We start from the raw sequence: 121896 nt of genomic DNA on the forward strand, positions 1-121896 counted from the left end.
CTGGAGCATGAAACTGCTCAGCTGGGTGAATAGGGTAATAAATACCGGGTGAAAAACCTGAACTCCATAACTTTGATGTTTTTGGAGATACATTTCAGGTGGGGACACCTTCCCGAGTAAAAAAGGTCACATCAGACACAATGATTGCGGAATGACATGGAATTTTCTGTGCATGTTTTTTAGTCTAGGAGGTTTTGTTCACTTTAGTCAATAGCCTTTTTTGTGAGAGCTTCCTGTAAAACGAGCATTAGAGCATTTGCAATGTCAGTCTGTCTCGCTTGTATGTAAATGAGTCCCGGATTAAATCCTGTGGAGGCCCCTAGGCAGTCGAAATTTCGGTGCCCACCTCGCAAATTATCTCCTAATACGTTTTTTATTTTGCCAACCAACAATTTTAATAAACCAATTTTATTACACAAAACGAAACAATAACAATCATTATTGTTATTAAACAAAAATTAATTGGAAACAATTTAACCCCTTGTATGCCCATGACGAGCTGGACTCGTCATGGAGCACAGTCGCGCTGTGCCCATGACGAGTCCAGCTCGTCATGAGGCATACCCTAGGGAATCCCTCTGGTGCGGGCACTAGAGGGATTCCCTTTCTGCCAAAATAGCCTCGGGAGCTGGGGAAGAGCTTCCCCAGCTCCCGAGGCCCCTCCCCCCTTTCACTGTAATGACGATCGGTGCGCATGTCGCGCCAACGTCATTACAGTGAAAGTGAAACTGAAATGAGCCAAGAGGCTCATTTCAGTTTCACTTCCTACGTGCTCAGGGGGCCATCTCAGCCCCCTGAGCACGTATAAAGACGGGAGAGGTATCGTTGGAAAGGGGAGAATCTCCCCTTTCCAATGGTACCCCTCCCCAGTGGATCCCTGCTTGGGGATCGCCACAGGAGGGCGATCCCCAAGTAGCGATCCACCCACTAGACACCAGGGAGGGGGGAGCGGCACCGTGGGCAAGGGCCTTTGCTCCCCCCAGTATATTTTGGGCATTATTTAGTCTTTTTGCCCCCCCTGGGGGCATATGGGGGCAGTAGCCCCCAATCTGCCCCCCCGGGCAAGGGCAGATATTGAGTTGTGACCACGTTGCGTTTTGCGCCGTTTCCTGTCGCGGGCACTATGCCTACCCACACAAGTGAGGTACTATTTTTATCGGGAGACTTAGGGTAATTCAGATTTGTAAAGGAACTGTTATTATCTATTGACTTTCGATGCATTTCTGCCTTCCAAATGAAAGATATTGTGTAAAAAAGAAGTCATTCTAAAAAATGACTGATAATTCTCATGCTAGTATGAGTATTCCCAATTTCAGAAATGTGTAAATATCTACTGTTTCTAAACTCTATATTTTGTTCCCATTTCAGAAATACATAGGTGTCTTTCATACCGATTTTTCCATGTACACATTTTTACAGAATAATTACTATATACCCGGTACATAATAAAAAACCATTGCAAGTTGCTGCTCCGTTTTTGGCTCTGGGTTCGTCGGGTTCTTGGTGAACCTACAAGTCCTATATATCCCCACAACCAGTAATGTCCAGCGGATGTAATGGTATATTGCTTTCAAAGAGCTGTCATAATTAGAAGAAGTTACAGGTGAAAACGTTGACACAAAAGGCTGTTTTTTTCAACTAATTTTCAATTTATCCTATATTTAACTGTTAGTTTCTATAACAAAACCTTGATGGATCTACACAAATGACCCCTTGCTAAATTCAGAATTTTGTCTTCTTCACGAAAATGTATAGCTTTCTAGGATCCATTATTGCTTTTGTACCCATTTCTGCCATTAACTGGAAGGAGGTCAAAAGCACAAAAAATAGCAAAAATAGGCTTGGTCCCAAAAAAATGCGAAAACTGTGTAAAAAATGTTGGGTTTCTGACAAAAGTCAGGTATCCCCGAAAAGCTGGGGAAATGGTGATTTCAACCCAACAAACCCTTTTTTGATAACATTTGCAGGGAAAAACCCTGATGCTTTCATTTGCAGCCCGTTTTTCCAATTTTTCCGAAAAAAACCAAAATTTTGCTGTATTTTGGCTCATTTCTGTGACCCCTCTAGGAGAATCCACAAACCCCGAGTACCTTTAGAATCCCCATGATGTTGGAAGAAAAGGACGCAAATTTGGCGTGGATACCTTATGTGGTCAAAAAGTTACAGGGGCCTCAGCGCGCACTACCCCAAATAGCCAAAAAAGGGCGTGGCACAGGAGGGGAAAAGGCCTGGCAGCGAAGGGGTTAAAGAAAGCTTGTTTGTAATTCTCTCAAGATCAAATCAATATTATTTTAATCCGTTATCCTAAAAAGAGTAGGATCCATAGGCCGGTGCCTACTTTGCCTATTTAGTAATCCTAAACTGATGTAAATGTACGCAAGAGCGCTTGGCGTGCACCTCAGTGAAACACTGAGCACTACAGCAAAAAGAAAAAGTTTGATTTATCTTTAATTTTAGGCTGCAGTTTTTCTAGTGGCCCGGAGAATGAACTCTAAGGTGGCAAACTGGTGCTGTGTGGCTCTGTTTACATCTCTGTATTCAGAGCTGGAAGAATAACTAATCTACCAACAAGGAAACCAAAAAGCTCCTGTGGGCGGGGCAAACACAGGAAGGGAGGAAAGCATAAAAAAGAAGTAAGGCAAATAAACCCGATGAAAGCCAGCCCATCTAGAGCAAAGGTGGGATATCTGCGGTATGGTCAGAGCCACTGGAATTATGCGGCAGGAGAGGGCCAAATTATGCAGCAGGGTTAAGTAAATTATGCAGCAAGAAAAGGCAAATTATGCGTCATTTTGTAATAGTATTACTTCATTTATTTGTAATTTTTAGGTCTCGGCTAGCGAAGGCTGCGCTTGCGCAGTCTCGCTGGCGAGATTTTATGTTTTCCAGTAGTGGGGCTCGAACCCGCCCCTCTTCTCCATTGGCTGGCCTCTTAAATGCTGGTCAGCCATTAGAGAAGAGCTTTGCCTGTCAATTCAAGCCCCGTCTTTTTCGGATTCGGGGGTGTGTTTTTTTGCTTCTTTCTCTTCTTTAAGCCCCGTCCCTTTTACACTGGTGGGCGTGTTTTTTTTTTTACCGTGACGTTATCGTGTTTATTCGTGTCTCCCGCTTCAAGCCCTGCGTATACAGTAACAATGAAATCCCATGCCAGATTCGTAAATCAGTGTCATCACCCCTTCGATATCCTCCAGGAGCTCCGTCCCTCACCATCCCGATCGAATATACATACAGGGGCTTATTTACAAGCCCCTTACGCCACCGGTGAGTCACTTTTTCCCCACGATAAAAGTGGTGCACCGGCGGCGCAAGGGGTTGTAAATAAGCCCCGTAGTTTCCAACTTCCAGATACCTACTACTTATTAAAACATTTTTGAAGGGTGGCGGCGCTGCTTACATCAGCATCACAATATCCTTTTTAAACTCGTCCAACAGTACGTTTCCGGCGACGTAGTGCGGTCGACCCGCTGAACTCGAATCATCAACATAAGGCGAGCAAGGGTGAGATTTTACGACAGTCTTTATCTTCCGTTTTTCTGGCAGTGTGGCAGTTTACGACATTCGTCCGACTCTGCCTGTCTTCCGGCAGCGTGACAGTCCTTGGCATGCTCAGCTGATGCACTGTTGGTTTCAGGGTCTCGGTGGCCTTAAACCATACCTTTTTCAGTTCCCGAGGGGCGCTACTTTCACCATGAGTGTCTATGACCTGTTTAGGGGCTTCTTCGGAGTCCCGGGAAGGAGGTAAAAGGCTAAACACCCCCCAGCCCCCCCCATGCAACACTACTAATGGCGAGTGACCCCAACTGGTCCAACGCTCCTGCTTTTAACGTTCACGCCTGACCTTCCCACATACAAAGGGTGTCTGGTTAACTTGTAACCAACTACAGGCTTTGGAAGGAGCACTGCTGGCCACACCAGAGCCACATGAAAGGGGTTGCAGCCCCAAACACACCAATAGAGGCTGTAACAGCTGCCGCAGAGTCTCGCGCACAGACTGCACCGTCTCTAAGGTGTGAACCTGCAAAGGATGACTTTCGAAGTGAGGGGGAAGTGCTCCATCCGAGGGTGGGACAAGACAGTGTTCACCCACCTACAATTGCTGGAACGACCTCCTCTTCTCGCACAGAGGGAGTCAACTGCCAGTAGTTGTGGTGGGGGCGGTGGTAACTGATAAAAGGTCTGACTTCCCTGCACCTCGACTAAAGGTGACTATGATTTCTCTCAAACTACAAACGTATATGTTTTTAGACAACACATACTTTTTCATAATCAAATCACATTTGGTTGTTGGTTTAATTCATACTGTATAAAAAGTAAGCGTATTTATATGGCGCTTACCCTGACGAGGCATTTTAGGTGGGTTGCAGGCTACTCCGGAACCCAAAGTAATAATGGTGGATTAGTATAGGGAAATATAAGATGTTAATTTTAGACGGTGGACATGTGGGTCTGTTAGTTTGAATAAGGTAGAGGAGGGAAGAGTTTAGATCAGAGATATTCAAAGTACGGCCCAGGGAACCACATGTGGCCCTCCTGACCTTTAATTGTGGCCCCCTGGTAAACAGCAGCACTGGGCTGCTGTCCACTTGACAGAGCAGGATCATCCAGAAAGCTGTGCAATGGGCATAAATTATTTACACGTAAAGAAACGGTGAATAAGCAACTAAGGTGTCCTAGGCACCTTATCTTTAGGAATACCTTAAGTTTTAAAGACATCTTGCACTAAACATGTTAAAACATGATAATCTCTTTGCAAACTTCAAAAAAGTGTATTATATTAACCTGCTTGAGCGTTTTACCTTAGTAGATCAGATTAAATCACTGCATTGAGAGACCTTTATTAGCAGTGATAATTTTTAGGTCTCGCCTGAGCCCACGCGCTTTAGCGCTGCTCTGGCGAGAGTTTCAGTATGCGGGTTTTGGAAGTGCTAACTAGTGGCTTTTTTCAGGCCTCCAGCTACAGTGCATGTGCGCCGGGCGCGCGCACCATTTGGCACAGCACCCAGGATAATGTGCTGCATGACTAACCACTTATAAGGTCCCAAAGGCGAGACCTATTGGCTATGCCAATGCTTGTTAAACTTGGTAACACTGTCTAGGCTTTGGTTGCACCCCATTATTATCAATTTAACACCCAAATTTAGCAACAAGCAACAGAAAGTTGACCATTCTAGGTTTGCACCTCGGGGCAAAATGCGTCACTGCATTTTTAGTAACTTCTGAACTGTCTGAGCTAGAAACACATTTTGTTTTTGTTAAAATCTGCAGATTATGCAGCATGAGTTGATGTTTAGTTGCTGAGCACTAATAGGCAGAAAAAAATGTTATGTAAACAAGGAAGCATTTATTTGCAGGTTAAATTAAGTCATGAAGTAACTACGGTGGTGTTCGGCACCACTGATTTTTAGTTAACCTGCAAATAAATGCTTGCCCGTTTATTTAACATTATTTTAGACCTCCTTACACAATCCCTGATCCATCCAGACCTCCAACCGCCGCCCTGCTGGCATCAGGGTGGCCCTTGGTCACACCAAAGATCATACCTCGTTGCCCCAGGGCAAATGTTTGTGAGTACCCATGCTCTAAAGTAACGCAACGGACCACTTAGCTCTATTTTGCGCCAAGAGGGTGTATCAGGGGTGGTATATGGGCTCTTCCTGGTTTTTAATGCATACCTCTAGCTACTAAAAAGGATAGTTGGAATTTTGCAGCACAAATCACACCTCCTCAAGGCAGGGGCAGGTGTACATTTGGAGAAAAGGGTTATTTTCTCCTAATTATTGCAACTTTACATTTGTGCTGTAATGTATTAGCATTTATACAAACTTGAAAAAGTTTTAAATATCTAATCCTAGAATTGTACCCTTCCAGTATGAAACTTATGTCGGACATCACACACAGACACACGCACTTACACTATGATGGCAGCGTGTCTGTGTGGCTTGGCTGCTTAAAATCACATGTGCAGTGGGAGAGAGAAACAGTGCCACATCTTAGTAGGTATAGTGCTTTTGTGGCCTCTACTTTGATGCAACTTAGCGCACCAACTTTGTTATTTGCACTGTGTTGTGTCAAAAGCAAGTAAAACAGGCTCTTTGTGTTCCTGCCATTGTTCCCACTGTCATGCCTGAGACCCAGGATACAACAGCTCAAATAATCTCAGTGTACAGCATGATTTCATGGACAGACCTCTCTCAACATGAAGGTGTGAGACGTGTGAGGCTTTTGGTGGAAGAAGAGCAAAACACAATGGATGGACACTTTACATGAGTGACAGGGCTAGCAGCCAACCAGAGAAGTGGGTCATCAGACAAAGCTTCTAGGCAAGTGGAGCATCCTGGACAATGTGGATATTAGCTTACAAAGTAACTTTGAGATCAGTAGCGGCTCCTCCATTAAGGCGGAAGAGCATCGCCCCACTGCTCTCTCAGCAGTGCAAAGAAGTAAATTAAATTATAATAAAACAATGTTATTATTTTATTTTTCAGCAATGAGGCAGTCTAGCGCAGGGCGGGGCTGGGCAGGGCTAGGCTATCCTGAAGGAGCAGGGAGGAGGAATGCTGGGCACCATAAGTGCGCATGTCAGTTTGGCCGGCCATCTTAGGACAGCCAAACTGACATCCGCACTTAGCATTTCTCTAACCTAGGCTGTGTTGCACAGGCAGGTGGATAACAGACATAGGCTCCCAGGCCCTGTCTGAGCGCCAAACCAGGCCGCTCAGACCAATCCTGGTGCTTCTCCCATGCTGGTAATAGTATTACCAGCATGACCACAGCGTCGTGGTCTGGAAGCCTGTGCACTGCTGGGAGTCTGCAGGAACAGAAGAAGGCCGAGGCAGTGGCCGGCAGGAAGTAACACAGATAACCATACAAAAAAGATCACATGTCTACTTATCATCTGCCGCTCAGCAATAAAACATGCCACTGACATTGCCGACCTAATCCTGAATCAAGACATTGACATATCCATTCTAAAGGAATCGTGGCTATCAGAATCATCCTCCCCATGCTTAGACCTACTTGTTCCACCAAACTACAACATCATAAGACTAGACAGGTTAAACAAAACTGGTGGAGGTGTAGCCTGTATCCACAAATCAGACATCACCATCCCCAAAGTTATCGCAGACCCCATTGAATCATGTGAATAATTGGCGCTCTCTGTACGATTTACAGACAACCAACTTTACAAATTTCACACATTCTACCACCCCCAGGTAACAACTCGATGTTCATAGACCAACTAATGGAAATTATCACAGCAAACTCAGAGCCTCACGCCAATGATATTTACCTACGAGACCTCAACCTTCACTGGAACGACAGTAATGAGACTCAGGTCAATATTCTTAAAGAATTCCTAACCGACCATGCACTAGTGCAAGCCTGTACCCTGCCAACCCACTCCAAAGGGGCTACTTTAGATTGGATCATATCCAAAGAAAACACGATCCACTCTGTCTCAATCGTCCCTTGCGACTGGTCTGATCACCACATCATCACGTTCCAAGTGCCATCCACTAAAAATAAATCAAGCTCACACCCAAGCATTGGGTTCGAGACACTAAAGGTCTGAACCCTGACAGTTTAACTTTACACTGCAAGAATGAACTTCACCCCCTTCTGAACTGACGGATGTCAGCAAGCTGACGAATCATTACAATCACACGATTTCTAAAATATTGGACAATATAGCCCCTCTTAACCTGAAAGGAATTCAGGTCTAGGATAAAAACCCATGGTTCAACAGTTCACTTAATGAAGAAAGACGGAAACTCAGACTTACGGAACGGATTTGGAGACAAAGTCCATCATCCCCCCACCTAAAACAATTAAGAAAGTCCCAAAAACCTACAATAAAGGCGTAATTAAATCTAAAAAAGATTTTTTTCGAAATTAGCTTGATAACGTAAAGAACAGGCCGAGAAAACTCTTCGATCTACTAAAAGATCAATCGAACAAATTAGCCAAATCCTCCCTACTAACTTCTAAATTGAAATTGAACTGTGAAGACTTCTCAACATTCTTTACCAACAAAGCCAGGTCACTGGAGATAGAACTCAAGAATACCGCTGACAAAGCCTTGAATATTAGGAATATTCAATGGGAGACTACAGACACGCCTGCACAAGCAACACCCAAAAACAATGCTCATTGGTCAGACTTCAAACCATATGACCAACATGACATTACCAAAACCTTACTATCCCTGAAATCCAATAACCACTACAATGACCCTCTCCCTGCTAAATGCTGGTCCTCATTCAACCACATGGTCAACCCCTACTGGACCAAGATAATTAATGAATCACTAGCCCAAGGATCTTTCCATGATTGTCTAAAAACAGGACAGGTCATCCCTCTTTTAAAAAAACCCACTGAGAACCCTTCGGATCCAAATAACTTTAGACCAGTAACACCCATCCCCTTACTAGCCAAAGTACTAGAAAAATGAGCTCAACAAGAACTGAATCAACATATTACCGAATTTAAGCTACAAAACGACTACCAATCAGGGTTCAGATCAGACTGCAGTACAGAAACAGCAATCCTACACATAGTAGAATGACGCTCTGCTTGCTCTAGACGGCAATGAAACCTGTCTCTTGGTCCTTCTTGACCTATCATCTGCATTTGACACCGTAAACCATCCCAAACTATTAGACCGTCTCAAAAATAGGATGGGCTTATCAGGAACAGTCTTGAAATAGTTCTACGCGAAACTTTGTTTTCTTCACTCGCCGTGAGGGGAACGGCTGCTTACCTCCCATCATTCGCCTGGGTCCGCTTACTTCCAAGCCGTGAGGGGAACGGCACTAACACTGCGGCCAAATCGGACCACAATTCCCAGAGGCCCTAGCGCTACCAGCGCGCAGCACGTCATCTGAGGGCGTTGGAAGCCCTCATAAGCTGGGTGCGCCTCCCGCAGCGCGGGACGTGAAACTTTGTTTTCTTCACTCACCGTGAGGGGACCGGCTGCTTACCTCCCATCATTCGCCTGGGTCCGCTTACTTCCAAGCCATGAGGGGAACGACACTAACACTGCGGCCAAATCGGACCACAATTCCCAGAGGCCCTAGCGCTACCAGCGCGCAGCACGTCATCTGAGGGCGTTGGAAGCCCTCATAAGCTGGGTGCGCCTCCCGCAGTGTGGGACGCGAAACTTTGTTTTCTTCACTCGCTGTGAGGGGAACGGCTGCTTACCTCCCATCATTCGCCTGGGTCCGCTTACTTCCAAGCCGTGAGGAGAACGGCACTAACACTGCGGCCAAATCGGACCACAATTCCCAGAGGCCCTAGCGCTACCAGCGCGCAGCACGTCATCTGAGGGCGTTGGAAGCCCTCATAAGCTGGGTGCGCCTCCCGCAGCGCGGGACGTGAAACTTTGTTTTCTTCACTCGCCGTGAGTGGAACGGCTGCTTACCTCCCATCATTCGCCTGGGTCCGCTTACTTCCAAGCCATGAGGGGAACGACACTAACACTGCGGCCAAATCGGACCACAATTCCCAGAGGCCCTAGCGCTACCAGCGCGCAGCACGTCATCTGAGGGTGTTGGAAGCCCTCATAAGCTGGGTGCGCCTCCCGCAGTGCGGGACGCAAAACTTTGTTTTCTTCACTCGCTGTGAGGGGAACGGCTGCTTACCTCCCATCATTCGCCTGGGTCCGCTTACTTCCAAGCCGTGAGGGGAACGGCACTAACACTGCGGCCAAATCGGACTACAATTCCCAGAGGCCCTAGCGCTACCAGCGCGCAGCACGTCATCTGAGGGCGTTGGTAGCCCTCATAAGCTGGGTGCGCCTCCCGCAGCGCGGGACGAGCGCGGGCTTGCCCAGGCAAAGCCCGGGCCAAGGGCGTGCCCGTCCCTCGCCCGTCATCGACAGGAATAGGCAGGGCTGGGCTACCCCCCTAACGCCGACTCCTCGCCTGTGCTTATAAGGTACTGTTGTGTTGTTGTTGCTGCTGGGGATAACTTAATTGTGTACTACCTGTGTCGTTTTGCTATCAGGGACCTCCCTCCTGCTGCTATAGTTGGTCATCGTGCAGCTTGCTCTGCTTCCCTGCTTCCCTGTATCGTTGTTATCACGCCCGGAGGCGTTTAAATTCACGACACTGGACCTTGGTGTGTTTTCTATGAAATGACAGGGAAAGGGAAGCGCACAGGGGGGGGTGGGACAGTATCCGGTACCTTGGATCAGTTCATAACTAGGGCCGTTTCGGTCCTAGAACATGAAATTGCTATTACTGAGCGGCGCCTGCTACCGCGCCTATGCACGCAAGACACTCATCTATTGGGCCATTAGCATTAGTAAAATCCCCTTATTAGGTTAGTAGGGCATGGTACCAGCGACTTGGTTAGGCAGGGGGACGTTGTGGGTAGCCCTATTATTTTTCAGGACAGCGAGAAGAACATGGAGGCCTTCGGTGAAGCTGTTTCTATAACTGACGGTTCTTCAAAGTCCGAGGTAGCCTATCCCCAGACAAGGGCCAGTAAAAAAGTAACAAGATCTTCCAACTTGAAGAGGAAAAGAGACGGGGATACTCAAGTGGGGAGGCAGTCGAAAATTCCCAATAATCTGAAAAATGCATCCAGAGTGCCCGGTGCTACACCAGCTGATGATCGTCTGCTTCTGGGCGAGGCAAACAAACGCCTTTCTGACCAGTTTCAAACAGGAGAAATGATCCCCCAGATTGAGCAGGTGGTGCGATCATTAATACTCCCCCTTTTAGAAAGGGTAAAACTGGTTAATGAAAGAGTTGAACGCCTTGAACAAACGATCCTTGATAATTTTTGCTCATTAAAATTTTTTATAAAACTAGCTACTAAAGATAGAGCAAAATCTAACCCCATGCCCTCTGGTGCACCCACGATTCTTATACCTATTCCTACTGTTGATCCTGTTGTGACAACCGAGGTTATTCTAGGAACTGTCCCACACAAGGTTTTAGCCAACGCCAACCATAACAACTGAGGGGTAGGCCAGAAAAGTAACGATTCTGGGGGCAACATTAATATTAACAATGAAAGCAAGGGTGTGAGAGAAGATGTAAACAGAGAGACTCGTGACTAATCTATTAAATCTCCCATGGTTCACATCCATCTTCCACCAGATTCCCTTCCATATGTTGTCGTATTAACTGGTGTCCCCGAACTAAAAGGCGGCAAACCCGAATCTTACCAAGAACTTAAAAATAAAGTAACATTCTGGTTAAATAAGAACAGACCTATCCCCAACTACATGAATGGGAAGATCCTATTTGTTAGAAGGGTCAGCTGGGTGGGACCGAGATCAAAAGACGTCCTGGGTGATTCCATCATTGTTAATTTTAAAGATAGGCGCATAGTGCGCTTTATCTGTGATCATCCATCCTCTGGGGACTGGTCGGGGATTGGGGTGCACGATGTAAGTTACTTCTATAACCCAGCCCCTAACTCAGACGGAAGTACTAGACAGGACTGGGCAAGGAGAGGAACAAAATCTGGGTTCATCATTCCCCCCTTTGATTACTCCAATGGTATGTGTAATCCAGTTGATCTGGCCTGACCGGTGATAGAGGGGCCGATCCTAACAGTGTCTAGTAATGTAAACACCGCTGGAGTTGCGCCCATGGGTGGAGTAGATGTAGCTCATCCTTTACCACCCAGGACGCCTAATTCAAAAGGGGTACAAAATTCAAGTTCGAACAGGGAGAACCTGAGGGAATATGAAGTAAGTTCTAATATTTCCCATCAGGTTAAAAAGTTTGGATTAGGGGCGGGTTCAATGATTTCTTGGAATGTTGCTGGCCTGAAGGCAAAAATGGATTCTCCTGAATGGGTTGAATTCATTGGTAGTTTCGATGTTTGCCTTTTTCAGGAGACTTGGTCCTGTGAGCCCCAGCTTATGCTGGGATATCTGAATCTTTATGTTCCAGCAATTAAGGGACCTAAAGGGCGCCCTATGGGTGGCCTAACCACTTGGGTTCGCCAAGATCTATTTCTGATGGCTATTGAAATACCAACTGGGTCCCCTGATATCCAACTAGTTAGGCTATCACTGGGCCCCCTGGGTGATCTGTATATTTATAACCTGTATCTAAGAGGGACCAAGGGGACTAGATCACGGGTCCTATCTAGTTTGGATTCCCTTATAGACCAGCACTCGAGTGAGAGGGGAGTGCTCGTCGCGGGGGATTTGAATGTAACTTTTGAACCCCTCCTGGATCCAGACTTTGAGTGGGGTCTTGATCCTGAGGAAGATCAGTTTTGGGGTATACCTGGACTTGACCTCGAACCAATTAAAAGGTGGACAGAGGCCGTAGTCCAGGTCAATGCTCTTTGTTATGAGCAAGGACTGAGTGCATTGAATGGTAGGACGTCGGGTGATAAGTCAGGTGCCAATACTTTTGACAATGGTCGCCATACAAGTAGGATTGATTATGTCCTTTGTAGTTTGAAGCTATGGCGATCTATAAAAGACATGGTGGTCGAATTAAGAGTTGAGAGCGACCATTATCCTATATGCGTAACGCATTGGTGGTGGAAGAGTAGCCAAACAGTAGAAGAGGTGATGGAATTTAAGCCACCTGAAGCTGTCCCCTCCAATGACATGCGCAGACTCAAGTGGCGCGAGGTCAAGATTAATGATAAGGTCACTGCTAACATTGACAATAAATTAGCTAAAGCTATATTGGACCTTGAGGGTGCTTTGGCCACTAAGGCAGGTAGTGTTTTAGCTACTGGATTTCATGAAACATTGTTTGAGGGAATGAGTTTGTATTTTATGAAACCAGTAAGAAAACCCAATAAGGCCCCACCCAAGCGGCTACGATGGTATGATGGCGATTGTAGGAGAGCCAGAGCTGATCTGGCTGCAGCCCTTTCTAGTGGACATAATGATTGTGTCCGAAAGGCTAGACAAACATATAAAAAATCCGTAAAACAGGCCAAAAAGAAATGGGATGAGCTTTATTGGCTAGATCTGAAGGGAGCGTGTTATGCTAGGGATTCCAGATTATTCTGGAATATTATTAAGTGGGATAGAGGAGGGCTGCCTGATAGACCCTCAAACTATGTCACTCAAGATGAATGGTTAAAATATTTTAAACCACAATATGCTTGTAATCCCAAATCTAATCCCATTTGGGCTATAACTTATTTTTTTTATTCCCAAGGCCCTTTTAGCAGTAAAGATGCTTTAATGGCCCTGGGATCTGTTGCAAGTGGGCGAGCTCCGGGACCAGATGGGGTCCCACCTGACGTCTTTCTCCACAATAAAGCTTGCTGGAGCAAGTACATTACATTATTGGCAAATGCTGTGGCCGAAGGCGCGCCAGTCCCTAAATCATGGGGGGATGCAGTCATAATCCCCGTGTTTAAGAAGGGAGATAAGGCACTCCCAGGTAACTACAGGCCAATTAGTCTGATAGACTCTATTCAGAAGGTCAGAGGGAGGATGGTTTTGAACCAGATATTAGAGTGGATTGAAGACAATAAGATTCTGTCCCCCTTCCAAGCTGGCTTCCGTAAGCTAACCAGTACTAACCCTGGGCGTAGTTCGCGAAGTAGCACTTCGCGAAGCTACGCGTAGCACTTCGCGAACTGCGTAGTACCTTGTTCGCACTGTGCCAGATGTCGTTTTCAATGATTGCACAGTGCGGACAAGCAACCGCCACTGTGCAATCATTGAAAATGGCATTTTGCACAGTGCGAGCTGTAGTTTTCTGCTGCTCGAGTAGATTTTTACTCGAGCAGCAGCTTTCTCAACGCGAACTGGTAGTTTCTCATCGCGAGCGGTCGCGAGCATACGCGACCACTCGCAATGAGAAACCTGGCCTCCTCGCGTTGGGAATCTCGCCAGGAGGTTTATTTTCCATGCTCGCGATCACCAACTTGATGTTGCTGATCGCGAACAAGGAAAAAGTCTCGCCGGGATGTCATTTTGCTTGCTCGCGGTCGCCAACTTGACGTTGAGGACCGCGAGCAAGCAAAAAATGACCGCAGTACTACGCAACACTACGCTACGCGTGTTCGCACTGTGCTACGTGCAATTCGCGTAGTGCGAAGTAGCGCGAACTTCGCAAACTACGCGAGCGTAGCGTAGTGCTTTGCCCAGGCTTAACCAGTACAGTGGACCAGGTTTTTCGTTTTGTTCAGCTCCACTGGAAGGTAGTTACCCTGGGAAAAGGCAGTCTCTATGCCGCTTTCGTGGATTTGAGAGCTGCCTTTGATCTTGTGCCTCGTCTACGGTTGTGGGCAGTGCTAGAAAAACTAGGTTTTCCCGTAGAAATTTTGACCTTGGTAATGAGGCTACACAAGTCTAATTTCGCCAAAATACAGTGGGGAGGGCCTGGTGATGTTACTCCTGAGTTCCCGGTAGAGCGTGGTGTGCGCCAAGGTTGCACCATGGCCCCCACCCTCTTCTCACTATATATCAACGGGAAAGTCGATTGTATGCTCAGCGTCAACACTGATGCTCCAAAGTTGGCTGGAGTCACTATCCCAATATTGATGTTTGCGGATGATACGCTTATTGTATCAAAAACTCCAAGTGGCTTGCAAAGAGCTTTGCTTGTGTTTGATGATTTTTGTCTTGGTCATGGTCTGGAGGTAAATGTGGCTAAAACGAAATTCATGGTTTTTAATCCACACCCAAGCTACAGAGAGAAAAAGTTATTTATGAACGGGCAACCATTAGAGATGGTTAACAATTTTGTGTACCTAGGCATGCACGTAGCAAATGATAATAAATGGAGTAAGCATATAGAGATGGCCGCCCTGAAATTTAGACAATTATCGGGAGCCCTAATCAGGGAGCACAAAAAATCTTTTACAAAACAAATAAAACCTGTGCTACAAGTTTACGAGGCTAAGGCCCTAAGCTCTGTGCTGTACGGGGCAGAGTTATGGGGGTTTGACCAGATAGCTTCCTTAATTAGAGTTGAAAACACATTTTTTCGAAGCATAACTGGTCTTCCCCAGAGTACCCCTTTGGTACCTTTAAGATATGAACTAGGTAGGAAGGCCATTACGGATATAGCAAAACTTCGGCCGGTTTTATACTGGCGGAGACTCTGGACCACTCCTGAGCTTTCCCATTATGCTAAAGGTCTCATGGACATCATAAAACTAGATGTGTTCCATAAGATCGGATGGTTGAAGAACCTCCATGAGACCTTGATTGATTTGGGTATGGAGGGGCTATGGAGTGACCCGGTGGCTGCTCTGTTCCCCTCAAAGAGATCTCTTAAAATGATATACTGGGAAAGAGTTGAATATCATGTATGGAGTAGAGCAAATTCCTCGGGGATGTCTGGTTGTTATTTGGAGGCAAAAATTACACCTGCTCTAGAACCGTATTGGGACCTGGTTACTAAACTTGGAGATAGGAAACTTTATTTCCTGTTTAGAGCTGGCTCTTTACCACTTAGGTCTCTGACAGGAAGATGGTCTAGTGCACGTGAGGAAATATGTCCCGCTTGTGGGTTACAAGTAGAATCAACCGCCCACTTCCTGTTTGTCTGCCCTGTACTTGCTACTCCATGACGAGTCTGGTTGACTCCAATGTGCAAGACTTTAGGTACTAGGAGTAGTGCTGTTGCACTAAGAATTTTGCGCACAAGCACCTTACCAATCATTTCTATAGCATTAGCCAAATTCTTGGGATGGGCGTGGATTCTAAGGAATAAAGCCATTAAGTAAACCCTTGAAGTCCTCTAATCAAAATACATAAATATTGGGGCTCGGGTTTCTCCTCTTGCATTATGACATGAGTTTTATTAATCGATATACTTATATATTGTAGTAGATTTTGTTGTCTTTTTTAACCATGTAATTGTATTTCTCCAGTCTTTCTGATTTGTTTAATGCTTTTTTAAAACCCTTTTAAGTATTTATTGATGGATTTTTAATAACTTTTCTGGGCACCAGATGTTATGCCTTGTTTTATGCTTGTGTCTTTTATGATCTTTTAAAATCGAATAAAGACTGATGATGATGATGGTTCTATTCCTTCCTAGAGAACAGATCGCAAAGATTCCTAGTGAACAATGAGCTATCCCTTCCATCTTCAATTCAGATTGGGTTTCCACAAGGATCAACTCTATCCCCGTCGCTATTCAACCTGTACATTGAAACATTAAAAGATGTATTACAGCAGGCTAACATCTCCTTCCACATGTATGCAGATGACACCCAACTGTATATGAAGCTTACATCACCAGAAGAGATCGTCATTATGAACCAAGCACTACTGAGAAGCGTTGAATGGCTAGGTGACAATCATCTTACGCTCAATGCAAAAAAAACAGAATTCCTCCTGATCGCCCCTCCTAAAAGCGCAGCCAGGATTAAGGAATGGACCAAGATGATCACTGGGCTAAACGGTTCCCCGATTCTAGTAGACTCAACCAAATCTCTTGGAATCACTCTGGATAAAGAACTAAACATGCAAACCGACATCAACACATTGGCAAAAAGCGCTCGTTTCCACCTGAGTTATCTAAAAAAACTGAAGTCGTTCATCGAATCAGATGATCTCAAAATGGCAGTCCAGGCACTGGTCATATCAAGAATTGAGTACAGATGCGTGACCTTCTCAGGGCTTCCTAAGATCTCTACAGTCCCCCTAAAAGCATGTCTCAATACAGCAGCCAGACTTATAACGGGATCAAAAATATTTGACCACATATCTCCACATCTGAAAACGCTCAATTGGTTACCATACGAAGCAAGAATACAGTTCAAGATTGCATGTATCACACACAAGGCAATACACCACAAAACTCCACGTTACCTGGCCCAGAAAATCACATTATCAGGAGGCTGTAGACCCTCCAGGGGATCTATAGATATTTTGCTAAACTCAGCATTCTTCCTTAAGAAGAGATCATACGACAGAGCATTCATGGGAGCTGCACCAAGGATCTGGAATTCACTCCCACCGAATATTAGGAGAATTACGTATGGTCCACGGTTCAAAAAGGAGACTAAGGCCTTTTTGATGGGTAACTTTCTCGCATAACTAACAACAGTCTACAATAAGACTATTCTGAGTTCGGCAGACAACCCGTCAATAAACTACAGTCTGCTGTTCAAGTAGACCTCTGGAAGGTATAAGACAGTTACTCCCTTGGGTCTATCTAAAGGGATGTTGTCTGCAGTCAAGTAACATGAACAATGTATATTTGTTTTAAAGTAGCAATATTATAACCATTGTATACAGTTAGGATATCAGGAGTGAACCTTTTCTGGTTCAGAAGATTGTTTATGGTATGTTTTACTTTTACCTATTGATTTCCTTATTCTTCAATATGTTGCAGGTTGGACATGGGTTAGCATCTGCCAATATTATTGAACACGCTTTTACGCTTGTGTTTAAAGAAATGAATATCCTCTGACTGTAAAGGGATGATGATGTAAAGAGCTCTGACAACCAATTTCTTGGCACTATAGAAAACACTGAATAAATAAATAAATAATCTTTTCTCTTATTTCCCCCCTGCTGCCCCACCGCTACTGTTCTGCAGGAGCCGCCAATGTTTGAGACAGATGTTGGAAGCTTCACTGCCGGAAAACACTTTTTCAAACTCTGCAGTACAGAATATATGTGTTTGCATTGACCATGGATGTTTCATAAAATATCACACTTTTTCCAAGTCTATCAGGATGAGAGAGGTTCCCTTTCAAGAAAAGCTGCAAATAGGATAATAGAGAATTCCTAAATAGAGACTTTGGCAACCCCAAAATACTGGCAAAAAAAACGGAAGAGGTCATGAATGTTGAGTTGGGGTTTATCATTCATTATTTTCATGAAACGTTGTCTTTGTTGAAAAAAGTCCCAAAATAATTTTTGCTCATAATCTTTAAGCATGCAATTCTGTTCTCTAATTGGACAATGTTGTTCTTCATAAAACAGGATCAGCACGCCAGACTCACGCAAACATGCATTGCCGCATGATGCACAGCAATGGGTTTGCAGAGTCAGAAAAAGTAAAGTGTGATGTGACTCCTTGTGATTCGCTTCAGCCCTACAAATGTAATTCCTTCAACTACTTACACTGAATGGCCACTATGCAAGACCTAATGATGCATTTTTTAGGAGTGATGTAAGAAGTAAGAGCTCCAGGACAGATTCGTCCTTTCCCAGAACATACTTCAAACCTCAATTCAATTCTCACTGTACCCGACACAATTAAACAACATTTCAATTAAAAACATAAAAACCACCCTATATGTTCTGAAATTGCAAACATGGCTCCAATTTTGAATGAAACGGAAACACATTTTCAGAACGACGAAAACAGATTCCGTATATTCAGTCCTAGTTCATCTGTGCCGTGGGGCTCCCAAAAGTACATTTTCAAATATTCATCATCAGAATAAACTTGAAAGATATAAAAAAAAATAAAAGGTGTTTGGTGTCCACTCACCCTTTCATCCTTCTGAGGTCGAATGTAAGGAGTACTATTGAGCTGGGCAACAATAATATTCAGATACCTGTCAACTATACCAAGAAACCTTCTTGAGGTGAAGGCGTGCTGCACAAAAACACTTACATTAAGCTACAGTCTGCAGGTTACTTCTCATAGTAAAGCCACTCTCGGAATGAAAAGAAAAAATCCACACACATAATTTCAGATCACAAACTTATTTTATTCTACAATGTTCCCCTCCATCTAATGTGCAAAACCCCCAAACTAAAGAGAAATTCAGGAAAGACTCAGTGGCAGCAGCAAAAGGGAAATAGGGCACATAGACGTCCTCCTACAAACACAATTTAAATACTTGCATTACATCTCAAAGTGTCACATCTCATAAATTAGTTATATCAGTGCATTATCAGTCTGTAGAAAACAACCTGGAGACATGGGGTGGTGTTAGAGTAAGGGTAGTTATCATATGAGTACAAATATTAAGAAATCTGACATCTTCAAAAAGTCCTTGGAAGCTTCTATTATTCTGATAACAGTCTTCATTAACACATACTCCTTCAGTGGAGGGGGTAGGACATGAAAAAGAAGCTGGAAAGGGAAGCTAAAAAAATGGGAGCGGAATGGGGCTAAAAAATGCCACAGCAAAAGTAAAGGGAGGAAGGAAAGAAGAATGGAGAAGACATTCAAAAAGAGAAAACAAATGGCCAGAGTGAAAGATGACAGACAGGCCTGGAAAATAAAAGCTGAGAGGTTAAGAAAAAGAAAGAGAAAACATAAAATTAAGACGTGCAGTGAAAGGCAAAGGGGACAAAAGCAAGAGAAGTAAGTAAGAGAGGAGACTTAGCCTAGAGAGGCAAGAGAAAAAGAAAAGTGGAAAGCAAAAACAAAAACAATGAAATAGAAAAAGATTTGAAAGAGTAAGAAGGAGCATGGGAAAAGGAAAGAATGAGAGAGAACATGGAATGAGAAAAAGAGCAGAGCGAAATAGAAAGCACAGAGAGAATATGAAGCATAATTTTAAAAAAAAGAGAAAATGAAGGAGAACAGAAAAGGAAAAGGTAATGGAGAAATCAAAAGCATCTACAGTGAGAAATAAAATAAACAGGGTCAAAGAAGAGAAAGTGACAAGGAAGAGAAAAATATCGAAAGTTGACATGCTTAGAGAGAGAAAAAAGTGAGGAAAGAGAGGAAGGAGAAAAAAACAGGAGATAAGACAAAGAAAAATAAAGAGAAGGGCAGAGGATCAGTGCAAGAAAAATGTAAAGGAAATTAAAAGGACATTTTCCAGAGTAACAAAGAGAATACTGATAAGAAAATGGGGACAGAAAGAAAAAGATATATGGTTGAAAAAGAAGTGATAGAAAGGAAAACGTGGGAAGAGGAATAACAGAAGAGCAATAGAAAGAAAAAAACTATACAAAAAGATAGTACAAGAAATGTCAAAGGCAAGGAAACAGAAAAGGATTGGAGGAAGAGGAAATATAAAGAGAAATAAAGAAAATAAGAAAATTAGTGAAAAGGAAAAAGGTAGAACTTGTGAAAAGGAAAGAATTGGGCGAGAAATAGTAACTATGGAAATAAACGAAGAGGATGGTGAAAAAGCTGAAACATGAGAGCTGAACTATTGATGAAAAAACATGAGACAATTAAAAGATTAAACAAGGGATAGAAAATGCAAATGGAAAATAAAAAAGTAGCCAGACAAAGAGGAAATAGAATGATAAGGAAAACAAAGTAAAAGCTGAAAGAAAACAAAGGAGTGAGAGAAAGGGAAACAATAAAAGAAAGAAAACACTGAAATGGTGAGAAGAGATAAATAATAAACATGAGAAAGGGAAGAATTATAAAATTGAGAGAAATAAGTAAAAAACAATGTGATAAGATTCTAAACATGGATAAATCAACTTTGATAGAGGATGGAAAAACGGAAAGACAGATAAATGGGGAAACAGAACACAAAGAACAAAAGAGAAACTTACAAAATGGAAAGAAATGAAAACAAATAATAGGAGACAGAAACGGAGAACATTTTAAAGTGAAAGGTACCAAAGAAAAGAGAGAGACAGCTAGAAAAAGGGACATAAAACGAAAGAAAAAAATGTATAGAGAAAAAAGTAGATTAAAAGGGACAAATATTGCAATCAAATAGAACTAGAGGAATAAAGAATGTGAGAAAGAAAGAAACAAGATCAAAAAGGAGAAAGAAGTAGGAAGAGGAACAACAGAGGAAAAAAAGATTAACAGAATGGAGAAAACGTGGACCAATAACAAAAGGAGTGCATAATTTTAGGATTGGGGAAGAAAGCGCAAGAAACAAAGGAAGAAAAAAATCAAAAAAGAGAGAAACAGTGAAAAGATGTGAGAGAGAAGGGAGAGAAAGGAGATTCTGAAAAGTTAGGAAAAGTAGACTAAGTTTAGGTTAAAGAAAATTATTAACGAGAAAGTTGAGTGTGATAAAGGAAACTGAGGAATGGGATAAAACTCAAGACCATGCTGTAGCTCCTTGGTATCCATCAAAGAGTACCACACAACTACAGCTTTTACTTCACCAACTTAGGAAACAGAGAACGTATCCATTACTTTTTGTAGCCTGTTTCCTGGAATCTTTACACTCTGCAGTTCCTTTTGTTGAGGAGCAATTTTCTGCCCTGTACACAACATTAACACTGCGTTTATCAGCAAATTTGAAACTAGCATTTGTGCGAAAACATTTAGTCATTTGGGTGACCTTTTTTCTTCCTCCCTCTTCCCAGGAACAGAGGACTCTGAATTTTGTAGACATTATGCCTACTCCCTACCTGTAAGTTATGAGTGCCGAGGGCGGTGAAAAGGTGTTTCAGATGCCCAACAGGCATGTATCTTTGAACATTAGTTGCATGTCAGGCAAAAAATTAGAGGTCTCTACACCTCTGGAGTAGTAATTGATATGGAGTGCTGAGGTAAGCTAATGGTCACAAGCACTAAATGCCTACCGACAAAAACAAAATGGTAGCTTCTTTCTCCCAAAAATAAAAAAGAAAGCAAAATCCAAGTGAAGGATTATTTTTTGTTCTAAAGCCTTAAGAGCTGGAGGTTAACATTTTGGGAAGTAGTTTTGATTTTAACAAGTCAAAGTATTAAATAAATTTCAGAGGTTTTAGATATCAGAAGGATTTCAGGAAATGAAAAACACCCATGGATGTATCTATGAAGAACACTTTGTGCACCCCCACCCCCGGAAAGCGTCTCCCGGGGAGCTCATTTGATACATTTTAACCACTGACGACAGCAGGAATAACATCAATAAAGAAACAATAATGAAAATCATGGACCTATAATTTACAGCAATAGCAGAGGCCAGTGATCTGCATTACCCAAGGCACATCGGAGAAAGATGGCAGTACCAAAAGATAAACCTATTAAATGACCACAGCTACTTGTCAGAGCCCTAAACCGGTCCTAAACAAGTAAATTTACCAATTAAAAAATGAAAAAAGACGAGTAATGACGAAGGTGAAGGATACAAAAAATTATAGGGAATTAAAGAGATGACCCAGATGTTGCGTTTACACCAGCGCCAAAGACAATTTATCCAAAGGACGTCCCGGCAAAGGTTTAGGGGAATGTGACTAGGTCCAGTGGGATGTCTGAAGATCGAAATGCCTTAAAGAGAATCTACTACCTCAGCAGTACCTAGAGATCTGGAATTACATCTCTGTAAGGACTCTGCCTCCCATTCCAAATGCAGAGGACATGGAAAATTAGGCTGGGTGCCAAACAGTCCCTGATAGGAGCTTTAACGGAGAAGGCCCAGCTGGGTACAGGAATAAATGTGGCACATGCACTTGTAACCGTCTTGAAAAACCCATTCATCTTAGGAGAGTCGAGTAATTTAGCAGGACAATAGACCGCTAAAACTAGGTATCTAAAGCCAGTTCTGATTAAAGTGCTAACGATCTAGAAATAACAGTGGCACTGCGTTTCAAACAAGAGTAGCCTCCGTGTACAAGGACCCATAAGGTGTACAAAGAAATGACTAGATTATTATAACATTGCAGAAACACATCATGCTCATTTTGCTGAATGGAGCTGGAGGCACCTCTGGTACCAATGGTATCCCATTTGCATGACCACTCCGCACCATAGTCCGAGGGCTTATCCGTGGCGTGATGGACTACGGTCTATAAGGTTACTTGTGGTTGTGTTCCTTGTGTCCTTCAACTTTTGGATGGTCTGATTGTCTGCCCCTATTGTGCCCTTCTTTCCGGTCATGGTTGTACTCTTCACGATTGTGTCCATATGATGGCCGCTCCTCTTTGAAAGCCTTTGATCCACCGCGCTGGTGGTTGTGGTGGGAAGACCTTCCTTCTTTGTGGTGCTTCTTATTATGGAAGTTGTTGGCATCATCATGGTATTGTTGGCTTGATTCATCTTCCCTTTTGTGTTTTCCATGGTTGGAACGGCCATGTTTTCTTTCCTGAGCCTTATATTGTTCCTTATTTAGGTTTTCTTTGTGGATAAATACGTTGTGGTTGTCATCATAAGGTTCATCCTCCTTCGTAGGGTGTCTGTGGTTGAAAGGCTGGGAGTCGTCGTGGTGATGAGGGTGACTTTCCTTTTGATACTTCTCATGTTTGGGTCTATGATGGTGTTGATGGGATTGGCTTTCGCTGAAGTCCTCGTCACGGCTGAAGGTTTGGGCATCATCATGGTGATGAAAAGACTGCTTTTGTTTGAAGTTCTCCTTATGTGTGGACTCATGATGGTGGTAATCAGATGTCCTTTCCTTTTGTTTGAAGTTCTCCTTATGTGTGGAGCCATGATTGTGGTGGTCAGGCGATCTTTCCTTGAATTTGTTTTCAGTTTTGAATGAGTGGGATTCTTCACTTTGGTGGCGTGAAGACCTTTCCTTCTGGTTCTTTTCATTCTTAAATGGCTTTGTGCAATCACCCTGATGGTCTGATTGCTTTAGCTTGTGATTCTTCTCATTTTGTGACAGCTTGGCGTCATCATACTGCTGGTCGTATTGCCTTCGCTTGTTATTCCTCCCATTTTTCACTGATTTGACGTCAGCATGCTGGTGGCCTTGTGGACTATCCTTGGGATATTTCTCATTCTTGAACGGTTTAGTGTCATCATGCTGGTGATTTGATCGCCTTTGCTTGAGATTCTTTCCATTTTTGAATGATTGGGTGTCATCATGTGGGTAAGAAAACATACTTTCTTTGGGAGATGTTTCATGTTTAAAGTTATCATGGTCGTGATAAGACTGACTTTCGCTCGAGTGCTCAATATATTGAGCGTTATTGTTTTTGCGATAAGGCTGCTTTTTTTTAAAGAACTTATCATGTCCTAGGTCATCTTGGTTGTTATAAGATTGCCATTCCTTGGGGTGCTTGAAGGCTTTCGAGTTGTTCAGATAGTAATCGGATTGTGGTTTATTCTCATGGTTTGACCGCCCAGAGTTGTGATGCTGTTCAGAGTTTGGATCCTTCATTTCTTTATCACGATTCAATGGATTGGAGAGCTTGTGGTGGAGACTCGGCCCCTCTTCCTTCATGCGCTGCTCAGACTTCACATTTTTGGGGCGTCCATGTTGGGGCACTGGCCCCATGTCTTCATCGTAGTTCTTATGAATCTTTGTCTTGTGGATGCTTTTCTTCGAGGATCTAAAAAGAAATCATTGAGACCTACAATATGTTATTAGAGGAACCGCCAACAGATAAAGCAGACACACACACTGTACTCTCAAAAGGCGTTCACTCCATTACTATTGTGTATACATAGGGACAGAGAGTAGGGGTGAGCAAGTAAATATGCTATGAAAGTAAACCCAAATGTAACTTTGTAAAGCCTGAGATTAATCCAGTTTACTATGGTGACGAGGAGGACATACACCCACACCTTTTAGTTTGAGGACTCTCCCAGCCTAGTTTTGTTCACACTCCACTGCATATGTGCGTCTTAAGTAAACACACAAAGCCTTCTCACCTTATAACCTTCCAAATGTTGTGCTATGAAGCTGATTTTTCAGCACAAAGGCAGCAAAAACTGAAGGAATGTAAATCGTTAGCGGAGTGTTGCTACTTTTTAGCTTGCAGGCCAAACTGAAAATACCCGGCACGACATTGTTTGTCTCTGCCTTGAGTTTGGTGTGAATAAATTCTATGCAGGTGGTCTGCGGGGTGTTTAGATCATGACAGCGAAATGAAGGTGTTTGCGTTTCACATTGCAGTGAAATGCAAGTGCATGTTCTTTTTCCTCGACACATCCTTGTGATGCACATAGTCTAGAATGCAGGCGGACTATTGGCTGGATATGTTGAATTTAATATGACATGTTGTAAGGTGTCTCTTAGGGAAGGGTAGCGGCAACCACCTCAAGCCGAGCAGAAAGTTGAGTTTTGGTGTATTGTGGAGGAGAGCTTGCCTGATGAAAGCCAGTACACCAAGTGAACCAGCTACGCAGACTGGCAAGATTTTGCTTGTCATCGTCAAAGTAGTTCTAGTGTTAAATCTAACAATAGGTCCCAAACCCAATATAACGTTAAAGAAAGGGACATCCTGGGATCTGTACACCAAGGATGCCTTCTCATCGTCTTACTTTAGCTCCCTTTAAGACATTGTGCATTTCGCTTCTTCATTTCTAGCCATGGGAAATTTGTGAACACCACAACCTGATGCTTATTTTTCAGAAGATGCACACTATTTTAAGATAAATGAGAATATTTTCAGTACAGTACTTAATGCCAATGCTTACACTGTTCTAGGCACCCTCAGCTTCGGTGAATGGGAGACCAAGTCTCAGAGAAGTGCAGGTACATCCCCAGAATTATTAAATGTGTTCAAGTGTGCAAAGTGGAATAAAAACTGTAGTGTTGTCATCCTACAATCTTACTTATAGTGTCATTACCATAATTAATAAAAGGAAATGTCTTTGTTAGAATGCCATCCTCTAATCAGGCACACATGCATGAAGAAACATTTTCATGCAGTAATCTTACTTTACCAGAGCTTATAAACTCACAACATGGAAGGATGAATGGACATTTCTCGATTGGCCTCAATTTAGACAAATTGAATTTGATAACTTATCACCAACCTCGGTGTGTGCTTCATTTTATATTACAGACCACATTTGTCGTAAATTTGCTGCTCTGCTCAGCCATGTTGGTCAGATCATAGAGTATCGATGGGGGAGTCTCTCCGTGTGTGGGTTGTCGTTTACAGAGTGGACTGAGCAGAAGACGCCGCTTCTGGTGGGGAGTTGCACTGAGTAGCTAGTAACAGGTCTTCTACGATAAACCCACAACTTTATTACATGAACTGGTTAACTCACTCCTGTTTACTAAAAGGTATCTTCATTTGTAACATATGGTCGCAGGCAACAATATTACTTTTATAAGCCTTTGTACTAGGGCAATTCATTTTTTTACAGGAGCAAAAATAGTTTTGAGATTTGTTGCATTGGACTGCATAGTTCTCATTTTATTACAATTGGAACCACTATGGAAGAAAATGTGATTCTCAGGTGTGCAACATCAAAACACAAACTATATAAAGTTTCTACCCACCTTTTTTTTATGGCTGCATCACCAAAGTAATGTTTGAAAACATGCTTGTCAAAGTCATCTACAGCATCGTCGTCACCCTTCTCCTTGGTCGCAATATCCTCTAGGTAGTCCTCAACATCGTTGACAAAGTCCCGGAAGCGCATCTTGTCGTGCATAAAGATGTCGCTCTCAAAGAACTTGCTCAAGAACTTGTCGAGCTCTGGCAGGTACTTTGCTAACTCTTGCAGCTCCAGATATTCCCGCAGCAGCTGTGTGAACTCTTGCTTATCCACTGGCGCGAGCTCAACATTAAAGAGGTCCATGCCATCTTTACGAGCGCAGTCAGTCACGCCAGAGCACCCCTCGGGGACTCGATACTGGTGATCTGAGAACTTCTTCCAAAATTTATTGTGATCATGGTGCCTGTGTTCTTTCTTTCCATCCTCTACAGACTTCTGCCACTGGGGCCTGTTCTGCTGGGAGTCCCCTTCATTCTCTTGCATGCCATCATGGGATGTATGGTGTTCCTTATGAGGATGATGACCATTCCCCGACCTCTCTGGATGACGCTTGTCCTCTTGCCTATTTTCCATACCATTGTGATGGTGGTCAGCAGCTCCCTCCCTCCAGGTCCCGACACGGTCTCTCCACTTTCCGTCCTTCACAATGCCCTTCCATTCGTTCTTCCTCCCAACAAACTCAGATGACTTGCGCTCTTGAGGATCGTTATCATCCTGCCGATGATGGTGTCTCTTGTGCATCGACTCATCCTCGGACTCTGAATGGACATGTTTTTTATGCTTGCCTTCCTTCCAGTCCTTTGCTGCCTCCTTCCATTTGTCCTTTCGTTCACCCCGGATGAAGGCCTGCGCCGATTCCTTCAGAGGAGAGGAGGTGGATCCAAAGGACTTTGTGGAGCTTTCTAGTTGTCCCTCGGGTGATGCTGAGGTGTTGGGTAAACCAATGGGCTCGTTTAGTTGGCTTCTACCTTTCTTTCCGAAGCTGGATTTTTCCTGTCGTCGTTCTTGGTCTTTAACATAGTTCTTCTCCCAGGTCTCTGACCTCTGCAGCTCTGACTTCAGCTTGCTTCCTATGCCTACCAAGCTCTCCCGGAGCTGCTGGACCGCAGGATCAAGCTCCAAAGCGGGATCATCGCTGGTCAGGTTCTCCAGATCTTGCCGTATGGAGGCCAGCAGTGTTCGTTGCTTGTCCAGCTCTTGCCGGAGCATTTGAGCCTCGGCCACAAACATCTCCTTCTGTGCCAAGAAGCCCTCAATCTTCAGGCCTTCAGCATCGCGTTCCGCCTTCAGTTTAGCGTTCTCTGCAGCTATGCTTTCCGGGTCAAGGCCTTGCTTTTCCCAGATCTGCAACTTCTCCTTCAAGGCCTCGAGCTCCTCCCGCACTGAGAGGTGAGCCGTCTCTTCTTGCAATAGGGACTCTTTCAGCCTCAAGTTCTCATCCTGAAGGTTCAGCTGTTGGGAACCTACTGACATCTTCTCCCCTTCGCTCTTATTTAGTAGGGCCTGCAACTCTTCTTTTTGAGCCTAAAAAGTACAAGGAACTTTCTTAATATATCATTTATCAATCTGGCATTTGCTTGTAGATACAGAATTCTCAGATTTGATGCTAACTTTTATGTTATATTAATATTTTGTCTGGTTAACACACTATCTGGCTGCCACTCAAGGGCATTTACAACAAGACAAAAAGGTAAACAGCTCTATTTTTAGTTTAATTAATAATATTTGTGATAATATTTTTAATCATGTGAATTCAATTCTGCTCGGAAGGTTCAGACTAGCGGATAGGACAGATGTGAGACTCATTTAGCATCTCTAGGTATGTGACCCTGGGATGAAGGGAAGAGGGGTGTTAAGGGTGTAAGGCCAGCAGATGTCTAAGTGTCTAAAGACACAGAATATGCCAGCTCACTCTTTCCTTCTGCATGCCACTGAACTCTGTATATTCAGAGCAATTAGTTCAACTAAGGTGGGCCAAGGCTGCAGCTCCCAGAATGCATTGTTTTATTAAATGAAAGCACAGGGCTGGAACATTGTTTTCACAATGATATGGAGTCATCTGGTACCTATAAGATGGCATCGTTCTCTGTATTTTCTACAGGGCGGAAAGTTGTTTCTCTAGAAATCAGGATCAACCACTCACATCAGAGGACAAGGTCGAAGGTGAAATGGGGCGGTGACGAGACACAGCTGTTGAATTAGGAGTTACCTACAGATTAATCTATATGCTTTAGTGATGTGGACTGCCCAGACTCGGAGATGGAGGGGAGGACTGGGAATTGAATTTTGTGGGAGTGGGGACCTGCATTCCTTTGGACACATGCACCACAGTCATGGGTGCCCATGTAAAAGGTACCTGCTATAGAGACGAGAGGGGGAATGCCTCACTGCTTGACCAGCATGTACAAGAAAGGTTTTTAAGCCTTGGTGTGCAAGAAGGTACGTGGTGCTCCGTTGGCACTCACTGTGAGGGTCTTTAAGCCTGGAGGGCTGTAGTTCGGCCTGCATACACAACAGAGGTGTTTAAGCCTTGGAGTAAGGGGGGGGGGGAGTATGTGCAACTTGGCCTTCATGCACAGCCAGACTATAATCTCTGGGTAGGGCTACGGGGAGTACCACATGCTTGGCCTGCAAGCATTGTGAGTGTCAGGGATATCAGCCGAGGAAATAGTTCATTTTGGATATACCATAAGAATCCATATTCCTGAGGCTGTTGTAGCGGAGGGCCTACATACCAAGCGCATTTGAGCCTTTATGGGGGTAGGAATCTACCTGCCACATGTCTCCAATTACCAAGAGGGTCTTTAAGAGGAGGTGGCCATAGGTCGATCTGCATACACAATAAAGGTCTTACAACTTGGTAGAAAAGGAGGTGTACGTACTTCTTGGCCTTTATGCACAGCCGGGCTCTATAGGCTCTGGGGTATGGTTGTGGGGGTCCCTGATGCTTGGTTTGCAAACACTATGAGAGTCTGGTATACAAGCTGGGGAGGTGGTTCAGTCTGCAGTCACCATAAGGGTCCTTAACTCTGGGGACGGTGGCGCGGGGTACCTGCTGTTTCGGCCTGTATGCAGAGAGGAAGGTTAAGCCTTACGAGGGAAGGGCCTACCGGCCACTCTGCCTCCAAGCACCACGACAGTCTTTAACCTTGGGGGATGTAACTCGGTCTACATAAACCATGAAGGACTTTAAACATTGTGCATGGAGGGTGGAGCCAGTATTTTGGCCTGCATGCATAATGTGGACTTTAATGCCATGGGTGAGGTGGTACCTGCAGTTCGGCCTGCATCCTTCGGATATCCTGGTTCTCCTTGGCCAATCGATCTAAGACTTCGCTCATCGCCTGCAAAGGTTTAGGGTCCCCTGTCACGCTTTCCATGTGCTCTTTCATCCAGTCCTGTACAAGGCAATAATAAATATAATTCCCTTACTTGAACATTAATATACATAACATCACAAAAAAGCCTGTTGGTGCCTAGGTAAAAAGTTCCATTATTACTTTGCAGAGAAGGTAATAATTTTATTAATTCTATGAGCAAGGAAGTCTGAGCAGGATCCACTTGGATTCAAATCTGTAGCCTATGTCAGTTATAATCAGATTTCTGCTACAGGTAAATATTTAAAAAATGCTCAATGTCATGGTCTCTCAGTCATTTTATAGGTGCGCGCCTACACGATGATCTATTAGTGTGCATGTGTCACCAAGCATGAGCGTGCCTACAAAATGACAGTCACCATTTTTTTTTGTAATTTACCCAATCCAAGATGGCGGACTCTACTTTGATTGGTAAATAAGAACATTTTATTTGACTTGCGCAAAAGTTTATTTTGTATGGGGCAGTGGCCCAGCAGCAAACAGCAGCTGCTGATCCACCAAAAATATTTTCCAAAATGTAAAGCACCTCAAAGGATGGGGCAACCGAGAGAGTGGTTAGGGGAAAGCAACAGGGAGTGGGGGGGGGGGGGAGGGAGCAATAGAGCCACTTAAGGCTGGGTTAGTTGGGGAAGGTCTCAGACAATTCACCTTCAAAGGTTGTCGGGGGCACGTGCTCTCCTTGAGTGATGGACACTTGTTAGGTCTCGCCTGACCAGCGCTTTAGCGCTGGCTCTGGCGAGACTTATAGTAAGCGCGTTTTGGAAGTGCAAGCAGTAGCTTTGCAGGCCTCCAACTACAGTGCATGTGACCCGTCCGGGCGCGCGCACCATTTGGAGTCCTGCAACCACTTGTTTGCTTTCACTATTCATCGCACCATTTGGCAGCCTGCGTGACCGCCCCCACTCCCCCTCCCACTCCGTCAGCTTCGCTTTCACTATTCATCGCACCATTTGGCAGCCTGCGTGCCCGCCCCCACTCCCCCTCCCACTCCGTCAGCTTCAGTGCGCGCTTGTTAGACCACACTATAGAATGACTATAGTTAGACTATAGAATGTCATTGCATTGCCCACCTGACTGGTGTGTATTTGTATAGCGTCGGCTTGACCAAGTAGGTTTTTCCTTATTAATACATTTTAGTTTTATATTTACATGTTCACGAGCAGCGAGATGCAGCGCAATCAGTTTACCCATATTCAGTGCGTGCCTGAACCAATCGTACATATTCACTGTCAGCAGCTTGAAGACACACTAAAATACACAAACGGGGACGCTCAGTTTCTTGACTAAGGTCGTTGGGTGGTGGCCATATTCAGCAAAGCGGGGACTTTTCTTAATTGGCTGCGCGGTGCGCTTCCTATCCCTGCACTTGGCTCTGTGTCCATCCGAGCTCTGCTGCGTTCCTGGGAAGGGCGCTCCGTACAGTGGCTGTTGGTGGGCTTGGAAGCCTTGAGTAGCTGAATCCTCGCGCATTTGGGGGGGGGGGGGTTGTGCGTCCACTTCTGTAACGATACTGCTCCTCTAAAGTAGGTAGTAACATTTACAATTGACGGATTCCCTATTCCCCCCTCATTTTCTCGCCCTCTTACAGTTTATTCTACATCAAGCCCACAAATTGTAATTTAAGAAGTGTACCCTTTCAGGGCCGTGTATTTTGTTATGTGTTTCAGATTTTGTTGTTTGATTTGCTCTTGTGCTGTATGAAAGCACTCTCGTGCAACGGGGATACATGACGAGCGCACGGAACTGGGTGCCCGGCCATGGTTATGTGACCGTAACGAGCCAGGCCGCAGTCATTCATTTTCTGGGCGCATCTTTTTTCATTTCCCTCTCAACACGAATCACCTGCCTGTATTCTGTGGAATTGAAGTCTGCATATGATCTTATATCGAATTTTAAGTATCCCACGTTTTGGGTTTCTGATGTTTCAATGTGACCCTTGCTACGTGCCTCTCTAGCATTGTAACCCTTAGCGCTTAGAGGCGCAGAAGCAGCTGCCTAAACGGGATGAAGCCTGCGCATGTTTCCCTTGTGGGAACGAGCAGGGGCACCATATGTTTGCAAGTTAATTACAAACATATGGTGTCCTTGCTCGCTCCCGCCAGGGGATAGCCACACGTGCACAGATTTCGCGAATCCTATGATGAACAAGCATTTGCAATGCAATAGGTCTCGCAGTTGTTAAGAGTTTGAGCTATTGGCACTGTAAATGGCAATGCCTTTTATTTATGTGTGGGTTTTTAAAACATAAATAAAAGGCATTGTCATTTACAATGCCAATAGCTCAAACTCGTATAAATGCGAGACCTACTGCATTGCAAATGCTTGTTTTTAACACAGCAGCTGCGAGATGGCTGGGCAGGAAGCAGGACAGACGCCTGCTGTCAGATGTCTGTCTGCACCTTCTCCTGTGCCTGTACTCTCCATTTTGCAAGGAGAGCGTCTGGTACTGAGGAGAAGGAAACTGAGAAGCTTCGGTAATGGGAGCCGGCCAGTACCGAACCATTTAAAGCACGGTTATCAGCCAGCCCTAGTGTTTCGCTTACATTCTGGGAATTTTTGGTTTGCGTCACTATTATAAGTAGACGACAACATGACACACAAAAAACAACACCGCTGGGTCGGCAACTCACACCGGACACTAGACAAGTAACATTCTGCTACTCTCTTGTTTTGAGTCTCTCTTTTAAATGGGTCAAGCAGTTAAAAGAAAATATATCCGGTGGTCCCCAGCCCGATCCACCAACCAGGATTTCAGTACGCCCCTTTGGCGATGTCTGATTGGACTATGAGGCCTAAGGCAACACTATTCGCTGGTTGGTCCTTTAAAGGAGCTAAGCCTGTGTTTCTATGCATGGGAATACATGATCTTTAAATTCTGAGGACAACATGGCTTTGGCTGACGTCAGTATTGTGACCACTGCAAACAGGGTTAAGCATTTTTGTATAAAGTTTTTTTTTACAATAAACATTGGTGGGTAACTCCCCTAACTTCAGGACAAGGGTTAACAAGATAGATTGATATTCATACCCCAGAATAAAATCAATAGCTCGCGGGCAGACAGCAAGAATAACTTAATACCTTGCACCCCACATTTTGTCAGCCTATCAGTCACTTTTCAAGCGATCACCCTTTAATTCATCACTGCCCCTCATTTAAAATTTGGATTTATGCAGATAAGGTGTGTACTTTAGTATAGCAGATGGGCCAGAGTGCGTGCAACATCAAATGGAAATCATTTCATTTTAAATTGCGGGACAATCAATATTTATTTAAAGAATAACTCTTGCATGAGTAACCAATATATGTTCTTCATAAAGGCGGGTTTCAAGGTTTTCCTAACAAGCTGTGAATGCAAATGGGGTTAAGTGCAGTGCTTATTTTGTGAAATAATAAATAAGTAAATAAGTGCAGGAGCCCGCCCACCGCACGTGCCAAATACTACAGCTGCCTAGTCTTGATTCATGCCTTCCTTCTCCCACCCTATACTTCTGGTCTCTTTACTCGCCCTTGCAGGTTCTTTTACGTCCTGCTTTTAATCCTTTTCTCTGTTTTTCTATTGTTCTCTTTGTCCTTCCATCACCCCTTTCTGCCCTTCTCTCTCTTGCTCAAAGTTTGACCTTGGAAAATCCAAGACCCCCAAAAGTGAGTAACAGTGCCACCACCTGCAACCACCTGTACAAATTAAGCACCAGATTAAAGTGGTGCTGTCAAGCAACTTGTCAGCAATGCTGTATGGATTTTGATGCAGGTGTTGGTGCGTGGCACGATTGCTATTCTTACATGTTTATTTAGGAAACGCTAGCTGGTAAGGTATGGTAATCTTTATTCGGTATACAATAAACAGTGTAAAAGCATACAATAATATATATATATATATTGCAACAACAGGTACTCGATGATCTTCAATACCGGGTGGAAAGCACACACGGGGACAAGAGATTAAAGTATCAGATACTTTATTAGTGCAGACCCCCACCTCTGATATATAGATATATATATATATATATTCAGTGAAAAAACCATAGGTTTCACACAAGTTATAGTTAGCTGTACATTTCACTCGTAAAAAACCAATGAAATTCCACGTTATAGTTAGTGCAGGCAACTATAACTCACGCGACCGCAATCCTCTGCTGATGCTAATACTGTATTTAGACACTTATTTGCCCATGTCTTCTTCCATTAAATTTTAGCTATACATATATTACAAATATTTTTTTTTCATAAAGACACATATGTCATCAGCAGAGGATTGCGGTCGCGTGAGTTATAGTTGCCTGCACTAACTATAACGTGGAATTTCATTGGTTTTTTACGAGTGAAATGTACAGCTAACTATAACTTGTGTGAAACCTATGGTTTTTTCACTGAATTTGCAAGGTTTTTTAAATGCTAATTCCTAACTATAACGTGTGTGAAACCTATGGTTTTTTCAGTGAATTTGTACGGTTTTTTAAATGCTAAGTTACTTTACGCCATTCGTGGCGTGCGCGCCCACTTAACGCAGTTCGTTCCGTGCGCGCACGGTGCGCGCCCACTTTACGCAGTTAGTGCCGTGGTTGGGCCATGCACGCTCGATGCGCTTCGCGCACCGTGCGCACGTGGAGGGCATATTATGCGCTTTGTTGTGAAAGATAAACATTGATATGTAGTTTATATTTTATATATTATATAAAGTTATTCAAAATAGAATGTTGCGGTTTTCCTATGGTAAGAGGGTCCTAACTATAATATATATGTAATATATATAGGTATATAGGTAATATATATATATATATATATATATATATATATATATATATATATATATTACCTACTGGCGGTCGCCAGTAGGTAGTTATAGTTAGGACCACGTTTCCATAGGAAAACCTCAACATTCTATTTTGAATAACTTTGGCGCCGGTCGACGAATCCTCGCGAATTTCTCAAAATAGGTGGGGCGCTACGCTCCGCTCCTACCCTGAAAGTCTCGGGGGGATCCGTCAAGCGGGGGCTGAGATAAAAGGGGGGTCCCAAAACGCGTTTTTCCCATGCATTTTTCCATAGGACCTTTAGAACGAGCTACAGCCCGAACGGCTGAACAGAATTACTCAAAATTTGGCAGAGAGGTAGTCCCTAGGTCAAGGAAGTGCCTTTTGTAGGTTTGGTGTAAATCTGTTCAGTAGATTCTGAGAAAATAGCCTTTAAATCAATATATATATCTGAGCCCGCTTACGGTACGCTTACCGTACGCTTACGGTAAGCGTACGGTGGCGTGCGCGAGCGCGATTCTGATTGGCTCTTAGATCTTAGTAAACATTCGAATCGGCCGAAACCAGGAAGCGGCGGCCGCCATTTTGTGTATTTCACTCTGAAAAAAAAGAGTGAAAACAAGGAAAGGGGGCAATAAGGAGAGTTACAGACCCCCTTACATTTGTGAGGGGGTCAAAGAAGGACTGTAAAGTACAAAGAAAACATTTATTGATTTTAAAAAAAATCACGGGGTACGCGTACGGTAAGCTTACGGTAAGCGTACGGTAGAAAAAAAAAATTAAAAAAAATGAAAATCAGATTTAAGTGTTTAGATATAGGGGGCTCTAAAAAGAGCCGTTGTGTTTATGAAATGATTTTTTAGTGGTACCTACAAGTAAGTACAGATTTGTTGACGTGCTTTCTTGCTTTGTCATCGCACCTCGTGCCCACCGTGCGTGCACGGCACTAACTGCGTAAAGTGGGCACGCGGTGCGCGAAGCGCACCGTGCGCGCACGGAACGAACTGCGTTAAGTGGGCGCGCACGCCACGAATGGCGTAAAGTAACTTAGCATTTAAAAAACCGTACAAATTCACTGAAAAAACCATAGGTTTCACACACGTTATAGTTAGGAATTAGCATTTAAAAAACCTTGCAAATTCACTGAAAAAACCATAGGTTTCACACATGTTATAGTTAGCGGAAATTTTACTGATAAAAAACCAATGAAATTCCCCCGTTATAGTTAGTGCAGGCAACTATAACTCACGCGACCGCAATCTTCTGCTGATGACATATGTGTCTTTATGAAAAAAAAATATTTGTAATATATGTATAGCTAAAAATGTATGGAAGAAGACATGGGCAAATAAGTGTCTAAATACAGTATTAGCATCAGCAGAGGATTGCGGTCGCGTGAGTTATAGTTGCCTGCACTAACTATAACGGGGGAATTTCATTGGTTTTTTATCAGTAAAATTTCCGCTAACTATAACATGTGTGAAACCTATGGTTTTTTCAGTGAATATATATATATATATATATATATATATATATATATATATATATATATATTTAAATCAATAAAAATCGAAAGGGAATTAAAATAACAGGATAGTTATTTATCACATCCCAAGATTTGCTTAGCATGGTCTAAGACAGATGTTCACAGTCCAAATTAATTTTTTGTAGAAAGACAATTACTATTAAGACCACGCTAGCAGGTGTCATATTTTAGTAAACACAAGGAGATGATGGACGGAGAGCTGAAACTTTTCAGACACTCACCCCCAGTCACAGATCTGGGTTGAATCCATCATCTCCTTGAGTTTGCGTCATATTTGAGTAGGCACCAGCAGCTGCTGGCATGCGCTTTCATCAGCAGAGCGAAATGTCCCTATGCTGGTGAAACAAATCTGGCTGGTTAAAGGACACAATTCCTCAGGACGATGTTGGAGTTTAATCCAGGGAGTCTATTAAACTCTGTGGCCCCGCTTTCTGGTGGCAAGACAATCTCCTCAGACTCTAGAATCAGAAAATTGGTTGCCACTGTATTAGTGGCCCTATGTCACTCAAAAGGTTTGCCAGAATTCTCTTGACCAAGAAATGTACCTCCAACTGACTGACACTCCCAAATGTTCTGTTGCTTTTCAAGCCCCAATCCTTCCAACCAAGTACTGTAAGTTCGGCAACATCCGGTCTGTCTTTTGGACGACAGATCAGCATCGTCATTTCACTTGACGGGTCTCCACCCAGTTAACACTCCTAGGTACAACTGATGAAATCATTCAAAGACACTGGTACCTTTCCTTCAACACCAGCACCCATGGGGAAACACACTCTCATGAAAGGGATTTCATCCTTCTGTATTCAACCAGCAATTCCCTCACACACCTCAAGAAAGGTTTTTATGGTCACTTAGAGGTCACATTTGCAAAGTAAACAGAGCCAGGGCACAAGAGCCTCAACATGCCTTGGATACCACTCTGGAATTACCAAGCACAGACTTGGAGAAACAAATCTGCCCAATGAATACAGTTTGACACTAAGTGAGCGGCCATTTTGGTGCTTCTTCAACGCTAATTCTACAGTCCTCTTTCTACTTCTGTGGCCACAAGATGGCAACATACAAGCGCTTGGACAAGGGTTTGCTGCCCTTCCTCAACAATGTTACCTCTGACCTTAGGGAGGGGAACACAAAGGGCAATAAAAGGAACCCTACCCTATCACTGTTATCTGCGTTAGGAATCCATTATATATATATTCCAGATCTTTTTTTTAATTAGTACAGATTCAGCTTTGTTTGTTGAACAAGGAGTTGTAGGTTTGCAGGCCACAAATACAGAGCGAACATAGGGCAGCATAGACCCCTATCAAGAAGCATAAGGGGGACTACAAGGATACCCGCGTAGGACCCAAGGATTCTCTGTGGCATGGCCCAGGGTTTACTGAATAATGCTCCAATATGCCTACAGACAGCTAAAAATTGCGTTCAACTGAAGAGCTGACCTAGTGATATCTTGTCTAGTGCAGGAGTAAATCAGCTGAGAATATGTGATCTTCTTGCGAGACATAACTCAGTGAAACAGGCACTGGAAGTAGCATTGTACCTGAACGCAAATTAATGGTAGGGTGACCAGGCGTCCCAGATTTGCCCGGACAGTCCCACTTTTTCATGAGCTGTCCCGGGAGATTTCAGGATATTAAGCTCATGTCCCGGTTTTTAGAGGGGGTCGGCTGAAAACGGTGGGAGGTATCTTTTTATGTTTTGCAAAGCAGGGCTAGTTAGCAGCTGTTATAAGAAAACCATTTAATTAACAGGCATGCTACTGGCTTTTAAAAATGGCATTGTATGTATGTTCTCACTGCCTCTTCTGTAATTCTCTGCTGAGGAGCACTGTCATTCTGTGCGCTGGGTTGAAGTAAAATTGTAGTCCTTCTTCTATTTTGGGGAAATGTCCCCGTTTTAAGCTTTAAAATTCTGGTCACACTAATTAAGGGTGGGAGGTTAATGTAGCATAACTCTGTCCGCTTCTGGCTACCTACTGGATGGCTTGTAACTGAAACCAAACTTTCGAGTTCAATATTTATTCTTCAGAAAAATTGTGGGGTTTCCTTTATTGATAACCGTATTATTAACTAACTATAGTTTTTTCTCTCATAGGATAGAAGTAGTTCAGTGTTACCAAATTTTAGCAGGACCAGGTATCCGGATTTACCCGGATAATCCAGATTTTTCACCCACTGTCCCAGCTGATTTAGTTAAATTTGGATCATGTCCTGGTATTCAGAGAGGGTCGACTGAAAACCATGGGAGGCACATTTGTATGCATCTATTATCAGAAAGCAATTTAATTAACAGGTGTGATACTGGGTTAAAAATTACAGTGCATTAATTTCCTTAGTCCCTCGTTTGTGTGTTGACAAACAAGGTCATTCTGTGCCCCTCGGTTGATGTAAAATTGTATTCCTTCTTCTATGTTTGCGAAATGTCCTGTTTTTTGGGTTTCAAAATGGGGCTGCCCTACAAAGTTACCAAGTTTACCTGCCCACTGCTTACTTTGATATCAGCTACACTCTGCGATGGCTGTTGTTCTCCATTGACGTCACGGCGCTCCAGGCCCTCCAGCACACCTGTGGACAAAGAAGCAATTTACTACCCTATGTATCTGAGCACAACTTCCTTCCACGCATCTAGTGGGCCATCAGTTAATGCTGTGCAAAGAGTGACCATCTACCTGGACACTCCTTCATTGTCGCTTCAAGAAACCTGTCTGTCATCTCACATCCTCCAGCTCTGCCAGACCTCTTCCATCGCAAGCACCCTGTACTCCTCAGACCTCCTCCTATCACCAGTGCTTAATTTGAGCCAGAGCTTTCCGGTGCTGAGCACTGGTACTTAATTGGTTTCCGGTGCTCGGCACCAGCACCTAATTGTCAACACCACACTTAGGGCAGTCTGCCACAAGGTGGCGCTGCTCATGTAATTTAGAGAGGAGCAGTATAACAGCTGTTTAGAGAAACAATATACATACAAAAATGACTAATACCTGCCTCCCCCAGCCATTCCTTTACCTTTGGGGACCTGGAATAATCTTTACAGTCGCATTTACATGCGAGAGAGAGGGTTAGTAGTTGTTTCGGCAGCAATGACAAGGGCGATGGGTGGTGCAAGCTACAGTGGCCTCCTGGTCAGAGCCCTGGCACTTAATATTTTACAAATTAAGCACTGCCTATCACACAACCTCCTTCCAGACTGCACACAGTGCTCCAGATGTGGCAGCCAGAACTTGACACAACATTCCAGATGCAGCTTCTAAAACTGGAGACACTGCTCCAGATGTGGTCTTTAGAGCTAGAGACAACAGTACAGGAATGACCACATAATGCACCGGGTGAGCCCTCCGGAGCGTGGCAAAGTACTCCAAAAGCTGCCTCCTGGTCTAGGAAAAAAAGCCAAAATGGCCGCTTCAGTGGTGTGTAACAGCGGTACATAATGATGAGTGAGCGGTACGAGATCTTTCATTACAAGCGCTCTAATGACGAAAGAGTCATTTTCATAAATATGTCATTCATTCAGTGGCCTTTAAATGACAAATTCTGTGGTGAACTGCTGCGTGTAGTTATAGGCCATAAATGTTGCTAAACAGGAAGCGAACGTCCATATGGGAAAATTGCGTCATGTCTAAATAATGTGATAAAATGCTGTCGCGTTTTCTGCTCTGCGCCAGCACAGAAGGTGTCTGGGCGGTAATTTGTGTTGCCTTGAGCGCATGCATTAACTTGAAATATCTCTGAGATAATGCATGTTTGCATACAGCATAGCTGGGGAACAAATGCACTTCTGCACAAAAACAAGTGTGCCCCAAGTGGCCTTCATGCACTTCAATAGTCACAATTGTAAAGAAAGACTCTCCCCAGATGTTAGTGGGACTTGGCATAGATATTTCGTGTCATACCGCTGCACTTGCCAGGCGGTGCTATGAACGGGGCAACTAGAATTACATGATTTTATGACCAGGCATTTTTGGCAAAAATATGCATTTGCACACGTTGCCACATTATCCACCATTTGTAGCATAATTCACATATTTTGCCACAAAAATATTTTCGACTCAAACAGATCAAAAGTTAGTGGAAAAAAAAAATCACCACATATGGAACCGTGCAGCGGCAAAGCATAGGTTAACGGGTCACCTTTTAGAAGCTGGTTGCAGCATTTAAGTGTTAAAATGGTACTAACGATGTGAAGATGTGTAGATCCCTCTGTTTATTGTCGAGAGGAGGGGCATATAGAATCTGCAAAAGTGACACGACCTCGATCGTGGTGGTGGCCGTCTCTAAATTCTTGTATGCAGCTTAGAGAATTAGAAATAAAGTGTTAAAAGCCACACAAAGCCAGGTTGTTAATGCCCCCTTGTGATTTTACAACCCCTTCATTGATTTTATGGATATTTAATGTTATTTATTGTTGTTTGTATGTGTGTTTTATTTTTGTTTTAAGATATTTTTAACTGATGTGTACTATTTTGATTATGAAACAATGTTCCAAAATTTAAATAAACGATACGATACTATGTGAAACATCTGTCCAGGCAGTATTAATGTATGTTAAAATAAAAAAAGTTAAATAATGCTGCAAAAAATATGATGCATAAAAATATGCTGTGTTGCACGTAGTAATTTGCCTTATAGTGGTGCATAATTTAGTCAGCTATGCAGATTAATTTGCTCCTCCTTTGCTGATTAATTCCAGTGACCCTGTCTGCAAGTCAGTGAGCAACACAAGAAATTCAAACAGATAAATTGTCTAATGTACTCACCATCCTCTGCATCAAAGCCAGTGCCTGGAAGGAAGAAAGTCCAGAAATTAATATTCCACCCTTTTGAATTTAAGACAGTAATATCATGGATGTGCCTGTTTGCTTTGTGTAAAATGTTCAAGCTGATTCTGAAGTGTGTCCCCTGGATATCTTTGTAACCTATGGATAGGGTCTCCTTTCTATGGTGCGTGCCAGTAAAGTTTAAATCAATGAACAATAGTTCTGGTTTTTCTTGCCTGAGCCTGTAAGACTTGTGTCATTTTAAGGATAGCTATGCTGCCCGGGCTGGAAAGTGTACGCTCTGTGAAACCTTAGGGACTCCTCTGCTGTACAAAGCCTGTGCCTGTAAAATCGGTGTAACCCCAGGGTACTCAGCTGCCTGAGCCTGTTACACTGGGGTAAATTTAGGATAGCTCTGGTATGTGAGGTCTGAGCCTTTACAATCTGTGTGACCCAATGGGTAGCTCAGCTGACTGAGGCCAGAGAGTGTAAGCCTTGTGGAACCTTAGGGATTGCTCTGCTATACGAGGGCTGAGCCTGTAAGATCGGTGTAACCTTAAGATAGCTCTGCTGTATGAAACCTGAACCTGTAAGATTGGTGTAACCGTATGATAACTCTGCTGTGTGAGGCCTGAGTAACCTTAGGATAGCTCTGCTGTATGAGACCTGAGCCTGTAAGATCGGTGTAACCTTAGGATAGCTCTGTTGTTATGAGACCTGAGCCTGTAAGATTGGTGTAACCTTAAAATAGCTCTGTTGTGTAAGGCCCGAGCCTGTAAGATCGATGTAACCCTAGGATAGCTCTGCCGTGTGAGCCTTGAGCCTGTAAAATCGGTGTAACCTTAGGATAGCTCTGCCATATGAGGCCTGAGCCTGTAAGATAAGTGTAACCCTAGGATAGCTCTGCCGTATGAGGCCTGAGCCTGTAAAATCAATGAAACCTTAGGATAGCTCTGCTGTATGAAGCCTGAGCCTGTAAGATCGGTGTAACCTTAGGATAGCTCTGCTGTGCGAGGCCTGAGCTTGTAAGATCGGTGTAACCATAGGATAGCTCTATTCTATGATGCTTGAGCCTGTAAAACTGGTGTAACCCAAGAGATAGCTCTGCTGCTCACTGCTTGAAGGTGTGGGACCTGTAACCTGGGATAGCTCTATTAGCAGAAGCCGCAGCCAGTAAAATCTGACTAACTTGTGGGACAGTTCTGCTGTCTAAAGGCTATAATCGGAAAACTAGTGCCAACGTCTGGGCCTCTACCAGCTGTATAACCTGAGGGATTGGTCTGCCCCATTATGTGAGACTCTGTTCCTGATCGGAAGGCTTTAATCCTCAGGGTTCCCCAAGTGCTCATTCTATAGGCCAGTAATATTGTATTATGATAATATATATTACTATTATCAGTATGCCTTCATGAGGCAGACCGGTGTAGGCCACTTACCTGAAACCACCAGGAGCCCAAGTCCGACAAGCGCCAAAGCTGCCACTATGCACTTGTTCAGGGTCAGCCAGGAGTCTCCCTCGGCTTGTGCCCCCTCACCAGGGTCCATGATGCTGGCTGCGGGCCCCACCTCTCGCACTTGCCTCTTCCGTAGCCCTTCCACGTCATCCTCGCTGCTCGAACAGCTCACGTCCTCATCTGTAAGAACCGGAAACCAAAAGGAAGCAACGTCAGAAAATAAAGACCTGTCTCAATGGAGGAAGCTATGTGGAGCTGACGTGGAGTACTGTACCAGAGAGAGCCTTCAGGCATGGGGGTGCTACTGATCTAACTATATGCACCCACCTAAAACCACCGGATTTAACACCTAATACAAACCAGAAAAAACTGAAAATCACCGATTCCAAGTTATGTGCCTCCTGACCCTGACAGTTCAGCTACCGCACCATCTACCAAGTGCGGGTAGTTAAGGGGTTTTTTTTGGAGCCCGCTAGTAAATCTGCCGAATACCGGAGTGGCAAAATACCAAAGCTTCCCAATGTTTAATTCTACGTCATGTGAATGAATGAAATTAAAATGATACTTATAAAGCACACTACTACTCCCAAGGGAGCATCTTGGCGCTATGCAGAAAGAAATGACCCAGATAAGTTGAAAGAAGGGACCCACATTGGCCTCTAGCTCAGAGTATTAGAAATGTCTTTGTCACTTCCACCACCCTTCACTTCCCGTCTCTTTACTATTTCTCTTCCTCTTTCTTTCTCTCTTTTTCTTCCTTTCACTCCCTCTCACCTTGGGGCAAAATCTGATGATGAAATATAAATTCTGTTCCACAACAAAAATGACTGCTTGTACCCACCACCTGCACCCCCTGGCACAAATGATGCCTTGTATCTACCATGGGATCAGGAATCAATTGGAGACTTTGCTACCTTCGGGGCAAGATCTGCATGTCCTATCAATACTCCTTATAACTTGATGGCCACACTGCAAAATGTACCCCATGCTTTATCCCATGCAAGGACTCCCAGTTGTAAAGAGGGGGGACTCCTTCCAGGGAATACAGCGAGGCATAGAAACCTAGAGCACAAGCTTTGACTCAAGCAGTTATCGGGTATTCTATTCCTCATTTGATCCTTTGATGTGATCACCACGCAACACAAAATGGCGGAACCATGCAGCGCCCTGATTGGGTCAACACAGACTCCAGGGCCGCTCCTTACCCTGAGTGAATAGTCATTGCTGACAGCATCTTTAAGAGAAGTCTGCTGGCTACGGTCAGGTCTGAGCAGTCTCACACACACAGTCCCACCACAACATTTTGGGAACCCTCCATTTTTTTTGTCTCCGTTCCAATTTCCTGACCATCTCCAAAATTGAGTGGACATCCTCGTCACCTGAGTACTTGTTTTTGCCATCCATCATAACTTTCTATATCCCAAATATCGCTAACACTCAAACACCGCAACCAATCAGAACAGGCCACATGTTAAAAATACCGCCTCTGGTTATCGGATTACCGTCTCCCACCCGGCTAGGCAGACACGTGCCTTTCGGTCAAGGAAATTCCAGTCATTCCCACATGCCCTAAACCTGCTCTACTGTAGCACCAGTGAGTTGTATGTATGCAAGATTATTTTATGCCAGATTTGGCCAGAATTCTAAATAACTTAACTAATGACATTTTAAAAATTATTTATCCATCTTATATTGTTTTGGAAGTCACTGCTAGGCCTTCATGTGATTACTTGCAGGTCCCACACTAATTTCGGGGTGTCTGCTGAGTCATCCTTCTAACTTCTAAAATTCCCCTGTCATCGCTGCCCTCATGTTCTGAAGAACATCCTATTCCCTGTCATAAATGTCTGCCCATGGGATCCACAACCCCTCCCCCACCCCATACTGACACATCACGGTGCAGACAGCAAATGAAAAACAAATGCACACTTAACTTTAAAGATCTTCCATGTGGAGATCTTTAGAAATAACACAAATAGTTGTCCAATAGACCAGGGAACTTGTACATCACTGCAGGCCATGCACCAATGCTTAGCTAAAGGAAGTCAATATCTCATGCTTCGGAAGTTAATCATTGAAGGGGCTGAACTGGAGGGCACATGGGTCCCCTACTGACTTCAGAAGCAGGTTACACCACGCCTAGTCATGGCTACACAGGGAAGTTGGAGAACAGTATGGGGCAATAAAGGCCTCTGGTACAGTTAAGAGAAAGGCGGCTGTTTGAAATGGAGGAAACAATGTATAGCACAGCAGGAAGTGAACCCAAAAGCACAGGAAAGAGAAATGCATGCTGGGAAATAGAGGAGTAAGTGTAGCATGCAGCTCTGAAACCACCGAGGCAAAAAAACGGAGGAGGCTAGTGCGTCAGTAGTTCTATATGAGTATACACAATGAGGCACTACATTGGAGGATGAAATGCGGAGTAGTGGAGAAGTCTCTCATTGACGAACCAGAGAACCAAAATCTTACCCAGCATACCCCACTAGACCAGCCTGCGTGATCCGGGGCAAATCAGTGTACTTTTTCTGTTCTCTGCTCCAGGGCGAAAACTTAGGAGTATATACAAATAGGATACCATCTATGATGGGACAAGCAGTTGCACAGGATGTAGAAGCGGAAGGAAGCGTGGGCTGCAGGCCCGACGTGTGACAGACTCCTCCCCATCCCCACCTGCTGTCGTGAGCCATCAGTCATTTGGAAGATCCCCCAGAACCTGCCTGGATCAGAAATCTCAGATGTCAGATGAACCCTAGCTGATATGAAGGACGCCGAGCATGAACCATGGGCACTGGTGCAGGGCAGGGGAACAATTTGGAGACTGGACCACTGTGAATCCAAATTGCAGGGCATTTTAGCTTTTAGCTTTCTTGCGTCTAAGCTCTGGAACTCTCTTCCGCTGCAGCCGAGGCAATCTCCGTCAGAATCTTTGTTTCGGAAAAGTCTAAGGACTTGGCTTTTCAGATAGGCTATTTCCCTTCGTGTCTGCTATTCCCTTAACTGCTCCTGACCTCTCAGCGCTGGGACACTTCTTTTAGGAGTAGCTATGCGCTTTATAAATCGCATTCATTCATTCATTCATTCGACAGATGCAGTGAATGCGAGCTCAAGGTACAGAATAAATGCACCACATGGTTCTAAAGAAGTTACAGATAGGCACAGCAACAATAAAGATGGTTCCTACTGGCACACACAAGGACGCACAAATATGCATATGCACAAAGCATGAAAAATTATCCCAAAACATGCAGTGCTCTCCGAAGCAAGCACGCACAAGTGTCCGCATGCACAACGAGCATGCAGATATACCCAAGCATATGGTGGCATATGGTGGCTCTCCAAAGCAAGCACGCATGCACAAGTATGCGTGTGCATACCAAGCATGCAAAAATATACCCAAGCATGCAGCGGCTCTCCAAAGCAAGCACGCAAAAGTATGTACATGCACAGCGAGCATACAGGCATATACCTAAGCATGCATTGGCTCTCCGAAGCAAGCACGCATGCACAAGTATGCATGTGCATACCAAACATGCAAAAATATACCCAAGCATGCTGTGGCTCTCAGAAGCAAGCACGCACAAGTATACATGTGCACACTAAGCATGCAGACTTATAACCAAGCATGAAATGGCTCATTGAAGAAAGTACACATGCACAAGTATGCACACCAAGCATGCAAAAGTATACGTAAGCATGCAGTGACACTGCGAAGCAAGCACGCACAAGTATGCGCATGCACACAAGCATGCAGAAATACACCCAAGCATACAGAGGCACTCGAAAGCAGAAATAAACAAGCTTACACAGAAGTCCACGCAAGCACACGAAGAAGTCCTTTCAAGTGCATGCAGGCAGGCGCATAAACATGCACAGACGGACACAAATACGCCACCATACACAATTACAAGTAACACATGCAAGGATACAAGCAGAGACAGAAGACCACAAGTTTAGGTACAAGTATACTTGCAAACCATACACAAGTGGACATCAACACACACAACCACATATGCTAAAGGAGACACCAAGGTATAAGCAAACACAAGTGCACACATACACACAATTACGAACATGCGTGCACAACCACACGCAAAGCCAACAATGTACACAAACAAGCACACATAACTGAAACAAGTGCAGACAAATGACAACAAAGGACACAGGGGTACATGCACTAGGGCGCACAAGTACATACACACAGAAACAAAGGCACAAATACAAACCCAACAGGCCTACTCACGTACACATAAGACAACTCTATCCCTGAACACCTCTCATAAAGCGTTCTCAATATGATCTCAGGAAATCCAATATGATCGATAGAGCGATCAGTGGCTGCAGAGAGATCTTACTAAAGAATAAAGCTGCCTTACCCGGGGCTTTAAGTGGGATGGGGAAAATACTGGGTGGGAGTCTCTCAGAGAGACGAAGTCAATTTAATTAAGGGTGTGGCTTAAACCCATAAGCTTAAAAAAAATCTCTGCTTAGACTAGTATGATGCCCCACTGGTATTTTGCTGCGTCTTTCTGTTATTTCACCCAGATATATAACACAACAATTGACATTACACCTAAAACAAGCCAGGCCTATGGACTTTGTCAATGGTTGTTAGTTGCATAAGATAAATATGTACCAACTATAGCTTTGTGGCATATAATATGGACAATGCTTCAGTTCTGCAATGATGAGACTGTGAAAGAACTATAACGAGTCTCTTTGAAGTTACATCAGACTTAGTGAAGGGTGGCACTGCTGCTGAGTCAAGATTTTGTTCACCCTGAGGGTGAGGGCAAAAATGGAGAGTCCGATAGAGACCCGTCTCAGCACCTGCTTCTTAGAACTGCTGGTGGAGAGCACCGGCAGGACCCGGCCCACACTAAGCCCTGGTCTTACCAACTGAAGAAGCGCGCCTTAAGCTCACCGCGTCTAATCAAACATTCACACTTTCGGTCCCTTATTATGGATGCCCAAGACGATCCACCCTGGGTGCTGGCATCGGGCGCTCTCTCCCGGAAGACATTAGATCTGGCACACATCCCACACCACCCACGAGCTTGTGAAGACCTGTCTGCTGGGCTGGAACTAGCCAGGACGCACAGGAACGGCGTTCCCCCAGCAAGTCTTTGCTGCAATTCGCGTCCCTACTCAAGATTGTGTTTTCCTTTTAGGGTGTGTCCGAGAGGGTCCATCCCAGCTGGTATGAGAGGGGTAGAAAGGAGGACTTTGCAGGTCAAAGTTTGTAGAAATAACTCTTATGTTCAAAGTCATTTGTCTGTTGCCAGACCACGAGCTACCAAGCGCTGACTTGGCACTGGAATTTGCCCCCTCTCCACTGCAAACTGTCTCTCGTCGGTGACTTTCTAGTGAACATTATTTCCCATTCCTGTAGTGCCTAATTCTGTCTGTTTATTTTGCTTATTTTTTTTAAAAAACTAATCTTTGAAGCTACCGTATGTGGGGTCGTGCACAAATCAACCACAGACAAGCACATCCATACACTCATGCAGGCAGGCAGTGAGGAGGGGGCATGCGGGCACCTGATCTGCCAGCCAGAGTCTGTCCCCAGCTCCTCGTGCTGCCCAAGGAGAGCCCCCCTGGCACCCTCTGCGCCAGATGCCGCAAGCACGTCTCTTTAAACAAAAAAAGAAAGCGACAAAAAGAAAGAAACATTTGTAAAAAGGTGCCAACTGGGAAGGCGATGTAGGTGCCCAGGCAGTCGAAGTCTTGTTGCCAGGGTTAACAGAATGCCAGCCGTGGCCTAATGTTCGAGGGTGAAGGGCATGGGGGCGCTGGACATTAAAATCTGGAGCTTGAGTGAGGGGTGGTGGGTGTTGTGACGAGAAAGACTAAAATTGGGAATATTTTGTTCATGCTCGATACTTTTTTTTAATTAATTTCACAAACTGCTAAAGTGGCAACCAGTGCCCGGGCCAGGGAGAGATCGCCATGCCAGGCACGTCGTGGGAAGGATTTTACAGCAACGGAGACAAATCTCTCGCTGAAACAAAGAGGCCCGGTCTCCCGGAAGAGAGAGAAAGAGGGGTCGAGCTAAGAGTCATTTCTGGAACCCCCTGTCCCAGTCCTAACCCACACCCCTCCTGCTCCTCACCCCATCCTTTGCCCCGACACCCCTCGTTTAGCGACTTGGCAGAATAAATGCAGCATTCAGAGTGAAAATCACGTTTCGGCCGCTAGGGGGCAGACATTGATTTAAATTCAGGCTAGATTTCGCTTTAGGGCGCAATTTGTAAAATTCACTTTTTTTCTGGAGAAATTTTAACCACATCCAGGTCCCTCTGGGATAACTGTAGCAATTTCGGGGCAGTGTGCGCTTCAGCGCACGATCTGGACTATATTGCTATCAGAAATCTGCAGCATTGGAAGTTCAAATTAGGTGGCAGGGTTGAATAAATTATGCCGGAAGAAAAGGCAAATTATGTGGCACAACGCTGCACATTCTGTGGCAGTATTATTTCAATATTTTGACATTTTAACTCAAGTTAACACTGAGTGAAGGTTTCTCTTAATTGGCATCGGTGCAATCCCGCAATGCAGCAGCCGGAAACCAAAAACTCACCGGCTATCATTTTCAAAGGGGATTCATTTGAGCTTTAATTTTTTGTTATTGAAACTAACGAATTATGGAGCAGATGGTGGATTATGTGGACAATTAGACAAAACCATAATTATGTGGAAAACGCAGCAGCCGCAGCATCGCAGGGTTGCAGTAGCGGGTAAATCAGAGACAGGGCTTTTAGTTTAGGAAAGTTGAGACTTTCTGGGCTAGGGAAGGGCGATGCGCCATGAGGTCCCCTGGGTTGGTCTCCACCTGGTCCTGGGCTCCGAGTCCTAGTTTATAGCTGAGTTAGAAATCTGGTCCCTGCACGGATGTAAAGGGATGGCAAGTACATGCCCAGTGAATGGTCCAGCCTGCTGAATTACCTGACCAGTATCGTAGCAAGGATGCCATGGGCCCTGTGCAAACAAGGACAATGCCCCCTTTCACTGCTGTTGGGGTAGTAAAATACAGCAATTGTGATAATTCAAAGGGCCACTCAGGGCCCCAGTAACACAGAACCCGTTGCGCAAACGGTAGCCATGCCCTTCTAACTGGCCCTGACTCGGTGCGGTAGAGACTGTTACGCCATTAATTTACGACTGCTGCTTGGTGGTAACTGTTGCAGCGGTTAGAGGCTTCCAGGCCACGAGGATGCGCTATATAGGTCGTGTATATTGTAAAACAGAACATACATTGTCGACCATCACTAAGGAACAGTCAGTCCAGTCGCGGTCAGGGCAGGTAAGCGCGGTAGGATGGGGCAGGGGCGGGGAGGGTGTGACAGACGACGGAATAGGCCAAATAAATAAATAGATAAAACCACTTACCTTGCGCTGCGTCGGCGATGTGGCGAGCGCAAGGTAAGTGGTTTTATTTATTTATTTTATTTTGCCTATTCCGTCGTCTGGCACTCGCCCCCTCAACGCGCCCCCGCCCAACTGCCCCGCCGCGATTACCTGCATCGGCTGCGACTGAGTCAGTCACATGCTAGACAATGTTTGCCTCTGAAAGACTTCTAGGGCTGGGGCAGGGTCAGTCACACGCTAAATGCTGAGATTGTCATCGGTGAGCTGAACGGTAGCAGATCGAAAGACAGCTTTATTCAGTCATTAAAACATAATCACAAAAGCACATACAAGATATTACAAATGCAATAAATACGTGTGTATCTTAAAAAACACAAGATAATCCATAAATACATATAATTCCTGAATTTCATATTTTTAAGTGCAAAATCTATACTTCTACCAGAATTTAAAACATAAGCAGATTCCTGTGCCGCAGAGTTCGTTTCAGAAAGGAGCAAACACTAAAACACACTAGAGGGGATCTGAGGTGTGGCACATATATATAACAAGTAAGGCTTGCACTTAACCTGGCTCCCCTCAAAACAGGAATTAAACATCTTTTGGTATATGTAAGATAACATTTACAAAAAGAGTAACATGCAATGCATTTTGCAAGGAATGCGGATCACAGGGACATATTGTGATGGCCGAAGAATAAAAGTGACCCAGAGGGAAACATAAGTGGCTTCTGAGAGCCCCAAACCTAAATCTAGTCCGTAAGATCTGCTCCCATGTATTAAACACCATATCTAAATGCGGCCGCGGACCCATAGTGGGGCGTATAAGAGAATGGGCCACATTAGTTGGTTTCATTCACTCAGACAACCTTTCTATGTTATACCTAAATCCCAGGGATTTAAAAATATTCAAGGTCTACCTACCCTGGTGCAGACCTATGCAATTTTGGAGAGCCATGGGATCCGAAGGGCCAGGTCGCAAATGAGGGAGTCGTCACTAACCTCCCTGTTGAATGTCGCGTGCGGATTACACCGGATCGAGCACCAGAACAACACAGGGGCCATACTAATATCCTCAACAAAGGCGAGTCCCATCTCCTCGTGTATAGCTTAGGTAGGACAGCTGACGGCGAGGCCTAAAATGCGCCTGCAAACTCTATTTTCCTCAGCCTGTGGAGCCCTCACCTTTTTTTTTATAACCCCAGCTTTCTGACCCACAAGTTAGTACTGGTGAGCACTTTCTCTTGTATACTCCTAGGAGCCGGGCGATAGATTTCCTTCCAATAGAGGATGGCAAATTAAACAAGCACCCAACGGCATTAGGACATTTTTGTATTCTGTTAGCCGAACACGGCGCTCATGAGCCGTGCGAGTCAAAGGTTGCTCCCAAATAAAGAAACTCACGAGTTCTAGAAATCGCTTTGCCCAGGATGGCCAGGCAACAGGACTTACGGTTTCTCGGGCCGCAGGCCAGAACAAAAGTTTTAGTAAGATTGATTTCTAGATTTAGCTGGCCCATGAAATCAACAAAGGCGTCCAGCAAAAGTTGAAGCCCATTCAAGGTTCTTGCTAACTGCACGGCATCACCCGCATACAATGTTACAGGCACAGCCTTGCACTTAACTTAGGCTTATCCCTGCCTTTCTTAATCAAAACTGCTTCTAGTCTGTTGATGTACAATAAAAATAGCACAAGGGCAAGCAGAGCACACTGGGAATGCAAACTGGCCTTGGCAATTAAGTCAGACTGGCCGGGTGGAGTGGGGGGGGGGGGTTGGGGGGTGTCTGTTGAGAAACACTGCTGCTGCTTTTGTTACAAGGGGCCGATATCGCAGCACTGCTGCACAACCGGCCCCCACCGGTCCAAAACTGGCCCCACCGGTCCTAAATTGGCCTCCACCCTTCCGGCCCACTGGGAAAACACCCGGTGCCCGCTATGGACAGTTCGGCCCTGAGGGCACGTACACGAACCTGCTGAACCCCCCAGGACAGTTCAAAAGCATGTACATTCATCACTAGCCCCGTATCTAACTGAGGCTACAAGGTCACAATGCAAGGTACGTAAGAAGGTAACAATACCATTCTCAACCCCCAAAGACTCTACAATTTCCCACAGCTTTGATCTAACACTGTCCAAAGCACAGGAAAGATCCATGAAGGCCGGGCAGATGGAACTGCGTTTGGCGATCATACACTTGCCAATCAGCAGGTGTACATTAAGACACTGTTCCATCGCACCTAAGTCAGCCCTGAAAAAACATTGCACCATTGAAAGGACATGGTTGTTAGTCACCCATGGTGTTAATCAAGAACTATTGGGCCCACAATTTTCACAGCAGAATCGAAAAGGGAAATTGGGCGGTAACAACTGGGGCTTGCACAGTTCCTTTTTTAAATACGGGGATTATAATTGCAGAGTGCCAAGAACGAGGGAAGCCAGATGTACGAGCAATGTTTATATAATTAGTAAATAAAAGTGCCCACAAATCTTGGTTAGCTTTGTGAAGATCCATGGGAACCCAGTCTGGTCTGGTTGCTTTGTTACTGGGGCTATTATTAACAGCCTCTATAACCTCATCCACAGAAAAAAACAACATCATTAGGGAAGTTAGATGGGGAATAGTCAATATCCTCAGTCAAGCAATTTTCCGGGTTATAAATCTTGCAAAAATGCTCCACCCATTGATCTGGACCTATGTTAGCACACACACATTTGTTACGACTAGTAGACCGCTTACTACATACCAAAACAGGCAGGTATTTCTACGTTTACAAGATAAAACCTGATGTTCTAGATGTCAAGTGTCACATCCAATTTTCTATTTCTTGGAACCTGTTTGCACTTCTCTCCTACATCATGCAATTAGCGTCCTATCTTTTGGGCTAATACGTAGGGCTTTACGGAGGCGCTCATTTGCTAGCCTGCAAGTTCTATCAAACCAGGATGGCTGAATATCACCCCTGGGTCTTTGGGCCTTCAAAGGTGCATTCCTGATTATAAGACCCAATTGGATACAGGTTTCTACGCCGTTGGAGGACCCTAGCTCAAGACTAAGACAGCAGTATATCAAAGCCACATGGTTAGAGTCGAGTTTACGTAATAAGTCAGCCATATTTGGCATAGGCCAAACCAATCATTTCCCATTGTGCTTGGTAGAGATATTCCCAACTACCAACCCTAGTTTCTTTTTTATTTCGACAGGCCTCCGTAAGGTGATGGACAGGGGATTATGAACACTAAAGATGTAGGACTGAATAAGTATGTCGATGATCGGTTCAATAACTAATAGTCGTTAATCGTGGCACAACCTCTCGCCCCTGTATAGATGGCAACAGTAGAACATGAGGGTGCGACCATCTCTATGGCGTTGCTGAGATCATATTCCACCAAATGTAAGTGGAGCACACGACCCCTGCGATCCATACCTTGTACCATGCCATCCATACATACATACAACCTTAAACATATTAGCATATAACAGTAGCAATTGCAGCAAAAAGGGGTGAAGAATGAAGGAGAGGTGATTGGGGAGATCTAGGGAGATTCTCACCTGCTTTCCGGGCGAGAGAGGGAGCCTTGATGTCCGTTTCTCTGGAGTCAAGACACTCCTCTGGGGGCATTTCCAGGAGCGCGCTCGTCTGCATGGGGCCTGAGGCCACCTCATCTTCTGGGGACTTGGGAGAGGGAAGTCCAGGGCCTTCTGGCTCCTTGGCATCCTTAGAATGAAACAAAGAGAGAGTGAGTGAGCAAGAGAGAGAGAGAGAGAGAGAGAGAGATAATACATACACTTATTCAAGTCATGGTAGTCCCAGGACCAGGAAGGCGAAAAGAAACCAGTGGCTCCTACATGCAGAGAGAAAACCTTTTGGAGGTCAGTGTCATTTGGTTATCTTTTTCAGAAGCAAACCCCTGAATTTAGGGGTTTTCGTCTGAAAAAGTAAAAGAAATGCAGATTCTTCTGATAATAAACCAAGCTGCAGGCTGAAAATTGGCAGGAACAAAAATTGCTTCTACTATGTCAGCGCAGGGGCGTAGCTTCCACTGGTGCAGCAGATGCAGTAGCACCGGGGTCCACAGGCCTGCAGGACCCACTGAACCCTGATTATTGCTATATTTCACAATTTCAACTGCAGCCAGGGTGGCGGGGGCATGACCGTTCTTGCACTAGGGCCCGTGACACACATTCAGTTTTGTCACAGAGCTCACCGCCAGCAAGGTATGGATCTTAAAATAAGCCAAGGCTTCAGATGACCCTGGCGGGCACCCCGAGGTGACATGAAGCAAGGTGGAACACCTAATGTAAAGTGTTGAAAAAATGCTCTGCGTTCGTGAAATGTTTTATCTGGAAAACAAGAAGAAGCTAAATACATTTTCGTGAGGTTCCAGGAGGGAAGAACAGCAATGGAACAGGTACAAAGGTTGAAAACAGATATTGTGGAGATGCTCTGCAGAGATGATACAAGTGATATTTGTGGATATTGAGAAAGCCGACAACACGAGCTGTGGTCCGTAGACGGGCATTACTTGTAAATGATGCTTTACACGGTCTATCGATATCCCCGAAGAATCTGGAACTCACTGCCGTCTTTCATCAGAAAAATTACCTCTCTGTCAGTATTTAAAAAGGAAGCCAAAACCTTCCAAATGGGCAAGTTTCTCCCATAAATCATGCATTGCACACACCGCTCCATGGATTTGCTTATTTTTGTTGCCGCTAGAGTTTGGATTGACTGGCTGCTATCCATCTTGTACTGACCTTGTACTCTAACAAATGTATTTGCTGCATATCCCTGCATTATGATCTGAACATTGTATACACCCTGTTATTCCCCAAATGTTTCACTTCCTTCTACTCCGACGTAAGTTTTTTTTTTCTTTGACTATTTCATACTTGTATACAACGTGTTATCCCTGTAAAGCGCTATGATATGGTCACGTTTGCGCTCTATAAAACACTAAATAAATAAAATAAAAAATCCCTTCCCATCATTATCATTCTATTAATGTTCTATTACATACAGATTCCCTAACAGGGATTGGACTGTAACATCTCAGACACAATTTATTAAATCTTAAACGGTGGATAACACAGACACATAGAAGATCTCATCGGTTAGGAGAAAATTTGATAGGAAACGGGAACAGTGAAAATCATGGTGAAACATGAAGAGAGAAGGGTGCAGCAGGCTTTTGAGATGTATTGAAAATGCTGATGCATTAGGAATTCAGGATATTTGCAAGAGTTAAAAGTAAAGTCAAGGGCCATTTTTTAGGACAGGTTAATTACGGGACATTTAATATCAGGATGCAGGACTGAGATTCTGACCAAAGTTGATCGGCCAATGTTTTATATCAATTATGCGTGCGACATCTTAAGTAAATACCGAATTTCGTGCGATACGAAATGTGCATGAAACGAAATTTCAAGTATTAAGGGAGACTCATTTCAGCAGAATAATTCTTTCAAGATCACATCACCCAAGTGACGTCATCTCCCCAACTCAGTCTCCTGTTGCTGTCTTGCATGAATATTGTGAGGTTTGTCCCTGCGTGACATTTTCAATACAAGATACTGGCTAAATGCGTTTCATGTAATTTGGTGTAATTTTGAAGTAATTTACATGTATTTCATGATATTAATTGATGTAAATAATTATGATTACCCTGTTGAGTGCTCGAGCATTGGAACATTTTAAAGATGATTTTGAAGATAAGCACTATTTATAGGTTTCCATTTGGATTCAAGTAAGATAAAGGAATCTTCTATGATTGGCTGAAAATCTGCCATGGCTCCAGCCTCCCATGACCAAGGTTTGACATCCATATTCTAGTTTCTGTGCCAGATGTCATCAGTGTTGGGAAGCATGACTTGCTGGTATAGCCAAGAATATGTTCTTTATTAGTAGGGTGTCAGATGACCTAAAATCAGTGGAATTGAATGACCATCTGTCACTTTTTAGCTGTGTCTGCGAGGCACATGCAGCACACAACACGCACAATAGGTTACTACAACTGTTCTACTCTAAATACCATCTACAAATACAATTATGTTTTCATCTTTTTATTGGTTTAAATTCCTGCTTTTTATCCCAAGGTACCATATTTGGGGTTATTTCACTTTTCAAAGTACTGCTTGTGATGCTATTTTGACCAGTGGCTTCCATTGATATTCTGAACCACGAGTAAGTCTCAAAGTCCTCGTTCACTGTCTTAGGGGCATCAAGCACCTTACTTCTCAGGCGCAGAACCTACCTGGAAGCCCATGGTGCTGGAGGAGACACTGCTCTCGGACTCGTCCGCCGCTCCATGAGACTGCACCGGGTCATGAGAGTGCACCGGCTCCGCTGGAAAAAGAAAAATCAATTCATGGTAAAGAGGGGAACAGGTAGAGTAAGACTGTTCGGAGAGAAAAACAGTGCGACCGAGTGAGAACGACCAAGAGACACAAAGAGAAAGAGGAAGACATAATAGCAAAGAGATGGAATGAAGACACAGCTAGAAAGAGAGAGGCAAATCTAGAGAGACAGCTAAACCATGGGCAGCCAGACACAAAGAAGTCGTCTTTTCCAAGATTCAAGCGGTAGGCGTGGAAGCGAATCCCATTGTGAAAAATCTGAATGGATTAAATTTGTGGCGCAATCCAACACACCCAAGCATTTAAATCCTGATTGGACACCCAGCTCCTGATTGCATTAATTAAAATAAATTGATTAAACCTAATAGCATGCATATCCGACTGATCAGCATATTGAAGTCTTCCAACAATGTGAGCCGTCCTTGCGAATACTGACAAAACCGCAGTGAAGGAGGAAGGATTTCATGGATCCATAGCTTCTGCTGGGAGTGGCCGGGAGGATTGGCAATACGGCGCTACGAGGTCAGCAGCACTGCTCTAAGCAACCAAATATCTTAAGTTGGCAGTTATGTGGAACCGAACCAGAATTTAATGTGAGAGACTCACTGCAATGGACCTGCCCAGACTTAGTTTTCAGGCCAATGACATCCTCCCAACAAGCATTTGCAATGCAATAGGTCTCGCATTTGGGAGAGTTTAAGCTACTAGCATTGCAAATGACAATGCCTTTTATTTATGTTTAAAAAACCAAAACCTAAATAAAAGCAGGGCCGGACTGGGAACCACAACCGGCCCTGGCAAAGTGCTCGGCCGGGAGTTGGGAGTACCGCTGAGCTCTTTGCCAGGGCAGGCTATGCTGCAAAAACGGCCCTCAGGGGGCTCAAAACCGGTCCCCACCCGTGTGGCCTACCGGGGGATTGCCTGGTGCCCGCTACGGCAGTCCGGCCCTGAATAAAAGGAATTGTCATGTACAATGCCAATAGCTCAAACTCGCGGAAATGCAAGACGTCTTGCATTGCAAATGCTTTTAATTTTTTTTTACTGTGATGAGCTCATTACCTGCCCAAGGGGTAAACACCAGGCTCCCAGGACAGGTTTCTTTATAGTAGAACAGCTGCACTATATAAATAGCAAAGGGCATGTTTGTAGAGCTCCGCGGATGTTGCTAACCTAACGGTACTCTCCTTATGGAATGCTTTTCCAAACCCAAGCTACTTTCATGAAGTTTTAGTGTTTTTATGCTTTTCTGATTGTTTAGCGTCTCAATAATGCCACTTCCCATTCACCGATGAGAACGTTTGTGTAACTTCATTGCATGTGAGGTCAAAAAACACACCAATGAGCTGGCAATTCTCCAAGTGCGCAAAACTGGAGAGTTCAGAGTGAGTTCGCAATGGTCGCACATGAGGTTATTCTTTGGAGTTTTCCCAAATGACCCTTAACAGAGAGGTATAGGAGGTTAAAGGTCATATGAACCCCTTCCAGCAGCAGGTGTGCACACATCACTTCATATACTGCCTCCTTCCGATTGGATTACATTTAGCATTAACTTTCATAAAACAGCGTAAACGTTTTATAAATGCAATAAGTGAACAGCAGTAGAGCAAGCATTGGCAAAACCAATGGGTCCAACTTTAATGTGTTGCTAATACATGAAAACACAAATGCTGCTCTAATGGCTCTTCTTCTGCAAGAGAAAAATAGGCAAAACGGCTCAAACAAGTAGGTGAGCTAGTAAAATTAATGTGGCAAACTGTGTGTGTGATGTGTAAGTTATTTTTAGAGTTAAAATGCATTCCAGTGGAAGAATTTCCCGGAAGACGAACTGATAAACCAAAAAAACAATATCAAGGGATGAGAAGGCACCACTCCAAGTGGAGCGAACGCCATCTTTTATGTAGATTTAAAAAAAAAAAAGATATGTCTAGCAGATTGTTGCGCCGTTAAGCCAGACCGAATACAAAGGCAATACACAGGGGAAAGTTGAGCTCTAATATGTTTCCCACTTGAGGACAGTGAACTAAGCAACATTCACAAGTGTTGTTCAATGAAGTTTGAATACAACACCAGGCGTTTCCATCAAGGTGCGGACGGTTAGGTCGCGACTGCGGGCACCAGCGGAGGACGCTGAGAAACATCAGAGTCTGACCGGACACGTAGTGCAGGTAAACATGCCAGATGAATACCTGGCAAGCAAGGTAAAGCAATAAATCTTACCTGGAAATCAGAAAGTGAATGACTAAAATAAAATAAATGGATGGTGGTGGAATATATTTTCCCAATTGACTTCTAATTAAATGGGGACCGTTTCTGGCAGGAGTACGCTAAATTAAAAACCGAGTGTGCTGTTTTAGGGAGGAGATATGGCGTAACATGTGAAGCCGACAAATTTGGAACTGAGGAAACAGGTCCCGGTGTCTGCTCACCATTCTGTGATTCTGCACACATCGCTTAATCTCCCAGTGCCAAACACGCACAAGCATTTGCAATGCAATAGGTCTCCATTTATGAAACTCTCGTAAATGCAAGACCTATTGCATTGCAAATGCTTGTTTGTAAAAGCGCCCATGCGGCGCTTTCACTTTAATGTCGGCCATTCCCCTTTTCTTAGACAAGCCGTGTCTAAAGAAAGGGGCCATTAAAGTGAAAGCGCAGTATGGGGCGCTTTTACAAAAAAAAAAAAACATTTGTTAGTCAACTTGACAAACAGATGCTTTTTGGGGCAAAAAGCACCCCATGCCACAGTTTTACTTTAATGGCGGTTGCACCCTTTTCTTTAGACACGGCTTGTCTAAAGAAAGGGGCGCGGTCTCCATTAACCTGAAAGCGCGGCATGGGTCAGTTAAAAAAAAAAGTTAAGATATAGTAAAAAAAAAAAAAAAAAGCCGGCTGCGTTCAACGCCACAGATAAACCAAAGGCACAGCCGCCACTGTATGAGCGTGGCATGCTGTGCTATGAAGAAAAAAGATCCAAGGGATGGGGGAGAGTGAGAGAAAACGATTTAAGCAAATAGTGCTGAGAGGCTGTAATTAAAGCCCACTGAGTAGCAACACTTGTTACAGAGGGTGTCCTCATCGGATGTTACAAAATGAGATAAGGCAGTACTAAGGAGAGACTACTAAGCGTTTTGGCCAATGAACAGCCATAGTTTACAGTGGACAATGACACAAGCCAATGAAAAATAAGGGTGGAGACTGGGCGGAACTTCAAGTCCATACCTGAACAGAGCATGCCTCGCACAGCATCGAATGCACTGCCCAGGCTCGACCTAACAATATCCCCCAAGTACACCCATTTATTCATAGTTCTGAATTGTACCTGTGGGATACGCTAAAGGTATGTGCAGTGAGCAAGTTACTTACATTTATGTAAGACTTGGGAAAATCGACTTAATTGTAATAGTCACCCTCTCGGTATTCTGGATGGACCCCAAGGCAACCTACGCTTTGGAATGTAAATGAACAGAATCATTTATGTTAATAAGCAAACAATGTAATGTAGTTTTGGGCTTGGGATGGACTATTGCATTTGGTATCCTTCAAAACTTAAAAGCACATTCCGGGGAGATTTGTAAACGCTGGACTGGTCCATCTCCTCCATGCACTACGGACTGTCTCAAAGCGATAAATCAGATTTGCCGTCTTGATATAGAGGGTAAGCCTGACGGAGCGAACAAGGTATGGGCTGATTTTACTAGATGGATTGGAATCTTGGGTGTAGAATCGATAGAACAACAGATCCTATGATTACACCGAGGAGCCGTTCTGGGTGACGGGCCTGTTGGCTTGGATGGTGCGGTTGGGCCTAATGCGAATGCAACAGACTGTGAGTCGGACAGCAACTGTAACAAGCATTTGCAATGCAATAGGTCTAGCATTTGCGAGAGTTTGAACTATTGGCGTTGTAAATAACAATGCCTTTTAATGGTGTGTGTTGGAAAGGCGTTCTCCGGGGGGCTTCGGAATACGTTCCTGACCACCCTTTGACCCACCTCTCCCAGAGTTAGGCCGAGCAAGGGCGGGGAGGCCCTTCCTGGAAGGGTCTCGTTCCTAGGATCGCACATGCTGAGCTTGCACTATCTGACAGAGGGACACCACACAGCAGTTCTTCGTAAGACAGTATACTTTATCGATAGTTTCAAGGGATCTTTATGATCCGAAATGCAGGTATTAAATCAATGCCACAAGCGGCGGCGGTCTTGTGATGGGGGTATGGGGGTAGCGAGACAGTCTTTGAATTCAGTGTCTCTGCGGAGTATCCTTCGCACAGCTCTCAATCCTCGAGCTGGGGGATGTTGTTTCTCTTGGCAATCTCTGCCGATTCTCCTGGAGGGGAGTGCCGCGAGTCACTCAGCAGGCACAGGTGGTTTCAGAGTCGGGGAGCCGCGACAGCGTCAGCAGTGCACAGATGGTTCAGAGTTCGGGGAGCCGCGACAGTGTCAGCAGGGCTCAGGTGGTTCAGAGTTCGGGGAGCCGCGACAGCGTCAGCAGGGCTCAGATGCTTCAGAGTTCGGGGAGCCGCGACGGCGTCAGCAGGGCTCAGATGGTTCAGAGTTCGGGTAGCGTTCTTCGGTTCAGGGGTCGATCGAGCCGCGACCAGGTCAGCAGGGCTCTCGTAGGTCCAGGTCTTCTCTGCCTCCCATCCCTTCAGCACCACTTGTTATACTCCCCCTCCTCTTTGAAGTCCGGAGTCCTCGCCGAGAGGGGTCTTGGTGCCTGGGGGCGGTGTGTCGGGATTTCCTGTCGTTTGCCCTTTGATCTGTTCAGGTGGGTCTGGGAGGGACTCCAGACGCCCAGCAGGCGAGGTGCCCGCTCACCGGGGGCCTGGTGGCCGATCGAAACCCTCCCTGGGGGAGGAGATCAGAGGTGTGACTGAGACGGCGTCTCCTGGTCTTGCTTGGGGGTTTCCCGCTCCCTCGGCCGAGCATGCGTGGTAGTGTTGTGGGTTCGGCTGGTGCCCCGGCCGGCCATCGGGTTTGTGGGGTTAGGGTGGCCGGAAGTCTGTGACATCGGGGGTCAGGTGCGGTTGCAGGGTGGCTTGCTGGTCGGGAGGGCCCACGCCACGAGGCCGGTCTCACAGTGTGTTTTGAAACCGTGCAAGCGGTGCGTAAACATGCACTTTGTACTTATAGTCTTAGCTTACGAGAAGCAAAGCTGGCAGTAAAAGAGGCACAGTTATTGCCAGCCTTGCTTTTCATAAGCAACAACTATAAGTACAAAAAGTGCGTGTTTAAGCACTGCTTGCAGGTTTTCAAAACACATAAATAAAAGGCATTGTCCTTTATAATGCCAATAGCTCAAACTCTTGCAAATGCGAGAAGTATTGTATTGCAAATGCATGTTAATCTGATATTAGCGGAAACAAAGCCACATATGCCTGCATAGATTTGTGTCCCACAGAGACGATGTGTACTCATTGCCAGATGCGGGCAGGCTTTGAATGTAAATTGCACAACAAACATGTTTTGATTTGATAACGTTTCTTAATTTTTTTTTTTAAAAGTGTGCTTCCTAAACACGGAGTACCGTTTTACTTTAGGGCATCACATTACGTCACTGTATTGAGAGACGATTATTAAAAGAGCTTTTTTTAAATGGACTGACAAAACATTCTTAACGCGCTATGATGACAATTTTATTAGTGAACCCAAGTCAGTGTACCCTAGGTTTTTGGCCTCAACTATCACACATGGAGCAATATAAGAGGCCATATAAACAAGCATGATTTTTTTTGTGTACAGCGTAGAGTTCAAATTAGCCCATTCCCCTAATTGTGCAGGCCACGTCCCGTAGGAAAGTTTGCCACAGCTCTTTTAGGGACCCCCCCATCCCCAGTTTTTTTCGTTGTACTTAAAGCCCTGCATATGAGAGCAGATGTTAATGTGAACTGGAGAGTCTCTGCTGGTAGAGTATGAAAGCGTGTGATTAATAAAATGTGGTGGTGATGGCTAGAATTTAGGGAGGGGACAATCTTTAATTACACAAAACATGTCAAGTGCCAGAATGCATTGAGCACTGTCTGAGAACGGACAAATCGCGATAACTAAATGGGGGTATTAAAGCAGGGTTGCTGAGCTATTCCCATCTCACCTGAAGGATTAGCAGCCTCTGCGCCGTACTCAGCTCCTACCTCTGTCGATCTGCTTCCAGGTTGTTTTCAAATACAGCGCCCTGTGCTGCTGAACCCCTCCCCCTCGCATGCGCACCCCAGCACTTTGTGAATTTCCTGGTGTGTTGGAAGTATCCGAAAGTGCGCCCGCAGTCTGGGAAGGGCAACACAATTTCTTCCTGGGCAGTGATCGAAGCTACTATTTTGAAACCGGAGTAATCCTCTTTCGCAAGAGCCTAAAATCGCGATATATTTTAGATTAATTCGTTGTTTAAGAGAAAATCTTTGTAATTAAAAGGCTTCCTCCCTATTATTAACACTTCACATGGCCTCTGCTAATTAACCATGTTTCAAGCCCACCAGCCGGGTCTATGAGATCAGACGCAGGCAGGACAACATAAACCAACAAATTATCTAGTTGTAAATAACCCCAGGCCACAGCTGATTTCATGGATTCCTGACGCTTGGTCCTGACGGGGGAGCCTTTCTGTCTTTCGGTGTTTTTACAAAGAAAGCAGGACTGCTTGCAGGTCAGAAGGTCGGGGACATCGGGCATGTTTATGGACTTACTCGGTAAGTGTCATGGCACATCTACAGTCAGCAGAAGACAAGACTGGCACAGTTAATTACCACAGGGCCAGCCAGCGTGAACAGCGTGTTACAGCCATAATGTCTCCCGGCCCAGAAATGGCCAAAAGTACACTTTGTGGGTGAGCAGAGCGCATGCTGGAAGCCATGCATGGGAGAGGGAACAATGGTGGCAAAGGGAGGAAGCGCCCGCAACGGAGCCCGCTTCAGGAACCATGAAGCGCGGCATCTGTGCAACTGGAGGGGAGCATATTTAAAAGTTATAGTGCGACGTCCATAAAGTGGGCGCCGCGCTGAGGCTGGCGGCAAGCAGCACCCCAAGCAGCAACAGGGATGGTGCTGCTCCTCCATTGACAAAGCTGGCGTCCCGCAAATGTGTGTGGCGTCAGTTATTATAACAAGCTGTCGCCATTGCGCGAATGTAAAAAAAAGTGCTCACCGACTAGTTAAAGGAGACAGTGTAACGCCGCAAGTAAACGATCGAGTCCGGATGGGCGGCCCCAAAAGGAGACAGGGTGGTAACAAACAAGCCTCATTTTCAACCACACGCCAAGGTTAAACATAATCGATGACGCCAGCCAATAAGATTGATGGACGGGGCTTCAACTCCACTTCAGAAATGTCCCGATTACAAGAAGCCTCGCAGAGCGAGCAACGCATACGCGCTGCAACGCAGGTCAGCGAGACCTAAAGATGGCCTGAGTCTTGCAGATGCTATGGTGATATGAGGACAGAAAAAAAATCTTAAAGCACATTCCATAGGGAAGATTCAGGTTTCTACAGAGACGGAGTTGGGATAAAGTTTCACACATAGTTAAAAAAGATCTGGATTACTATTGAAGGCAGGAACTTTCTTATAGAGACTTGCGAGACTGGGCTATCCGGTACTATTTCTACTCTTGGATTCAGAACATGATTTAGTCCTGTTATAACACCAAGAGTTAGCCCATGTCTGCAGAGTCAAGGTTTCTTTTCTAATAAGCAAGGAAATTGGTTCCTTGAAGTGTTTTTTCTGTCCTTCCTTTTTTTTTGCATGCACACCCCCTTCGCACCAACCCCCAAGAAGGTGAAGTTTAGGTTTGAGAGATATAGGTCTTTTAGAGTTGAATTGTTCTATGTTCAGTGTTACCACAACTTCGTACAAGCAGCAATAATCCCAAGCTAAGCTTTTTATTTACAAAATAAATGTAAAAGTAGAAAGTAAATATGAACACATATTTACATTTTTTTAAAACTCAAATACAGTAGTAATGGGTGTAAAATGGGATAAGCACAAAAGGGAAGGTTTGTTCTCATCGTTATCCATTGGGCTCCAAAACGTAACTAACCGCTGGGAGATCTTGTCGTACCTGTTGGTTCTCTGCTGGCTGCCGTCCCGGGGTCTTGCTCGGGGCCCACAGTCTCCACAACAAAACCCTGAAAAACAGAGTTGAGTACGGTCATTACCTTTGGCGCATTGGTCAAGATGGCCTCAGCAGGGCCTCAGATTGGAAGGATGGGGCGCGGTGCCTAAACTTCAGGCTTGGTGGGGCTTAGGGTGGATTGGTTAAGGGTAAACCAGAGCTTCTAGTTTACTTAGTGGGACTCATGGAATATGACTGGAGTGAATATAAGGTGCAGTGCGGAGTAATTTTGAGTGGAGTGGTGTTTGGAGAGAAGTACTTAGGTGTGAGATTTGGAATAGAAGGATTGAGACTTAGGGCTTGGAAGAAGTTAGGAAGTTGGAGTGATAGGGGGACAGTATTGTTTCCTGTGTTCTCTACCGTACTCCCAAAGCCCGTGACGAACCTAGAAAGCTGGAAACCCTCCCCCACAGCTGCCGCCATTGCTGCCTAGGGTTAAGCCTAGAGCACCAGCAGCCCAGTCCTTCCGGCCTTGGTATCGTAGAGTGCCAGGTTCAGTCACTAGGGATCCCAAGAAAGGATTTCTCCCTGAGCACTAGGCTTATGCCTTCTGGGAAACCTGAGCTCTGAAGGTAAGGCAATGATGTGTGAATGAAGTGCTTAATTTGTGCTGGTGTTTGCGGTATTCAGTACTGATGTTTAATTTTTAATACCATCACTTGTGACAGTTCACCACATGGTAGCACTGTCTGTCGATTTAGTGGGGAAGTGCATCAGTTTGACAATTAAATACATGCTTAACAATAATTAGAGTGCTCTCAGGCTGTTCTTACTGCTTTGGTTGGCTTCGAATTGAGCAAACGGTCCCATTTGTAGGAGTGTGATGTTTAGTAGGGAGCGTTTATACTGGCTTGAGGCACTAATGGTAAATCCAAAAAGTCGCATCTATGTGAGAGCTACTGGCTTTGCCAATGTCTTTTAGTCATGTTGTACAGAAGTATGGCCGCTGTTCAGAAGTGGCATGGCATAGAGGAGAGTAGCATTGAGGAGAGTGGAGTGCTGTGGTGTAGAGTAGAGTGGAATGGCATGGCATGGAGTGGCTTAGAGTGGAATGGAGTAGAGTGCACTGGCACAGACTGTTGTAGAGTAGAGTGATGCCGAGTAGAGTGGCATGGAGTGGAGGAGCATGGAGGTCTGTAGAATGGCATTGTGTGGAGTGGAGTGGCGCAGGCAGGCATAGACAGCTGCGGAGTGGCATAAATTAGACTGGTGTAAAGAGAAGTGGCATAGAATAGAAGGCATAAAGTGGCACTGAGTAGAATGAAGTAGACTGGAGTAGAGTGGCATGGAGTAGAGTGGCGGAGAGTAGAGTGGCGTGGAGTGGCATTGTGTGGAATGGTGTGGCATGGAGTGGCATAGAGTAAAGTGGTGTGGTGTACAGTAGAGTGACACAGAGTAGAGTAGAGCGCCGTACAGTGGAGTAGCATAGAGTAGAGTGGCACAGAATAGAATGGCATAGAGTGGCATTGAGTAGAATTGCGTAGAGTGGCATGGCATAGAGTGACATAGAGTGGAGTGGTGTAGTGTGGCATAGAGTAGAGTAGTGTAGAGTGGCATAGAGTAATACAGTTGTGAGTGTAAGGAACTAAAGCATCAATAGAGACGATAAATAGGGTGCAAGCATTATTTAAAAAAAGCTGTATGCCTGTGTTGAAAGTAGGAAAGCACAGTGCATGTCCAGAAATAATACTGAAACGCTTCAAAAATAAAAAAAACTAGTGAGTTGCAAAAAGACGAGGAAGAACACATGTACTTGGTCCATGCTCCAGGGAGAAGCTAACACAAGAAAGGAAGAGAAGCCTACGTGAGCTAAGCAATCGAAAGATTGCAAATGAAAATGACAACGAAAACAACCAATGGTATGCTCTGGGTGGGTTTTAACCTCACTGAATTGTAAAAAATACATCTTGCAGCACAGCGCATGCACTGTGTAGGCGAGACCAAACAAAACAGCTTCTTTTTAAAGCAATGGTTCGGAATGTCATACACAAGCATTACATATTTTAAAAAAACATATGCGTATAGGTGCCTCATTAGCAACCTTCAGCATGCTGATCACTTTTACATGTTCTTTGAGAAACAGACAGCTTGGAGATAAAACAATCAAGCTGGAATTAAATAGTTCTATTGAGAGAAAAAATTTTAATGCCCGCATTCTGCTGCAGCCCCAGGCACATGTCTCCCTGTGCCAGGTTACAGTCCCAACCCCAAATCAGGGAGAGGAGCCAAAAAAGGCTGATCCATGTATGGTTCATAGATAGATATTTGGGAACAGATCCAACAGTGGGCCGAGGAACAGACGGACACTGGTGCAGGGAATACACTTATGATGCGATAAGCCGTACACTACCTCCAGGACAGGAATACACTACCACTGGACAAGGAGACAGAAACAATGGCACAGGAGATTCTGAATCTAGCACCACCTGCAAGGTTACTATGCAGAGGAAGAGCACAGTGACAGAGAGACACTGGCACAAGAGAGATCCCTCATCCCCTGGCTATACAAAGAACAGAGAATTTTTGGGATCCAGTGGGCCTTTCAGACCCCAAGGCCTGGGTGCCACTCCACCTTCTGCACTGCTGATAGCTACGCCCTGTATACCCAGGCGCTCAAGAGTGCCAAGAAACCATGGAAAAGGCAACGGTGCAGTGTACAAAAGACCCACAACATACCAGGGTTACTCTTATTCTTCTTGAGGCCCGTTTTGCGCCATGATGCAGCGAGTGGCCCAGATTATGAATTTATGTATACATTTCCTTTGATACCCGATATATATGGGAATAATACATTATGTTTCTACATAGTACACAAATCCAGATATACAATATACGTTTATCTAACTCACTAGTGCTCAATTTATTAAATCGCAGTAAGAATAAATGCTGAACCGGCCATGCTGGAATTCAAACCTGTGATTTGCAAGTTAAAATGCCAACAAGCATTGGCAAAGGCAATAGCTCTAACGTTGGATGCCAGCCTTTTGGCTTTAAGAATATTTGCTTTGCTTTGTAATGTTTTTGCAAAACTTTATTATTGGGACAGCGACAGGATCCTTGCCAATTTTAAAAAAAAGTGGCTAAAACAAAAACATTCCAAAAAGCAAGCATTGCTGCAGTAGTCTTTGGCACTGTGAAGGCGTGCTCCATGTGGAAGAGCAAAATGCTGTCACTCACTGTGAAATTAGCCAGTGGGTAAAGTCAGCCGTCCTACTGCCCCACTTAGTATGCTAAAATAATAGGAAGAAAAATGTGAATGACAACAACAGACCAATCGACAAGGAGGGATTGCTGAACGCCCCTTTATTTAATTATATAGATATACTTTTATTAAAATCAAAAGGTCTTTGTTAACACCCGACCTAGAAATATGTAAGCAGGCGTCTGCACTGATGACATATAAGTGCCGAGAAGAGTAAACAGGCTAGGCCAGGGTTTGAGGTCGCCCTTGACAACAGCTGCTACTGCGAAGGAGAAGCCCTGGTGCCAGGTGCAGTGACTGCCCATGTGCCCAGGAATCTCTTTCCAGGGACGTTTCAACAATAATAGTAACTTGTATCTCACACAGCGTTTGCTTCAGCAGGCATGCATCTCCAGTCCTGTGTAAACAACAGGTGCTGCTGTTCCTAACCATCGCTGTACATGGCTGAAGACTGTGTGCAACACAGTTGGACACAGGGCCTGGCTTCCAGCTGTCTCCCCCAATCTTTGCAGGAAGCCAATCATAGCTGTGCAGGGCATGTGGCCATGTGTGGCAGGATAGGCAGCAGGGCCTGGCCCGCATCCAGCCCGTGCAACAACCGAATTGCATTCTGCCATCACCAGCATCACATGGCGTCTGGTCAAACGCCGTACCCAGACTCCACCCCCAGAAAAATCCTTCTGTGCACTGGATTTGACATTGCACCATTCAGTTGGTCTCAGGCCCTGAGCCCAAGCCTCCTTGTGAAGCTAACCCCACCTCACACCGCCTTCAGCCACGTGCAGCAGAGAGGGGATTGCACTGCCTTGCCTCCGGCCACAACCCGCGCCCAAAACTCCATGGGCTTCCAATCCCACTGCGCATGGCTGTATGCAGCAGGGCTGACCACAGAGCCTGACCCCACGTTTATAGGCCCAACTCTCCGCAGGTGAACAACACCCAGAGCCCATGGCGTTTGCACATCCACAGAGGTAGTTGGAAGGACAGGGCCTGACATCTGGTAAGTCCTCTACCCGAGACTCCATGGGCAGGCAACCCCAACTGCTTACTGCCTTCAACAGTGCACAACAGGCGTTTGCCACAGGTCCTGCCCTACAGCCAGACCCTGAGCCCAACCCACCACAGGCGGGCAAGCCCTGCTGCTCATGGCCTTTCACCATATGCAGCAGAGTTGGCAGCAGTGCCTTCGCCCTGGCCAGCTACTGTGCCCAACCCACCACTGAGCCATGCCTCTGGCCAGCCCCTACACCCTACTTTCCATGAACAACCAACATCCCTGGCCTCTGGACAGTACCTGCAACTAATTCTCAGTGAGAAGGCAACCCCTGGTAAGCTCGCCCATAGGCCATCTGCGGTAGGGGGCTGGATACAGAGCCTGAACGATGGCCACACCCTGCTCCCACCACGCCATATGCCGCTAATCTGTATGGGTGGCTGTTGGCCAATCACAGAAGTGGCGCTCTAAGTATTTTCTTTCTCATTTATTTTTCAGGATTTGTGAACTATGCTGGATTTCCAAATCCTGGAGTCCTAGATGAGTCGCAGGACCTGGGGAGGGTCCAGGATCCATCAAAGGATTCACAAATTCCACTCCAAAAATCTTTTTTTATTTTAATACCATTGTGGGGGGCCTTTTTGGGGCCCCGCGCATGGAATTGGGTGTCATTGTGTACTCATCCTTCCCTCTTATGCCCTTCCCTTTTGATTTTTGCCAAAACAGTGCTAATTGCTCCATGTAGGTAACAGCAGATGAAACGTAATTTTTTTTTGACAGCCTGCCAGCAGGATTTGTGAATCCATGATGGATGATGAAAGAAAACGTTTCCTTATCCAATGGTGTCTTTATATTTTTTCATTGATTCTTAAATCCTAGCGGATTCGCGATACAAGGGGTTAAATTTGTGCAGCTAGTAAAATCACAATTAAGCGACAGAGGGCCATATGTAGGTGAAACGTGTTTTGCGATTCTATAATTGCAATTTTTAGGGAATTGCAATTAGAGAATTGCAAAAAGGAATGTAGGTAGGATTAGCAAAATATTTTGCGATTCCCACCTATTCCTTATTTGCGAATCCCAAATTGAGATTCGCAAATAAGGAATACCTTGCCATTCATTCCTATGGGCTAGAAGGCCCATAGGAATGAATAGGAAGACATTCTCAATTTGCGATTCTCAATTAGAGAATCGCAAATTGAGAATGCAATTTCAAGGTTGCAAGGGTGTCAATAGGACACCCTTTTGCACCCCTGAAATAAACATGTGTGATTCTCTAATTGAGATTCGCAAATAAGGAATACCTTGCCATTCATTCCTATGGGCTAGAAGGCCCATAGGAATGAATAGGAAGACATTCTCAATTTGCGATTCTCAATTAGAGAATCGCAAATTGAGAATGCAATTTCAAGGTTGCAAGGGTGTCAATAGGACACCCTTTTGCACCCCTGAAATAAACATGTGTGCACATGTGGCGCACATACATGTGCTAAGGGCATGTATGTGCGCCACATGGCACTTTGAAAAATGCAAAAAAGTGCATTTTTCAAGGAAATCGCAAATTACCACCAACCTGAGGTTGGTGGTAATATGCGATTCCTTAAGCCAAAATTGCACAACTTGGGTGCTTCCTACATTGCATTTAAGGAATCTCAATTTGGGATTCCTTAAATGCATTAGCAAAATAAGGAATCGCAAAGTTTGCGATTCCTTATTTTGCGTGTGGGTTTTTGTGTGCTACATAGCACACTGCCCAAATTGCGATCGCAAACGCCGAAATTCTGCGAATTTCAGCATTTGCGATCGCAGTTTGGCTTCCTACATATGGCCCAGAGTGACTATTAGGAGAGTTGTTTCCTGTGTAAAGTAGGTGAGGCTGTAAAAAGTACTGTTTGCATGTCAATTTTGCTGTACTGTGGCAATATATTAAAATGTGACCTTTGCACTGTAGCAATGACAAGTTGCTTTACTGGGCCACATATATTTTCACTGACAGAGAGAGAGAGAGAGAGAGAGACAGAGAGAGTGTCTAGATCAATGTTTCAATGTATGAGTGCAAAGACAAAAACAAGTTGTAAAAAACCACATACAAAAAAAAGAAACCACGAGGAGTTAGATAGATGGGAGTCTTAATTCATCTAATCCAAAGGTTCCCAACCACTTTAGTTGCTACACAACCTTTCTTTATGTGAAGGTCATAAAAAAAAGAAAAATCAATGCTTTTAGGAACATTAACACAGGTTCTTGGTAGCGCTTGGATACCTTTTAGGTCAAGGTTAAATATAAATAAAACAATTATCCCAGTATCATTTAACAATCGTGAATGTTTGGCCTGCCCATATTCTAGGAAAGAGGATTCCGGTTACCTCCGTGCTCGCCATGACCCAGTTGTTGTCTGTGGCTCGCGAGTCAGGGTGCTCCGCCATCTTGGGGTGTGCCCCGCGATGTCACTCCTGGAGAGAACCTGCAGTGAAAAAAATAGGATTAGTGGTGTTTAATGTGGGTGGGGCTATTTCAAATCTGACGTGCTGTATTACTACTTGTACAAATTTCAAATAATTGAATGCCTTTATTTTTTAATATTTTGATAAAGGTAAATAAAAAAGGAACTCTCATTCAACTTGAAATATGTGGAATCGGAGTGTTACAAAGATCTGGGCCTGATGGCACAAATCACTGAATAAAGACTGAAAAAAACCAAGAAGCCGCAGCCCTGTATGATCATGCACAAGAAGCTATCTGAGCGCAGACTGCCAGATCTAGTCTACCAAGAGCTTTGCCTAGCTCAAAAGAAGCTTTGGGTCGACCCACGAGGACCCATGTCTCCACGGTGACTAAAGATCTGATTGAAAATAACTAGCATTAATGCAGATATACAATACTATAAGATCTACACACAACATCACAATGCATTAACCATCCTCAACCCAGCTCCATCTTCTCTTACTCGTTGACTTTATGCTTCTCTGACCATGTACAGCGCTCCACTGCCTTCAGCTAGATTCGAGCTATAGAAATACCATATACATACATACATCTCAACGTTAGGCAGTCCTTCTGGTGCCTCACAGGGTACGTGCGGACATTCAGAAAATACCGCCTTATGCAAACATTACCTGTGAGTCGTACTTTGCAAACCACAAGCTCTGACGCGTGACATACCTACCCCGCCCAGCCCAGATGAAAAGGGCTTTGTTGAACGACTGTGCAAGGTGGACCAATTGCCTTGTGGAATTTGACTGGCAAATGAGTGAGAAAAGGAGCAGACAGGTATTCTGGCTTTGTAAAGCTGGGAGTGTTGAAGAAAGTGCTCGAGGGAGGGGTGTAGCAGCACCATTAACCTCCACCTGTCATCAAACCTGACGACAAAACCCTCAAGTCCCAATGAAAAGGTCGATCATTTATAATAATGTAATTTTTATTATTCATAACAATTCAGGAGCTTGGGTCATTTGTGAGTCTATGTCTGCTGAATGATCACTACTTGGGGGGCGATGATGGGAACACCAATGTGTGAAAAACTGGGGTGTCCTAGTACTCCTTCACTACTGACGCAATAGTAAAATGAGTGACTCCGTACCTGCACTTTTAACAAACCACAGTGCTCCACTGTGACCACTGTCCCTACTGAGCTCTTGAATAAGTGATATATAGCACACAATATGAAGGTGTGGAGATCACATGGGCTATCTTAAAAACATTTGTGTTAGCGCAGTTCTACTGTTTCTATGGTCTTGTCTTACTTTCCTAATTGTGTGTCCTTATGTTTCTTGGATTGTTCATCAACAAGAACCATGGTGGTCTGTGTCACTGGGTTTGGTGAGATAGGTGTAAATTGAAATGCTTTGTTTTATAATAATTTCTATTTGTAAAGCGCAAACATATCACCCCTTAAAGGTTTCAAGGTGCTGGGGGGCGTCGGGGAGATTAAGTGAGCTATTGCCTAGAGTCACATGATGCTGAGCTGCTGCCAGCGATCGAACCGCGAGCTCCGCGCTCAGGGCTCAGCCCCTCTGGCGGCTGCGCCACACCTCTCTGTGTACTGCCTCGCTGCCCATGCAGTAGGATGTTGCCTATTAGTTGTGTAAATAGGTTTATCCCCTTCCATGGTCATGACGAGCCCAGCTCGCCATGAGTCACAGTGGAGCTGTGCTCATGACGAGCTGGCTCGTCATAACGGCTGTGGCCCGCCAACGCGCGATTGATTCCCCGCCTATGCAGGAGAATTAATCAGTGGGTGGGGTCGTGACGAGCCCAGCTCGTCATGTGCACAGCTCCACTGTGACTCCTGACGAGTTGGGCTCGTCACGCGCCGTGGGAGACTTACTCCCGCGACGAAGGGGTTAATGGCTGACCTCAAGTGATAATGCTACTAAATAGTATTGTTTGCTAGTTTTATGCTGTTGGAGTGTGTGGCATATGGTTTAGGGATTGTAGTCTACTGGATGTGTGGGGTAAAGTTGTCTGAAGAGCGTGTCGCGGTGTTGAGTAGCAATCGTTACCCAACTATTTGGCTATGGAACTGTGCTGTACGACTGAGGTTGTGAGGTTTTACTAAGAGGTGGTGCTTCAGAGAAAGGAGGTTGCGTGAGCTGGGGATGTGCTGGTAAGGGTGCACCACTCTACCAATTATATGGCGTTGGTGCCATGCGGTGACTATGGCAGAGAAGGTAGATAACCTCAAAAGAACAGATTGGACTTAAGAGATACTTATAAGATGCCAAACCTGCAATATGCTCTGTTTTTGTCAAGAATGAGTGCAGTGGAGAGCCTTGTGACAGCCGACTATGCAACTTTTCGGGCTTGTATTGAATGTGGCGGCATTTGTCTACAGTGCTGTGTTGAACTTGTGTGTGAGGAGCAATTTGATGAATTTTTGCCTTTTTCAGCGTGGCATGAAAACAATCAGCCATGCTTGGATTATAGCTGGAAGCTGTGTAGGATCAAAACGCATTGTGACAAGCTCCTAAAAGAAAAGACTCATTGTATGTTTAGGTTTTCCTACTGGGGTATGTCAGAACCTAGGCATTTAAAGGCCAGGCAGATGCAAGGACGTTTGAAGCTCAGGGCTTTGTCCTTTTTTCTGCCCATTGTTCAAACACTAGGGTCACATTTTCTACTTGGAAGGGGTAATCTAGGCCTTCACACTGGAAGTTGTCTAACTGGTCGCCTAAAATTCTGGTCAGTTCCCAGAAAGCCCAACCTGCTACAGCTCTTTGAGGTATAGCGCCTAGACACCTCTGGGTATTAGCCGTGCTTTATAAATTCTATTTTCATTTCATAAAATGATTTTCCATTCATTAAAATGGGCCTATTTAAAGTTCAGCCAGGTGATTTAGAACATAATCCTATTTGCTACCAGTAGCCAGTGGTGGGTCTTCCTCTCTTTTGAGGTTGTATTTCTTTAGGCCATAGATCTGTCCAATCACAGTATAATGTGGCACATTTAGGCAGAGAATAAGGGCAGGGGGCGGGCAAGGATAAGGTGTGCAAAGAGAGTTAAGTACTAGTTTCCTTTACTACAGGGCCTAGCACAATGGTCCAAGATTTTGTGACGCAAGTGGTAGGAATCTTTTCAACCTAAGAAGCAGTTGTTATCTTCTGTCCTCCCCTGAGGGGATTATGATATATGCACAATCATAAAGCTGAGGTTGTTAAGGTGACTCAACTTAGGTCTCCTCTCTCACGGTAGATAGATTTCTCAAAGGGTTTAAAGGCTAATGGAGAAAACAAGGTGAGTCTATGCGGCTTTTGAAGGAAGACAGAATAACGCCAGCACTGAAACACTTTGCTAAATTTCTAAAAGCATATTTGGCATTGACACAAAGATATGTTTTGGTGGTTTGTGCACAACTGACCATGCTTCGGAGGATCCATTAGCTGGTCAGATATAGCGGCATTTTAAGCAGTAAACAGGACAGGTTAAAGATCCCCGAGGGACGCCATGGGTCCCATATTTTACCTAGAAAAGGTCAGTTTAATTCCTGTTTCCAACTATGTTAGAGAACCAGGGTGGTCATGGACCACCAAAACTAATATTTAGCAAAGGAACAGATCACTTTCCATTTCCAATACTGTGGGTAGGTTAAAGGTACCACAGAAAGTTGTGTCCACTTTCGACCAAGCGTCTCCCCTCCAAAGACTAAAAATGAAATTAGGGTGCATAGGCAACAGACAGTGAAACTGGCTCAGAATCAGGATTCCAGATGCGCTGCTCATTGATGAGTGCCTGGGATTCATCTAAATATGGCTAAAGGGAGACTTCAACATTCTGCTCCATGATGGTTCAAACGAGCGAGACGCTGTTAACACTTCTAAAAGACTAGAAGTATAGTCTCGTCTAAGTTGTGTTTATGTTTTTTAGGTGTGGGATCAGTATGTCCTTTGTTGACCAGCCTGGGACCAGACAATCTTCAAAGCACTTCTTGACAAGATCCTTGATAAATGGAAGCAAAGATTTCCTAATGATCTACAATGGAGCAGGGTCTAGAGGTGTCTTAGAGGCAACAATACTTTGGAGGGTTATTAGGATAAGATACAAATAATCGTTCCAGTGATGAAGAGGAAGGCGACAATGACATACGAAGAAGAAGGGGTAATCCACATCCTCGGGCCACATTTTTGGTAGTCTCTCTCACTTGCCTGTCATGAGCCTCTACATCATTAATTTGAATTTGTTATTACTCATCATTGAAGCTACCTTGCATTTTTCCATATTTAATTTTGGCATTTTACAATACATTCTCATTAGCCCACTTCTAAGAGGCATTCTCTTCATCTCCCTGTGGAATCCATAAAAATAGTATCATCAGCACAAAGTGTACATTTCTGTGAGCATCAGGGGATCATGTGGGAATAAGATGGTCTGAATGACTCAGTGACACTTGTACTTCAGCATCACTAAGGGACCGCTATTTTAATGTGAATCTTGAAGTTGCTTTGCGTCCTGCATATTGTGTTTTGCATTATACTTGGTTTTTGTAATTCCCTCCTCTTTCCTTTCATTCTGATCTTTTATCTTCCTGAGGGAATGAGACAAGCTGTGAGATCAGAGCCAACAAGGCATGGTGTAGGACTCCAAAGACTGTTGGAATGCCAGTGTCAGAAAAACTGGGTAGTTCTGGCAATTTAACAACTTAAGTGATCCTAATGCAAATCACGTGGCTTGACCTGTCTTATTATGAAGAGCATCATTCTTGCTTTACCGCGTGCATTATCTTTTTCACTCTTTATTATTCTGCAGCAAGGAGCAAATGTGTCATCACTGCGATGCATGCATTATGGATAAACTGTCTGAGGGTTTGCAAAGTTGTCAATTTCCAGAGGACAAGGGGGTAAGGTATTAATAGGAAGGAAAGTTACCTGAAAGACATGCTGAATCTCAAACGCGTCCATTGTCTTAGGGTATAGGTGGGATGAGTATTGAGACCTTTGTCTGCTAGTGTCCAGTTGGAGCTTGTGACCCGAGTCTCAGCAGAGATCCATCCTTCTTCTGATGGGGCCTAATCTTGACACTGTACCTAACAATATTTGTATGGTACGTGTGGGCCCCAGTAAAAGTGACCCGTCAACAATGACGTTGTAGAAGCAGCATGGTATTAACATTACTGGAAGGTATAATCACCACATTACAACTTGTGGGACCAGAAAGGGAACTAAAGATGCAGGATCAGGCAATACCGCACATCTGTCCTCATATTTAGCCCAATTACAGACCCTTTTATGGCACATATTCCACAAAAGCGGATGAATTTGTGTCAGAAAATACCAGGCTACTTGTAATCCCATTTTGGCCAGTGTCTGGGGTGTTCGGCTGACACAAGAACAAGGGCCCTCTTGTATTGGGGCCACTTAGTTTAACAAAAAATTGGCAATGCCAATAGGTCTAGCTTTAAAGGAATGTTGCATGGGAATGTAAAGCATTTCAAGTAAATGACATGGGAATGGATATGTAGTTGTGTTGAAGCACAAAACTGCAGAATAATATTTTTCCCATCTCTGCTGCTGCCTCAGAAAGACAAACACCATAAATTCTAGATATCATAAGACACTTTAACAGTATTTCAATACCATGTATGTACCCCTGACAGTTCAACCTCAGCTTGCTGGATAAATAAACAAAATGATCACAGCTACGAGGAGGACAGGTACTTTTTTGTGGAAGCACACAACCTCTACCCAATCAAAGCATGTACTGCTGGCTCCCAATATATGGGTGGAGCCAAAGCCCCTCTATAGTGATGCTCACATAATTGTATGGCAACACTTCCACTGTCACGCCAGACCATAATGAAGGACCAGCTGAGGAGTGCCAAGAACCCAAGACCCATTTTTGGGCAATTTCTTGAACTTAACTTTGAATTTAGTCATTAAAACGTTTAGCATTAAGTAATTTAAAGCATATTAAAATATGAATGTTTTAGGTCAAACAGGGCTATTTAACCTTGCACAAAAATACAGCGTTACATGAGTTGGTCACAGAAAAATAGACATTACACAGAGGAGTTAAATCTCGTTTGTAAGCCAAAACAAACAGGTACCCCCGGTTTACTCGTCCTATCTCTGTATCAATTGAAGTGAGCTCTGTGCCACTTTGAACAATGTTTTAGCTCATGCAGTGGTATTGTTCTGTTGTATGCTGTACAGTATTGATTACATAATTATTTTAGTAGTTATAAAGGACAAATCATTCAAATGGAGGTAATCCAGAAGGCATATATACAAATAACACAACAAAACTCTCAGGCACGTATAGTACAAACTATAGAACCCAAAATCACTAAAGGGTAAATCAAAAAATATTAAATACTAAACTGAAATTGACAATCGTGGGCTGAAATTATGCAACCATAGTAAAATTCTAAGAGGGGACACAAGTAGAGGAACCCTACTGCATATGACCCTGTGCAAAAAATTTCAAGTAAAATCCCTCTCCTGTCACTCTCTCAAAAAATACAATTGGCTGGCGTAAACTTCCTTTCAACCAAATATACGTCTTCAATCTGGTCTTAAAGCTGCATGCACAAAATTAATGACGCATGTTTATTTGATAGAACACATGCTGATTTGAAAATATTGCCTCCCACAGTTTTCAATTGGCATAATGCCATTTTCACTAGAAGGAGAGGGAGGTGGGGTGAGACGCAAGGTAAAAAGAAAAAGGTGAGGTAGCCAGAAAAAAAACCCTTATATTTTATAATAAATGAAATAAACTAAAAGCCAGGAGAGTGACATTTTGGGGCAATTTAATGAGCTTTAGACCGTGGAACTTTAAATGAATGAGTTATTTCGTAATTTATTGCAAACTTCTCATTCTGTCTACCAGTGCCAGCTTCTCACATTGCTCTTCAGCGCCAGCTTCACACTACCCACCATCGAGGTGTTTCACATTACACACTAGTGCCAGGTTCTCACATTGCATACCAATGCCGGTTTCTCTCCAGCAAACAGTGATCGCCTCGGCTCGGGGCCAACATCTCATAATTACAATCAGTGCTAACCATTTACAGGTGTCACCCATGCCAGATCTTCATACCGTCTAAAAATGTTAGCTACTCAAACTGCTCTAGAGCGTATGAGTGATAGTCAGACAGTTCCCATTCAGTCCTTGATTTCTTTCGGGCACTGAAACATTTATGCAAATTGCGCTGGTGGTTTGAGGGAAATTGGCTCTTAACTGGTGGTCTGGTGATCCTGGAAGTCCACGAAGCCATTTCGAGGGGTACGCGACTGCTTAACCAATTAACTAATATTGACAGATTACTAAAGTGCATATACATAAAGAAGCAAAATGTGCAATTGAAAATTCTGAAATGTTCTGTAAATGCTAAGGAATTAGAAATTGGAGGATAACAAATTTAATTAGTATCCTCAGATTAATTTGTGGGAACAACGCAAGTGTATCAAAGAAAACACAGTATAGACGCTGAATTGTCTCGATTAAATTTAGATAAGCTCTAGCTTTCTGATTAAAAATTAAAATTTAGATTTTTTATATTTGTGAATTAAATAAAACATTTCATCATTTGTGTATTTGTTTGAAGACTGCTTCTTTCATTATTTTAGTGGTTTGTTTTTAAAAATATTTTTTTTTATATTTGTGAATTAAATAAAACAATTCATCATTTGTGTATTTGTTTGAAGACTGCTTCTTTCATTATTTTAATGTTTTTTTTGTGGTTTAATTAATCAAAACTGCTAAGACAGGGATTTTGGCTTCCAGTAATGACTCAGTGGGGGTCCCCAAGTTCCAATAATGATTACGTGGGGGTTCACAGGAGTCAAAAGGTTAAGAACCACTGATCTATACAAATAACCAAGCCAGTGCAGTGGAGAAAGAACAGGGCAGGATCTGGTTCCCTGTGGAACTAGGCAGAACTTATTCACAGTATTGTTTCAGGCACCCGGCTCCATCCTGCCAACAGGTTCAGACATCCGCTAGCACGTGGCTGGCCCAAACTGACTGAAAAAAAACAAAAGAAACTGAGAAGAAAGGTATCCCAAAAAGGAAAAGGTGTTTCCAAACAGCAGGTCAATGAAATAACCCAATTGGCTCAATGCCCAGAAACCCATTGTGGTGGTAATCAATCAATCAATCATAGCATTTATAAAGCGCACTAGATACCCGTGAGGGTCTCAAGGTGCTAGGGGAGAGGGGACGCTGCTACTGTTCGAAGAGCCAGGTCTTGAGGAGTCTCCTGAAAGTAATGTGACTGGCTCCGGCCGAGCACTTCTTTTCAGACGAGTTTGACAAGAGACGGTCATCGTGCCCTCGGGTGATCGCCTCCCTCCTGGTCAATATGGACACTGTTTCCAGTCCTGGACATTTGTGCAATAGACTATTCCATTGGTTCTTAACCGTTGTACTTCTATGGACCCCCACTTAACCAATGCTGGAATCCGGGGATCACCTCTGAATCATTATTGGAATCCGGGAAACCCCCACTGAGACAAAACAGGACTCTGGCCTAAGCAATTTCCATGATTTGAAGCTCAAAATACACAAATTATGGATTATTTCATTTGAGTCACAAACAAATACAACATTTTTATTTTTATTTTAATGCAAAGGGTGCAGCTTTTCTAAATTCAATCGATACTACTCATCATCCATGCTATATTCTGTCTGATGCGCTTACTCTGCTCCCCAAAAATAAATCTGCCAACTTAAGTTTTAGGCGTTTAAAAGAAAGGACACCCTCACATGCGACTGGCTCTTCTGAAATCACACTGGCATATCAGAGGCTGGAGAGCCCTGCTGGCTCTCCTGGGTAGTTAGGCAGTGAGTTGAGCGCTGGGGGTACAATCATAAACAGGGACACTGGAATTATGCGGCAAGGAAGGACTAAATTATGCAGCAGGGTTAACTAAATTATACAAGAAAATGCAAACCGTGCAGCGTAATGTGGCATATTTTGACAGTATTACTGCCTTATTTTGTCATTTGTGCACATGTTAAAATTGGGCAAAGGTTTCACCTGATCAGTACCAGTTCAACACTCAAATAAGATGACCAGTCAACCTGGACAAAGGGCTTATCAAAGCGCAGGAACACGTCGCTGCATTTTTAGTAACTTTTGATACGTCTGAGCTAGAAATCAATTTCTTTCTTAAAGTCTGCAGATTATGCAGCAGATTGTGGACTATGTGGCAAATGCAGCAAAACCATATTTATGTGGAAAACACCACAGATATAGAATTGCATAATCCCAGTGGCCCTGACATTGAGTAGTGGCGGGGATGGCCTGGTGTGACTCTTTCTTGTACTAAAGTCATATATCCTGGCCTATGGGATCCGGAAGACGGTTGAAGTCTGAAAAAACACTCCATTCAAACTTCTGTATAAAAAACCTGCAACAAAATTCATATTTGCGACCAAAGGCAAGGAGCGCAATTAATTTCATGCAATCATGTATAGACATGTGGGGTTAAGGTACTTTGTCTTTGACGTTTCTATTAATTAGTGTGATTTCAACCTTTGCAGCCTTTCAACCTTTGATATTTGAAACACGTGATCAGACAATTTAGCATTAGCCAATGGAATTCATCGTATTATACTAATCAGCGAAAACGTCCAGTGTTTGCAGCGGAAATGAGTGGGCTTTGCTTATTGTCTAAAAATTCTTCCACACAATATAAACTTCCGGCAGGCTGGGCTGCAGAGCAAAAGCACAGAGCCCTGGTTTTTCCACTGATAAAAAGGTCAGGCTATTTTTGAAGCTGGCAGGGCCCGAGTGTGACATTCCCGGCTATTTCCATTCACCGGGCACAGTGTCCCTCAGCACATGAACTGCTCACCAACTTCAAAAGACTGGCTTTAGAGAGAAACAAGCCAAGGCCCTCTTCACACACAGCACTCTTCATACCTATGATAGATCTATACGCAGATGTATCTGTCTCCATTCCAGCATCATGGCGGCAGGAAACAGAGGGCATTATCTATTATTTGGCGGATGCTATATTGCGCTACAAGCATGGCAGGTGTCTCCTCCGGCGTATTACAAGTGCATTATAGCCAAGGGCACTGGAATTACGCGATTGTGCGGCCACGGTGATTTTCCTATAAGTGTAGATTTGCCGCATTTGCTACATAATCGGCTATCAATTGTATAATCTGCAGATTTTAACAACAACAATTGTTTCTATCTTAATTGGATCAAAAGTTAGCAAAAACACAGCAATGAGTGTTGCAGCGCAGTGGAAGGCCCTTTGCATAGGTTGACTTGTCAACTTTATGCAGCTTATTGCTATATTTGGGTGTTAAACTGGTACTAATGAGGCACAACCAAAGTCCAGACACTGTTAACAAGGTTAAAAATGTCAAAATAATGAAGTAGTACCATCACAAAAATTGCAGCATTATTTGACTTTTTTTTGCCGCATAATTTACTCAACCCTGCTGCATAATTTGACCCTTCACTGCTGCATAATTACAGTGGCCCGATTATAGCCTATGGCACTTGGACAGAGGGCTATCCGTCACATTTTGACAAATTATCCAGGCCACTAAACTCTAAATAAATCCCAGACTTTCCCTGGTGCTCTAACATTTCACAGTTGGAAGGCATGACATCTGACTGATGGGACTGCTGCCATTTTGGCCTCTCAGTGACATCAGTCTGTCGAGTGATCAGTTCTGAGACAGCCTCTGAGTCATCAGCATCACAGGTGACTCACTGTCCACACCGACCTCTCAGAAGCGAAACAGAGATTTAACTGATTCTAATCCTAAACTGCATGGCTGGCATGTCACAGACTAAAAGGCTGCTCAGTTTATAGTAGCCTCTACCTAAGATCCGCCAGCCTTTTTCGGAGAAGAGCTCGAAAGTGTACTCAGCCAGCTTCTGTTTCCCGCAGTCCCACAGGTATCCATAACGGGGAACAACCTTTACAACGCAACTGTTACAACGCACTACACTTACAACGCATTTTTTACAACGCATAATCCATTACAACGCACTACACTTACAACGCATGACACTACAACGCATTTTTAAAAAATACCTTTACAACGCATACCATTACAACGCCTACCATTACAACGCATAATATTACACTACACTATCCAACACTTACCCTACTGTTGCACCCCCTGGAGTTAGAATAGTAATTTTTACCCCTATACTATCCAACACTTACCCTACTGTTGCACCCCCTGGAGTTAGAATAGTAATTTTTACCCCTATACTATCCAACACTTACCCTACTGTTGCACCCCCTGGAGTTAGAATAGTAATTTTTACCCCTATACTATCCAACACTTACCCTACTGTTGCACCCCCTGGAGTTAGAATAGTAATTTTTACCCCTATACTATCCAACACTTACCCTACTGTTGCACCCCCTGGAGTTAGAATAGTAATTTTTACCCCTATACTACCCAACACTTACCCTACTGTTGCACCCCCTGGAGTTAGAATAGTAATTTTTACCCCTATACTATCCAACACTTACCCTACTGTTACACCCCCTGGAGTTAGAAAAGTAATTTTTACCCCTATACTATCTAATACTTACCTTAAATGCAATTAAATATTATGCGTTGTAATGGTATGCGTTGTAATGGTAGTTTTTTAAAATGCGTTGTAGTGTCATGCGTTGTAAGTGTAGTGCGTTGTAATGGATTATGCGTTGTAAAAAATGCGTTGTAAGTGCATGCGTTGTAAAAGTGTGCGTTGTAACGTCATACATCCATCCATAACTGTCCTATGTAGCGGCATTAGTTGGGTGTCATGGGCTCTAATGCAAGCAAGAAAACTAGGCCTCTGAGATGGTAGCAAAATAATGACATAAGTTAGGGGCAGTGCGCCCATCACCCCCTTGGACCCTAGTGTCACTGCACCTACTGCACTAGAGATAGGTACACCCCTGCTTACGGGTCTCCAAACCCAGTCTTTCCTTCTCGCCTCCCTAACTCCTCGCATCTCTCCCTCCTATATCCCTTTCAAGCTCTGTTCCCCATCCCCTGTCTCTCTCTTCCCTACTTCGGTCTCACTCATCAACTCCTTCCTCCCTTTTCTCCCAACATCCTAATTTCCCACCCCATTTCTCTGACTCATGCCCCGCCATTTTGTGCATCTTCATCTCTTATCTCTAGCGAGCTCATCCCCATTTCGTTCTCCCATTTTGTTACTTTTTCCTCTTCTCTCCGTTCTTTCACACTCTCCATTTTTCTATACCTTTCCTCTCTCTTCTTTACTTCTCCCTCATCCTCGACTCACCCTGTACCCTTCGCCCTTCCACTCTCCCCGAAGACTAAACGGGACCAAGGACTAGACATACTTGTGTTTAAAAAACATCTGAACAGGCAGCCTGTGAAAAAGCTTCTGCAAGTTCAGGACAGACTCGGTCACTTCCTACCTCTAAGCCCTGGTGCCACTGCACGCGCTGCACCATGGGTAGCTATGCCACTGGTTCTACAGAAGAGGGGAAAGTTGGGGGGGGGAGGGGGCTTAGAGACATAAGTGAAAATTCTTACTCCATAGTGTAACACTAAACCAGGTCTTATAAATTAGCCAGACTCAAAAAAACAGAGATACAACTGGATTCAGTATATGATGGACACAATTGTTTTCAAATCTCATTTTCAAACATAGCTGCTGAAGTAGTCTTTAATTACACAGCTTGTAAGTAAATGCCTACGTTAGTTGAAACAAGATATCAATTTTTTGAGAGTGTATGCATAACTCACAAACATTGGCCTCTGCTTATTCACTTCGTTAATGGTAAACAGAGCCTGGACATTCTAACTGCACTCAGGGACAAGTGTTACCTGAACCTTGCAGGAAGAAGCTTCAAAAACCAAATACGAAAACCGAATACAAAACCTAAACATTTCAACTGCAACTGATGACCACTGTTAGCTGCACATTGAAAAAGCATCTTTTCCAAACTGACTATCCCAAAATAAACAGCAAAAAAATAAAAAAATACATAACGGAAAATGTGTAGTATGGCCCTGTATTGCCAACACAGGGTGCTAGCGACATTTAAAATCTCTCTGCATTTGACCTGGTGGTTTATGACATCACCAGTACCCCCTCATGGCATTATCATAACATATTACTGGGATATCCATTATGTATTATATATCAAAACACAAGTTTGCCTGCTAAGGAGAGCCCACACCAGGTAAGTTCATTTGCCACCATTTATTGTTGAAGGGTGCAACGAGGACCGGCCCTCATGTCTCACAGAATCATGTCCAGCCGACGCGTTTCGTATCTTCCATACTTCTTCAAAGGCAACAGACTCTGCGCGGTTAACAACACGGCATTTTCATGGTAGCACCTTTGTACTTATAACTCCGCCTCAGTGGGCGTGGCCACAGCTGTGGCCCGATGGTTATCGTAGTGCCAACATTTTTTCCACAGTGAGCAGCCGTGATTGTTTACCCCATTTAAAAATTGTAATCCCAAGTGGGTGGTGAGACACAGCTTCAGTCCCAGCTGCACAATGTCGTCCTTCAAACGTGTGTGTGTGTGTGTGTGTGTGTGTGTGTGTGTGTGTGTGTGTATCCGCCCCTCCTTTATTCTGCACGGGCTGGACCCAGGGAGGTGGTGGTACACGGGCCATATATGAACTGTGAGGGGGGCCGCACGGCACTCCTCCCTCTTTTAAAAAAAGTAGTTGGCCCCGGGGAAGTGATGGTTTGCATGGACCCCCTCTTTAATGTTTATTTAAGCCCCAGGGAGGTGGTGGTCCCCAAGACGGGGGGCGGGTCCACGTGGTTTCCCTGCTTAATATTGACATAAGCCCTCGGGAGGTAGTGGTCCCCGGGGCATAAATAAGCCCTTGGAAGGGGGTCCTTGCGTTTTTTTGGGACTCGCCAAAGCTGAGTCCCAAGATGGCTGCCAACACTTCCTGGTTCAAGTGTTGAGGGAGGTAGTGGTCTCCGGGGCATAAATAAGCCCTTGGAAGGGGGTCCTTGCGTTTTTTTGGGACTCGCCAAAGCTGAGTCCCAAGATGGCTGCCAACACTTCCTGGTTGAAGTGTTGATAGCCAATCAGAGCTCTGCAGATCTCTGCATGATCTCATAATCTGCGAAGGATCTGCGCCTCTAGATATTCAAATTTGGGTTTCTGTTAATAACTCTAAAACTACTGAGCGGATTTACACCATATAACAAACGCATGTTTTCTGAACCAATAGCCACTTTTCTGCCAAATTTGGCGTAATTCCGTCCAGCAGTTCTAGCTGTAGTTGTGTTCAAAATTAATATGGAAAATGCACTTCTTTCGACCCCCCCCCTCCCTTTTTTCTCAGCCCCCACTTCACGGATCGCCCTGAAACTTTCCATGCACAACTAGAATCACTTTTTTAAAAATTGTTTTTGAAGATTTGTCAAACTCCGCCACAGATGGAGCCAAGTCAAAAAATGCTTTTCCTATGGAAACATGGTCCTACCTAGGACTACTTACTGGCACCCGCCGGGAGTGAGTGAGTGAGTGTGTGTGTGTTCCTGTACATATATTTATCCTGTTGCTTTCTCCCTAGCTGCTCAGCCAGTGTGAATGTGCTGGGTGGAATGTTGGTGTGGTGATGATGAATGGAATGTTTGGGTGCCTGTGAGGTGTGACAGTTGACAGTTGAAGATTGGCTGAGCAGCAGGTAGGCTGATCCTGGTGGGGCTGCTCTACATGATCTTTCCAACCTGCAACTAAGACTAAATAAATTCATCTTAAATTACATCTCGGCTATTACCCTTCATCATTACATTTTGGCGACGATCTGGAGACAAACCTATACCTTACAACTGGTTTTACTGAAGCAGACACTTGAAAGAAGATTGAAAAACTCACAGAAACTGAAAGACATGCCTCGTGAATGAAGCACCACGCCTCAAAGCCCCACCAGTGTCCTGATCACATCGGATAGCCCTGCCAGTGCGTGTTTCATTGTCATTCCGTATTTAAAGTTCCTGCCATGGTGTCAACTGGACATTCCCTATAACGTGATGGACTTTCAGCGTTTTAAATTACAAGCAAGCTTCTTACAGTGTTTGTCCTTTTGTTGGACCATTCAAATGGAAAATGCTGGTAGACTTTTCCAGGAGTGCAACAGCTTTGCAGTTCAAATGACTGATTTCATTACCATAACAGTCTGTACGGTCATCGTCATTGAGTGTACTTTGAACTGGTAGCGGTGCTGGTAAGCGGACGTGGCCGTATGTTTTTAATTGACTTTGGTGAAATAACTGTTTAAGAACTGTTACCTATGTGCGCGCGATGTCTTCATTAGTATTGGATGCGTGAGGCTCCAGCTCTTCTTTTGTGAAAACGGATCCTCTGTTGCATGCGACTCCTTGCTGTTGACATAGTTGCGAGCCATGGCACTGTGTGATGAGCAGTGGTTGCTCCCTGTCGCTATCCATCGGCATGTGCTGCACAGCGACCTTCGGCGCACACACGCGCCTGCAGCCACACGGCAGCCTTCACCACTGCGTACCGCCATCTTCGTTTTAGAGGCAGCACGCAAGCCCTGGGGCTACGCTGTGTCCCGTATTGTCCAGTCCGTTTTGGAACTTGTTCGGCCAGCCACGAGCTGTGTGGTTGGAGTGGTCTTACATCGACTTCATGCTTACAAGCCCGAACTTTAAATGAAAGGAATGCAGAGAAGGTAATTTTCATGTCTGGGTACTGTTTCTGTCCTTCAGGAGTCTTCCGTTTGGCGGGCTGAGCTGGCACGGAGCCCTCAGCAGTCTTGAATATACCTTGGACCCTGATGTGATGTGGGATGTTAACTTTTCTTTCCTGCTGTCTTCAAGCTGCTGCGGGGGTATCTTTCTACATGTGGATGTCGGTTCATACCAATGCGAGTGAGATATCGCTAACTGGTGTTTTTTGTGTGTGTGTCCTATCTGGATATTGTTTTTGGGACATGATTACTGTTACAGTGTTTTTCACGTCATGATGTATTTATTGCCTATGTATGAGTGCATGGCTGCTGCAATATTTTACCACATACTGTGTGAGTGCACAAATTTACATGATGTATAGATCCATTGAAGTTGGCACTTGTCAAGTTTTTTAAAATCTATTTTGCCATGCCTTATGGATGTTATCTGCCTAAGTCATGCATTACTTCTGCGTATTTTACATTCTTGCTGTGCTTATGGTGTGTTTTTTTGTGTTGTTAGGAGTAACGCTGCATGCAGTAGGGGTGAGATGTCTCTCACCAGTGTCTTTTGGGGGCATGTTTGCCCTGTTCAAAAGTTACGCAACGTTTGCATGGGGTTTTGCCACATTTGTTTTGCTGCATTTTGACAGTATACACCAGGTTGGTATGTTGACTCTTTACAATACATCTTACATTTCATTTTTACCCATTTTCTTAGGATCGCCTTGGTACGCCTTACATGGGGGAGTTCCTAGTGTCTTAGTGTGTGTTGTTCACCCATTTCTAGCTTATACATTCTACACCCTTTCATGAGAGAAGAAATGGGCTATAGTCCCATTTCTACCTTGTACCTTGTACATTACAAACCCTTAAACCAGGGATGTCTATATAAGTGATAGTCTAATTTCTACATTTTTTTTAACCCTTACATGAGGGGTGCCTAAATGGTTACTAGTCCCATTTCTACAGATCACATTTCGTAACCTTACATGAAGAATGTCTGGACAATGTGTAAATCACCCTGTGCTACACATTTTGTTTGCTGCCCTTAGGTTAGGACTAGCTGTAAGGGTGGGAGTCACCCATTTTCACAGTTTTCCCTACTTTTCCTTACTCTAAGGATGTTGGTTGGGTGTGAGTGTCACCTGATGCTACAGGTTGCTCCACTCAACCTTGTTTTGGGGACGTTTTGGTCGGGTGTACTACACCCAATACCTTTATGTTATACATGTGTGTCCACTGTGTTGTGCCACCTCTCATAGCTGTCTGGCCAGTGGGTGTGGTTGGTGGTGATCATAAGTGCGATTGTGTTTGTTATATAATATTTTGCTCCTTCTGACATATTTTTTATTAATTTTACAAAGGGGGAGGATGTGTGATATCTTGTATTTTTATCTATGCATCTTCTTCATTTTCTCTGTATCTATGCATATTCTTTATTTTCTCAATGCTATATTGTGGTTCTTCATTGTATAATCATCTTTCTAGCTTCTTTATCTTTCGCAATGTTTTATTATGGTTTCTCAGGTTAATGCTTTGTTCCTTCTTGTAGTTGTGTACTTAAGCTTGATTGCTCTTTTTATAGTTCTTCTTGTTAATACTTTATTCTGTTTTGCAGTTCCATTTTTGTGTTATTTAAAGGGGAGGATATGTAGTATACTGTATATGTATTTATCCTGTTGCTTTCTCCCTAGCTGCTCAGCCAGTGTGAATGTGCTGGGTGGAATGTTGGTGTGGTGATGATGAATGGAATGTTTGGGTGCCTGTGAGGTGTGACAGTTGACAGTTGAAGATCGGCTGAGCAGCAGGCAGGCTGATCCTGGTGGGGCTGCTCTACATGATCTTTCCAACCTGTAACTAAGACTAAATAAACTAATCTTAAACTACATCTCAGCTACTGGATTCCAACATTACAGTATGTTTAGGTTTTGTGTTCATAACGAAGGTGAGTGGATGTATGTGCTTTTGTGGCTGCAGATTTTAACACCTAATTTTGGTTTCATTGCATTTGCGATTTGCGTCATAATTTCCATAATTTGTAGATGATACAAAAAATGTTGTTTCAAGTTTAAAAGGATAAAAATACTACTTTTAGAAAAAGTGCAGCATAAATTGTTTTTTTGCTATAAAATGTCAATAACCTTATTGCATAATTTTGCCCTCTGTGCTCCAGAATGCTAACAGACATGACAGCACAAATGTTCTGCAGAGTAGTTTGGGGGCTATCATTATAATGATGAAACCTATATTTTCAGGGAACCATGCATTTTTTTCCATATTTCAAGTTTCCATTAGAAAAATGGTTCTTCATACAACTGCATCTTGTGCAATGAAAGCACTATAAAAGCCTTCTGGCCAGAACAGCCAAACTTGGAATTGGGGACCCAGCCTTGGGCTTGGGTCAACATCCTGCGATTCTGGGCAAAACGCCTTATCTCCACATGCCAAAAACAGTCCATATAATCTGGTCCTCATGTAAAGAGCTCTAATGTCCCTTGGCTGGTCACAGACGCCAAAATACAAACTTGCAGAAAACAATTCTGGCATCCAAAGTGAATGAGTGGAAGATGGTGCTTGACTTGCAGTGTTTAACCTTTTGACTCCTGGGGACCCCACTTAAGAATTATTGGAACCTGGGGACCCCCACCTAATCATTATTGCAATGCAAAGACAGTGGCGTAGCAAGGGGGGTTGTTTGCCCCTGACGGCATGAGGTTTGGGGGCAGAGGCCCCCCCCACCCCCGCTCTTTCAGGTGGCCGCTGCGGGTGGCAACGCAGAAACCGCCAGCCCCAACAACCCCCACTCTTTCACGTGGCCACCTCGGGCGGCAAAAAAGTGACCGCCTCAAGGGCTAGCTACGCCACTGTGCACAGACCTCCACTGAGTCAATACTGGATGTTGAGGACACTGGCATAAGTACTTTCGATGATTTGAAACCCAAAATAATACACAAAAAATATATCAACAAGCGTTCATCAAACAAATACATAAACAATGGAATATTTTATTTAATTCACAAATATTTGTTTTTAAAGAATGACAATTTTAATGGGAAGGTGAGAGCTTTTCTAAATTTAGTTAAGTCAGTTATAATCCATACTTTATTCTGCTTGAACCACTTGCACTGCTCCCACAAATCAATCTGACAATACTAAAAAAAATGTGCCTCTAATTTCCAAGTCCTTCTCACTTAAAGAACGTTTTGGAAATGTCAACTTTAAATTTTGCTTCTTCAATTATATAGAATGTTTATATTATTACATTTTCTAAGCAGTCATGGCCCCCCTAAGAAGGCTTTGCGCACCCCCAAGGGTCCCAGGACCACAAGTTAAGAACCACCATGCTCGAGGGTTTGTAAAACCATACCCCAGCCATTCATCAAGAACTTCAACCAACCCCTAATATCCGGAATTAAGTATCGGTCTCTGTGGAAGTACTGAGAAGTCAGCATGTCATCAAACCAGCAGCAATGGAGCAAAGGCTGTCTTGCTCGCTCACTGTGACTATTACGGAATTGTTAAAAAACAAGATTTGGGTCAAAGAGAGTGTACGGGTTCTGGTACTCAAAGCTATAATGGTCGAAAAAGTACAACAGCATGATATGTACCAAGCCATAGGGCCTCGGACAGGTCCAACTCATCTTAGCCCATGCCCATATGATGAAGCCATATGAAAAACAAACTGATGGTTTCTTCACCACGCCTGACAGGGTGTGCCCTTTGGTGGTCATGTATGAACACCAAGAGGTCGCAGTAACAACCACTAATGCCATAATGCCCAAATTATAACCCTAAAAAACTGACCACTCACTGGCTCCTCAAAGGATTTAAGACCGACAATGGCCCAGCATTTCATGGGCATGACATTTAGCAAATTCAGTAAAGGGGAAAAACATTGGCTCGTTAACGCATGCAGTCAAGCAAACCAACAAAGAGGACACTCAACACCATGCTTTATATCGCAGCCAAGTAACCCTACAACAGCAATCTGGCAGCATTTCAATTCCTGAGAGAATCTATAAAACAACCCTCACTCTACAACGCAAGTCAGCCAGGCTGCTGTTCTCAAAGGTCACACATTAGAAGGATCCCTCTCTATCTGGACCACCAAAAGATCTGATGCCGAAGAGGTGAAAACCAGCAGACAGAAAGCCAGCGACCGCATGAATCACAAGCAATGACCCTTAGAGCCGACTACCCTGGTAGGACACAAAGTTCATATCAGAGAGAGACCATGAGGAGGACAATTCCAGATGCTCTTCAAATGACGATGGTACTGGCTGTCAGCTGAGGCACCAGATCGATCACCAAATGGTTCCAAGTTCAAGGAGTAGAACTAACCCTGGCAAAGTTGATGAAAACCCTGATCGTAGAATAAGAACAGGATGAGGGCAGTGTATGGCTCGAAAAAGAATCGCTCTGAACACTTCAGAGGATCACTGGATCATGAGACCATTGACTCCAGGACATCGAAGCACCTCTTCACGAGTGAGGCACTAAAGGAGGATACACCATAATAACCGCCAAGTTTAGAGGTGGTCGACAGAATCATGGTGAATGCCTGACATTGAGCAATCCACTTGCCCCAACCGTAATCAATGACCTCGCCACCTGATGCTCACGTTTTCCCCGAATCCCTGTTCTGATCTGCTACGTTACCCCAGCATATTGGACCACCGGGAAATTCTGAAGGCGCTTGGTCACAACCTGTCTAGGTGTGCACGATACTTAGCAACCATCTCGGTGTCGAAAACCCACGAGGGACGCACACCAGAACACACGCATAAGCATGTAGGAGGGCTCCAGGTGTGTTGGCCCACGCAAATAATATGCAACCACATTATCCGTGGTGTGTTCATCCGCTGCCACTGCTCAGCTTATCCACCTGCCTGCATCCAACAAGAAACTAATTGTAGTCAGGGTATTTCAGTTGAGGAAATTCATGAGATTGAACTAAATTATTCTATAGTTGTGCAAGATGCTGACCAAAAACAGAATAAAGGAGTTACCAGTGATCCGTTATGTTCTGCGCTTGCCAGTATTGAAGAATCGTGAATGAAAATGACTTAGTACAAACATGCCAGAATTTTAGACCCTTTTGTTCGAGCTTTGAAGCTTTTTCTCTACAATGGTTGGACCAGCTTTTCACCATTTTTGAATTGTAAGTCAGTTCAGAGGAAGTTCTGCCAAACTTGATGAATTTGTTCTTAAAATGTTTTTTTATGTGCGTTTACAAGCTTTTAAAATGTCTACACATTCAAGTTAATGTTCTGTATCAAGACACCTTTTGGTTTGCGGCAAGAGACCCTTCTGCAGTAAGCATGTTACAAGTGCTTTGAACTATTAAATATTGTAACACAAGCATATTCGAAATTTAATAGAAAAAATATTTTAAAAATGCAATCAATGAGGGAAGATATTTAAATTTTTGCACCAAACTAACGCATGAACTCTTATATTAAAAGAAGACAAAACAGGATTAAATCTTTTTGCGTCACAATGTACTTCTCTGGGTTTATTTTTTCGATATCGCGGATGGCCCATAACGAATTGAAGAGATGGTGATGCATTTGCTGTAACGTTGTAATCCACACAATACAACAGAGTCGAATTTTTGTATTCATATTTTAATATTATATTTAATATTTTAGGGGAGAGGAGTTGGCCTAAGAGCTAGGGCGGTCGACCACGAATCTGGGGAACTGGGTTCGAGTCTCGGCAATGACGCTGAACATTTATCACTTAATCTCCCAGTGCCCAACAAAAACAAAAAAAACAACAACAAAAATGTGTCCTCATGTAACGCAACTGGTGCTATGTAAAGTGCTATGATACTCGATACCTTCGGGTCAAATTCGCGCTATATAAAACATTGTAAAAAAATTAAATAAATATATGTTTTTGCATAAAAGTTTAGCAGTACAACCTACTGTTCTGCAGACGTGAATGGATGATAAGAAGGCATTGCCATACTGGGCTAAAATTCAGATAATCACATATTTCTGAGAGAGATGCAGCCATTAACAGGAATCTTTGTTTTTTGTTCTTGAAGTTTGTGGTCGAACCCTGATAGGAAGGAAGTGTGGGCGGCTGAAGTATGCTGAAGAGACCTCAAAATATTTCTAGTGTTTACAAAAGACTACTGCAGGATGCAACCCTAAAGAGGTGGCAAAGTCTGAATAAATTCTTTTTAGGTAAGAATTTCATAAATCATCCCAAAACTCATCGTCTAAATTGAACCCAATTCTACACACAAGTAATTAATTTCAGAATGCATCCATTTGCAGACACCTTTTTTTTCATCCTCCATTAATAGATATTCCAGAATACATGATTTCAAAGCTTCACAGTTTTCTTCAAATAATGCCTCACTTCAATGGGACCCACCACTCTTTAATTAAGGTACTTCAAAATAATAGCTCTACAACGAACCGGATTTGAACACGTCATTAATTTCAGAATTCATAGTTTCAGGGGCACTCGATTTCATAGAAGCTGTGAGGTATTCATGGGGTAAAGTGCTAGATTATATTCATTAAAATATGAATTTAATGAAATACTGTGCTTTAAATATTATTTACAGAAAACGTTGTCCCAGTGGAATTAATAACCGAAAATCTACATCCAATAAGAATATATTTTTGTAAACAATCTTAGAACAAAATATTCTGCTAACGATGATTTGACATACAATCGTTTAGGGGATCTCAACTTTTCATGATCAGTCAATCCCAGACTTAATCCCTACGGGATTACTTCATGTGGCTCTTTTTCTAAACTCACCCTAAAGTTTTGGTCTCTAAAGACCAAGTCTACTTCTTCAACCCAGCCTTGGAAAATTCAGAGCACTCAAGGTTCGTAATTCTAAGGATGAGCAGTTCCCAGAGTGCAGTCTTTTTCCATCCCTTTAAATATTTGTGACTGCAAGTACCAGAAAGTGGTAAAAAAAAATCTGAACTGAGTGAATGGAAAACTCTGGTTATTCCTCATATAGCTATATGCCAGTGCTGGATTAAACCAGATTAAACTCGGTGGAGTACCCGAGGCAGTCGAAATTTCGGGGATCTCCTCGTAAATTATCTCCTAATACGTTTTTAATTTAACGATTTTAATAAAGCAATTTTATTACACAAAACTTAACTTTAACAATTATTATAGTTATAAAACAAAAATTAACTGAAAACTATTTAAGAAAGCTTGATTGTAATTTTCTTTCAAGATCAAATCAATATTATTTTAATTCGTTGTCGCGGGCCCCTAAAAGGGGTGGGGCTCACAGGCCGGTGCCTACTTTGCCTATTTGGTAATCCGGAACTGCAACACGCCACAGAACCCTGCTGAATTGGCCCCCTGAACGATCAAGGTCGGTGACCGAGGGGCTCTGAGGTTCTGGGGGTGATATTTGAAATTGGATTCTAACCACAGTTTACTAGTTTTGCTCCACAAGGTTACCTGTATTAGCTCTACCTAATTTTTGCCTGAAAATGTACAAACTTTTGCTGGGCTCGTTCGCTGAGATCTTTCATCATGGATGCTTGGAGGTACCAACTGAACTAAGCCTCTGCTCCGAGTAGGCGGTGTGGCCTTCTCTGTGGCACCTTTGAGAAAGGGACTGATTGTCCCATATAATTGTCCTAAGACATCCCTCCCACTTGACCGTGCTGTGTAGGCCCTTTTATTCGAAATATAGGCCTTCGTTACATTGACCATAGCTCTGCCATTTTAGTGTATTACAGGCTGATGGCAGGTCTGACCCAACTCATCAACTCATATTCAGTTCCTCTTTCTGCGAGGCCTCCTGCTCCAAACTAGTAGCCCCCACCCTACCCGAGTGCTCTGTGCTCGGTATCAAAGTTCAGCATCCCCTTGAGACTTCGACATACAGTAAGCTGCATCCTGGCATGGCACTTGTTTCCTGGGCAGGTTTCCCGCTTTCAAGGAAGTGGCAACCGCAGAGCGTCAAGTTAGGAGAACTGAGGATATTTATACATGTATATATTTAATTCGCGTACAATATCTGCTTATATTTTCTGCTTGCTCTGTGAAACTTACGACAAGCGATTGGCCTGAGAAACTGACCTTTTCACCTAGTTCATTGTCAGCATTAAGTGGGTAGATGACGACATGTCTGGTGAAATCTGCAGACGAGGCTTTTTGGGTAGCGTACGTAGGTAGAAGTAGCGTGCGAAGGAGCCCATAAAATAATATAAATGGGGAGCCCCCAGAGACCTCGATGGACTACCTTGCTGTCTGTATGTAGGTAACAGACTGTGTAGGTTTTTCCCTAAGAGCTCAGAAGGTCTTGCGTTTGCTTCTGCGTCTGCTTAGCATTGTGTTGTATTTTACCTATATGAAATGTCCTGTTATGTTTAACCATTGTTCTCTTTATTTCTATTCACACAATGTATTCATTGTAATTGCAGGAATGCTTGCTCTAGAGTAGACGTGAGAGTTCCTAGGTGATAGAGTTCTTATACTCTGAAACATTTCTCCTTGGTATAACTTGTTTCTCATGATGCACTTATAAATGTGTTTTCTTTCTCTCAAACAGTCAGATACGGAGAGAATGGACATGTGATTACCTGAATTCTGTATTTTGTATTTCATGCCTTTGTCTTGCAATTTCTTTGAAGTTGCATCTTCTCATTAAACTGCCATTGTATTCTGCCTCCAATTCCATGTCTCACATGTCTGTTTTCTTCAGTTTTAGAGCAAGCGTTCCCAGGCACCCCGGCTCAAATTAAGGTGCCCCTTTTGTCCCTGACTCACTCTCCTGCTCAGTTCTGTGGTGGCTCCCGGGGCTCTGAGTACCGCCCCTAGCTTCCTTGGCCCGTAATAAATCTTCCCTCCAACACCTGCTAAAAGCTGGAACCTGCAGCCGTCACCTGAGCCTACTTGAAGCCTCTGATGCATTTTCGAAAAAGACTCAAAATATGGGTCGTCAAGTCTAAGGATCCTGGTCCTGCTGTCTTCTAGTGCCAAGAAACTTTGGCGTCAGTGTGCTTCACAGCTTCCTGCAGAGCGTTTTCCTTGAAAATACTGTTGACTCTCCAGCAACACCTTTCTGTACAAACATCAGTTTGGGGAAATCCTTCTGTTCTAACATTCTCCCCTTAAAATCACTTCATGCACTCCAACCAATCAGACTACCAGTCTCTTCAAGCTCACTACTCGCTTGGATATACATGGCCAACAGACCAATCACAGTGAGGCTGCTTTACCAGCTATAGCGGAATGAGGTTCTTAATGGGCCTCTTATCTGCAACTCTACAAGGCAGTAGAGAAAGATGGGCTGATAGAAAAGACAAAGAAGGGTGGACAAGTGGGTGAATTTTATGTGTGGGTGAAAGGATGAATGGGTGAAGGAATGTTTAGATGAAAGTATAGATGGATGAGTGGCTGGATGGAGGAATTAGTTGGTGAAAGTTTGAATTGTTGGTAGGATGGCTGGATGAGGGGTGAAAGGATGGGTGGGCAAAAGGATGTGTGGGTAAAAGGATGGATGTATGGGTGGTTGAAAGGATGAATGAATAGATGGAATGATGGGTGAAAGGATTGATGAATGAATGGGTAAAACGGGTGGGTGAGTAGGTCAGAGGATGAATGGGTGAAAGGATTGATGGATGAATGAATGTGTAAAAGGATGGTTGAATGAGTGAGTCAGAGGATGGGTCGATGAGTTAGTGAAAGGATGGATTGATGAGTGAAAGGATTGATGGTTGAAATGATTGATGAATGAATGGGTAAGAAAATGGGTGCGTGAGTGGGTCAGAGGATGGGTGGATGAGTGGGTGAGATAATGGGTAGATGAGTGAATGAAAGGATGGCAAAGTAAAAGGAAATCTTAAAAAATTATGGATGGGTGGCAAAGTAAATGGAAATCTGAGAGAAATAATGGATGGGTGGGTTGGTGTGTGTGGAAGAATAGCAGAGTAAATGGAAATCTGAAGATGGATGGACAGTGGTTGAAAGCATGGCAGTGCAAATGAAAATCTGAGAGGATGGATGGATCAGTGGGTTAAAGGATAGTAGAGTAAATGGAAATGTGAAAGAATGGATGGATGGACGGATAGATGGGTGGGCGAATGAAAGAATGGCAATGGAAATCTGAGAGGATGGATGGGTTGGTGAAAGAATGGAAGAGTAAATGAAAACCTGAGAGGAAAAGTGTATGACATAAATGGAAATCTGAGAGGATGAGTGGATGATTTGATGGATGGATGGGCAAAAGATCAACTGATGGATGAAAGGATTTATTGCTGGATAAGGTACGTGGATGAAAGGATGGAATGGTGAAAGACTGAATGATGTATGGAAGAATAAACGGATGACACAATGTAAAGGTGAAATGGTGGATATCAGTGCAAGAATAATAGGATTAAAGCATGAATGGGTAGATGTTTAGATGGAAGAGACAAGGGAGATCTTCTAGGGAGGTTTGGGCTTTGCTTGCCTGGTGCCATCAGAGCTTTGGTTCAAGTGGGGGGGTATTTAAATTTTCTGGATACTCCCTTGCTGTACAGTAAAGGGAGTGGATCTTTCCGATTGGTTCAGAGCATTTTTGTCCACTGTTTAATGAGCCTATTCTAGACTCCGACACCAAGGTCCTTTACTTCAGTTCAGTCAGAAATGTATCTGCTTCAGAGCGCTCTACAACCTACAATTAAGATTCGTAAGACACAAATGCAATGGTCTACACAGTCCACGAGGGTGCAGTCTTCTGACACAACAGTGGGGAAGGCCGCACACGACAACAGCCATTTCAAAGTGAAAGTGATAGCGCACGCGGCAGAGACCACGAATATCCAACTGTTTCAGGTTGGTTCGTGGGGGAACAGGGGGACCCTCCGAGCTCTTCTGCCACCCATTCGTCAACATCAGAACCAAAATTGTGACCTACGGCAACTCTTTGGATACCAAACTCGGAACACAAACACGAACCCCGGCCAACCTGCAAACATAAATCATGCCGGCAGAGGGCGGTAGTGATTTACTTTGGGATTTGGAAGGGTGGGTTCCACTAAACAAGGGACCGCTCGATATTGCGCCATTCACAGGCTTATGAACTGAAGAAAAAAATGGTTTGTTCGGATTGTTACGCCATCACTCACAAATAAAAACTTTCACCGAGGCAGGCTAACCAACGGAATAATTGGGGGATTTCGCAACCAACCCAACGCCCCTCAAAGACCAGCAGTGCCACTGCCGGTGTAAACGGAAGAAATATCCCATCTTACAATAAAATAACCCCCAGCCCTTTGGTACATCCACAGAACGTTCTAGAATAGGAACGATGGCGATGCAAATTGCTTGATGATGCTGTAGTTTTGGAATGGACGAAACCTACCTTGAAGCCGGGGGGGGGGTGGGGGGGGGGTGGAATAGTACAGTCCTCGGCATTCTATCCTAAGAACCACAAGCTCAGACCTGGGGAATGGTTCAGTCCACAAGTAGCTCACAGCTAACCATGACCTTCAGGGATGACGTCACAATGGGACCACAATATGGCTGCATGGTCAAGTCATTGTTATGCCCCTTTGTCATCCCCATACTCAAAAGGAAGAGGGGTTTCTAAGTGGCCTGGCCAGAGGCAGAGGGTTTGGAGGTTCTCAGCCAGGAGCTGTAGAGCTTCAGGCTTGAGGGCTACCTGGCGCAACATCATGAAATACCCCTTATCCGGAGGCTCTGGTCATGTCTGTCCACCACCCTGTGACCTCTACAGCCTCACCTGCACAAGCTAGACGCCACCTTGCTCATGGGTGGCAGGATGCAGAAGAACGGAGTTCCCTAAATAGCAAAGGTGCTGTATCCTTGGACTCCGGACTATTAGAAAGTCAAATACTGGAACCCCGTCCGCTCTCAAAAGCAACACCCAAAAACTACCACTCTGAAGGCCAATTGAAGAAGGATTCCCACAGACAGCAAGTGCAAGAATCTTCTGGAAAGAAGGAACGTGAGCACTCGCCAAGATCCAAACACAAACGGAACAGAGCCAAGAGGTCGTTGTCCCGGTCTGGCCATTCAGGTCTATTCAAAACCATCAGTGAGTTTCTGGTTGGAACCATAGAGGTGGGGCCTAAACGTAGTAAATCCAGGACTCAATCCCACCACAGAAACGAGTCTTCTGCCGACAACAAGCATCGGCTCAAGGGTAGGCACAGCACAGACTCCATTGAGGAAGATAACAGGAGTCCACCAAACGGCACTACTGCACAAACATTTAGAAAGAAAGACAAATCTGGATCAGGTGGACCTAAATCTAGCGGCCACCCAGAAGAGGCTGCCGCAATGGCATCGAACAGCGGCATATCCTTCCGCCTCCCCGCCACACCCAGGACTGCTTCCCAGACAAGCGTAGCCTCCCAGACCGTGGAAGGATTTGTTGCCCCGGAAGAGCTCGCTGCAAAAGTGATAGCACCACAGACACCTTCGAGAAACGGCATAGCAGCTCCGAGCCCAGACAACAGGACGATGCCTCCACGTGTAGGGTGGGGTCAGACCTCTACTGCAGCTTCCAGTTCCTATCAGAAGTCTGGCGGTTCGGAAGCGCAGATGGAGCCTCCAACACCACCAACTTCACCGCCACCACCACAACCATCACCAACATCTGCTCCTCAGAAGCACCAAAGCGGCCTTGCTATCAAGAACCTGTGGTCGTCTATTAGTGCAATGTTAAATCCAATTCCTAGAGCCCCCCCAACAGTAGACAAAGGAACACAGACTGACCCACTCCGCCCACAGCAAGGGCCCACGATAATGAACAGTCTCTCTATGTCACCAGAAAGTTTACAGCACATTGTCAGCCCTGGCCACCAGCCACCAAAAGTAGTGGCCGCCAACCGTTCCTATGAACCACATCCAACCGTTTATCAAGAAAATAAGAAACCTCGCCAGGAGACCAAACGCTCGCACACCCCTTCCAGAGGGACACGCCGATGATCTGCCTGGCACGTGATAATGTTTGGTCCATCCAACTGCAAGCGGTCACTAAGAGTGCCACATTGTGGAGGGAAGTAGATGGACCATTGCAAGTATGTACTTATGTATGCAAGCGATTGGTAGCTGGATGGAATGAATAGAGTTTAAAGGCATACTTACTGAGCAAGGAAACATTGGGAGTTTCCGCAAAAGGCCAAATTTTACTCCATTTCAGTTATCAAATGTGGCTTTGCCGGAGTTATTGGGAGTTACTAGCAGCTCAGCACAGATGTTTTCAGCTATGTCGATCTAACTGAATCTGGCAACGACAGACTACGGTTCTGCGCTGGTGGCACGCTAGTTATTGTTCGGCAGCATTGCCATCATCATGCCCATGATTGCGTTTCATTCTATTCCACGGATACTGCAATAAGAGGACACAAAGCAAAAACACAAATAAAAATTAAAATAAACTCAATCTGTCTGCAGCGTTACTTTTCCTCAGCCACGGGGCAAACTGAATGCAAGGAAGGGTTACCACCTTTCTGCAACTTATTATTGCAGAAATCAGGTTTGGTAATTGTATATCACAGAGTCACTTGGGAAGATGGGCTCCTTCCTATTTACAAAAATGTTTTTTGAAATCGAAGAATGCGTCTCTGACTGTTGTCAGAGATGGTGATCAAACTGGAACATTTTGGGTTAATATCGGAGACATGGAGACCTTCTTGAGATCTAGAGATGGGATTTAGAGATAATTTCAGACGTATCTGTGGCCGTCCCGGCAATTTGCAATATGTTCTGGACTAACTGGACCTCTGTCAATGAAATTCAGGATCGGGCTTAGGACCAGGAATTCCTCAGGCCGGTTAGCGAGACGTCCTAATGTTGAGATAGACATATGCTGTCTGAATTTGTTGGACATCTGGAAAGACCTATTATGAAAGGTTTTTTTTCAACAAAATATTTTATTGAAATTTTGCACACCGGACTATTCAAATTGTTGTAAAATACACACAGTTATAGTTAGTGGTGCATATTGTTGTTTCCTGCGCTGGTTTAGGTTCGTTCTGTAATTGGTCCGAAATACAATTTTTAAACGTACCATACAAGTTTGGAAGAAACTGTCAGATTTTTTTTTTTTTAAAGGATTTAGCCCCACCATTATTCTAATACTCACGAAAATCAAGCTATTTGGAAAGTCTGAGGTGCTGAAAAGAACCTTGAATTCTTATGCTTGAGAAAGCTCGCTTGTTCCTAAACTTCTCTGACCATTTATTCTTAAAAAACCTGTCTACGGCGTGAAATGTTAGTGGAAAAAAAAAACTGCACGGGCAGCCGTTTTGGGCTTCCAGCCCACACTGCACAGGTGGAAGTGCAGGTCATGCAAATATGCTGGGTTAGCCATTTTAGGCTCCCAGCCCACAATGCCAAGGTGGAAGTGCAGGCCATGTAAACATGCATGAGCAGTCATTTTTGTCTCCCAGCCCAGATGCAAAGATAGTGCAAACAGCCAGCCATTTTAGTCTCCCAGCCCACAATGCCATGGTGGTGGTGTGGGACACAGCAGTACTTTCCAAGTCCTCTGGAATCCCAGCCAGTGTGAACTTACCTGAAGGAGTGCCTTCCTAATCCGAAGATATCTTGCCAGGGTGAGCTTCCGCCAGCACTGCCCTTATATTCTTAAGCTATCCCATCAGTGTGCCCTTCTTTAAGAAGTGCCTACTGTCTCCTATAGTTTTTCAGCAGTATAGCCTTCCCGTAACAGTGCGTTCGGAGTCCTCTGAGATCCCAGCAGCGTGACCTTCACCCAGCTATGCTTCTGAGTCCTATGGGATTCCCTGTAGTGTAATTATCCCCCTGCAGAGTGCCTTAGGACATTAGCACTCTCAGCTGCTTTTGTCAGCGCCTGCTCAATGTACTAGAGCCGCATTGTGTGACTTTACCCCGGATTGCCTTCTCCGGCATACAGGACTGCGGGATTGCCTACTGAGTCCAATGGAATCCCAGCCGTGGCACCTTCCGCACGCAGTGCCGGCTCAGTGCTACAAGACCACAGCACTGTGGTCTGTGGTCTTCTTGTAGCAACTGTGGGATTATAGGCGGTATCAGCTGCCCCCAGCAGCGCCTTCCTAGTGTGTAAGGACTCTAGCCGTGTAGGCCTTTACACTGGTTTGAGAGCACGTCTTCCTAAGGGGCTTCCTAGTGCTTCAGACCTCACCAGCTTGAGCTTGATTCCGAAGGGTCTTCTCAGCGCTTAGTGTCATCTAAAACTCACTAGCGTCTTCTTGGTGCGACAGAACCCCAGCTGAGTCTTCTTAGCATTAAAGGACCCCATATGTTGGTGCCTTTGCAATTAATTATGGCCACTGCAGAGACCATCTTCCATGACTGCTTCTCCAGCACATTAGGACGCCCAGTGGTGCCAGCTTGCCCCGATCACGGAGTTGTCCTACACAGAGCTTTAGAATTCCAGGTAGTTTCAGCTTCTACCCGCGGCGAGAAAACACCCCCCCAAAGTATCACTTTTCTCTGTTTACTTTTTCCAAATTTCACTTCAACCCCCTATGGTTCTTCTTGGTTTAGGGGAGCCTGCATGCTGCGATGCTAAGACTATTAGCAATTTCTAATGAATCGGTAGTTAAAAGCTGAAGCCGTTCCCGTCACCCCCAGAAGTTACGTTTCTCCTATGCCCCTGTTTCGAAGACCCCTTTGGAACATTAATCTTAAACTTGTGAACTCTAGGCCTGGCAAAATTCGTGAAATTGCCTTTAGGGAAATTATGCAAAATGTTCCCATAATTATGTGTTGTTACACAAAACGCCGGTCTGGCAGGTTGCAGTATTATTTTGTTGAAGCAATTTTGCTTGCTAGGGCACACTTTGCAATAAAAATAATGCAAAATTGGACAAGACCTGAGCAACAGTAGCCCAGTTTCTGTTTATTTATGTTGTTACCATGCTCCATCAATAGAACGTTTCCCTGAACAAAAACTCAATTACGCGGAATGGTGTAATCTAAGAATTTTTGTATTACAGGCGTAAATCAGAATGCTTTAAATGATGAGATTACACTGGTGAAAACTGGGATTGCAAAATAAACTGGAGCAGTTTCTTACCACTGCTTGCCTTACATAGCAGCAATTGAGTATCTGTTGCTTGTTACAGCCTCATGGTTTCCTGGCATCCACCACCCATAATCCTGCTTGGTCGCGTTCTGGCATATATGTGCGTGTAATGAAAACAGAATTGAGGTTGTGAATGACTTTCGCAAATCCATATTCTCACATTATCTGTCTGTAATATTCCCGGGTATGACACACAGTGGGTGAAATGAGTGACATCACAGGTCTAGCTGAGTGACATTGCAGGTCTAGATGAGTGACATCAAGGGCAAAAATGAGTGAAATGGTGTACCAAGACCTACATTTTGCTCCATGCATTGGGTCGTGAAGATTTTCAACAAGGCCTACGCCACTATGTGCTGGGAGCAATACTCCTGTCAATAAATGTGGATTGGTGGGCTCCTTAGCCCTGGTCTAGCCTGGATCGGCTGTCTCAATGCATGCTGGGAATTTTGTTCTGTGAAGATGTCAAGTCTCTGAGCAGTAGCACAACATGTGTTACACATGATGTGTATCTGTGAAGCACACATTAACTCATAGGAGCATCCTGGCACAGAATAAGAGATGCTTATTTTTACCAAATTCAATGGTACTCATTTTATCAGCCTCGGAAGGATGAAAGTCTGCGGGAACCCACTGGGATTCAAACCTCTGACTGTGAGGTCAAACACAGATTCCCAGAGTGGGCGCTTTAGTCTACTGAACCACCAGACCCACTCAGTGATTGCTCATGCCCTGGGAGGCGCTGGCCTCTGCCAGGTTTAGTGAGACAACTAACAGCTCAAGACGCAGCAGGACGCCTCAACTCAGACTAGGGACGTAGGAGTTCATCATCTACCGACTGGCCAGCCTTCACTGGCTTCCCGGGAAGTCTGGGATATCCTCCAAGGGTCTGTGCCGCCCATACAAATGCATGCAAGGAGGCAGTGCTGTAATGGAGATATAGAGGACTCTTTAGAGTACCTGTTTGTCCTGAGAAGTGCTGGCACTCTCCCATTAAATGTATTGCAGCAGCGCTGAGAAGTGAAGGTACTCTCCCATTAAATATATTGCAGCAGTGCTGTGAAGTGCAGGTACTCTCCCATTAAATGTATTGCAGCAGCGCTGAGAAGTGCAGGTACTCTCCCATTAAATGTATTGCAGCAGCGCTGAGAAGTGCGGGTACTCTCCCATTAAATGTATTGCAGCAGCGCTGAGAAGTGCAGGTAACTCTCCCATTAAATATATTGCAGCAGCGCTGAGAAGTGCAGGTACTCTCCCATTAAATATATTGCAGCAGCGCTGAGAAGTGCAGGTACTCTCCCATTAAATGTATTGCAGCAGCGCTGAGAAGTGCAGGTAACTCTCCCATTAAATATATTGCAGCAGCGCTGAGAAGTGCAGGTACTCTCCCATTAAATGTATTGCAGCAACGCTGAGAAGTGCAGGTACTCTCCCATTAAATGTATTGCAGCAGCGCTGAGAAGTGCAGGTACTCTCCAAGCAAATGTATTGCAGCAGCGCTGAGAAGTGCAGGTACTCTCCCATTAAATGTATTGCAGCAGCGCTGAGAAGTGCAGGTACTCCCCCATTAAATATACTGCAGCAGCGCTGAGAAGTGCAGATACACTCCCATTAAATATATTGCAGCAGCGCAGAGAAGTGCAGGTACTCTCCCATTAAATATACTGCAGCAGCGCTGAGAAGTGCAGGTACTCTCCCATTCAAATAAAGAAGTGGGGGTAATTGGTAAGGAATAGTACCTGCACATTTAAAGCACTGGAAGGATCCGTACCCAAATACTTCCAGCAAAAGATGTAATGTTACCTGCACTCCACCCTCGCTGCTCAAAGCAAGTGAACCTCCTAGGGGTTCCCAGAACCAGCTGCAAGAGCAGAGGAGATAGGCGCCTCTCTACCCCCGCTCCCCACCTTCTGAATCAGCCTCCTTTAGGGCTAGTCTAGATTAGAGGCCTGAATGACCCCTTGCCCCACCCTGCAGGGGGTCATTACTAGCATAGGGCCAGGGTCGGGTCATAGCAGCCCATCCTGCTCTGAAGGGAGCCCCCTAGCCCTGTGGCCTACCTGGGAAACGCTAGATGGGCAGAATGGCCAATCCAGCCCTGGTTTTTGGTCACCCAGCACACCCGCAGCTTCATGCTCCTCAGAGCGAAATTTAAAGCCCATTTATACCCTCCCACTCAAGATGGCTCCCCGCTTCCCTCATCCCCTGCTTTTGGATTGCGAGAGGTACCCAACTCAAAGTGTTTTTCCACTGGACGGCATGTCCCAACATGGCCGCCAAAGAACCACATCTTCCGTGTAACCAGGAACCCTAGTCCAGGAAATATCCGTACCCGCAAACGCGAAGACTAGGGCCTGGAGAGCGCATTGAAAGCGTGTCTGCCTCCCTGCACACATGTGATTTTGTTGCTTCTGTGAGCTGTGCCTAGAAGCAATTGAGCAATGCAATGAGCGCTACACCAACAAAAGAAATAGATGCACAACCCATGGCGAGGGTTGGAATTTCCGGCCCTAACTGGCTTTCATTTGCAGTGATGTACATCTGCAGTGCACCTGTCAACACTAAAGACAGACAATAGGGAAAAAAAACATTTAAAAGCCACACATAAAATACTTCATATGCATGTAATATTACCTTCGGTTATATCGCGCTTTCTCCTGCAGCTCTATAACACGCTAGGTAACAATATTATTATTGTTCAGGTCGAAGCAACTTGTTTTATTAACCCAAAGAGAATAAAGGTTTGAGGCAGCCCCGCAAGAATTCAAACTCGCGCTTTCCAAAGAAGCACTTAACTCACTGAGCAGTCCACTAACTCCTCAATATTCTCTATGACCAGAGAAATACCTGTGTTCGAGCAGAGAGAGCACCATATTATGGCAATGCCTAGCTTTTGGGGACAATTAGTATGCATACAATTACACCATATGCATCTGATTGACGCCCAAAAACCCCCGCAAATACGTAGTTGGAAACCCCAAAAGCCGGTCTATAAATTGATTTTTAAATCCTGACGCACTTTGACTATACAAATGTATTTTGCGGCACACCTGTTTATTTGATTCAATACAAAGCTCTCTAGATGCCATGAGTTAAGACCTCGTCCACTTCAGGTGTTTTCTTCTGTGTATTCTGGAATTTGTAGTCATTTTAACCCAAGTACTAAAACTAGGACTACATGGCTATTAATGCAGAGGGAAATAACCTGCAGTCGATGTAGGCCTCACACAGTGAACTGGGAAACTGGAGACCTCTGTGAACATGGTCTTTAAACCCTTTCAAGGTGGGGCCGGCGATGCAGAATCAATTATGTGCTTTAAGATGGGACATTTGTTTTAATTCAAAAGTCACCAACCTTTAACCCATCTCTGCACAAAAATAACTTCCAGTCCTCGGTCCTGTGATCCCACCTGCTTAGGAAACTGGAGAGAACTGCTGCAAAATGCCCCATTTCATGCGGATGACTCATCTAATCCTACCTTTTCAACAAAAAGCATTATGGGTCGTGTAGTCCCACAGGTATAATAAGAAACTCCTAAAACAAGGACCGACCGAAAGTCGCCCTCAGACATGGGGCAAGTTGGCAGGTATGGCTTCTTTTGTACAACAGTATGGCTTGAGAGTTTTGGATGAGAGTTAATAGAGTGAGTCTTGTTGAAAGGGAACGGGCCATTCAGTCGGGTATCAATTTTCCATGTGCTATTATTAGTTCATTCAGTCCAGGACTTTAATGTGCATTATGGGACTTGTAGTCCTGAATTTAAAATGTGATAAACAGGGCTAAAGGTACCACGATAAAAAGAAGACCCCTGGGCTGAGTGAGCTGCATTGACTTTGAGAACTAGAAAGTTTTACGTTCCCTACATTCTAGAGTGGGGCCATACTCCAAGGTGTGAGGGAGGCCTGAATCGTTTGCAGTCCACTTTCAGACCCAAGTGAATAAAACATTAGAGTGGAAATGGACTGTCCACGACACATGGGGGGGAAAACGTCCCGGATCCAACTTCATACCATAACATCCCATGGTTACCAAATGACTTCGTCTCATTGTTTCCAGTCCTGGAATTGCATTCATCAAATCAGGGCATTCTGGGAGTTGTAGTATTCGTTCAGTTGAAGCGAGCCCGCTGTGCTAAAACATGAAAACAAGGGTGTGGGGAAAGAAAGTCCAGCACTGGAAAGGTTTTGCCCCGATGACATGAAGGCGTGGTTAACTAACACAATGTCCAAAAAGACACATCTTATCTCTGTCCTGTTAATCAGCAGGGCTGGAAAAGCATACACATATTCTAAGTTGTCCCACGTCGGGTAACGTTTCAACCTGACCGGTTTTTAAATTTGCATTTTGGGACTTGTAGTTATGCTTTTCCTTAAACCACAAATGCATGGCAGAATATGCTGTTGCGCACAGAAAAAACAGGAACTCACTACCCACGCACGAGACTGCAGCTTAGATCAAACTAATATAATTGATAATAAACCCCTGCCCCTCGTGTAATGTTCACAATTAAAACACATCTGGCTTTAGTAACGTATTTATCAAAAAAGGTGTATGTAACGTCCAAAGTACCCTTCTATTATCACAACATGCAACACTATTTAGGGGTGTCCAGCGTTGATCCAGGGGGACAAGAACGATGGAAAGCTTTCAGGATATCACACAGCATTCAAGTTTCCAGGGTCAACCAGTAAGCAGCTCAGTCAGGGCAAAGTTGTGTGTTTGCACCCCGGTACTTGTAGTTCTCTTAATCTTACTACAATTTTGTACTACAGCTACCAAAAGCAAATAAAATAATCTTAGCTGGATGATGTAAAAAAAAAAGCATAGAGCGGGAAATTTAGGTAATCCAGGCCGAGTTGATTTCTTTATATTCTGGGAGCTGTAGTCCAGAATTCATAATTGAAACAGGCATTGGCAAAGCAATAGGTCTGGCATTGGCTGCGGACCTACTGGCTTTGCCAATGCTTGTTTCCTTTGGAATATGTCATCATTCCAAAATTGTCATACCCATGCAAATGAATGCATGTTGATGCACAATGGCCATCTCTGAATGCTTTTTCTAATAAAGGTGGCCATCTATGCATCTGGAATATGTGTGTTCGGCCATCTTGGAATGGTTTAGAAAGGCCATTTTAAGATGGAGCCGCTAGCAGTGCCAGAACAAAATACTAGGACTGGGAGATGCTAGGACGACGCAAACGAAAATAAGTAATTAATTTTAAGTTTAAAAAAATGACATATTGAGCCACCTGTCCCTGGCACTGATGGGGACTACCTAATGCTAGACCCACAAGCAAAAAAACAAAACTACAATTCCATTAACGCATAGAAATACTTTTTTTTAAACAGGACCAGATAAGCAACCCTCCGAATTATTCTAAAATGGCATCCCATTTCCAGTGCAAATCATAAGATTGCTTTAGAAATGAACCTCAGGCAAAAAAGAAATATCAGATAATTTAGGTTTTGGTAGTTTCTAGGAACCCCCCGAAGATATGGGAACAGAAGCACAAACCAATCATCAACTGATGCACAAACCATCATTATATGCTAGTTAAATATGATTGCGAAATGGAGATGGAGGTTAGGCTGCAAAACGAACATCAGAAAACTACAAAACGGAACATCAAACCTTCCTACAGAAGAAACACATTAACCTAGGTACCAAATTTGTAGTTAGAGAATATTAGCTACTGCATGGCTTGCCTGTTGTGAGGTGTATTCTGTCTTACAAAAAACATCGAGGGGCTTGGAGCCCAGCCGTTGCTTACAATTGGTTGGCTTTCCTTGTCACTCTCATTAGCCTGCTTCTTATTTATGTCCGAGTTTGTCAATCTTGTGTTTGTCACTCCCATGGAGCATTGCCTCTTTACAAGGTCTTTAACTGGCTGGCATCGCTGCTTCCTTTTCAAGCATTACTTTTTTATTTTGTATGAAGCTCTCCATTACAGTGTGTGTGTTTTCGAGCTATCTCGCTCATGTATGCCTCCCCCTGCACTCAGTTGTCCGACTTGTTCTCCCCTCCCTTTCCCTCTTGCCCCCACTTGTGCCGATACCAGTCATGGGGATTCTCAGCATTGACTCCAGCTCCAGGGATTTGCAGCACAGACACCTCTCCCTGGGTTTATCTGTCCTGACAAAAGACCCAGGGATTATCTGCATTGATAACCAGTTCCTGGGATTATCTGCCCCCAAATAAGTAAGTAAATGATTGTATTTGATTAATTAAAACCACACATAAGACCCTCTTTAAAAGCAGCCACTATACCATTGAAACAGTAAGCATAAATATAATAACATCTCTAAAATTATAATAATGTGGCCTTGTTAATCTGCTGCATCACATCTCAAGTGCAAACATGAAAATTGTTTGTGTAGCAGTTTTTCATGAATCCGTAATTTATGGGCTATTCAAACAGTGCTCAATCGCATCCTTACAATGTCCAACTTTGTTTATTAAGAATATTTCTTTCAGTAATAGTTGTATTTTCCTATACAATCCAGAACAACAACAGGTAGCACCAGTACTAACCCCAGGGATTATTTGTCTTGATATCATCCCTGGATTACTGATACCAGCCCCGGGGATATGGCTTGGTGCCAGCTCATGGGGTTATCTACCCTGATACCAGCCCATTGATTTATCTGCATTCATTGCAGGCCCTGGGATAGTGTGACCAGATCATGCGACCCAAAAACTGGGACATCTCACAAAAATAGTGGAAGGACTACAATTAAACATCAACGAAGTGACAAAGAATGACAACCCTCATCAACAAAGAAACACAGAAGAAGCGCTAACAAAATAAATAAAATGTAATTTTCAAAACCAGCATCATACCAGTTATTTAAATTGCTTACTTATAACAGCTGCTAACTAGCCCTGATCTGGAACACCTAAAAAAGTGCCTCTCACTGTTTTGAGTTGACCCTGTCTAAAAACCGGGACATGACCCAAATTTTCTGAAATCTGCCGGGACAGGTATTGAAAATCCGGGACGCCTGGTCACCCTACCCTGGGAGAACCTACATGATGCCTGGTACTGGGACAGTAGGCATTGATAAGAACTCTAGAGATTGGTTGCATTGATTAAATGCCCTGGGATTATCTGCGTCGATACCAGATGCAAGGTTTATCAACATTTGTACCAGGCCCTGAGATAGATTGGGTAAAATGACATCAGCCCCAGGGATTATCAACATTGATACCAACCCCTGGGGTTACCTGCTCTGATACAAACCCCAGGGATTGGCTAAACAGGACACTGTGTCAGTATCTGCTGTGATCATTCATCTCAGGTAACGCTCCATCGCTTTGGAACTCACTTCTTAAAGACCTTCGCTGCACCCCCTCCTATACCTACTTCAATCGGAACCCCAAAACTCTACTACTGAACAAATACCTCAACCGGCCCCCTTGAGTTTGCTACACCAACAGCCATCCAATGCGCTCATCTGGCCCAGTTCAGCGTCCATGCCTCACGCGAACAACGCTGGATTATTTGTGACTCTTGGAGACACGTATATCATGTTGCGCTGTACTTTTTTCCCCCTCTTACGATACTATGTCAATGGCGAATCCTTCTTTTAATGCTAAACTTGTAAAGCGCTCGGATGCAACCGATGTCTAGTCAGCGCTATATAAAACTCCCAGATAAATAAATCACTAGCGTCACCCCGTGTATTAAGGGCACTGCTGAACAACACTAGCGCCACGAGGATTACTTTACTGCACTTGGCACTTTTAACCTGACCTGAGTATATGCATTAAGAGCCATGCCAGGGATTATCAGCGTTATTACACGGCACCGCAGGGAGTGTCAGTCCACAGACACTATCACTAGGGGGTTCAATGCACTATTATTTAAATTACCCCAGGAAGAAAATGCAGTTACACGCGCAAGGGTTTGAGTGATTAAGTCCTCGGCATGCCCTGCACTACATGTACCAGCTCTCTGAGAATATTAGGCGCTGTACATTGTCGCCAAAATTACAATAAAACCACGTGCCCTAAACTCTGTACCCCTGTGCCCTTTCTATACTCGACCCTCTTGCCAATCTATCCTGCCCCCTCCTCGGGACTACTGCTGCGCCTACGGCCGTACTGCCCCCTGCCTGGTACAGACATGCCCGCTCTGTACCCCCGCGCCCTCTGTGCCCACCTCTCCCTCCGGGTCCTCGGCTCCTGGCTCTGCCCCGCGGCTGTCACCGGCTCAGACCTCTGTCTCCGCCGCTCCTTCTTTGGATGCAGAACTTTCCTTAACTCCTCTGACTGAAGGGTGGCAGGAGGCGGGGGGGGGGATGGAAGAGAGGCTGCGTCACTGCCCTTCTGACCAATCACAACGCCGCCGAGAGAAACCACCGTCCAACCAGGGTGGAGTTAGCGTCGGAGGGCGGTGCCGAGAAGTGAAGGGCTGGGACAGGTGCCAGTGATGGGGTCTGGGTGGCAGGGGAGATTTTACAGTTGCTGTCTTGAGGACTTGTGTACCAATAGCACAGCGCAGGGATGTTATTTTACAGCAACATTTATTATAGCAGAGGCGGACGAGCTTACGAATGAACAGGGAGAGCCAGAGCCGAGTCAAGGCCCTGGCTCGGCTCTTAGAGCCCGTTCACGAGCCGAACCCTGAAAACGTTTGCTATACGCTATGTAAACCATAGAACAAATACCACCGAATCTTTGATAACGTCTTTAAACATGAACCATTAGTGAACTAAGAGTCAAAACAGGTGTTGAGTAAACCATGTATATGAACAAGATGATTATACAAAACGACAGTCCACGAAATCAAAAAGAACAATTGATGGACAGAATGCAGAACAATGTCATATATTCACCCCAGTACAGAGATCTGGGCCTAAATCAGGGCCGGACTGGCCGTAGCGGGCACCGGGCAATCCCCTGGTGCACCGCACGGGTGGAGGCCGGTTTTGGTCCCCTGGGGGCCTTTTTTGTTACAGGGCCGTTTTTGCAGCATAGCTGCAAATTCGGCCCAGTAACAAAATCGGCCGAAAACCGGCCCTGGCAAAGAGCTCGGCGAGCGCCCCCAAGCCTTGGGGGGGGGATCGGCCGAGCACTATGCCAGGGCCAGTTTTGGTTCCCAGTCCGGCCATGGCCTAAATCCATCGTTTTTTGCTCACCATGCCATTCCAGTTTGGACCCAGCCATATGCAAATCAGTCTTGACCCTGTACCTCATGGGAACAGTCCAGCCCGAACTGCCAAGCCAGGTCCTCCCTGGACCGGAAACAAGCATCCTAGGACCGGTTTCGGGGTTTCACCCCTCTTCAGCCAGGATAGCTTGATTCCAGTGGCATGGAGAGCACGGGACTCACGTCTGAGCATACCCGTCCCACTCCGGGTGACAAATGCAAAAAGAACTATTGATGGACAGAATGCAGAACTATGTCATACATGCTTGTTTCTGGTCCAGGGAGGACCTGGCTTGGCAGTTCGAGCTGGACTGTTCCCATGAGGCACATGGTCAAGACTGATTTGCATATGGCCAGGTCTAAACTGGGGTGGCATGGTGAGCAAAAGAATGATGGCTTTAACCCAGATCTCTTGACTGGGGGTGAATGTTTCGATTTGTTCTGCATTCCGTCCATCAATTGTATGTCTTTTGCTTTCTCGCCCTAAGTGCGCCAGGTATGCCCAGACGTGGGTCCTGGACTCATCGTGCCACTGGAATCAAGCTATCCAAAAAGATGCTTGTTTCTGGTCCAGGGAGGACCTGGCTTGGCAGTTCGGGCTGGACTGTTCCCATGAGGCACAGGGTCAAGACTGATTTGCATATGGCCAGGTCTAAACTGGGGTGGCATGGTGAGCAAAAGAATGATGGCTTTAACCCAGATCTCTTGACTGGGGGTGAATGTTATGATTTGTTCTGCATTCCGTCCATCAATTGTGTGTCTTTTGGATTCCACTAAATCAAGCACAATAGATTTTGTACAACTAGTATTCAGAACTCATATTTGAAAGTGTTTATTAAGCGATAATGAAGAAAAAGGAATTTTGATTAAATAACATATTTGCATAAGATCACACAATTTAAGCATTAGCCACGATTTATCCAGGTTTTCTGGTTTCACTTTGTACACATCAGCCACTAAATGAATTTCTATTTGTAATTTTTTTTTTTTAACGGTTTGTTTTCACCTCTTTGTGCATTTTCTGCAATTTTAAAATAGCGCAAACTCGACACGATGGTATCAGAGTGCTTTTCGTGGGCTCAGTTATATTACACCAGGTCGCATTCATTTTTTAAAGGAATGGGGATATATTACGTGATGTGCCCATAATCACAGTATACGGAGTCAACGCCGAGACTAGATCCTGGTTCCCCAATTCAAAAGTGGGCAGCTCCGTAATACCACATTCTGGGCAGAGGTGGGGTGGCCGGCAGAAGCCACTGGAAAGTTTGGCTCGTTATGGGCTCGGGGTTCCAATAGGACCTCAAACTGAGCCAGAGACTTCAGGCTTGAGCCTGGCTCGAGCTTTCAGTGGCTTGCCCACCTCTATAATATAGCGTTATAGAAATGTTAACAAACTATAAATGGAGCAGCTGATTAATTTCTGGACTGGAATACAAGTTTATATGGCCTAGGCTTCCCTGGACAGCTAATAGAAGAGGTAACACTAAAGGTCCTGTCTGGTGAACTGACCCCTACCATTTTCAGAGACCTATCAAAGTTATAAGGGCCACGTGGTCCCATGCCCTGCGTGGCACTTTAATCCACCCCATGCTCAGAATTAAACTACAAGTCCCAGAAAGCAAGATGACGTTGGCTGAACTAGCTCAGGGTGTTATACAGGGAATGGGGCCACATGGGATCTGGGAGTGTGAGCGCACACCTTAACTGATAATAGCTTTCAAGGTATATCCAGTGTGAGTAGCTCATCTAGTCATAGTTTATTGCTTTGCATTCTGGTACTTGTAGTTTTGATTTGTTGGTTAACATTTCAGGACTGCATGACCATGAATGAAATGAAAAAAAAACATTGGCAATTGACAGCCGTGGCCCGTGCAGGTAAGAGCGGTAGAGCGATGGGGCAGTGGGGCTGGGTGGGGGGATTTTGATGGACAATAATGAGGCAAAATGAAATAAATAAATAATTTTCCCTCGTCATCATCTGTCGAAATCTCCCATCACCCATCTCCACCACACTTACCTGCCTGGGCCTCGGCTGGCAACTGAGCAGCTTCAGAGCTTAGTTACTATTATTCCCCTTGAGAATGTGCAGGACAAAAACTCAGTGATTCTTTTTTTAATTTTCATTCTAGTACTTGCATGATACTGTACTTAGTTTTCCTCAGGTCTCGGAAACGTGGGAATGCTCACTTTGAATGAAAATTGCAAAAGCATGACATATTGTATAATCCGTGGATGTTTGCAATATATGTATAAACGCATGAATTTAATTGACTTATTACAGTCTAGTTGTGACATTACTGGTCACATGTAATAAGAAAATGTCAGCTACTCTACTGTAATAGTTTGTTACAGCTGAGTAGTGCTGTTGCAATGCATGTTTCTAGTGCCAGCAGACAGTGAGAAAGCCAGCTCAGGAAGTAGATTTAGAACGCTGCTAGAAAGATAAATGGGAGAACTAGCTTTTGAAATCTTCTCAACTTTTTTTTCTCCAGAAAACCAGCAGACAAGGAGAGATTGTGGCAGTTTTTGTGTTTATTGCCCTGCCAGAGTTTATTACAGGATGCATTGATCAACATCAAGAATACCACAGATTCTGAACCAGCATTTTTAAAGTGATTTATATTAAATTGCTTATAATTTGTTTTCGCAACAAATTACTAGCTACATAGGTTTTATTTCGCACCTCAAATTCTAAATTTACAGTTCATGTCTGCAACTGTATTACATCTTTTATGTGAAGGAACAAAAGAGGAATGACTTGGGTTACTTGGAGAAGATTGACTGAGTGACCATGTTTTATAAGGAATAATATATCCTTCTGAATTAAATTAAAAGTATTTTGCAAGTCATCTCTGAATTCCATGACCTTATACACAAACGGGAAACAGCCTTTACCACGAAGCATTTTCTACGCGATACGTTTACAACGGTACACTTACCTCGTAAACGTCTTCACAACGCGCATTGCTTCAACGACGTCTTTAGCACGCAAGCAACGTCATCACGGAAAAACGTCTTCCTGGTCGGAAAAAAAAGCGTCAGTCCATCGTTAGTGTTGGCGAAGACCTAAGAAAAAGGAAAAAAAAAGAAGAAAGGGGGCTTGGGGGGGTCTCCCCCCCAAAAAACGAAAAAGCGGGGTAAAGGCAAGATCGAGGTAAGGGCAATGCGAGGAAAAAACATTTCGTTGTAACGCATGCGTGGTAAAGGCATGCGTTGCAACGGAATGCGTAGTAACGAAATATATTCACACAAACATGTCCTTCAGTGTTATTCCAGTATTTGGTCACATAACCCCTGTGTGACTTGCAATAGCCTTAAAGCGCACGGTTGAGGGGATTTTATCCGATGTATAATTTCTACATACACATATTCACGAACTGGGGTGTTACAAAGAGGTTTTGCAGTCAGATAGAAAGCTCTAAGACACGCATAATAATGTTTCCTGCTTGAAGGAGTCCAGGCCCGTGCCAGACCCTGACAGGTGTGGGAAGCAGCCGGGCTCTTAAGGTCCAGCTGCCACCAGACAAACTTTCCAAGACTATTTTTAGGATTGTTTTCAGCTCCATGGGGGAAACGTTTTGGCCGGATGCTTATGTATGTGGATAAAATCTGAATGATGTCACTTTGGCTAAGGTTAAACAAAGGAGAAACTCTTCAAGGTAATGCACTGGGCCAGGGACACCGCAGCAAGAAAATATGGTTTTGAGACAAGGAGTCGCGGTTCCATTAGGACTGGCAAGAACAAGCAAGAAAAACAAAAAGCAAAGACATATGTCTGGCCTTGGCAGACTAAAAGATGGTACACTTTCTCTTTTGGAAGAATGTGCCATAAAAATATAAAGATTATAAAAAAATCATGGCGCAACCCAAACATGGAGGCTGTATGCTTAAGATAAAAAAGTCAAAAATACTTTGGCAGGATGTCAGGTGAGTTCTGTTTTATTTTAGAAACCAGAAGGAAACGACTTTACATTTATATAAAAAAAAAAAAAAAAAAAATCCAGGTTTTCAGAGAAGACATGTTTTTTTATAGGACAATTAAATTCCCAGAATCTCTCGGTGGAATTCAACTTAATAAGTAATTAGTTTGACAAGGAAGACAAGAAATGTGACAATGACGTCAACTTTTGATGTGGCCTGAGGAATTCATAAAAATTTTAATATTGGTCAAAGCTGGTCTTCTTATCCACATCAGTGGCACTCCTTTTTTCGACCCCTGAAGCATGAGAGGCCGAGCGGGGTACACAAAGATCTGTGCAGCAGTCACATGAACACACCAAGCTATAACACCTGCATTTCAATAAGTCATGCCAGCTTGCCCCTCTTTTCTACCCCTATAGGGGTGACATTAAATTGTCTAGCAGGGGAGCCTGTCTTACCACTCTGGCGACAGACAGGGACAGGTGGCATTTGAGAATAGCTGGGAACTTCCCATGGCCCACATGACTGGGCAGAAATACCACAAGCTTCTTACAGAGAGGGGACTGTCCCTCGGTGCAGCAGGCAGGGCATCTGTGGGTATCATATTCTGGAGGAGTCACCTGCCGAGCACGAGGAGGCTAAAGACACACAGATGATGGACGGAATGCGGAACAAATCAAACATTCACCCCAGGCAAGAGATCTGGGTTAAATCCATCATTGGATGAGGAGGCTGGCACACTATTTCCTTCAGATCAAGGCCTTGCATTATTATACCCGCTTTAGGGAAAAAACCTACTTTCCTTCGATCACCTTTCTCGATAAACACCAATTTCCCTTTAACCGCTGGGGGGCACTATATTTTTCTCTACACCTTCCATAATGGGCAAGAACCCATTTTAGTATGCCATCTTATGTAGAAACCACTTTTTTTTTATTTATGCCCGCGTTGAAAGAAAATACACGCTTCCCTAGATCCATTTAGGGGTCCAACATCATTTTTCACCCTCTTAGGGAGGCGGACACCTGTTCCCCTATACCCTTTAAGGAGAGGAAACTCTAATTTCACACAACCAATTCCATTTACCTATTTCACCCTGCCCACTTTAAGGTATAAATACATTTTCTCCTATACTCACTTCATGAGGAAATATCCTTTTACAAATATTTACTTCCTGGGTAAATACCGAAATCACTACATCAACTACGGGTAAATACCAATTTCACTATGCCCACTTTTGGGGTAAATACCTATTTAGGGATAAACGCCTATTTCGGTATGGTAAATACCGATTTCACTAAACTCACTTTACAGACAAAAACCTATTTCATGTATTGTATACATCGTCTGATCCTCTGTATTGTCTTTTTGTACCGATGTTTGTTTAATAAAAAGATTTTTTTTTTAAACAAAAAAAGAAAAAACTATTTGATTATACCTACTGACTTCCGGGTCACGCTCATATCAGTCAAAAATTAAGAGCCAAAAGTCACATAGCGCTTTGAGGATTCAAACCTTCCTATCATGGTTTAAGGGAGTTGCCATTAGGAAGAATCTGCAGAAGAAATATCTAAGTGGACCAATTGGGAGACTGTCTAATGTCCTAAAATCGACAATTGTCTCACTTTCTTCCTCCCGAATTGTGCTGGACTCAAGATTGGTCAAACCTAGGCGCTGGTGAGACAGCTCAGCAGGTTCATGGGTTCTCTTTGTAACCTGTAGGTCAAAGGTTCCATGGGCACCTCGTTCTTTCATCCTTCTGTGGTCGATAAAAGGAGCAACTTTGAAACAAGATAATAGCAACACCCGTTATATATAGCTCCTTGAAGCTGCAAGCCTGTGTCATTTGGCACGGTATTAAAAAAGGTCATTATGGTTTGGAGAAACGTTTGGGCTAAAACATTTTTGGACAGAGATGCGGGCAACAGAAGGTTGTGGCAGAACAGTAACTGGACATTGTCCCTCGCTGGTCTACTGTCTAAAAATAAAACTTGGGTGCGGGGGTGGTGTGTGTCCGAGTGTACGGTCTATCACTTTCAAAGGTGTCCTTTTCCTGGAGGACTGCGGACAGGCAGACGTCCTCTGGCACTTGAGCCAACTTTGCACCTAGTTGGCACCCGCGCTGGCAGTCCCAGCAGAGAGGTCAAGGACTGCATGGGGGTGGGCAGGTGGGCCCCTCTGGAGTGTTTATGTTCGGTTATCGGCTATGTGGTAGCCCAGTGAGAAAGAAATCCCTTACTGTCAGTAAAGCAAAGTTTTTGAATACCTATTTCAGAGATTTAAAACAAACCCTAAAACAATCCAGCAAAGGAAAAAGTTTCTCCAAAAAGTAGAAAACACCCCTTTTTGGGGGTCAGCCCTCAAAGAAAACAACCATTGGCAAGCCAATAGGCCTGGTTTTGCGTACCAGCCTTTCGGCTCTGTATGCTTTTGAATTGCTCTGTTTTTTCCCTAAACTTTATTGCTGGGGAACCTGGGGCCCACCTCAACTTACAATTTTTAGTCTTTTTAAATTGACTAAAAGCAAAAATATTTTTGGAGTCTCAAAAAGAACGCATTCCCTGATTTTGATACTCTTGGTGCCAAAACAGATATAAAAATAAGAGTTATTTTTATAAATTGGAGTGGCTCTCCTTATTGACTCGTGGGCATCATTTGACTATTGTGTGTATTTGCAGATGTCGAACACTCCTCTCTGATAAGCCCGAGGCAGCACGGCCACACTACCCCTTATAAGAACACCTTGGGGTTGCTAGAGCAAGCCGCCGTCCACTTATAAGGGAATCCTGAAACACTGGTGTCTAGAGATACGATTTCGAAAGACGGCATTAGCTGAAAAATAATATGAACTTTGTGTGAAAAACTGAACTACAACTACCAAGACGCTATGGTGTAATTGAACTGTTACATGCAAGCAGTGCGTGCCTACCCACTTTCACTGATAAAAGGCTCTCGTGAGCCACCCCCCAAGCTGACGAGCTTTGGAATGCCTGCACGCTATGAGTGGGATTATACCTGGGAAAATTGGCAGCATGTCCAGAAACCCGTAAATATTCTCTACCGATGAGGGAGGAATCCCGAAACACTGGTGTCTAGAGATACTAATTCGAACGACGGCATTAGCTGAAAAATAATATGAACTTTGTGTGAAAAACTGAACTACAACTATCATGACGCTATGGGGTACTGGCACCGTTACATGCAAGCAGTGCATTCCGACCCACTTTCACACTTAATACCTGGACTCTTTGCACCTATACCTCTTTCTTGGTATACTATATAAAGAGCCAGCTTTGTACAGTAAGTTTATTATACATACAATTTTAGTAAAAATCAAAAGGTATTGGCTAACGCATAACCTAAAAATACTACAGATGTGGGAATCATGCCGGGTATGGACAAAGGTATTTGCCCAGTCCCGGTTGAAGACCATTTGAACAACTTCGAGGTGCTATTTTATTCCGCAACAAGGAGGGGCCCGTGCTAAATGGCTGCAAATACAAGAGAAGTACGGAAACAATAATGAACATACATTGGCAAAGCCAATAAGTCTCCCCTTTGGAAACTACTTGCTTTACAAATGCTTTCTTGCATGCTACACAGCATTAGTAGAAAGCAAAGCATTTTCCTGGTGCAGTTTAGTATGGGGGGGGGGGGTAAGAGAGAGAAAAAACCAGCGTGATGACGACAACGCTTTTGGCAGTGAGTCATTCTGTAGGCACGCACCTACAGAATGACATGGGTAACATTTTCTTTTATTTTTTATTGACCGATATAAGATGGTGGGTGCCACTTAGTTCAGTCAATACAACAATAAGACACTCTAAGTGTGCAAAAGCTTTTTTGTGGAGGGCCAACAACAATTTGCTGCCTGAACCTTTCAATTTGTGTATATATATATATATATAAAATATTTTGAAAGAAATTACGGCGGAGATGGAATAAAATGGAGAAGCGGCTTGGGGGGAGCATAACGGCGAGTGAACTGGTCCATGAAGGATAGAGCTACATTATCCAGCTAGGGAGAAGCACATGAGAGAGACAGCAACAGGTGATGCGGGAGGCAAAGGACACTAGGAAGGCAGCACCACAGAGAGCTAGGGAAGTACCAGTAGAGAGAGCGAGGAGCCACAAAACTAAGAGAGAGCAAACACAGAGCACAAGGTGAAGGTATTTGGGACAGGAGAAACACAAGCGGGAGAGAGCTGGAAAACACATGCACTCTGATGGAGTTCTAAACCAAGAAGAAAAGTAGTTCCCTAAAAGTGAGCAGTGGAAGGACACAATTTAGTCATTCAAGAGGATGGTTAGCCGGCTATGCTTCAGGGGTGAGACAAACACAAGAAGGAAAGTCATCAAATAGAAAACAAGCACAAGAGAGTGAAAAGCCAACAATGGTTGGGCTCTAAGCCCCTGTAGGTTTTTGCTAAGCTCACAAGCGGGCTTACGCAACCAGACAGCTTGTGCTGCATGGTAGGCTCAACCTAAAAGGAAACAGAATTATGTGTGATCCTTGATAGCCATTTTTGTTCTGCACTCTTTTAGGAATGTGGACATCATTTAGGTTCTTGGACCAAAAAGTGGTCAACGTTGTTAGTGGACAATGTATCAAGTTGGGCTTTGATCTATTACAGGCCAGGCTTAGTAACTGGTGGTATTATAACCTTCCCACTCATCTCAAATTAGTAGTACTAAACCTCGTGAGGACGAACGGCTTAGTCATCCTTTCAAGAATACATACCTATGACCTTCTGGTCAACTGAACAGCTTTCTAGAGCTAGGGGCAAGAAAAGGATTCACAGACATATTCATCCAGGAAGGCTAGGACAGATAACATTATAGTTTTTATTATCATCAGGAAGAGAGTAATTCTTCCACCAAGCACTTTTGTCACCCGAGCAAAGGGCAGCAGGCGGCGGTGGTGGTTTGGGTGAGCCTACTGTGGAATGAAGCAGATTGGCTGGATACCAGTGGGGTCTGCACAAGTGTCCGTGAGGGTCAGCTGGTGCCAGCACATGAGCAGATAAAACCCACAGCAGCTGCTGGTAAAAATATCCGCCTTCCTCTTGAAGGCTCCGCTCTCAAACGTTTGGCGAAATGAGTGACTCGCATGGGGAGGGGCTGTGGGCATTCTGGTACCAAAAACCTGCACAAAATGAGGTTGTGTCCTGTGGGGCATCGTTTGGAATACTGTACGAGGTATGAATGTCGTGAAATGAAAATAAGTGAAAAAAGAAAGGGAGGTCCCCTTTTAATCCAATCAGGGACAGGGGGAGCATACAAGAAACAAATAAGTCCCTTACAACAGTGGTCAGGGAATTACCAATTTGAGAGGACATAACAGTTCTACAATATTATAGAGTCAACATTACAAATAAAAATAAAAACAAAATCATACGTTTGCATTGGGGATTTATTAAATACGATTATATACAAAAATCATATAAAAACATTTCATTAAAAATACATCATTATGAGAAAACAGTTGTCGACGCAGCGTTTCGGTATGAAATAAACACCTTCTTCAGGACAGTTTTCTAACCACAGCGGTGATGATGTTAGGCTTCAATTTAACTAACACATCTGGTGATTAAAATCATTGCGATTTAAAATCATGAAGAGAGAGGGGAGTGATGATCTCCTCTGAGATTAAAAAACCTTATAATGCAAGGTATTCACAATGTGGATGTGTATACTGGTGCCACCGTTGGTCTATATAGTCGGGATACGAATAAATAGGAACTAAGTAATGCCAACCGTTGTGATTGGAGTGCTGCGATTAGGCTGATGTGCCTTGTTTTATATGAGTCATCCCAGGTATGGGTTAATGCAAGTCTGCTTGGGCTGGCTTCTGGTTAACCACCTGATCAGTTTACCGCGGCCTCCCTGCAACCAGTATACAGCTTCCGGGTCAGGTATGAATGTCCTCTTGGAACTACTGCAGTGGTTCTTAACCTGTGGTCCGGGGACCTCTGTTTAATAAAGTGTATATAACTAAAGAAGCAAAATGTACAACTGAAATGTCTTCAATCGTACTGTAAACTTGAGGGACTTTGACATCGGAGGCTAAAAACTTAAGGTAGTATCCTCAGATTGAATTGTGGGAACAGTGCAAGTGCATCAAACAGAATGCAGTATGGTCGAGCAGCGGCCCTAATTGAATTTAGAAAAGCTCCAACCTTCCCATTACAATTTAGATTTTTGAATATTTGAGAATTAAATAAGATAATAATTTGTGTAGCTTTGATGAATGCTTGTTTTTGTATTTTTCGTGCATTGTTTTGCAGTTCAAATCATAAATACTGCTTAGACCGAGATACCTGGCTTCCCGTAATGACTCGGGCTGTCCGCAGACTCCAATAAGGATGCAGTGGGGTTTCCGGGTTCTAGTAATGATTACATGGGGGTCCACAGAGTCAATATGTTAAGAACCACTGTGTCCTGTTCTCCAGGAAACATCTTGAGTGTTGTTCCCAGGTCTTAGGATAGCGTTTGACGTAATGGGCAAGTTCCGGAGCCCTATCTGGAGGTTATATCTGGAATATTGTAGCCAGTGCTGGAAGCCCCATCGGGAGTATGGTGTCAACTGGTCCATGTGTGTTCAGCGGATTCACTCCTGGTTTTAACTATGCATGTTGGTACATTGTAGTTCTATTTATCCATTAGACATCTAGGGCTGCAAGTACCAGAACGTAAACAAGCATTGGCAAAACAAATCACTCTTGGTTTTTAGCTGCTAATGCAGACTTATTAGCTTTGTCAATTGCTTTTTGCCGATGCTATTCAAAATTCGCAA

At 44.2% G+C, this 121896-nt stretch overlaps 1 protein-coding gene across 3 annotated transcripts; it reads right to left on the minus strand.

Moving 5' to 3' along the window:
* Window positions 1-18609: 18609 nt before the first annotated feature.
* On the minus strand, window positions 18610-110308 carry PBXIP1 (PBX homeobox interacting protein 1). 3 transcript variants are annotated; one of them, XM_085638295.1, is made up of 12 exons: window positions 110187-110308; window positions 70228-70325; window positions 63612-63678; window positions 55463-55554; window positions 52761-52926; window positions 47384-47476; window positions 41829-42026; window positions 40393-40416; window positions 38130-38203; window positions 29234-29359; window positions 25963-27485; window positions 18610-24058 (listed from the first exon to the last, which is right to left on the minus strand). In XM_085638295.1, exons 2-12 carry the CDS (start codon window positions 70285-70287, stop codon window positions 22579-22581), a joined length of 3903 nt encoding a protein of 1300 aa, XP_085494421.1. In that variant the 5' UTR covers window positions 70288-70325; window positions 110187-110308; the 3' UTR covers window positions 18610-22578. The 3 variants fall into 3 exon arrangements, with proteins under 3 accessions (XP_085494421.1, XP_085494423.1, XP_085494422.1); XM_085638297.1 differs by having other exon boundaries at window positions 18610-24079; XM_085638296.1 differs by lacking the exon at window positions 47384-47476.
* Window positions 110309-121896: the final 11588 nt, after the last annotated feature.

This window comes from Triturus cristatus, chromosome 12 (assembly GCF_964204655.1).
Source record: "Triturus cristatus chromosome 12, aTriCri1.1, whole genome shotgun sequence".
NCBI lineage: Eukaryota > Metazoa > Chordata > Amphibia > Caudata > Salamandridae > Triturus > Triturus cristatus.

Excerpts from the sequence above, each read along its gene's own strand:
- PBXIP1 (XM_085638295.1), bottom strand. The coding sequence starts at position 70,287 with ATGGCGGAGCACCCTGACTCGCGAGCCACAGACAACAACTGGGTCATG. Across the intron at positions 63,679-70,227 it reads GGGTCATGGCGAGCACGGAG|GGTTTTGTTGTGGAGACTGT; the intron begins GTAACCGGAATC and ends TCTGTTTTTCAG. Across the intron at positions 47,477-52,760 it reads CTCTCTCGCCCGGAAAGCAG|AGACGTGCTTGCGGCATCTG; the intron begins GTGAGAATCTCC and ends TTTTGTTTAAAG.